The following is a 112,474-nucleotide window of genomic DNA, read 5'->3' as shown; positions in this document are numbered from 1 at the left end:
CTCAAAGCTCTTTCCATTGTACCTTTCATTACAAACCTAGGAAACCAGTGCCATGGTGTTATGTAATTATGATGGCTGAATCCAGCTGGGTAACAACAAACAAAGCACAGGCTTTACTTTAGTGCTGCTGCCAAGCCCTCCCTCCACCTTCCTTCTCCAAGCTTCAGGCCATCACAAAAGAATGTTCTAGTACTGTATGTTTTCTCCTAGTTTGGAAAGGAGATTTATCTATTTACCTGTCTAATCTGTCAGATTAGGCAAATACGTCTTATTCTTTTCAAAACAAATTAAAAACTTTTCTTCTTATTGGGAATGTTGAATGTTAAACAATATGAATAACTGCATAGTTACATTACTTCCCAATAGAATTTGGTTGGTTTCTTATTACTGTACGCTGCCTTGGGCTGTGAGTGATTGGCAGGATATAATAAGAGCAATAGAATAAAATATGGTGACAACTCATGTCAGGATTCTTAAAGCCAAAGTGTGGGTAGAAATAAATATTCATGGAAGCCTATGCACATATCCAACCGTGCTTATGGCAACCTGTACCGAGAAGGTGTTTCCCTTTCAAAGAGTCTGCCAAAGTATAGGATAGAAAGAAACCAGCTCCAGATCTCCATGCTGCTATAAAGACCATTAATGTCATCAGTAAAGCATAAACCTGCACTGACTGACAGTCATGGGGTAGGAGGCATAACTTTAGTTTCTGCTATATGTGAATATGTTCAGTCCCAGGCTCTCCAAGCAGGAGGCACTGCAGGGAATGGTGCAAGAACGCAGACTAGGGATCCCACAGTTTCTGTAGTCCCAGCCTCTCCCAGTGAGAGGCACTGTTAGGTATTGTGGAGAAGTAGCTGAAAATGCTTGGTACACGTTAAAACGTCAGGAGGATTTTAGACCACGTAGGTACTTGAGACACAATCAAGTGAGAGATCTGAATTTGATTCCTGAAATTTGGAAGCAGCTACAGTGAGCTGCATCATGTCCTCATTCTAATAAGGTTATTAGTGGTGAGTACCGGAAGCCCCTCACCAAGACTCCCCCAGTGGAAGAAGGTTTAAGAGGTAACTCTTGCAGGGTTGCAGGCAGCTCAGTCATTCCTATCACATCAGCTGAAGCACAATTAGACTCCCCCTTACTGGTATGATCTTTCTTCTTTTCAGCCTTTGCCAGTTAAAGCTGAATAAGAAAACAATTAATTCTTTTGCCATTTAGCAACTTGAGCCTTTTATAATTAACCCTATCTCAGGAAGGAATAAAAATTTAACCACAGCCCTTCCATCTATGTGTCACAAGTGCATAGGTTAGAGCAATTCCAGAACATTCTTCCCTGAATGACCTTCTCTCTGCAGCCTTGACAGCCTGCGCAGATGGAGGAAGGCAAACTTCAAACTGCTCCTGTTATGTTCGTAACATATCCAATCTTTCCGTCTGCACTAAAAATGGCAAAATTTATGCATGCACCATTATAAATCCACAAGTTACTTTTTGTGGGTAACAAAACCACAGGACCCAAGATGAACACTGTAGCTGTTTTCATATACTGAGAAAGGCCACCAAAGATGGCTCCAGTGTTCTCCAAATGCCAGAGACACATGTCTGTAATAGGTATCATGAAAATATACATTTTTTCTGTTGCATTTCAGAAAGAGGATTTGGCTCATCAGGAATCCTCTTGTTTTTACTGTAAAATGATGGCAACACATAAAAACCCATATTATCCCCTCAGTTTCCTCTAATATGCTAATTAGAGCTATCTCTGGAAGTGTATGATAGAACCTAAGATAAATTTTCCTACTTCAGATTGTGTTCCCAGTATTTCTCTTCCAGGCTGTACTTTGCGATAGAAAAGAACTTGACCCTGAAATTGTCTGAGCAACATTTCCTCTATTTTTCTAATTAATGTTCCCTATTCCCTATCACAGTAAACTCTTCAGTTGTTGCTCTGGGACTGGTTCAGATTGGTATGTGATCCAAATGCTGGTACTGAACTTGCTCCCATCCCCCCACGGCTAATATGACCACCCTATCCCTTGCGCCTCCTCCCCCTCTCCCCAAAGCATGGCAACTACACCGATAGATATCATAGAAGCAGAGCCCTGAAGAGTCCCTTGTAGAGTAAGGGGAAGAACACAGAAATAGGCACCTTTTACAAATCGGTCAAATAAATTCCCTCGGAAATAAACCTTTGAACCTTCCAAAAAGGTAAGGAATGAATATAGAGTAGAATGAAAAAGTGGTGCAAAATGGACAGATGGGAACTGAAAAGTAAGGGAAGATGGGCAGGTGAGGGGAGAAGAACAAAGGATAAAGAAGGTGAGAGGATGGATCCTGGGCTAAAAACGGGAAGGAAAAGGAGCACCGAGAAAAGAAGGGTGAGGGCGAATGGCTAAGAGAAGGGGGCGAGCAGAACGCATGAAAGGGAAAGGACAGGTCGGTAACGAGAAGGGTGGGATGGAGGGAGGGAGAGCTAACACTAAAAGATTCTGCTAATCCCCCACGATCCTCCCTTCTGCTGCCCCAACTCCATCTTACAATACGAGAAGTTAGGACGAGGCTTCGCATCTCCCCTGCATGCTGCTGGAGGGAAGCAAGAAGCCCCCCCCCCCCCCCCCCCAAGGCTCCACTTCTCCCAGATCTGTCTCGTCTCACCTTATTTTGGACAAGCTGCCCTTAGCCTCTGTCGCTCGCGTCGTCCCCAAACCTCCGACTGACTGCCGCAGAGCGACGTGACTCTCAAAGCCCAGTGCGGAGGGTTGGGCTATGACGTCATGAATATATTTCCTCTCAAGCACCCTCAAGGGCGGTGTGATGTCACGAGTCAATTCCTTCTATTGAGCGTCATCTCATAATTATTAATGCTGGTAACGCAAGGGGCTTCAACGGACGACGACCATAACAGCATCCGAAGAGAATTTGCCAAGCTGTAGCTGCCCAAGGATACAGAAGCTGGAGATTTCCCGAGGAGAGCTGTAGCAGGTTGCGATCGTGCTACTACCCCTGCACAGAAACCATAGACTTTTGTACACGGTGTGATCCCACGCTAACATTAAGACCTGTAAGTCCACTTTCACTGTGTTGGTCCCTTCCCTCTGGAAGGCACAGCTAAAGGGTGCCACAACGATCTTGTCTTTCCAAATTGAAGGTCCTGAAGACCTGCTGAGATCATGTAAAAAGATACGATGTGCTGTATACGATCAAGCAAAATCAATCACTATATGGATAGTCATAGCTACATCACAGAGTTTGCCTGCTATGTTTGAGAGGGAGGGCAAGGGGTAGGTAACATATAGCAGGTATGTGTGTGTGTGGGGGGGGGGGGGCTCTTTATCTCATTACCCCAATTGCCATCCTTTACTTTTGTATCCTTTCTCCCTCTCTCCCAACCAGTTGTTCCTGAGTGATGGGCATTTCTAACAAGCTGCCTGTCGCCCTCCCCCAAGCGCTGAAGCCATAGGTTCACTATCAAGCTCATTTTCAAAGCACTTAGCCTCCCAAAGTTCCATAGAAACCTATGGAACTTAGCCTCCCAAAGTGTTTTGAAAATATGCCTCTGTGTGTTCTCTCCAAAGTCAACCGAGTAACCCCATCTCAAGCAGAAGCTCCACTTACACCACACAAGAACTTGTCCCTGGCTCACCCCTTCCCTTCCCTGGGTCTAGAGATATGTTTCCAAAGCAACACCTCCCATGTAGGGGGCATCAGTGAGGTGGCCATACAGATCTTGCTGCAGGCCTAAAGCCCACAACCACACCAATCTCCTGGCCAGTATTGCCACCACCCGAGTCATCAGCATCATAAATGAATTTGAGATGAAAAAGCACTTGAATAGATAAAAGGAGCTGCAAGATATTGGATTGAAAACCGTCTTCACAAGTCTGTTCTAGCTCCCTACTTTGGTGCAGCTTCAGTTGTGGTATATAAAAGGTAATGAATTGACATCGAGTTTGAAAGATTTGTACAGACAAGCAAATGCAGAGAGATCAGGATGGAATCATCCTAGCTACATACATCCCTTTTCCATCATCAGACTAGTCCAAACAAAGGACTAGTCTGATGATGTTCAAAGGATGCTGCTCTGGAGGTCATAACTAATCAGAGAAGAGGCTTTATTAAACCACACCAGTTTGCAAGTTACAAAATAAATTTATTTAAATTTTACAAAATAATTTTTTTACACTCAAACCATAATTTGAGTGATGTACTATTCTAGCCATATGCCTGTGTCAATTCATATTATCTTAGGCATAGTAGGTGACTTTCTTTAGACATCTGTGAATTAGATATTATCTGGAAACAAGCGGCAGACAGGGTATCACTCAGTGCATCATATGTAAAGAGGTATGTTATAAGTTATGCGCTGGCTCCTTTCCAATGCTTCTCTTCCCACCAACCAAGAAAGTCCATCACTTCCTTCAGCTCCTGGCAATTGGCCACCACTTCAGGAACTGACAAGAAAGCCTGGAAAAAGGAGAAAGTTATGAACCTGATTCCTGGAAAATCTACCACAGTCTCTGCAGGCATCTCTCTTGATGGCCTTATAATTCACCTTTCGAATTTGCTGCAAGAGATCATCTAGTTTCTTCACCTCCTTCTCAGAACGAAAAAGATTCACTTCTAAGGTTTCTGTCTGTAAAATAAGAGTACAAACTGAACTCTACTTCAGGTACATCATCCACAAACATAAGCTTGGAGGTAGCTGGGGTGAGGGAAAAGCAAATAGCAAATCTGACATCCTGAGAATTTTTTTCCTTCAGAAGCAAAACTGCAGAAATAAGCCCTTTGATTTATACAACTGCTCCTTAATCAGAGTTCAAAGCATATTAATTAGGTCATATGTTCTCACAGCGATGACATATTTAACAGTGATTGCAGGGAGGCATTCTCACATGAATACTGCTTTCATGCAGTCACTTGGTATAGCCTCCATTTTTGGGCACACTGCAAGGTTGCTTACTTAACACAGGTTCATGTCCACCCTCCCAACAATCAGCTATAGGGGGAGGCGGGGAGACTGTGTGCCTCATTTAGCCTGCTGTCCAAGGAAACCCAACATAACAGGTAAACAATCTTACCTTATCTATGGGCAAGCAGGATAGAATCAACCACATATGGGATTCCTAAGCTAGGGTGCAAAGGTGGTTGGTATCCCAAATGTATATAAGTAACTTGGGTGTTGGTGCTGTGGTAGGTTGAAGATAATTAGGTCTAGTTCTTAACCTGAAATTGTTGGAGTCATTCTAAAAGACAAGGCATCTGGTGGAGAAGAGCTAGCTTGACAGATATGAGAATTTCTCCTTCTGGTAGATCAAATGAAAATGAGTTTCAATGAATAATGAACTTCTTTAGTCACTGACTTGCCATCTTTTTTTTTTATAGTTAATTTTTCATTCAGGAGATCTATATGGATTGTTCTTCAAAAGCACTTAAGAGTGATGACATGCATATGTAGGTTCATGCCTTATTTGATATAAAAATTGCTGCCTCAATGATCTTGTTATGTTATTATTGTACAAAGTAAGAGTAACCAACTATAATGTTGTGTTCCATCCATTGGTAGATGATGATCCCAAGTGAGGTACGGTGGTTCTCCATGGACAGCAAAGACAGACCTGAGTTGGGTTTAGCTTCTCAGAGCTTAGAAAACATATTGAGCCTGTATAGGCATTCCTGCACTCCTGTCAGAGTTGCCATTAGTAATTTTTCATCCATGCTTCTGGGCAAGGTTTGAACTTCTGTCCATCACTAATTTAAGTTGCATCAATCATTTGTCAAAATTGAGTTCAATCTGACAGACACCTACAAATGATGCATAGAAAAGGTAAGCAGCACACAAAATCACTGAGGGGTCCAAATCAGAAGGCATCTGGTAAAACTGAGAAAACCTACTCTTCAGACAAGCACTCCTCCTCTTTGGCAGGGAATGTTCTCCCACAACACTGTTACAGTGTCTGCCCCGCCCTCGCTCTCTCTGTAACACAAACAGTGAAGGAAAACACAGCAAAGCACGAAATCAAATCGCTCTCTCTGTAACAGTGAAGGACTCAGAGGGGGAGGGGAGAGAGGGCAGAAGCCCTCACTATCTCTGTAACACTCTGTAACAACTCTGCTTCCACTGCATCAGCAAACCCAAAGGTGGATTTCCCCACTGCTGAAGCCATTGTGCCAAAGATGACGCCTCCTCTAGCTCTGATGGGGCATAGGCAGCATAGGAGAGAGCACACTCTACAGAAAAGCTCAAGTGGAGAAGCAAAAGCCCTAGCAGCCATTGCCAACAGCACCTAGTCAACTAATGTTATCAATAGTCCAAACGAATCAGTCTATCACTGCCTCCTCTGTGAGCGTCAAAGTCTGCATCTCAACCCCATTCTCTCCACAATTCTGTAATGGGGATGGGGTTGAGATGGAGACTTTGAAGCTCGGCAGTGATGGACTGATTCATTTTGAACTATTGATAACATTAGTTGAATAGGTGCTGTTGGCAATGGCTGCAAGGGCTTTTGCTTCTCCCACTTGAGCTTTTCTGTAGAGTGTGCTCTCTCCTATGCTGCCTATGCCCCCATCAGATCTAGAGGAGGAGTCATCTTTGGCACAATGGCTTCAGCAGTGGGGAAAATCCAATCTCTATATATAAAAGGCACCACCAACGTTCTAAATGAAGCCTCCAGCCGGAAGTGTGAAGGGGGAGAGATATCCGGTTTCCCCATGAGTGTCTGCCCCGCCCTCGCTCTCTCTGTAACACAAACAGTGAAGGAAAACACAGCAAAGCACGAAATCAAATCGCTCTCTCTGTAACAGTGAAGGACTCAGAGGGGGGAGGGGAGAGAGGGCAGAAGCCCTCACTATCTCTGTAACACAAACACAGCACAGCAGGAACTTAACACTGAAGGACTCGACTCCGAGGGGGGAGGGCAGGGACACACACACTCCCACATGCACACAGAAGAAAACCTTGCTAGCCCCCGTTCATTTGCATCAGAAACGGGGCTTTTTACTAGTACTCATAAAGACTTCTAAAAAAAGAAAAAGGACTTGATTTCTTCAAGTTCCCAGTCATTGTAGTCAGACAGAACAACTCTGTACCACAGCTGCACTCAGGCTTCAGCTAGGATTCAGATTTAAATCAAGTCCATCCAGTTCTCCTTGCCAAAGTTGTTCACCAGGCCTATCCTTGGATCCATCTCCACTTCAGCCAAAGAATGAATCTCAACCACTTTACCCAAAGAGACTTGTTTATAGGGCAGCGTGCATAACTTTAACTGGGACACATTTCCTATTGAGATTTTTTCCGATCTCTCCCCAGTAATGCTAAAACGCCATAGGGAACTCAAGGATGTAACCACAAAATTATATGAGGAGCAAGTCAAGTACTGCTGGACTTTCCCTTTTGGCCTAGTGTTCCAGGCTCAGAAGTGGTCTTTTAGATCCACCAACAGGATAGAGGTGATTTCAGCTTTGCTTTTTCTGGGATGGTGAAGACCCTTCCCCAGCAGCACTTCCTTCCCAACTTTTGCCTCCTAAGTGGCAGCAAGTTCCAGCGGGACGCTGCCAACTGCATAGTCATGTCATACTGGAGCGTCTCCAAGATCTCCATCTATAGTTAAATGACATTGCTTGTTACTTTGTTTTTCACACTTGCACATGCCCAGAGAGTTTTCTAGACTCCCTCGGGTTTTGGGAAAGTGGTCTGACCTGGCTTGTCAGGCTGATGTATATCCTGTTTGTCTATGGAGAATTCTGCTTAAGCACAATTAGGCAGGAGACAATAGAAGGTGGATAATTGCATGTTCCTTCCATTTAAGGCCAGCAGGCATATCCTTCAGACTGAATGTTGTACCCCAGTTTATATGTACTTCTCACTTGGGGAAAGGTGCATAATCTCATCTCATTTGTATCTGGATGTTTATTAAATCTTCTCCCACCTGCCTGGAAGCACCTATGCAGATAGAAAGTAGTAAAGCTACCCACCACCAGATCTGTCCATTTCAGTTACTCTGCCAGACAAAATTATTTGAGTAAAGGCTACATAGGCCTTGCTGGCAATATTTTGAGTGTGCAACCATCCCCTTCCTTACATTTCTTGTGGTTCTTGAAATAATTTCAGACTTTGAATCTTCTGCATCCAGGTACATCAGTCTCAGCTTGGTCACCTTTGGGACAGAAAAACTCCTATTAGTAAGATATAGCAGAATGGCTCAGATAGTATTACAAGTGGCACTAAAGTGCCAGCAAGAGACAGAGCAGATCTGTGCTGTTATTTAAAAAATCTCCCCCTCAGAAACAATGTTACTATTAAATATATCTTGTACTCCAGACACACCACTACTTATAACCCTGAATGTACTCTATGCTACAATTACATTAGACTGCAGTACATTTAGACATACTAAGGTATCCTCATCTAGCACCACATTCTGATCTGACCAGTAGCTTTACTGCCACCAGAGTGCCCTCAGTGTTGTGAATAGGTGCAAGAGTACACATTCAAGTGCCACTCACCTCCTTTTCCAGTGATAGTCTATTTTGCAGCCAGTCTCTCCTGCTTGTTTCCTCACTCTTTGCTAGCTCCTCCTGCAGTACAGACTTCTCTGTTTCAAGGAGCTGCAGCGACCTTTTCAATTGAGATATTTCACTGTACAATTCTAAAGAAAAGCTGCAGGTCAGACTCTGATGAGAAGTAACTATTAATAAACTGACAGTTTTTAAAAAATATTTTTATTTAAAAAAATGTTTCATAATACCCATCCAACTAATACTAAAACAAATATAAACTAGTGAGTTTAAATATTTTATGGTATGTGTTCTATCATTCAGTGTATGCTTCTCACATCAGGAACACTTTCAAGGGTGACACTTTTGCGCTGCTCTTGCATCACTTAGCATAGCGTAAGCCAATAACAATTGTATGCAAATTGTAGAATTATGAGCACAGTCATGCACTATGGAATGGGTTAAAAGGCCAGAGATTGATAAGTCTGTATGACTTTGGAATCTATCAGAGATTGACAAGCATGTAGGACTCTGGAATTTATGGTCTATTATGATACCCTTACAGGCAAGCAGGTCTTGGGAAAGAAACTAGTGTAAACAAAAAAGAAGAAGGTGCTTTAGGTTTAGGAAAGCAGATGGTGAGATCTGTGAGAAGGATAGTTTGCAGAAAAAGTCTTGTAAATCATTGTCTGAAACGATATAAGCAGCAGAATTAGAATGGTATTTCAGAGATGCAGACAGTGAATATCTCTTTAGGTAACTGTACTGATTCTTCATGAGAAACTATTAATTGTATCTGTACTTGATAAGCAAATAAAATACTCTCTCATATGCATGTAGCCTTAGTCTTTTATCTCTATTCATCCCAGAGTACTGATAGAACTGAAAAATGAGCTTGCGGAGCTAGTGTTAATAATAGTAATTTATCCTTAAAATCGAGCATGGTACCGGAAGATTGGACGGTGGCCAATGTAATGCCGATTTTTAAAAAAGGGCTCCAGAGGAGGTCCAGGAAATTATAGACCGGTGAGTCTGACGTAGGTGTCGAGCAAATGGTAGAGTATTATTAAGAACAAATTATAGAGCATATTCAAAAAGCATGGATTAATGAGAGTCAACATGGATTTAGTGAAAGGAATCTTGCCTCACCAATCTACTACATTTCTTTGAAGGAGTGAACAAGCATGGGGATAAAGGTGAGCCGGTCGATGTTGTGTATCTGGATTTCAAAGGCGTTTGACAAAGTACCTCATGAAAGACTCCAGAGGAAATTGGAGAGTCATGGGATAGGAGGTAGTGTTCTATTGTGGATTAAAAACTGGTTAAAAAGATAGAAAACAGAAAGTAGGGTTAAATGGTCAGTATTCTCAATGGAGAAGGGTAGTTAGTGGGGTTCCACAGGGATCTGTGCTGGGACCGCTTTTTTAACATATTTATAAATGACCTAGAGATGGGAGTAACTAGTGAGGTAATTAAATTTGCTGATGACACAAAGTTATTCAATCGCGGGAGGATTGTGAAAAATTACAAGAGGACCTTACGAGACTGGGAGTCTAAATGGCAGATGACGTTTAATGTGAGCAAGTGCAAAGTGATGCATGTGGGAAAGAGGAACCCGAATTGTAGGTATGTCATGCAAGTTCCACGTTACGGAGTCACGGACCAAGAAAGGGATCTAGGCGTCGTCGTTGATGATACGTTGAAACCTTCTGCTCAGTAAGGTAAAGGGGATGGGACGACTTCCCTATGAGGAAAGGCTAAAGCGGCTAGGGCTCTTCAGCTTGCAGAAAAGGCGGCTGAGGGGAGATTTAATAGAGGTCTATAAAATAATGAGTGGAGTTGGATGGGTAGATGTGAAGCGTCTGTTTATGCTTTCCAAAAATACTAGGACTAGGGAGCATGCGATGAAGCTACAATGTAGTAAATTTAAAACGAATTGGACAAAATGTTTCTTCACTTAACATGCAATTAAACTCTGGAATTCGTTGCCAGAGAATGTGGTAAAGGCGGTTAGCTTAGCGGAGTTTTAAAAAGGTTTGGACGGCTTCCTAAAGGAAAAGTCCATAGACCATTATTAAATGGACTTGGGGAAAATCCACTATTTCTGGGATAAGCAGTATATAATGTTTTGTACTTTTTTGGGATCTTGGCAGGAATTTGTAACCTGGATTGGCCACTGTTGGAAACGGCATGCTGGGCTTGATGAACCTTTGGTCTTTCCCAGTATGGCAATACTTATGTACCAGGCATAACTGCAGTCACATAAACATTGCACCACCTCACAGTCGGGTGCAACAGAAGTGCTGTCTTTACCTGTGAGAAACTTATTGTCCAGTTATTTTGGACTTGAAGCAGCTAAGTGAAACTCTAGCCACCATTGCTGCGGGGGTTTAAGAAAAGGTTGAAGAAGTTGGCTCTACATTTGCTTCTCAAAGTTAAGTACATTTGATGTCTGAATCAGTAGAATTGAAGTTCCACTTATCTATTATAGTGGAGCTTTTGAGCAATATAAGAAATGCCTTTTTGATTGCTGCACTTTGATGTTTTAAAAAAAAAAAAATGGACATTGAAACTGAAAAATATAAAATAAGAAAATAAAACATATGTCTTAATGGAAGTTTTTTTTCCCCAATGATGAAGAGTAGATCGTTTTTGATCACATTAGCGCTATAAATCTTTGTATTTGGAGCTCTTTGAGGCTTTTCCTTCCTTTTTTTTGTTATAATTTGGAGTGAATTACTTTGTTTTGAGTTTATGTTTATTAATATTTGTGATTCCACCACACCCCATTCTTTTGTGCTTTAGTGGATTCTGTATATTTATGCACGCAAGTTATAAAATTGCCTTTATAAGACAAAATCCTGACAGAAGTGCAAAAGAAGAAGATATATAAAAAGAACACATATTTAAAAATAAAATCCAAAAACAAAAAGAGAGAAAGGAAGGAAACATACCAGTTGACTCAAATGGATAAACCAAGCCCTTAGTCTAAATAAATGGCCACCCAAATCAAAAGTTTAAAAACAAAAAACCCCCCAAAAAATAAAAGGTCTTCAGTTGGTACTTAAATGTATTCATCGAGGCCCTTGCCCTGACTGCAATAAGAAGAGAATTCCATAGAGAGCGGTCCAGATATTCCATGGCACTCTCACAAGCCACAAAGCGTAACCCAAAAAGGAGAAGGAATAATCAAAAAGCCTTGTTCTGAAGAATATGACTGTGAAGGAATACATGACAACAAAAGAGAACTAAAATAAAGAGGATAACCAGCAAAGTATGATGAGCCAGCAGAAATATTTTAAACTAAACGCGCAGTGTGACAGGAACCATGATTGTGTGTAAGTTAAGGTATAACATGGCTATAACAACAAGCATAAGAAGAATTTTTTACAGCTGTGTTCTGAAAGATCTAGAGGCGCTTCAAACTGGATAAAGAGAGATTATTATACAAGGCAATTACAGTAAAGCGAATGCTACATACCTGTAGACGGTATTCTCCGAGGGACAGCAGGCTGATTGTTCTCACTGATGGGTGACGTCCACGGCAGCCCCTCCAATCGGAAACACTTTCTAGCAAAGTCCTTTGCTAGTCCTCGCGCGCCGATGCACACCGCGCATGCGCGGCCGTCTTCCCGCCCGACCGGCTCGTGCCGGCCAGTCTCGTATGTAGCAAGACAAAGAGAAGGGAAGACACAACTCCAAAGGGAGGCAGGCGGGTTTGTGAGAACAATCAGCCTGCTGTCCTCGGAGAATACCTTCTACAGGTATGTAGCATTCGCTTTCTCCGAGGACAAGCAGGCTGCTTGTTCTCACTGATGGGGTATCCCTAGCCCCCAGGCTCACTCAAACAACAACCATGGTCAATTGGGCCTCGCAACGGCGAGGACATAACTGAGATTGACCTAAAAAATTTACCAACTAACTGAGAGTGCAGCCTGGAACAGAACAAACATGGGCCTAGGGGGGTGGAGTTGGATTCTAAACCCCGAACAGATTCTGAAGCACTGACTGCCCGAACCGACTGTCGCGTCGGGTATCCTGCTGCAGGCAGTAATGAGATGTGAATGTGTGGACAGATGACCACGTCGCAGCTTTGCAAATCTCTTCAATAGTGGCTGACTTCAAGTGGGCTACCGACGCTGCCATGGCTCTAACATTATGAGCCGTGACATGACCCTCAAGAGCCAGCCCAGCCTGGGCGTAAGTGAAGGAAATGCAATCTGCTAGCCAATTGGATATGGTGCGTTTTCCCACAGCCACTCCCCTCCTGTTGGGATCAAAGAAACAAACAATTGGGCGGACTGTCTGTTGGGCTGTGTCCGCTCCAGATAGAAGGCCAATGCTCTCTTGCAGTCCAATGTGTGCAGCTGACGTTCAGCAGGGCAGGAATGAGGACGGGGAAAGAATGTTGGCAAGACAATTGACTGGTTCAGATGAAACTCCGACACAACCTTTGGCAAGAACTTAGGGTGAGTGCGGAGGACTACTCTGTTATGATGAAATTTGGTGTAAGGGGCCTGGGCTACCAGGGCCTGAAGCTCACTGACTCTACGAGCTGAAGTAACTGCCACCAAGAAAATGACCTTCCAGGTCAAGTACTTCAGATGGCAGGAATCCAGTGGCTCAAAGGGAGGTTTCATCAGCTGGGTGAGAACGACATTGAGATCCCATGACACTGTAGGAGGCTTGACAGGGGGCTTTGACAAAAGCAAACCTCTCATGAAGCGAACAACTAAAGGCTGTCCTGAGATCGGCTTACCTTCCACACGGTAATGGTATGCACTGATTGCACTAAGGTGAACCCTTACAGAGTTGGTCTTGAGACCGGACTCAGACAAGTGCAGAAGGTATTCAAGCAGGGTCTGTGTAGGACAAGAACGAGGATCTAGGGCCTTGCTGTCACACCAGACGGCAAACCTCCTCCATAGAAAGAAGTAACTCCTCTTAGTGGAATCTTTCCTGGAAGCAAGCAAGATGCGGGAGACACCCTCTGACAGACCAAAGAGGCAAAGTCTACGCTCTCAACATCCAGGCCGTGAGAGCCAGGGACCGGAGGTTGGGATGCAGAAGCGCCCCTTCGTCCTGTGTGATGAGGGTCGGAAAACACTCCAATGTCCACGGTTCTTCAGAGGATAACTCCAGAAGAAGAGGGAACCAGATCTGACGCGGCCAAAAAGGAGCAATCAGAATCATGGTGCCTCGGTCTTGCTTGAGTTTCAACAAAGTCTTCCCCACCAGAGGTATGGGAGGATAAGCATACAGCAGACCCTCCCCCCAGTCTAGGAGGAAGGCATCCGATGCCAGTCTGCCGTGGGCCTGAAGCCTGGAACAGAACTGAGGGACTTTGTGGTTGGCTCGAGATGCGAAGAGATCTACCAAGGGGGTGCCCCACACCTGGAAGATCTGTCGCACTACACGGGAATTGAGCGACCACTCATGAGGTTGCATAATCCTGCTCAACCTGTCGGCCAGACTGTTGTTTACGCCTGCCAGATATGTGGCTTGGAGCACCATGCCGTGACAGCGAGCCCAGAGCCACATGCTGACGGCTTCCTGACACAGGGGGCGAGATCCGGTGCCCCCCTGCTTGTTGACGTAGTACATGGCAACCTGGTTGTCTGTCTGAATTTGGATAATTTGGTGGGACAGCCGATCTCTGAAAGCCTTCAGAGCGTTCCAGATCGCTCGTAACTCCAGAAGATTGATCTGCAGATCGCGTTCCTGGAGGGACCAGCTTCCTTGGGTGTGAAGCCCATCGACATGAGCTCCCCATCCCAGGAGAGACGCATCCGTGGTCAGCACTTTTTGTGGCTGAGGAATTTGGAAGGGACGTCCCAGAGTCAAATTGGACCAAATTGTCCACCAATACAGGGATTCGAGAAAACTCGTGGACAGGTGGATCACGTCTTCTAGATCCCCAGCAGCCTGAAACCACTGGGAAGCTAGGGTCCATTGAGCAGATCTCATGTGAAGGCGGGCCATGGGAGTCACATGAACTGTGGAGGCCATGTGGCCCAGCAATCTCAACATCTGCCGAGCTGTGATCTGCTGGGATGCTCGCACCCGCGAGACGAGGGACAACAAGTTGTTGGCTCTCGCCTCTGGGAGATAGGCGCGAGCCGTCCGAGAATCCAGCAGAGCTCCTATGAATTCGAGTTTCTGCACTGGGTGAAGATGGGACTTTGGGTAATTTATCACAAACCCCAGTAGCTCCAGGAGGCGAATAGTCATCTGCATGGACTGCAGGGCTCCTGCCTCGGATGTGTTCTTCACCAGCCAATCGTCGAGATATGGGAACACGTGTATCCCCAGTCTGCGAAGTGCCGCTGCTACTACAGCCAAGCACTTGGTGAACACTCTGGGCGCAGAGGCGAGCCCACAGGGTAGCACACAGTACTGGAAGTGACGTGTGCCCAGCTGAAATTGCAGATACTGTCTGTGAGCTGGCAGTATCGGGATGTGCGTGTAGGCGTCCTTCAAGTCCAGAGAGCATAGCCAATCGTTTTCCTGAATCATGGGGAGAAGGGTGCCCAGGGAAAGCATCCTGAACTTTTCTTTGACCAGATATTTGTTCAGGGCCCTTAAGTCTAGGATGGGACGCATCCCCCCTGTTTTCTTTTCCACAAGGAAGTACCTGGAATAGAATCCCAGCCCTTCTTGCCCGGATGGCACGGGCTCGACCGCATTGGCGCTGAGAAGGGCGGAGAGTTCCTCTGCAAGTACCTGCTTGTGCTGGAAGCTGTAAGACTGAGCTCCCGGTGGACAATTTGGAGGTTTTGAGGCCAAATTGAGGGTGTATCCTTGCCGGACTATTTGGAGAACCCACTGATCGGAGGTTATGAGAGGCCACCTTTGGTGAAAAGCTTTCAACCTCCCTCCGACTGGCAGGTCGCCCGGCACTGACACTTGGATGTCGGCTATGCTCTGCTGGAGCCAGTCAAAAGCTCGTCCCTTGCTTTTGCTGGGGAGCCGAGGGGCCTTGCTGAGGCGCACGCTGCTGACGAGAGCGAGCGCGCTGGGGCTTAGCCTGGGCCGCAGGCTGTCGAGAAGGAGGATTGTACCTACGCTTGCCAGAAGAGTAGGGAACAAGTCTTCCTTCCCCCGAAAAATCTTCTACCTGTAGAGGTAGAGGCTGAAGGCTGCCGACGGGAGAACTTGTCGAATGCGGTGTCCCGCTGGTGGAGCTGCTCTACCACCTGCTCGACTTTTTCTCCAAAAATATTATCCGCACGGCAAGGCGAGTCCGCAATCCGCTGCTGGATTCTATTCTCCAGGTCGGAGGCACGCAGCCATGAGAGCCTGCGCATCACCACACCTTGAGCAGCGGCCCTGGACGCAACATCAAAGGTGTCATACACCCCTCTGGCCAGGAATTTTCTGCACGCCTTCAGCTGCCTGACCACCTCCTGAAATGGCTTGGCTTGCTCAGGGGGGAGCTTGTCCACCAAGCCCGCGTACTGCCGCACATTGTTCCGCATGTGTATGCTCGTGTAGAGCTGGTAGGACGGAATCTTGGCCACGAGCATAGAAGAATGGTAGGCCTTCCTCCCAAAGGAGTCCAAGGTTCTAGAGTCCTTGCCCGGGGGCGCCGAAGCATGTTCTCTAGAACTCTTGGCCTTCTTTAGGGCCAAATCCACAACTCCAGAGTCATGAGGCAACTGAGTGCGCATCAGCTCTGAGTCCCCATGGATCCGGTACTGGGACTCAATCTTCTTGGGAATGTGGGGATTAGTTAAAGGCTTGGTCCAGTTCGCCAGCAATGTCTTTTTGAGGACATGGTGCATGGGTACTGTGGACGCTTCCTTAGGTGGAGAAGGATAGTCCAGGAGCTCAAACATTTCAGTCCTGGGCTCGTCCTCCACAACCACCGGGAAGGGGATGGCCGTAGACATCTCCCGGACAAAGGAAGCGAAAGACAGACTCTCGGGAGGAGAAAGCTGTCTTTCAGGAGAGGGAGTGGGATCGGAAGGAAGACCCTCAGACTCCTCGTCAGAGAAATATCTGATGTCTCCTTCCTCTTCCCACGAGGCCTCACCATCGGTGTCAGACACAAGTTCACGGACCTGTGTCTGCAACCGTGCCCGACTCGACTCCGTGGAACCATGGCCACGGTGGGAGCGTCGAGAGGTAGACTCCCTCGCCCGCACCGGCGAAGCTCCCTCCGCCGACGTAGTCGGGGAGCCTTCCTGGGAGGCTACCGCAGTCGGTACCGCAAGCGGCACCGATGTCGGAGACCTCACCCCGGGCAAGGGGCCAGCCGGCACCTCGCTCGACGGTACCGGTGGCGCAAGCACCCCCGGTACCGGAGGGGAAGGGCGCAACAGCTCTCCCAGGATCTCTGGAAGAACGGCCCGGAGGCTCTCGTGCAGAGCGGCTGTGGAAAAAGACATGGAAGCCGATGCAGGAGTCGATGTCAGAACCTGTTCCGGGCGTGGAGGCTGTTCCGGGCTGTCCAAAGGGGAGCGCATCGACACCTCTTGAACAGAGGGCGAGCGGTCCTCTCGGTGCCGATGCTTACTGGGTGCCGACTCCCTCGGCGACCCAGAGCTCTCGGTGCCGACACGGGAAGGGGACCGGTGACGATGCTTCTTCGATTTTTTGGAACGAAGCACGTCACCGGAGCTTCCCGGCACCGACGAGGAGGACGTAGAATCCAGCCGTCTCTTCCTCGGGCCCGAGGCCGAAGAGGGTCGGTCTCGGGGGGGCTGTACCGCAGGAGCCCTCAGGGTAGGGGGAGACCCACCCGAAGGCTCACCGCCACCAGCAGGGGAATGGACAGCCCTCACCTGCACTCCAGACGAAGCACCACCGTCCGACGACATCAGCAGACGAGGAGGTCTCGATACCACCGACACCGACGCAGCCCTCCGATGTCGCCCCGATGCAGAGGGCCGATGCCTCGATGCAATCGGGGGCGAGGATGAAGGTCCGGGCGCCGACGACGTCGAGGCAGTCGATACTCCCGGTGCCGATGAAGAGCCCGAGAAGAAAATGTTCCACTGGGCTAACCTCGCTACCTGAGTCCGCTTTTGTAAGAGGGAACACAGACTACAGGCCTGAGGGCGGTGCCCAGCCCCCAGACACTGAAGACACGACGCATGCCTGTCAGTGAGCGAGATTACCTGGGCGCACTGGGTGCACTTCTTGAAGCCGCTGGAAGACTTCGATGTCATGGGCGGAAAAATCGCGCCGGCGAGATCAAAACTCGAAATGGCGAAAATGGCACCACAAAAATAGGGGGTAGAAAAACTTCGACCGAGGCCTAAATAGGGCCTACCCCGACGACGAAAGGAAACTTACCGGGGCAAAAAACTCGAAGTACGGGAAGGGAGAAAACCAAAAGGCCTCCTCCCGACACCTTTTCCTTTTTTTTTTTTTTTTAAGAGAACAAAGTCGATGAACGACGCGCGAGGTCAACTTTTTGGGGCGCGAACGGCGAAACACGACCGTACCGAGCGCAGACAAAAGAAGACTGGCCGGCACGAGCCGGTTCGGGCGGGAAGACGGCCGCGCATGTGCGGTGCGCATCGGCGCGCGAGGACTAGCAAAGGACTTTGCTAGAAAGTGTTCCGATTGGAGGGGCTGCCGTGGACGTCACCCATCAGTGAGAACAAGCAGCCTGCTTGTCCTCGGAGAATTATTCGTACACAGGACCAACACATGCACAAGTAGCTTTAAATCTGCAAAGTCCAAAAGAGATCTAACAGAGTAGGATTTCCATAGCTCAAAAGGGGAAATTAGACTTACCTGCTAATTTTTTCTCTTTTAGTACAATCAGACAGAACCTGTGGGTGTTGTCCATCAACCAGCAGATGGAGACAAAGAACAAGATATTTGAGCTCTGCCCAATAAGGGCACCATGTAATCTTGGCTCTTGTGACCAAAAAGGCCAGTCAAGGCTCATGGACAGAAGAAAGATGAGGGTTAGCATGTGGAGGAACCCAGTGGACCCCAAGTCTCCCAAAAAAGTTCAGAAAATGAGAATAATAGTCTATGGACTTTTCCTTTAGGAAGCCGTACAGAAACCCCACTAAGCTAACCACCTTTACCATATTCTCTGGCAGTCTTGCAGCATTAATCCTGGCAAAATCCAGGCTGCTTCGAATTTTAACACCCAGATTTTAACCTTACAGCCTGGCTAGCTATAACTACTACTACTTATCACTTCTATAGCGCTACAAGGCATACGCAGCGCTGTACACCTTACATGAAAAGACAATCCCTGCTCAAAGAGCTCACAATCTAAATAGGACAGGCAAGCAGACAGAACAACTAAGAGGTAAGGGAATTAAAGAGGTGGGGATAAAAGGGTACAGGGCAAGTGAGTAGTGGTTAGGAGTCAAAAGCAGCATTAAAGAGGTGGGCTTTTAGCCTGGATTTGAAAACGGCCAAAGACGGGGCTAGATGTACAGGCTCGGGAAGTCTATTCCAGGTATGAGGTGCAGCGAGATAAAAGGAACGGAGTCTGGAATTAGCAGTAGAGGAGAAGGGGACAGACAAGAGAGATTTATTCACAGAACGGAGTACCCGAGGGGGGGGGGGGGCGTAAGGAGAGACAACAGTGGAGAGGTATTGGGGAGCGGTAGAGTGAATGCACTTACAGGTCAGTAAGAGAAGTTTGAATTGAATGCGGAAACAGATAGGGGGGCCAGTGAAGTGACTTGAAGAGAGGGCTAATGTGAGCATAGCGACTCTGGCGGAAAATGAGTCACGCAGCAGAGTTTTGGACTGATTGAAGAGGAGAGAGATGGCTAAGTGGAAGGCCAGTGAGAAGCAGGTTGTAATAATCTAGGCGAGAAGTGATAAGAGTGTGGATAAGGGTTCTGGTAGAGTGCTCAGAGAGGAAGGGACGGATTTTGCTGATGTTACAGAGAAAGAAACGACAGGTTTTGGCAATTTGCTGAATGTGAGCAGAGACGGAGAGAGAGGAGTTGAAGATGACCCCAAGGTTACCAGCTGATGAGGCAGGGAGAATGAGTGCGCCATCCAAAGAAATAGAGAAAGGGGGGAGAGGAGAGGTGGGTTTAGGGGGAAAGATGAGAAGCTCAGTTTTGGCCATGTTAAGTTTCAGATGACGTTGAGACATAAGAGCTATAAAGTGGTTCTTTTTATAAGCAGTTCAACCATGCTGGACATTGTTAATGAGAACTAACTGTGTACCTCTGTGTCTCTTCTCTCTTGTAGCAACTGCAAATATTTCTTCTCCAGCTCCTGTATAATCTCCTGCAGCTGCTTCAAGGTCTGAATAAAAAAAGAAAGAAGAAATTTAAAGATGAACAAAAGCCATATGCTACCCTCTATCTTATTTTCCTCGTTTCACAGGAAGTTAAAAGAGGAGTCCCATGAACTCCCAGAACCCCAAAGTGCTTCACTGCATTAATCATGCAGGGCATCTGCCTGCTTCTGCAAATTAACCTCTTTTAATAGAAGGTAATATTCTTCTCAGTATGCCCAGAGAGAACATTGAATGTTCCGAGTTATCAGTTTCTTCCAGCTCCTATGGGTGTATAGCTCAGGTAGAACCACCTATCTTGGAAACATACTTCCATGACATTTAAACACAGGCAGCTACATCATGTGCCAGATTTTTATAAGCCATTATAGCTTGAGCATAATCAGTTAAACATTTTTCTGATTCTCTCCAACATCAAATGCCAAAGACAGAGAATTCCTTGCCTTAAAGCAAAGCTGACGCTAAAGACGGCAAAGGGGGGTCAGTCCTTGAGACAGCCTTGGACAAGGGCGAAACATGCATGTCGGGCGATAACAATCCCCTGACCTGATACAGCTCATAAAACATGAGTATTTCAAGATATATATATATATATATAAATAAGTTATTTGGAATATGAAATAATTAAAAGTGAGCCAATGAAGAAGTATGTGCTTGATCCATTGCCATAAAAACATTGCTGGCAATGAGCACAGCTGAGGTTACTATGAAGTAGATAAAACACTCTTGTAATAAGTGAAGATACTATAGTGTTTTAAGTTCTTGAGTCTGGGAACAGAGTGTGATATAGAGGGAAATTAGAGGTTCCAGAAATCATACATTGAGAAGAAGCCATTGATATTTACACTTAACAAAGGCCATATTCACATTCTTGTGGGATCTGCCTAATCTATGTGGCATCTGCTTTCTTTTTGATCACTTAATTTTTATTGAAAATTTGTAAGACAAAGCATGAAGTAAAAAGATCATAAAATTAGAAGTACAAATAAAAAGAAGATCTTAATTACACAATAAACAAGGCACATTTCACATCTCTTTTGACTTAATGGTGTAGTCTGAAGCAATTGTGCATTAAGGAAGAGATGTCATAGGCAGAGTTTAACCACTTGTCTATATTATAAATAGAGAAGAAAATTATGAACCATGCAAATTGCTCTTAGATATACTTATCTATATAAGCTTTTCCAACACAAAGATGTGCCACATATTCTATACTCAATCCGATTCAGCTGCAGCATGTGGCATTCACCAATGAAGAGCAATTGTACATTGTTCAGCCAAATGCAGGTGAAGTCAAGACCCTTTCCTCTGTGCAAGATCTGAGACAGATATTATAATGTGCTATGCAAGCCTGGAGATCTGGAAGGGGCATTTTGACTTCTCTGTCTTCTATTTATTTTTCCACAGCAGCCTGGACAAAAGTCACCAGAACAGAAACAGCTCCTCAGCCCAGTAATCCTTCAGCTGGTCTCTCAGTTTCACATATCATATTACTATGGCACCAACTCAACTACTACACTTGCCTGTTCCTTGGAAATCAAGATCTTGCACCGATTTTCCTTTTCCATTTTTAAGTTGATGAACTCTTCTTTCAGATTACTGATTTCGGTGGTGTATTGAGAGTTCAATTTCCATTGCTTGTCCTGGAGGTCAGAGCTGCAGGCAGTAAACAGGAGACATTTCTGTTGTAAATAAAATGCTTCCATCTAAGTGTAATTATAAATCCCTGGGGTTGAAGAATGAAAAGGCTGCTTGAGTAACCAAGGCCTTCAGTTAATCTTTTACCTTTGCCTGTTTTTCCTTATCTGACATGCCCTATTTACACTGTTTTAGCACTGAATCCCCCTGCTACATTCAAGGGAGCCTTCATCTCCCTTTTACCTTGGGCAGGTTCTGTGTATGTGGGCAGGTTCTGATTGGTCATCCTGGATACATCCTATCCTGTTTGGGCCTGGCAGAGCAAGAGTATAATTGCACTATGAAGTGTGGGGGCATAGCCGCAAGTCTATGCAGTTCAGATCCCTCATGCCCCCTCTCCATGAATGGGAGGTTAGAGGCTGCTATGAAATTCCTCTACCTGTAACCAGAAGCATGTAGTACTCTGTTAGCATCATATTAAAGGTATTTATTATATATATTTCCTGGGTGATCATGTGCGAGTCTGTAGTTTTATGCACATTTGTCATCCAAAAATACAAAACACCACAAGGAATTGGCAGAAGCCCCTACTAAATCATTTGGTCCCTGGTTTTCTTTCATGCCAGAAAGAATCAGGCTCTGCAGCTTGAATAGCTAGAGTCGCTTGAATAGCAATGCAGCTCAAGTACTACTCACCACTTCAAATATCAAGCAAGTAAAAGGCTGATACACCTTCCCCGCCTCTCTTGTCATCTGCAAATATGAGCTAAAGGCATATTCAAATTCTGATACTGTAATTAACTTATTAATTTTGCAGCTCAAAAAGGCTTACAACCAGAGGCAAAGGAGGGTGAAGTGATTTGCCCTAGGTCACTAGGATTGCTAGTGGGAGGAGAGATGTGGAGGGGCATTAAAAAAAGAAAAGTCCAAAAAACCCCCAGCCCTCTCACAGCCATAATCAAAAAATAAAAACCTTCTAGATTTCCTGTTTGATTATGGCTGCACTGAAAATGTCCAAAATGAATAGTCATTTTCCAAAGTGAAACGTCCAACTTTAGAGCAACAAAATGATAAACAAAAGTGAGGTGCGCCATGGGAATAACATGAACTGTGGAGGTCATGTGGCCTAACTTCTTTCACATCTGACTAGTTGATACCTTTGTGAAACTTTTACTACTACAGAAATGAGAACTATTATCTGTTATAGTGGAAGAAAATGCAAAAGCCAGAGTCATGTCTAGCAGGTCTCCAATGAACTTCAATTTCTGTGATGGATTCAACTGCAACTTGGGATGGATTATAATGAATCCTAGTAGCTCAAACACTCAAATGGTCTTGCACATTGATACTTTTGCCTCTTCCTCTGACATACTCTTGGATCAGCCAGTTTTATAAGTATGGGAACATGTGCACCCCTAGTCTGTGTTGCATGCTATGACTACTGCTAAGTACTTCCTCCCTCATTCTGCAACTTGGCACTCACTATCAGGCATCAAGTATACATATAGTTTACAGAATGCTACCACTTACCCATGTCGGAGGTGCCAATAATTGGCATTTATACAGTGGGGGAAATAAGTATTTGATCCCTTGCTGATTTTGTAAGTTTGCCCACTGACAAAGACATGAGCAGCCCATAATTGAAGGGTAGGTTATTGGTAACAGTGAGAGATAGCACATCACAAATTAAATCCGGAAAATCACATTGTGGAAAGTATATGAATTTATTTGCATTCTGCAGAGGGAAATAAGTATTTAATCCCTCTGGCAAACAAGACCTAATACTTGGTGGCAAAACCCTTGTTGGCAAGCACAGCAGTCAGACGTCTTCTGTAGTTGATGATGAGGTTTGCACACATGTCAGGAGGAATTTTGGTCCACTCCTCTTTGCAGATCATCTCTAAATCATTAAGAGTTCTGGGCTGTCGCTTGGCAACTCGCAGCTTCAGCTCCCTCCATAAGTTTTCAATGGGATTAAGGTCTGGTGACTGGCTAGGCCACTCCATGACCCTAATGTGCTTCTTCCTGAGCCACTCCTTTGTTGCCTTGGCTGTATGTTTTGGGTCATTGTCGTGCTGGAAGACCCAGCCACGACCCATTTTTAAGGCCCTGGCGGAGGGAAGGAGGTTGTCACTCAGAATTGTACGGTACATGGCCCCATCCATTCTCCCATTGATGCGGTGAAGTAGTCCTGTGCCCTTAGCAGAGAAACACCCCCAAAACATAACATTTCCACCTCCATGCTTGACAGTGGGGACGGTGTTCTTTGGGTCATAGGCAGCATTTCTCTTCCTCCAAACACGGCGAGTTGAGTTCATGCCAAAGAGCTCAATTTTTGTCTCATCTGACCACAGCACCTTCTCCCAATCACTCTCGGCATCATCCAGGTGTTCACTGGCAAACTTCAGACGGGCCGCCACATGTGCCTTCCGGAGTAGGGGGACCTTGCGGGCACTGCAGGATTGCAATCCGTTATGTCGTAATGTGTTACCAATGGTTTTCGTGGTGACAGTGGTCCCAGCTGCCTTGAGATCATTGACAAATTCCCCCCTTGTAGTTGTAGGCTGATTTCTAACCTTCCTCATGATCAAGGATACCCCACGAGGTGAGATTTTGCGTGGAGCCCCAGATCTTTGTCGATTGACAGTCATTTTGTACTTCTTCCATTTTCTTACTATGGCACCAACAGTTGTCTCCTTCTCGCCCAGCGTCTTACTGATGGTTTTGTAGCCCATTCCAGCCTTGTGCAGGTGTATGATCTTGTCCCTGACATCCTTAGACAGCTCCTTGCTCTTGGCCATTTTGTAGAGGTTAGAGTCTGACTGATTCACTGAGTCTGTGGACAGGTGTCTTTCATACAGGTGACCATTGCCGACAGCTGTCTGTCATGCAGGTAACGAGTTGATTTGGAGCATCTACCTGGTCTGTAGGGGCCAGATCTCTTACTGATTGGTGGGGGATCAAATACTTATTTCCCTCTGCAGAATGCAAATAAATTCATATACTTTCCACAATGTGATTTTCCGGATTTAATTTGTGATGTGCTATCTCTCACTGTTACCAATAACCTACCCTTCAATTATGGGCTGCTCATGTCTTTGTCAGTGGGCAAACTTACAAAATCAGCAAGGGATCAAATACTTATTTCCCCCACTGTATGTGTAAAGGGCTAGCTGCTATTCTATAAAGAATGCACCAAAGTTGCTTAGCATATTACTGTGAGGAGGGCATACAGTGGGGGAAATAAGTATTTGATCCCTTGCTGATTTTGTAAGTTTGCCCACTGACAAAGACATGAGCAGCCCATAATTGAAGGGTAGGTTATTGGTAACAGTGAGAGATAGCACATCACAAATTAAATCCGGAAAATCACATTGTGGAAAGTATATGAATTTATTTGCATTCTGCAGAGGGAAATAAGTATTTGATCCCCCACCAACCAGTAAGAGATCTGGCCCCTACAGACCAGGTAGATGCTCCAAATCAACTCGTTACCTGCATGACAGACAGCTGTCGGCAATGGTCACCTGTATGAAAGACACCTGTCCACAGACTCAGTGAATCAGTCAGACTCTAACCTCTACAAAATGGCCAAGAGCAAGGAGCTGTCTAAGGATGTCAGGGACAAGATCATACACCTGCACAAGGCTGGAATGGGCTACAAAACCATCAGTAAGACGCTGGGCGAGAAGGAGACAACTGTTGGTGCCATAGTAAGAAAATGGAAGAAGTACAAAATGACTGTCAATCGACAAAGATCTGGGGCTCCACGCAAAATCTCACCTCGTGGGGTATCCTTGATCATGAGGAAGGTTAGAAATCAGCCTACAACTACAAGGGGGGAACTTGTCAATGATCTCAAGGCAGCTGGGACCACTGTCACCACGAAAACCATTGGTAACACATTACGACATAACGGATTGCAATCCTGCAGTGCCCGCAAGGTCCCCCTGCTCCGGAAGGCACATGTGACGGCCCGTCTGAAGTTTGCCAGTGAACACCTGGATGATGCCGAGAGTGATTGGGAGAAGGTGCTGTGGTCAGATGAGACAAAAATTGAGCTCTTTGGCATGAACTCAACTCGCCGTGTTTGGAGGAAGAGAAATGCTGCCTATGACCCAAAGAACACCGTCCCCACTGTCAAGCATGGAGGTGGAAATGTTATGTATTGGGGGTGTTTCTCTGCTAAGGGCACAGGACTACTTCACCGCATCAATGGGAGAATGGATGGGGCCATGTACCGTACAATTCTGAGTGACAACCTCCTTCCCTCCGCCAGGGCCTTAAAAATGGGTCGTGGCTGGGTCTTCCAGCACGACAATGACCCAAAACATACAGCCAAGGCAACAAAGGAGTGGCTCAGGAAGAAGCACATTAGGGTCATGGAGTGGCCTAGCCAGTCACCAGACCTTAATCCCATTGAAAACTTATGGAGGGAGCTGAAGCTGCGAGTTGCCAAGCGACAGCCCAGAACTCTCAATGATTTAGAGATGATCTGCAAAGAGGAGTGGACCAAAATTCCTCCTGACATGTGTGCAAACCTCATCATCAACTACAGAAGACGTCTGACCGCTGTGCTTGCCAACAAGGGTTTTGCCACCAAGTATTAGGTCTTGTTTGCCAGAGGGATTAAATACTTATTTCCCTCTGCAGAATGCAAATAAATTCATATACTTTCCACAATGTGATTTTCCGGATTTAATTTGTGATGTGCTATCTCTCACTGTTACCAATAACCTACCCTTCAATTATGGGCTGCTCATGTCTTTGTCAGTGGGCAAACTTACAAAATCAGCAAGGGATCAAATACTTATTTCCCCCACTGTACATATAGGCAAAGCGTGGGTATGTCACCAGGTGATGCAAGCAACTTATAGAACACTATCACTTGATCGCATTGCATGGCATACTTAGGCACACCAGCTTACACTACCCATTGATCTGTTGTAAGTGGCAGCATGTAAAATTTCAGCCCACCAACACAGTTTTGCACTAGTATTCTATAACAGCTTAGGAGTACCTAAGTGAAGATAGAGTTGGTGCTAAGCATGCCCTATTATGGTGGTTACATCTTGGCACCAAGTTACAGGCTTGCTCCCTTTGTGAACACTCTTGGTGCTGATGCGAGGCCAAAAGGCAGTACATGGTACTGGAGGTGGTGTTTCCCTACTATGAATCTCCTCCTGCGACTTGGCTGTATCTATGTGTGGGTGTATGCATCCTTTAAATCCAGTAAGCAAAACCAGTCCCCGTTTTGAAGAATGGGAGAATAATGTTGCCTAGGGAAAGCATTGTAACATTCGCTTAGCCAGATATTTATTCATGGCCCTTAAGCCTAGAATGGGATGAAATTCCCCCATCTTTTTTGTGATCAGGAAGTACTTGGAATGAAGTCCCTTCCCTCTTTCCCCTGGTGGTATGAGTTTGACTGCATTGGTGTGTAAGAGGGAAGAGAGATCCACTGTAAGCAATTCTTGATGCTCTCAGGCAATGTGGAGGAACTGTCTCAAATCTCTAACAACAGGTCATCTGGTGCTGCTATGGGGATTGAGGTTATGTTCTGCTGGAGACAGTCAAAACCCAATCCCAGGTTTTGATTTTGAAGCTGGTTGGGATTTTTGGGTTCTCTGCTGTCTTAGATAAGAGAGAGGTCACTAAGTTGTCTGGGAGGAGTGAAAGGACGGAGGGTACCTATTCCTGTGAGAGTAATGAGGACTTCCTATATCCTAGAAAAGTATGCAGGATTAGGAGTCTGCCTGGAGAAGATCTGAAGATGTCTGAGTGCTGGTTGATGAGGGTAGCAGCCTCTTGCACATTTTCTTTGAAGAGATTCTCTCCACAGCATGGCATGACAGCAAAGTTTTCCTGAACTTCTGGCTTGAAGTCTACAGTTTGCAGCCATGCAATTCTGCAGGCTCCAATCCCTGTAGCTGAGGCTCTCAATGCCATATCGAAAATATCATAGCTCGCATAGGCCATGTGTTTTCTGCACTACTTTTCCTTGATTACTAGCTTGTGGAGTTAACTGGCCTTCTCCTGAGGATAGTGTCAAACTCTGATACACTGAATATATAGTTTCTGCAAGTACATATCCATGAAGTGCTGGTAGTACTTTTGGCTTTTTTGAGAGCAGATTAAACCACCATGGAAAGGTGAGGAAGTTGTAGCTTCTCAAAAAGTAAAGCCTTTTGAACTCTATATAGAGTCAACCTTCTTGTTAGCAGGAGGTACGTAGGAGGGGATGGGGTCTCCCAAATGTCTCATCTGCGTCTCCCTAAGGATTCAGTGAATGGGCACCACCACAGCATTCTTAGGAAGGTCATGGATGTCCAATGTTTTTGCTCCTGGAGGTTACCTCTTTCTAAAGAAAATGGGATGTTCTTTGCCATCTGCCTGACAAACTCAATGAGCAAAAGCTCCTCTGGGGAAGATCTGTGCCTCCTGTGTGAGGAGGAAGGAAGACCAGTGGACCTCTCCTCCAAGAAGATCCCTGACCCCTCTTCATATACTCAAGAGCACCTACTTGAGCAACTGACCTCTTGGTCAGGCTTGGACCAGGAGCATCGAGGCACTGATGTGTTGGAGAAACTTCCTCCCCCAATGAACTGGATATTGATACTAGCACAGTCTACATTGATTCTGAAGCCCTTCAAAACCTTGGCGTCAATGTGTCTCCTACAGGCAGTGAATAAACTTCAAGTATCAGCTGAAACACCTCAAGTCTCTGCACCAATGCCCTTGAAGTTAAAGCTTCACACCAAGAAAGAACTGCTCCATATGCTCCTCAAATTTGCTCATGAGCTACTCTTCAACAGCTGCCATCAACAAAGGTGATGGCATCCCAGTCAGAGTAGCCATGTCTTCCTGAGTTAATTGAGATGTATTGGGAACTAGATTTAGACTTCTTGGAGGCTGTCACACCCCTTCCGATACCATGGAGAATGAGCGGTCCTCACGCTATGGTTGCTTTGAGGGCACCAGTGACCTTGGAGTCTTGAAGCTTTCTGCACCACACTTTGAGGGAGCTTGATGAAGGTTAGTCCTAGGCCCCACCTGACATCCTTATCCCTCAGCACCGAAGAGGTCAAGGATGAATTTTTTCTCTTCCTCAGGAGGGGATTGGACTATGACTGATCACAACGGCCTCTGTCAATATTTAAAGTTGAGGATGACTGAGACACTCAATGTCAATGTGTCCCCACTGTTCATTGCAGCTCTAGGAACCATGCAGACTGATGCTTCTGATGTCGATGTTAAGGGAGTGGACTTTATAGGGATGCAAAGCTCTGCCATCATATCACCAATAAGTTGACTGTGTTACATCTGTGGGATACTTGAAAGAAATCAACAATCCTGCAGTGCTTGCCCTTACAATCCAAAGACCCTTTCTACTCCTAAATATTTTGCAGAGTCATGCTTGCTCTGAATAAAATCTGCTGTTTGCCTGAACATGCCCGTGTGCCTGTTAAGCCACCAGACTCATTGGAGCTTGAGTTCTGGGGTAAACCCTAGAAATAATGTCATAAAACTGTTCGGAGCCCTGAATTCCACGAAATGCATCTTCAATGATATCAAAGACATTCTTGTGGTTTCTTGTCAATCACCTACTGAAATGTTATCAGATCAGTCATTACTGAAAACAGAATGGTGTAAAAGATGGATATCTCTAAATGACCCTTCCCTTAGCCTCTTAAGACTCATCTGATCTTCTATCAGCTCAATGAACACTTGAGCCTTCCTGAGCAAGCACTACCTTGCGGTTAGCTTGGCAGAGTTTAAAAAGGGGTTGGACGGTTTCCTAAAGGACAAGTCCATAGACCGCTACTAAATGGACTTTGGAAAAATCCACAATTTCGGGAATAACTTGTATAAAATGTTTGTATGTTTGGGTAGCTTGTCAGGTGCCCTTGACCTGGATTAGCCGCTGTCGGGGACAGGATGCTGGGCTCGATGGACCTTTGGTCTTTTCCCAGTGTGACATTACTTATGTATTTATTTAAAGAAGACAAACGCTGTTTCTTCAGTTGTCCCTGAGAGACCGTGTCAATACATGCAGGTTGTATGGTCAAAAGTTGTGATTGCTTATGGGTTAACAGATTAGGTAGTTGCCAATAGGGTAAAGTATGTGTTTGTACTAACTAAATTCTGATAAGTGTGAGTTTTCTTTTCAAAGAGCGTTATTTATGAACATTTCTTATATGTCATTATTTCATTCTTGTAAATAGACATTTGTTGTTATACTCTTGTAAATAAACTCTCTGTGCTTTTATTATAGCTATGTCTTCTTATGGTACATACATACATTAGGAGTATGAACTCACATTTATTCACATCTCGTAAAGAACCAATTAATTGGATATTAATTGGTTCTTTACGAGATGTGAATAAATGCGAGTATAATATTTTTTACAGTATAATATAATTTTTACTTGCACGTCTCTAGTCTACCACATCTAGTGGTGATTGTATCACTCCTACAACTTATTGGGGCCAAAAATAGATTTGCACTGCTTCTCTTGACCATGAATTCTTCTCTTTGACATCTGTGAACAAACACAACATTGAGAGGGATCATAATCAGATCCCAAGCACTGCAGGCATCAACTATGAATATCCATTATGGATACTGTCCTTTTACACCCGGAACACTTATTAAAGTCACTGAAAAAACTTTCTGGGACGTGTCCAGAAAAATAGATCCAGCAAAACTAAATAACTTAATTTTGAAAAATACCTGACCAGGTGCCCAGGCCAACAAAGCCAAAAGTGGGGCAACAGCAAAAGAAAGGAAACTTTAAACACCAGAAAAACCTAACTAAAGCAAGTGTACAGGGACAGAAAAAAAGGACCCCATTCAACAATAACAGGACTTAAACAAAATCATGGAAGAATGAATAACGTTTTTAAAAAATATGCAATTTGTTGTGAGCTGAGAAGGAGCACTAGTCCAGTGTGACTGTTTTGCTCCTCAGAAAAATGGCGACTGGCTAGGTTCCACGTGACAGTGGTAAGCAGGAAGGCATGCATGTGCGGTGCTCATTCTCAAAAGCTGTGGTAAACAAAAGCTGGAGATTAGTTCCCACATGAGGGTCCACTGGCTGTCGTCACCCACATGTGAGACTTTCAGTATCCCTACTCGTCCTTGGAGAAAGCATGGCTTCAGGACAAAAAATTAGATGGAATATCTTCCCTGCCTTCATTCCTCTGGAGGTACTGGCATCACCACACCCATTCCAGTCTTGCTTTTAATATCAACTCTGGCTTTGGCATGGGTGTAATTTCATAACAGGGCACTTTAAAGTATTTCTAAAATTAAAGTGTTCTACAAAAATCAACCAAGCCCTTTTTGAACTCACAGCTCCTTCTTCAGCTTGTGAATTTCTTGAGTTTTATTCTGGAGCAGCTGGGATGCTGTGATGCTCAGGTTTGCTATAATGCCTCTGAGCTCAAATAGGATATCTGGCAAGCTCACCTCGAAGTCTGCATCCAGAACAGAGAGAAAGATGACATTAAACCCCAACAGTTTTACATACATAACATTAAACAACCCTAAACTCCCAGGAGAAAAAGGAACATGAGTTTCCTCATACTGCAGCAGTACCAGAAAGGAAGATCATATGTTACTATCCAGGTCTGATTAATGAGTTACAAGAGAACACAGAGAAAAAAAAAACCTACAACTTATAACTTCAGAGAAACTTTCTCAGCAAGGACAAGGGTGCTAGTTTTTCTCCATGGACAAGCAGGATGTGTCAGCCACACAATGATGAAAATCAAATCAATGACATCTATCAATGTTTCCAAGAGCTTGTGCAGTTATTCTCACTCTTGTTGACTACTCTTCCCCATATGGCTGTTCTATCTGCTCTAGCCACAAGGATGGATTCTTTTGCTTACCCCAATCCCTTCACTGAAGATTTCTGAAGGAAGGGATGGCAAGAGGATGCCACAAAAGCATCTGTAAGATAAGCATATTTGAGTGTATAACCATTCCACAAGACCTCTTGAGACTCACCAGTCCAAACTGATCAGAGTCCACTTCCATTAAAACAATGCCAGATGATAGACCACACCTCCACTGGAAGATGGACCTTCCCCCCAAAACATCACAAGTCCAGGCCTTCATTTCTTCTACCTCTCGTTTCCTTAAAAGGACTAGCCTTTCCCTTGAAACTGATACTTCTGAGGCACCACAGGCTTCTCTGGATAGTACTTCCAGAAATCACACAGGTGGCCCTAATGGGAAAAGGTCTTGATATCCTTAACTGCTTGTGCACTGGGAGTTTTGGAACGTTAGATTTGTCCAAGTCCTTCACATTCTTCTCCAAATCCTCTCCAAACAACAGCCTGCTATGGAAAGGCTATTAATCCCAATGTACCTTGGATGACGCATCATCCAATGAATTTTGGAGTCACAACAACTGATGGGCTTCTATTTTTGCAACCATAATTCTTTGTTGAAGCTCAAATCAGAGTGCATCCATCAAGAAAGCTGACCCTGCATCCCTGATGCCTATCACGGACTCATCTAGAGGTCCTCCAATCTCTGGTCATGTATCTTGAAGGCCAGCGCTAAAGTCTCAAAGGACTGTTTCAACACAGCTTTCATTCTTCTATCCTGGAACAGAACAAAAATGGGCCTAGAAGGGTGGAGTTGGATTCTAAACCCTGAACAGATTCTGCAGCACCGACTGCCCAAACCGACTGTCGCGTCGGGTATCCTGCTGAAGGCAGTAGTGAGATATGAATGTGTGGACTGATGACCACGTTGCAGCCTTGCAAATCTCTTCTATAGAAGCTGACTTCAAGTAAGCCACTGAAGCAGCCATGGCTCTGACATTATGAGCCCTCTAGAAACAGCCCAGTTTGGGCATAAGTAAAGGATATGCAATCCGCTAGCCAATTAGAGATTGTGCGTTTTCCGATGGCGACTCCCCTCCTGTTGGGATCAAAAGAAACAAACAACTGGGCAGACTGTCTATAGTGCTTTGTCCACTCCATGTAAAAGGCCAATGCTCTCTTACAGTCCAAGGTGTGCAACTTGTCCTCACCAGGGCAGGCATGTGGACGGGGAAAAAATGTTGGCAAGACAATTGACTGGTTCAGATGGAACTCCGACACTACCTTCAGCAAGAACTTAGGGTGAGTGCAGAGGACTACTCTGTTATGATGAAACATGATATAAGGTGCATGCACTACCAGGGCTTGGAGCTCACTGACTCTACGAGCTGAAGTAACAGCCACCAAGAAAATGACCTTCCAGGTCAAGTACTTCAGATGGCAGGAATTCAGTGGCTCAAAGGAGCTTTCATCAGCTGGGTGAGAACGACGTTGAGATCCCATGACACTGGTGGAGGTTTGACAGGGGGCTTTGACAAAAGCAAACCTCTCATGAAGTGAACAACTAAAGGCTGTCCTGAGATAGGCTTACACTCTACACGTTGATGATAAGCACTAATTGCACTAAGATGAACTCTTATGGAGTTGGTTTTAAGACCAGACTCTGATAAGTGTAGAAGGTATTCAAGTAGGGTCCATGTAGGACAAGAAAAAGGATCTAGGGCCTTGCTGTCACACCAGACGGCAAACCTCCTCCATTTGAAAAAATAACACCTTTTCGTGGAATCTTTTCTGGAAGCAAGCAAGACTCGGGAGACACCCTCTGAAAAACCTAAAGAGGCCACTTCTAAGCTCTCAACATCCAGGCCATGAGAGCCAGAGACTGGAGGTTGGGATGTAGAAGCGACCCCTCGTTCTGGGTGATGAGGGTTGGAAAACACTCCAATCTTCACGGTTCTTCGGAGGACAACTCCAGAAGAAGAGGGAACCAAATCTGACAAGGCCAGAAGGGAGCAACCAGTATCATTGTTCCGCGGTCTTGCTTGAGTTTCAGCAAAGTCTTCCCTGCTAGAGGTATGGGAGGATACGCATACAGAAGGCCTCTTCCTCAATGCAGGAGAAAGGCATCTGACACTAGTCTGTCGTGGGCCTGAAGTCTGGAACAGAATTGAAGGACTTGATTGATCTGAGTGACAAAAAGATCCACCAAGAGGGTGCCCCACGCTCGGAAGATCTTGTGGACAACGCCCATGTTTAGTGACCACTCGTGAGGTTGCAAGATCCTGCTCAACCTGTCGGCCAGACTGTTGTTTACGCCTGCCAGGTACGTGGCTTGGAGAAACATGCCGTGACGGCGCGCCCAAAGCCACATCCGGATGGCAAGATCCGGTGCCCCCCTGCTTGTTGGTGTAATACATAGCAACCTGATTGTCTGTCTGAATCAGAATGATTTAGTTGGACAGCTGATCTCTGAAAGCCTTGAGAGCGTTCCAGATCGCTTGTAATTCCAGGAGGTTGATCTGAAGACCCTTTTCCGGAAAGGGCCAAGCTCCTTGAGTGTGAAGTCCATCTACCTGAGCTCCCCACCCCAGGAGGGATGCATCCGTCGTCAGCACGTTTTGTGGCTGAGGAATTTGGAATGGATGTCCCAATGTCAGATTGGATCGAATGGTCCACCACTGAAGGGAACTGCAAAAGTTGGTGGAGAAATGGATCACATCCTCTATATCCCCTGTAGCCTGGCACCACTGGGAAGCTAGGGTCCATTGAGCTGATCCCATATGTAGACGTGCCATGGGAGTTACATGAACTGTGGAGGCAATGAGGGGCATAATCAAACGCGAACGCCCATCTCCATGGGCGTCTATGTCAGAAAACGGGTACGTGAAGAGGCGGGACATACCGTATTTTCAAAAAAAATGGGCGTCCATCTTTTTTTTCGATAATACGGTTTGTGCCAGGTAAATGCATTGGATTTGTGCGGATTTGAGCTGGGCGGTATCGTTTTTCAGTGATAATGGAAACCGAAGGCACCCAGCTCAAAAACGAACAAATCCAAGGCATTGGGTCGTGGGAGGGGCCAGGATTCATAGTGCACTGGTCCCCCTCATATGCCAGGACACCAACCGGGCACCCTAGGGGGCACTTAGAAAAAGTAAAAAAAAAAAAAAAAAAAGTAAAATACCTCCCAAGTCCATAGCTCCCTTCCTTTGGGTGCTGAGCCCCTCAAATCCCCCCCACCTGGGTGAAGTGCACTGCACCCACTAACAACTGCTCCACAGACCTGCATACTGCTGTGATGGAGCTGGGGATGACATTTGAGGCTGGCATACAGGCTGGAAAAAAAGGTTTTTAAAGTTCTTTTTTTTTTGTGGAAGGGGGTTAGTGACCACTGGGGGAGTCCAGGGAGGTCATCCCCAAGTACCTCCAGTGGTCATCTGGGCAGTTGGGGCTCTTTTTTGGCACTTGTTCGTGAAAAAAAAAAGGGTAAAAAAAAAAGTGACCCAAAATCGCGGTAAAACCGCCTTTTTCGATTATCAGCCGAAGGCAGCCATCTCTCCTCGGCCTATAACCATGCCCCAGTCCCGCCTTCACCATGCCTCCGACACGCCCCCGTCAACTTTGGTCGTTCCTGCAACGGAGTGCAGTTGAAGACGACCAAAATCGGCTTTCGATTATACCGATTTGGTCGCCCACGGAATAAAGACACCCATCTCCCGATTTGGGTCGAAATATGGGCATCTTTCTCTTTCGAAAATAAGGCTGACTGTGTCCTAAGAGTCTCGACATCTGCCGAGCTGTGATCTGTTGAGACGCTCGAGCCATGGATATGAGAGCCAGGAGATTGTCTGCCCTTGCCTGGGGAAGATAAGCTTGAGACGTCTGTGTGTCTAAAAGAGCTCCAATGAACTCCAAAGTTTGAACCGGAACGAGATGGGACTTGGGATAATTGATCACAACCCCCAGTAGCTCTAGCATTTGAATAGTCATCCGCATGGACTGTAAAGCGCCTGCCTCCGAGGTGCTCTTCACCAGCCAATCGTCAAGGGAACACATGCACTCCCAGTCTGCGTAGCGATGCTGCAACAAAAGCCAGGCACTTTGCAAAAACCCTGGGCGCAGACACGAGGCCAAAGGGCAGTACACAATACTGAAAGTGCCGAGTTCCCAACCAAAAATCGAAGATACTTCCAGTGAGCATTGAGATGTGGGTATAAGCATCCTTTAAGTACAGAGACATAGCCAATCATTTTCCTAAATCATGGGAAGAAGGGTGCTGAAGGAAACCATCCCGAAGTTTTCTCGGACTAGGAATTTGTTCAGGGCCCTTATGTCTAGGATGGGACGCATCCCCCTTGTTTTCTTTTGCACAAAGAAGTACATGGAATAGAATCCCAGCCCTTCTTCCCCTGGTGGAACGGGTTCGACCGCATTGGCCTTTAGAAGGGCAGAGATTTCCTCTGCAAGTACCTGCCTGTGCTAGGAGCTGTAAGAATGAGCTCCTGGTGGGCAATTTGGAGGTTCGAATTCCAGATTGAGGGTGTATCCTAACCAGACTATTTGAAGAGGCCGCCACCTTTGGTGAAAAAAATATTAACCTCTCTCGAACCAGTAAGTCGTCTGGAACGGACACTTGCACTGTGGCTATGCTGCACTGGAGCCAGTCAAAAACCCGTCCCTTGCTTTTGCTGGGGAGCCACATGGGCCGTAGGTGCACGCTGTTCACAAGAACGAGCGCGCTGGGACTGAGCCTGGGTAGGCTGCCAAGAAGCAGGAGAGTACCTATGCCTATTATAGGAATAGGGAGCACTCCTCCTCCCTGCAAAAACCTCCTAGATAAGGAGGTGGTAGCAGAAGATGCCCGGCAGGAGAGAGAATCCATAGCATCATGGTGCTTTTTGATCTGATCAACCACATCCTCTACTTTTTCACCAAAAAGGTTATCCACTGGCAAGAAACATCTGCCATTCGCTGCTGGATCTTATGATCCAGGTCAGAGACACGCAGCCATGAGAGTCTGCGCATCACTATACCTTGAGCAGCTATTCTGGATGTCACATCAAAAGTGTTGTAAGTACCCCTGGCCAGGAATTTTTGACACGCCTTCTGCTGCCTGACCACCTGGTGAAAAGGTTCGGCGAGCTCTGGAGGAAGCGCTTCGACCAAACTGGACAGTTGCCTCACCGAGTTCCACAAGTGGATGCTCGTGTAGAGCTGGTATGTCTGTATCTTGGCTGCGAGCATAGCGGCCTGATAAGTCTTCCTCCCAAAGAAATCCAAGGTCCTAGACTCTCTGCCTGGGGGCGCTGAGGCATAGTCTCTAATACTCTTGGCTCTCTTGAGAGTAGAATCCAGCACCATAAAATCGTGAGGTAGCTGAGACTTCACCATCACTGGCTCTCCGTGGACTCTGTACTGGGACTCAGCTTTTTTGGGGGACCACTTGATTAGAGAGAGGGAACGACCAGTTTTGCATAAGAACTTCCCTGAGTGTGTTATGCAAGGGAGCCGTTGCAACCTCTGTAGGAGGAGAAGGATAATCCAAGACCTCGAGCATCTCGGCCCTGGACTCATCCACAACCTCCATAGGGAAGGGAATATCCTTAGACATTTCCCGAACAAAGGAAAAAAAAAAAAAAAAAAAAAAAGATTCTCAGGCGGAGACATCCTTCTTTCAATGGGTGGAGTAGGATCAGAGGGGACTCTTCTTCAGAAAAGTATCTGGGATCTTCCTCTTCCTCCCACAAGCGCTCATCATCGATATCGGACAAAGGCTCTCTAAGAGCAGCCCGAACCCGAGCCTGTCTCGACATCGAAGAATGACGACCTTGAGGGGGATGTCGAGAAGTCGACCCCTGCCTGGACTGCGGCGGAGCTTCCTCAGCCGGGTGGCAGCTGACGCTGCAAGCGGCACCGAGTTTGGGAACCTCACCACAGGTGAAGGACCAGATGCCACCTCAACAGACGATGCAGAAGGCGCAAGCACCCCTGGCACTGAAGTAGACTGGCGCAGCAATCCCTCCAGAAGCTCTGGAAGAAAAGCCCTGATGCGCTCATAGAGAGCCTCCATCGGAAAAGGCTGCAGGGCTGGTACAGGAGCCGGTGGCAGAATCTAAGGGAGCTCAAGAGCCGGTACCAGGCTGCCAGAAGACAGACGCATCGGCACTTCCTGTATGGAGTGTGTGAGCGGTCCTCCCGACGCCGACGCTTCTCGGGTGCCGAACCCCTTGGCTCCCCAGAGCTCTCGGTACAGCGCACGGAAGGAGATCGATGATGGTGCTTCTTAGCCTTTGCTTGACGCCTGTCATCAAGACTCCTCGGTACCGAAGAGGAGGACGTGGAATCCTCACACCTCCTCGGGGCCGGGTCTGACAAAGGTTGGTCCCGGGGGGCCTGCATAGCAGTAGGCCTCGAGACAGGTGGAGACCCACTCGATGCCTCGCTGCTCCCAGCGCGATTTGGTCGTTCGGCAGCCATTACCTGTGCTCTCGAAGTTGATGCTTCCCTCGACATCGACGCTACCAACCTCGGAACTGAAGCAGATGCTGAAGTCGAAGGACCGGATCGATCAGCAAAAGGTTTTTCTCGTTGAGCCTCCCGAGACACTTGGGTCCGTTTTTTCATTAAAGGACACAGCTTACAAGCAGCTGGAAGATGATTGGGCCCAAGGCACTGGAGACACCACGAGTGGGGGTCGGTACCCGAGATGGTCCGGTTGCACCGAGTACAACGCTTGAAGCCGCTGGGTGTCCTCGATGACATGGACGATAAAACGGCGGCTGTGAAATTAAAAGGCACAAAAAAAGGGAAAAAGAAAACCCGACTGTGCAGCCTAAAAGAGGGTCGCGATGAAAAGAAAGAAAACTTATACTCAGTGAGAAAACTATGAAAATAAGGGACTAAAAACTTTTATTTTTTTTAATTTTGAGAAAACAAAAAGAAGAAGAAGCAAAAGGGAAAATGGTAACGCTATGATCTCCTGGGCCGAAGGTAACACAGCGAAAAAACTCTGTGTCACCCCAGTCGCGGAAAAAAAGTAACTGACGATGTCACGCTCGTGCCATGGGCAGGAAGCCGTTCGCGCATGCGCGGTGGGCTCTGCCCATGCACCGGAGCGTTCTAGAGAGATTTTTATTTTGATTGCAAAATGTTGCCGGTTTCCTGGGCCGCTGTGGACGTCGACCCAATCGTGAGAACAAGCAGCCTGCTTGTCCTCTGAGAAATAGATTACAAAATAATAAATATTAAAATTACAAATAAAAAAAAATATATATAACCAAAAAAAAAAAAACCAAACCATCCTGATCAAAATTTACCAAATAAAAGAGTTTTCAACTTGATAGATAAAATCTATGAATAAAAGTAGAGAATTCCAAAAAAGAAGTCACGAAAAGAAAACAAATAATTCAAAATTCTCAAAAAAAAAGAACTCCTTTGGGATGTGGGTGGGTAAAGCAACAACTGATCCTGTAGACAAGAAGAATGACTTAACAATGGAACCATTCAGAATTTCGACCATAAAAAGTTTTATACACCAAGCAAGCTGATTAAAAAAAAAATACACACACACACACACATATATCCTAGCCCGCACAGTGAGCCAGTGTAGTTTTGCTAAAAAATGCAAAACACTATCAAATTTCTTAATCCTATAAATTAACCAGGCTGAAGTATTCTGGATAAGTTGGTTTATTTAATAACCTAGTAGATAGGCCAAAATAAGGAACATTATAGAAATCAAGCTAAAATAATATCGGCATCCGAAAAAGCAAGGCAAAAGAGGTTTCATCAAAATAAGATTGAATTAAATGTAATTGTCTGTTTGAAAATTGTTTTGCCAGAGATGGTTTATCTGAGGCAGTATTTAGAGCAACTAATCTAGGATAATTACAAGGACTCTCGATTTGTCTTCTACTGGTAAAGATTTACCAGAAAATAGTAGAATAGTTTTAGGTACATCTACCTTAGGGTTCTTGAACAAAAGGACTTTTATCTTATTGGCATTCCACTTTAGCATGTTAGTCAAAGTCCAATGCTGGATCCTAGACATACAAGAGCACAATTCTTTCTTCTGCAACTGAAGAATCTGGGAACCTTCATATTGGCCACTGTTGCCATCAGGTCTGTTACTGACTGTCCCTAACACCACACTAGGTTTATGAAGGCTTCATGCCACAGAATTCATTGTTCAAGTTGTAGCCAGTTTCTGTTAAGGAACTTGCCCGAAAAAGTTTTCCACGTGTGCTGTGAACAGGTTCAACAGGTGAACTTCTACACCCACTCCATTAACACTGCTTTTTTTTTTTTGTTACATTTGTACCCCGCGCTTTTCCACTCATGGCAGGCTCAACGCGGCTTACATATACAAGTACTTATTTGTACTTGGGGCAATGGAGGGTTAAGTGATTTGCCCAGAGTCACAAGGAGCTGCCTGTGCCTGAAGTGGGAATCCAACTCAGTTCCCCAGGACCAGAGTCCACCACCCTAACCACTAGGCCACTCCTCCACTGCTCTGTTACCACCTGTGGGTTCTTCGTGCTGCCCTGGCGATTCACATATACCACCACCATTTTTAAGTTTTAACAGTTTTTATTGACAACTCCACATGTTTAATCGTTACAAACTGTCATGTAGTAACTTCACTAACAACCATGCTGTAAGAAAACAAGTATCAGTCACCATTTTATTGTCGGACATCACTCGCACTGCTTTGTCATGGACCAATGGCTGAAAGGTTTGCAGTGTCAGACATATAGCTCTGGTTTTTAGCCTGTTGATCAACCATGCTTTTTCCTCCAACAAGAGTCCCTGTGCCCCTTGTCCCAAACAATGACCCCCTCCCAGGCAGTAAGGCTGGCATCCATTGTCATGATCATCCATTCCAGTGACTCCAGACTCTTCCTGGCCTGCTCCAAACTACATGGGTATGCATGCTTACTATCTGCTGAAGATAGAGAACTATTGAAAAAGTGAAGGCTACACATAACCCTATAAAAGGTTGATGCCATCAAATCATTCATTTTCTGATTCCATCTGCTGGTAGAGTAGCACATATCCATGCATCTGAACTGGTCTGGAGAATAATAAAAAAGGTATTCTTGCCTGCAGCAGCTGGCCATTTATGGTCCCCTCAGAATGCCATGCTTGTGGAGACCTCATCCCCAGCTCCGAGGCCTTAGCCTTAACAACACGATCTTGCAAGGTTCTTATCCTCAACTTTTCAATCATCTCTATATGTTATACTTATCTCTAGGAGACAATCCACCAGGAAGTCTTAGAGCTCCAAATGGAAACGTTTCACCTTATGGCACCAGAATGATTCTCAAAACCCTTTCACCTGCTCTCTATACTAGTCTTTCTAGTGTCTTTTAGTTCCATTCATCTCCGGCCTGAAGACAAATTCAGTTTGGGTACATCTCGTTACTACTGATGCATACTATATCTGACTGGATAACAACCCCATCAGTGTCTCATGTTTAATAAGGGATTTAAAACAATCTCCATCCTTCTTCAACCTACCACAGTATTCTGCTTGGGTTGTAAAGGGGTAAAAGGCTACAACCAAATACATAATCCTTTTATAACCCTCATCTTGGAAGCCACCATTTTGTGGCTGATGCATCTTGTCTGTCCATGGAAAAAGCCAAGTTGTTTACAGCATCTCTTTCTCTTCCCCCCCTCCGGCCATTTTCTAAACTGGTTTGTGTTGCAGGCAGCATCTGTGTTCACAAACTTCCCCACCATCCCCTGCCAGCTGACACTCGGCATTATTGGCGATGTCACGTGTGGCTGTCTTTATCCTGCTGTCCAAAGAGAATCCCATTATCTGAAAAATACCTCATACATTTAGAACAGAAGGATCTACTGTGTCAGGTTAATGCTACACCTTTCATTCCCCATACCATTTACGTGTTTCAGGGAAGTAGCATAGTGGTTTAGTATTTTTGCTGTAGTTTATTATAGGACTGACAAGAATTGTATTTCTCTCTGGTGTACATCTTTTAGTTTAACTTATTCACAAACTTTAAACACTGTATTTTCAAGAACATACATACAAAGCAGTTTACAAAACAATGATAGAATCAAAATTAAAACAGGTACATAAGATAGGTAGCAGACATGGCAGACTCACAATAGAAGATTACCACACCCTTCCTTTTCCTAAGACATGAGACTTCTAAATAGAAGTGGCTAGGTGGTTGTTCTGCAACTTCCAGGTCAGCTTTACTTAGTCCTTCACATCCTACCATCTGATAAAGTGCAGAGAATAGTAATGACTTGAATAAATAGAAAGAATACCTGGTACTTTAGGAGTTGTGGGTTGGACTTTTGTGAATGCACTCTTTTCACTCATTGGTCCATCTGATTTCTCCTCTTCATTGTCTGTAATAAGAAAAATACATTCTGGGGGTACACACACACAAACATTCCCCTCAACACGAAGCAACCTGATCACAATATGCCCCCTCCCAAATGCCTATTCTGCACGCAACTTTCCCTCACACACTAAAGCTGAGGACTGGGAAGGAAATCAAGCTCAGTACTAGTTACACTAGGTATTGCATCACTGCTGAGAAAGCATTTCCTACCTGATTCTGCTTCTCTCTGTGCTGCTTTTAAAACACTACCAACAAAGGAGCTGGTCGGAGTGTGAATGGCAAACCTGGCAGGGGTACGGGTCACACTATTATCAGCAGCAAGATCCTGCAAGAAACACACAAACAAGAGTTACTCCATTAACATTTCAAGTTTCTAAACAGCAGTCACTGTACACAGTGCTACACAGAGCCATTCAATATAAAACATTCCATACTACATAATGCGAGTCAAAAAATATGCTTAAAAAAAAAGAAGACATTTCTCCTTATATTATGAACAGAACATAGAAGTTCCTTGTAGATATATCAACTAAGAATTATTTTGAAAGAGAAGAGTTTGCTTTTCAATTTTCCCTGAAGGTGATGAACTGGCCCTGACTATCAACACCCCTTAAGGGCATTAGTTACTTTGGGCAAACCTTGAAACTTGTGCTCCCATCCTAATTACTTTTCAGGCTCCTACAAGTCTCCTTTCTCCCCCCCCCCCCCAAAAAAAAAAATAAATTCAACAATCATGATTACCCCAATATCATCCCTCACAAAATAATCCTATAAAGTCACATAATCGGACATCATACTTTTAAATAATAAACAGGTAAAAGCACAGGTTGATGGTCTGCTGAGTTTGTTAAAACCCGATTCCAAATACATTCACTAATTTTCTCAAACCCAGACAATTACCTTTCCTAAAAACCTTCAGAGTCAAAAACAGTACAATTCCCATCCACTTGCACACGATCACAAATTCATTTTTTCTACAAACCTGGATGACGCTCAGCGACACACAGCTTCACCTCCATGCAACAATGCTGTTTATGCAAATTCCAATGCATACAGCACTGTTTAAGCAAATTCTGACATATTTAAAAAAAAAACAAACCCAAAAGATGGAGGAAAAAAAGACCGAACACTAGATCCCGGTAAGAAAAAAAAAACTTTCCAGAATGGGAAAAAGCCAGCAAGGAATAGTCCTCAGAAGGAACTGTCCCCCTTGGGTGAGAATTGGTCAGAGGGGAATAGTCCTAGGTGGGAATTGTCCAGGGGGAATTGGTGGGTGGCATGTCCCGGTGGGAACTTGCCTGATACCTACTGTAGGCTTAGTCTTGCTCATCTCCATCTTATTAATTCTACATCCTGAATGTAGAAAACGAAGTTGCATACCTGTCACAGGGGTTCTCTGTAGACAGCAAGAGAATGCAGCCACAGTCTATGGATACATCATACTTACACTGCCATACAATCCCTTCCCCTTCAGTGGGCATGGCTGCATTCCTCTGCTGTGAGTAGAATAATTTTACTGGGTCTATCTGTCCTTACCTCCTCATGCAGTGCTGCTTTCAAAGAGCCAGAGAGATCCAGCAGCTTCTCTTTCATTCGGGTAATTTGCCCAAAAGAATCTGATATTTCCTTCCCCATCTTTAGCAGCATGTCCCGGGCCTCAGCTTTAGTGGTGTCCAACTCCTCTTGTAGGGTTTCTTTAATTTTCCTTCATGGAAAAACACAAAGAAAAAAAAAAGCAGGACTGCTGGATGATTAAAATTTGTAATCACAATTAACCTTACAGTTAAAAAAAAAAATTAAGTTTATTACTCCATGCCACTCTACCCTCCACCTTCCCCAGTTCTGATATTTCTCCTTCCTACTGGGTAGGCTCTCCCTTCCCTTCCCCAACTTCTGCAGATCCAGTGTTGCATCTAATGCTGTTCCTCCGACCCCCCCCCCCCCTCCCGGTGGACCAGTATCTCTTTCTCTTCCCCCATCCCCCCCCCCCCCCCCCCCCCAGTGGACCAGCATCTCTTTCTCTTCCCCCCTCCGGCCATTTTCTAAACTTGTTAGTGTTGCAGGCAGCATCTGCAATTCCTGCAGTCAAATCCTGCCTCCTCTGATGAGCTTCCTGTTTTGTACAAGGGCAGGGCACAACAATAGACCAACCACGATTAAAAATTTTAATTGCATGATTAATCCACAGTCCCAGCAAAAAGCCTGAAGAACATTTGGAACACAATGCCATAACCATCAATTTTAGAATTTCTTATTAATTTAGTGTTGGTCCCCCAGGCGCTACTTGGAATTGAAGGTTAATACCACAAATACACAAAAATTATGAGCTATGGGATAATATCTACATCACACCCCACTGATTTAAACCTATTTTATGAGTCTACAAATACAGAAACTGCAGCAGAATTTATTTTAACATTCTCATGCTATCACTGATATTTTTGCATTAAATATATTACTATGAGAAAATAAAATTATTTAACATATTTCAAATCACATACTACAAAAAGCTAATTTGATGTTGCCTGCAGGCAAACATGGTGATATGGTCACCTTAATGAAATGCAAAAATCCTTTTTGCCTCTTATAACAAACTTTAATGCATCAGTGAACCCAAAATCCTGAAAGTACAATACCTAAGGGGAAAACCTGATTTGAACTTACTTATTCACACATCAACGGGCTTAAGATCCCACACAAAACTAGTGGCCTTGCCAAAGGAAAAATTAAAAGTCTTATCTGTTAATTTCCTTTCTTCCGAAGCAGCCAGATACAAAGATTTATGCTCCTCTACCAGCAGATGGCGACAGAGAACAACATTGGCATATGTGTTGAAGGGCTGAATGGTGCTTTAGGAAATTTGAGTGCCTTCTATCCAGGCTCAGGTAGCTTCCTGGGTACAAAGACATACCTCTAAACCAGAGTCTGATCAAAGCGGTTAACATTATAAAATTCATAAAAACAATGGAAAAGAACTCTCAATCATACCCTAAAAGGGAAACAAGGAGGGGAAGGCTCAGGTAAGACAAGGGGAAAGCAGAGCTATGTTAAGCTATTCCCTATCTCACAGGCTCACTAATGCAGAAAATTACACTCTTGGGAGGTCCATAAACCAATCCAAAAAAGTATTGTGAAGAAACAGCCTGTTTTAAGCTTGTAAAATGTACTGGATATTTTTCTGCATTAATTATGTCTTGAAGTGTATTTCTCCTATTTGTTCAGCAGGTGGTGCTTCTTTGCTGTAAAGCTGTTAGAGAGCAAATGAATGTTCTTTCTTTAGTTTTAGCACACAAACAGGAGAAGCTGTATATTTTTGAAATTTTCTTGTTCTAGGCTCTGATTGGCTCAGGAGCTCATTTTCATTTGGAGAGTGCTGGATTTTGCTCCAGTCTTAGCTAGGAAGAGAGAGAGAGAGAGACAGATCTCTTTGCTAAGGCTCTGTAAACAGTTACATTTGATAACTTGTGAGCTGCTATATGTCCTGATCTTCCCTGGTACTTTTTAGAAAGTAAACAAATGTTTAGTGTTATAATTATAATTTAGTGTTATATAACATATCCTCACCTTGGAAACCAGACTGCAGAGTACCGCAGGGATCACCACTATCACCGATCCTTTTGAACCTCATGATGACCCCACTAGCCAAGTGTCCTTATCCATTCAAGGCCTTAACCCATTCATATATGCTGATGATGTGACAATATATATCCCATACAAACATGATCTGGCAGAAATCACCAATGAAATCAAGCTCAGTTTAGACATCATGGACTCATGAGCAAACGCATTCCAACTAAACATCAACACAGAAAAAACACACTGCCTCATCATCTCATCCCAATATAACACATATAAACCCACAAACATCAACACCCCAGGTTATACCCTCCCTATCGCAGATAGCCTGAAAATTCTCGGAGTAACAATCGACCGGAACCTCTCACTAGAGAACCAAGCAAAATCTACCATAAAGAAAATGTTTCACTCAATGTGGAAACTTAAACGTGTGAAACCATTCTTCCCGAGGGAAATATTCCGCAACCTAACACAATCAATGGTACTAAGCCATGCAGACTACTCCAATGGAATCTATGCGGGTTGCAAAGAACAAATCATAAAGAAACTCCAAACTGCTCAAAACACAGCAGCCAGACTTATATTTGGAAAAACGAAATTCAAAAGCGCCAAACCCCTCCGAGAAAAACTGCATTGGCTCCCAATCAAAGAACGTATTGTTTTCAAAATCTGCACCCTGGTTCATAAAATAATCTACAGCGAAGCCCTGGGATACATGACAGACTCATAGACCTGCCAACCAGAAACGCAACTAGATCAGCACGAACATACCTAAATCTTCACTACCCAAGCAGCAAAGAACTCAAATACAAATCAACATACGCATCCAGCCTTTCCTACTTAAGCGCACAACTATGGAATGCTCTGCCAAAAGTAGTAAAAACAACGTACAGCCACCTAAATTTCTGGAAAGAACTAAAAACAAACCTGTTCAGGAAGGCATATCCCACCGACCCAACATAAAAGCCTGAGTACCAGCAACATAACAAAACCAAAGATCGTAACGGACACACCCAACTTCCCTCTTCTTCTCTGTTTCCCGATATATCTACCACACATGAACCTTATTCTACCACAATAACACCTTGTATTTGTTCATACCGGAACTGGCGAACGCCATTTCCAGTACTATGTAAGCCACATTGAGCCTGCAAATAGGTGGGAAAATGTGGGATACAAATGTAACAAATAATAATAATAATAATTGATCCATATTTCAGTTACCTGTTATTGTTTGCTGACTGCACTTTTTTGTACACTGTTCAATTTTTTAAGACAATAAACAATATTTAGTTTATTGCTTCTTTATCTGCACTGATAAAGAATCCTGGTGGTTTGTGTGTTGGGTCTGTGAGTGCTTTCTGGGAACTTAGGGACCACTGGGAGTGTGGCCTCCAGTAACCTAGAAATCACTGGGGATAATTTGAGAGCGGGAGACTCGCCCAGAGGTGGTTGCGACCCAGTCGGTGGAAGGGGGTTGCTAGTGTACAGCATAGCGGTGCAGGCAGACTTGAGCTGTGCTGGAGCTAGACCCTCTAAGTGGCTGCAAGGTAACCCCAAGCAGGTGGCTAGGCATTTTGTCACAAGTAATGTTTTAAGGCGAGACTGCAGACTGAATCCCCTTCAGGATATTTGTAGAGGAGCCAGAATAAACATTCAAACTAATAAGAGTATTGATTCTAACCTCTACGCTCCCTACTTCATTCCTAACACAAAGAGCTTTGCTTCTTAAAAGCCATAACTGCAGTTAATAGGCAGAAGAAACTAATTATACAAATACTATTCAGGGGACAAGTAACATAGTGAATGACAACAGCTAAAGACCCACATCTAATCTGCCCAATTAGGTAGCCAGAGCCACACCCGCCACTCCGTCGTGATCAAATACTGGCATAGCAAATAGGGAAGTCAAAAAATAGTGATTTATAATTTTGGATAGTAACATTTGTCAATACTTGAATAAACCAGTAATTCAACAATGCAGGATCCCACCATAGGTAATGTACAGCTTGGATACCCTCCCATGCATCTGGACTGGTCTGTAGGAAAATAAGGAATTAGGTCTTGACTACTCACTTCCTTTAAATAGAGTCCTTCCAGACTAGTCCAGAAGCCCACCTTCCTAGATTTAGCCTATTCCGTTTTATTTCAATGCTCTCTGCAGAGGTAGGGAGCCTCCTCCTTCAGTGATCCTTCTGATGGTGTATGCCTTGAATTTGTTGAAGTCAAGTTACTTGGGTGCAGTTAACCAGTTTGGAGCCTTCTTGTTGTGAAAGGAGGGGGGGGGGGGGGTCTATTTTTGAGGATTTGCTTTCAACCAGGATTTATACTGGAGCTTCGAGGACTGCACAGAACCATATATATCATGATGTGAACAAGCCAGTTGTTCTCTTTCCATCTGCTCATGGAAGAGCATAAACCCCACACATCTGGATTGCTCTGGAGGGATGACAAGGAAATAACAGAAATTGTGCTTTTGATTTTTGTTAGTCACCATGTATCAGGATATAGCGAATGCTACATACCTGTAGAAGGTATTCTCCGAGGACAGCAGGCTGATTGTTCTCACTGATGGGTGACGTCCTCGGCAGCCCCTCCAATCGGAATCTTCCTAGCAAAGTCCTTTGCTAGCTCTCGCGCGCCCGCACGCATGCGCGGCCGTCTTCCCGCCCGAAACCGGCTCTAGCCGGCCAGTCCAGTATGTAGCAAGACAATACACTTCAAGGGAAGACACAACTCCAAAGGGGAGGCGGGCGGGTTTGTGAGAACAATCAGCCTGCTGTCCTCGGAGAATACCTTCTACAGGTATGTAGCATTCGCTTTCTCCGAGGACAAGCAGGCTGCTTGTTCTCACTGATGGGGTATCCCTAGCCCCCAGGCTCACTCAAAACAACAACCATGGTCAATTGGGCCTCGCAACGGCGAGGACATAACTGAGATTGACCTAAAAAATTTACCAACTAACTGAGAGTGCAGCCTGGAACAGAACAAACAGGGCCCTCGGGGGGTGGAGTTGGATCCTAAAGCCCAAACAGGTTCTGAAGAACTGACTGCCCGAACCGACTGTCGCGTCGGGTATCCTGCTGCAGGCAGTAATGAGATGTGAATGTGTGGACAGATGACCACGTCGCAGCTTTGCAAATTTCCTCCATGGTGGCTGACTTCAAGTGGGCTACCGACGCAGCCATGGCTCTAACATTATGAGCCGTGACATGACCCTCAAGAGCCAGCCCAGCCTGGGCGTAAGTGAAGGAAATGCAATCTGCTAGCCAATTGGATATGGTGCGTTTCCCTACAGCCACTCCCCTCTTGTTGGGATCAAAAGAAACAAACAATTGGGCGGACTGTCTGTTGGGCTGTGTCCGCTCCAGATAGAAGGCCAATGCTCTCTTGCAGTCCAATGTGTGCAGCTGACGTTCAGCAGGGCAGGAATGAGGACGGGAAAAGAATGTTGGCAAGACAATTGACTGGTTCAGATGGAACTCCGACACAACCTTCGGCAGAAACTTAGGGTGAGTGCGGAGGACTACTCTGTTATGATGAAATTTGGTATAAGGGGCCTGGGCTACCAGGGCCTGAAGCTCACTGACTCTACGAGCTGAAGTAACTGCCACCAAGAAAATGACCTTCCAGGTCAAGTACTTCAGATGGCAGGAATTCAGTGGCTCAAAAGGAGGTTTCATCAGCTGGGTGAGAACGACATTGAGATCCCATGACACTGTAGGAGGCTTGACAGGGGGCTTCGACAAAAGCAAACCTCTCATGAAGCGAACAACTAAAGGCTGTCCTGAGATCGGCTTACCTTCCACACGGTAATGGTATGCACTGATTGCACTAAGGTGAACCCTTACAGAGTTGGTCTTGAGACCAGACTCAGACAAGTGCAGAAGGTATTCAAGCAGGGTCTGTGTAGGACAAGAGCGAGGATCTAGGGCCTTGCTGTCACACCAGACGGCAAACCTCCTCCATTGGAAGAAGTAACTCCTCTTAGTGGAGTCTTTCCTGGAAGCAAGCAAGATACGGGAGACACCCTCTGACAGACCCAAAGAGGCAAAGTCTACGCTCTCAACATCCAGGCTGTGAGAGCCAGGGACCGGAGGCTGGGATGCAGAAGAGCCCCTTCGTCCTGTGTGATGAGGGTCGGAAAACACTCCAATCTCCACGGTTCTTCGGAGGACAACTCCAGAAGAAGAGGGAACCAGATCTGACGCGGCCAAAAAGGAGCAATCAGGATCATGGTGCCTCGGTCTTGCTTGAGTTTCAACAAAGTCTTCCCCACCAGAGGAATGGGAGGATAAGCATACAGCAGGCCCTCCCCCCAATCTAGGAGGAAGGCATCCGATGCCAGTCTGCCGGGGGCCTGAAGCCTGGAACAGAACTGAGGGACTTTGTGGTTCACTCGAGATGCGAAGAGATCCACCAAGGGGGTGCCCCACGCTTGGAAGATCTGGCGCACCACTCTGGAGTTGAGCGACCACTCGTGAGGTTGCATAATCCTGCTCAGTCTGTCGGCCAGACTGTTGTTTACGCCTGCCAGATATGTGGCTTGGAGCACCATGCCGAGACGGCGAGCCCAGAGCCACATGCTGACGGCTTCCTGACACAGGGGGCGAGATCCGGTGCCCCCCTGCTTGTTGACATAGTACATGGCAACCTGGTTGTCTGTCTGAATTTGGATAATTTGATGGGACAGCCGATCTCTGAAAGCCTTCAGAGCGTTCCAGATCGCTCGCAACTCCAGGAGATTGATCTGTAGACCGCGTTCCTGGAGGGACCAGCTTCCTTGGGTGTGAAGCCCATCGACATGAGCTCCCCATCCCAGGAGAGACGCATCCGTTGTCAGCACTTTTTGTGGCTGAGGAATTTGGAAAGGACGTCCCAGAGTCAGATTGGACCAAATCGTCCACCAATGCAGGGATTTGAGAAAACTCGTGGACAGGTGGATCACGTCTTCTAGACCCCCAGCGGCCTGATACCACTGGGAGGCTAGGGTCCATTGAGCAGATCTCATGTGAAGATGGGCCATGGGAGTCACATGAACTGTGGAGGCCATGTGGCCCAGCAATCTCAACGTCTGCCGAGCTGTGATCTGCTGGGACGCTCGCACCCGCGAGACGAGGGACAACAAGTTGTTGGCTCTCGTCTCTGGGAGATAGGCACGAGCCGTCCGAGAATCCAGCAGAGCCCCTATGAATTCGAGTTTCTGCACTGGTAGAAGATGGGACTTTGGGTAATTTATCACAAACCCCAGTAGCTCCAGGAGGCGAATAGTCATCTGCATGGACTGCAGGGCTCCTGCCTCGGATGTGTTCTTCACCAGCCAATCGTCGAGATATGGGAACACGTGCACCCCCAGCCTGCGAAGTGCCGCTGCTACCACAGCTAGGCACTTTGTGAACACCCTGGGCGCAGAGGCGAGCCCAAAGGGTAGCACACAGTACTGGAAGTGGCGTGTGCCCAACTGAAATCGCAGATACTGTCTGTGAGCTGGCAGTATCGGGATGTGTGTGTAGGCATCCTTCAAGTCCAGAGAGCATAGCCAATCGTTTTGCTGAATCATGGGGAGAAGGGTGCCCAGGGAAAGCATCCTGAACTTTTCTTTTACGAGATATTTGTTCAGGGCCCTTAGGTCTAGGATGGGACGCATCCCGCCTGTTTTCTTTTCCACAAGGAAGTACCTGGAATAGAATCCCAGCCCTTCTTGCCCGGATGGCACGGGCTCGACCGCATTGGCGCTGAGAAGGGCGGAGAGTTCCTCTGCAAGTACCTGCTTGTGCTGGAAGCTGTAAGACTGAGCTCCCGGTGGACAATTTGGAGGTTTGGAGGCCAAATTGAGGGTGTATCCTTGCCGGACTATTTGGAGAACCCACTGATCGGAGGTTATGAGAGGCCACCTTTGGTGAAAAGCTTTCAACCTCCCTCCGACTGGCAGGTCGTCCGGCACTGACACTTGGATGTCGGCTATGCTCTGCTGGAGCCAGTCAAAAGCTCGCCCCTTGCTTTTGCTGGGGAGCCGCGGGGCCTTGCTGAGGCGCACGCTGCTGACGAGAGCGAGCGCGCGGGGGCTTAGCCTGGGCCGCACGCTGTCCGGAAGGAGGATTGTACCTACGCTTACCAGAAGTATAGGGAACAGTCTTCCTTCCCCCGAAAAATCGTCTACCTGTAGAGGTAGAAGCTGAAGGCTGCCGGCGGGAGAACTTGTCGAATGCGGTGTCCCGCTGGTGGAGAGACTCTACCACCTGTTCGACTTTCTCTCCAAAAATATTGTCCGCACGGCAAGGCGAGTCCGCAATCCGCTGCTGGAGTCTATTCTCCAGGTCGGCGGCACGCAGCCATGAGAGCCTGCACATCACCACACCTTGAGCAGCGGCCCTGGACGCAACATCAAAAGTGTCATACACTCCTCTGGCCAGGAATTTTCTGCACGCCTTCAGCTGCCTGACCACCTCCTGAAAAGGCTTGGCTTGCTCAGGGGGAAGAGCATCAACCAAGCCCGCCAACTGCCGCACATTATTCCGCATGTGTATGCTCGTGTAGAGCTGGTAAGACTGAATCTTGGCCACGAGCATAGAGGAATGGTAGGCCTTCCTCCCAAAGGAGTCTAAGGTTCTAGAGTCTTTGCCCGGGGGCGCCGAAGCATGCTCCCTAGAACTCTTAGCCTTCTTTAGGGCCAGATCCACAACTCCAGAGTCGTGAGGCAACTGGGTGCGCATCAGCTCTGGGTCCCCATGGATCCGGTACTGGGACTCGATCTTCTTGGGGATGTGGGGATTACTTAGTGGCTTGGTCCAGTTCACAAGCAATGTCTTTTTCAGGACATGATGCAAGGGAACAGTGGACGCTTCCTTAGGTGGAGAAGGATAGTCCAGGAGCTCAAACATTTCAGCCCTGGGCTCGTCCTCCACAACCACCGGGAAGGGGATGGCCGTAGACATCTCCCGGACAAAGGAAGCAAAAGACAGACTCTCGGGAGGAGAAAGCTGTCTTTCAGGAGAGGGAGTGGGATCAGAAGGAAGACCTTCAGACTCCTCGTCAGAGAAATATCTGGGGTATTCTTCTTCTTCCCACGAGGCCTCACCCTCGGTGTCAGACACAAGTTCACGGACCTGCGTCTGCAACCGCGCCCGGCTCGACTCCGTGGAGCCACGTCCACGATGGGGGCGTCGAGAGGTAGACTCCCTCGCCCGCATCGGCGAAGCTCCCTCCGCCGACGTAGTCGGGGAGCCCTCCTGGGAGGTGGCCGCAGTCGGCACCGCACGCGGTACCGACGTCGGGGACCTCACCCCGGGCGATGGGCCAGCCGGCACCACGCTCGACGGTACCGGAGGCGCAAGCACCGCCGGTACCGGAGGGGTAGGGCGCAACAGCTCTCCCAGAATCTCTGGGAGAACGGCCCGGAGGCTCTCGTTCAGAGCGGCTGCAGAGAAAGGCATGGAGGTCGATGCAGGCGTCGACGTCAGAACCTGTTCCGGGCGCGGAGGCTGTTCCGGGCTGTCCAGAGTGGAGCGCATCGACACCTCCTGAACAGAGGGTGAGCGGTCCTCTCGGTGCCGATGCCTGCTGGGTGCCGACTCCCTCGGCGACCCAGAGCTCTCGGTGCCGACGCGGGGAGGGGACCGGTGTCGATGCTTTTTCGACTTCTTCCGAAGCATGTCACCGGAGCTCCCCGGCACCGACGAGGAGGACGTAGAATCCATCCGTCGCTTCCTCAGGGCCGAGACCGAAGAGGGTCGATCTCGGGGGGGCTGTACCGCAGGAGCCCTCAGAGTAGGAGGAGACCCACCCGAGGGCTCACCGCCACCAGCAGGGGAATGGACAGCCCTCACCTGCACTCCACTCGATGCACCACCGTCCGACGACATCAGGAGACGAGGTCCCGGTACCACCGACGTCAATGCAGCTATCCGATGTCTCGGCGCCGATGCAGAGGGCCGATGCCTCGATGCACTCGATGCACTGGCAGCCAAGGATGAAGGTCTGGACGCTGATGACGTCGATGCACACGATGACCCCGGTGCCGATGCCGACGAAGAGCCCGAGAACAAAACGTTCCACTGGGCTAATCTCGCTACTTGAGTCCGCCTTTGTAACAGGGAACACAGACTACAGTTCTGGGGACGGTGCTCGGCCCCCAGACACTGAAGACACGAAGAGTGCCTATCAGTGAGCGAGATTACCCGGGCGCACTGGGTGCACTTCTTGAAGCCGCTGGAAGGCTTCGATGTCATGGGCGGAAAAATCACGCCGGCGAAGTCAAAATCCGAAATGACGAATTTGGAGCACCAAAACTTTAAGGGAGAAAAAATCTCGACCGAGGCCGAAAAGAGGCCTACCCCGACGACGAAAGAAAACTTACCGGGGCAAAACTGGAAATACGGGAAGGGGAAAACGAAACCCAAGGGGGTTTTCGGAGCACTTCCCGACAAATTTACAGAACTTTTTCGAAGAAAAACACGTCAATATAAAACGGACGCGCGAGGTCGACTCTCCGGGGCTCGACACGACAAAAACACAGCCGTACCGAGTGCGGACGAAAGAAGACTGGCCGGCTAGAGCCGGTTTCGGGCGGGAAGACGGCCGCGCATGCGCGGTGCGCGCGGGAGCTAGCAAAGGACTTTGCTAGGAAGATTCCGATTGGAGGGGCTGCCGAGGACGTCACCCATCAGTGAGAACAAGCAGCCTGCTTGTCCTCGGAGAAAGTTTTTGACATAGTTATACTTTTGTCTTGTTCTTCCCAATCACTCATGGAAGATATTTTCTTACTGTAGCTGTTGGATGGTGTCTTTCTGTTCTTCACGCTGTAGGTTGCTTTCCCATATGAGAGATAAGCTGGATTTCAGTTGTTTTTCAATTTCTATCAGCTGCTCCCTGCACACATAATTCTCTTCCTCAAGAAGCTGAGACAAGCGCAGAAAGAAATGAATTTACTAAGAGTGCAACAATGTTTTCTAAAGAAAACTTTTCTCAGAGATGAGTGCATAACTTTTATTTACTAGCTGATAACTGCAACTGTTATTCCAGCAAGAAACCATCTTTTCTCCCTCCATGCTACCACAGATCATGGTCTCAGAAGATTCACCACCCTTTTTACCTCTCTGTTTTTGGCATAGTCAGAAAGTTGGGTCTGCAGGTCATCTATCTGCTCATTACATGTCTCCAGCTGATAAATTTGGTCTTGTAGCTCATGCTTTTGTCGCTGGGTATCAGACAGCAACTGCTTCAATCTAATAAGAGCATGGAAATAAACATTCAAACTAATAAGAGTATTGATTATATCTTCTACGCTCCCTACTTCATTCCTAACACAAAGAGCTTTGATTCTTTAAAGCCATAACTGCAGTTAATAGGCAGAAGAAACTAATTATACAAATACTATTCAGGGGACAAGTTTTAATGAATTTGATGTTCAGAAGCCTTTAAAATCTGCAATCAAGATGAAACAACGAGACTTTTCTCCAACCTCTTGCTGAGTGTGATCAGCCACAGTTATGCTCGGAGGAAATGTTGCCAATTAGGTGTATCTAGTATACAAAACTCATCATAATAATGCAACTATATATTTATTTGTTGCATTTGTATCCCACATTTTCCCACCTCTTTGCAGGCTCAATGTGGCTTACAATACATCATGAATAGTGGAAATGAGAAGAGAATAGGCAATTGGTATTACAGAAAGAACAGCTAATTTACTGAACTAATGATAAACTAAATAATACTGTTGTGAAGAGGGGAATTCAATGTACACGTTACTCACGTGGTAAGAGGACTTTAATTCTATTAGAGTCTGTCAAGTGGACTCTTAGATGGAGGCCTCTGTTTTCACATCATAAACTCCCCTTTATAATGCGAGTTAAATAAACAAACATAACAGTGTCTCTTAGAATCTTTCAATCTGTGAATAACTGTCTCTCTTATGTATGTGTATAACAGAGACATAAGCAGGAATTAGAAAGTTGCTTACTTGTAACGGGGGTTCTCTGTGGAAAGAAGGATAAAATCAGCCAATGTACGACATCACATAATACTGCCAGTTCAGATATGCTCTCCCAGAGCTCAGAAAGGCTTAGGTGTCTTTTTGGGCATGTGCAAATGCTCCTGCCTGTTGCTCTTCCCCCTTCAATCTGTTGTATAGCTGAGGGATTATGTGGATATTTATCCTGCTATCCACAAAGAACCCTGTTACAGGTAACTGTTTTCTCTATGGACAAGCAAAATATAATCAGCTGAGAGCGTGAGGTTGGGCAGTATTTGGAATGTTGATTGGTAGCTCTTGCAACCAAGATGTTGTAGCTGACCAGTTAGCTGGCTGTTTTATAAGTATTTCCATGTAACTTCCTCAAGTGTCCCCAAGTTTTTGTACTTTTGGAATGAGTAAAAAAAAAATCGATTTACTTCTATTCGTTCTACACCACTCAGGATTTTGTAGACCTCAATCGTATCTCCCCTCATCCGTCTCTTTTCCAAGCTGAGGAGCCCTAATCCCTTTAGCCTTTCCTCATATGAGAGGAGTTCCATCCACTTTATCATTTTAGTCGCTCTTCTTTGAACCTCTAATAGGATCTCAAAGCCCTTGATGGCGTGAATGGAATAGCAAGATTACTTAAATAAGTGGGGATACGTTCATAGTATGCAAAGAACATAAGGACATAAGAGTAGCCATACTGGGTCAGGCCAATGGTCCATCTAGTGGAAAGAAACAAAGCAGACTGGTGGTAAATCAAAACAAATCTTTATTACAGAATCTCAATCTAATAAAATGCCCGACACAAGCAGTGTTTTGCCCAAAAGGGCTGCGTCAGGGGCTATACTGTGATCTTCATCACTCAAATACCTAAACGGTGTATTCAATAGCTTCCACTATACACAATTAATGGCACCAGGGCAGATTGAAGTAGAGATTATGCTGGTTTTCTAAGTGAAAAGCACTCTCCAGAAAATGGCAGCGTGCTACCACGCACTTTAGTATCAAAATGATAAAGGGGATAGAATTCCTCCCATATGAGGAAAGGCTAAAGAGGTTAGGGCTTTTCAGGTTGGAAAAGAGACAGCTGATGGGGGGATATGATTGAGGTCTATAAAATCCTGAGTGGTGTAGAACGGGTACAAGGGTGAAATTAGGCCTTACCTGCTAATTTTCTTTCCTCTAGACCCTCCAGACCGGTCAAGACGCTTGGGTTATGCATGCCTACCAGCAGAGGGAGACTGAGAACACTAACTTCAAACTGAGTACATATAACCTGTGCTAGCCCTCTATCTCCAGTATACACTTAGCAAAGCAGAGAAACAAATCCCTGGAACAGTAACTCTGAAACTAATAAAACCCCTGTACCTGGAAAACTGACAGTTAAACACCAACAGTGTGCTTAAACAGATGAAACGCCCAGGCGTCCCACTCTGCAAAATATTAGAGTCAAAGAAAGTTCTCCGACCATACTGAATATAAAATGAAACAGACATAGCAGAACACGGCTCAAAATACTTCTGATAATTGACACGGCTGAAAAATACTTCTGATAAGAGACAGGGCGGGCTCTTGACCGGTCTGGAGGGTCTAGAGGAAAGAAAATTAGCAGGTAAGGCCTAATTTCACCTTCCTCAGCAACCCTCCAGACCGGTCAAGACGCTTGGGAAGTACCAAAGCAGTAGACACATTAAGGGTGGGACCGAAAAGCAGAAGACAACACAGCCGCTCCAAACCGAGCATCCTCTTTTGCCTGCACATCAATCCTATAATGCTTTACAAAAGAATGAATGGACGACCACGCCGCCGCCTTACAAATGTCCTGCGGAGGAATAAAACTACTTTCCGCCCAAGAGGCGGCTACCCCCCGAGTAGAGTGTGCCTTCAATACCGAGGGAACTGCCCGACGCTTCAACAAATACGCCGAGGCAATAGTCTCCTTCAACCATCTCGCCAGAGTAGCCTTGGAAGCCGCTTCCCCCTTTCTGGGACCTCCAAACAAAATGAACAAACGATCCGACGCTCGGAAGTCCTGCGTTCTGCTCAAATACGACCGCAAAATGCGTCGAACATCCAACTTAGCCAAACGACGTTGAGAGAGATCACCAGACCTATCCCCCAACACTGGTAACGAGATCACCTGATTTACATGAAAGGAGGATACCACCTTAGGAACAAACGAAGGAACTGTCCGCAAAGTCACTTTCTCCTTAGCCAAGGAGAGAAAAGGCTCTCTACAAGACAAAGCCTGTAGCTCCGAAATTCTACGCGCCGAAGTAATGGCCACCAGAAACACTGTCTTTAAAGTAAGATCTTTACACGAGATGGAAGCCAACGGTTCAAACGGAGGGCCTACTAGAGCCTCCAAGACCAAATTCAAATCCCAAGGCGGAACCGTCGGCCGACGAGGCGGACGAAGCAACTTGACAGCTTTCAAGAACTGTCCCACGTCCGGCGAAGCCGCCAAGGAACACCCCTGAATCTTTCCACGGAAACAAGACAACGCTGCAACCTGCACTTTCAGGGAAGAGAGCGAGAGCCCCCTGTCAAGACCGTCCTGCAGGAACTCCAAAACTTCCGCGACCGAAACACTTAGAGGAACATAATCCCGCTCTTGACACCAGTTTTCAAAAATGCGCCACACCCGCACATAAGCCAAAGAAGTAGACCTCTTACGAGAGCGCAACATGGTATCAATTACCCTGGCCGAAAAACCTTTCTTCCTTAATCTGAGCCTCTCAAGAGCCAGGCCGTAAGCGAGAATGGAGCAGGGTCGGCCATCTCGATCGGCCCCTGGACCAATCTCACCCTGGGCCCCAACGGAATCGGAGCCTGCACTAATAACCGAACCAGGTCTCCGTACCACGGACGTCGAGGCCAATTGGGCGCAATCAGAACCACTAGACCTGCATGGCGCCCGATCCGCTGCACCACGCGGCCCACCAGCGGCCACGGCGGAAATACATAGAGCAACTGTTGAGTCGGCCACGGGAGCACTAACGCGTCGATGCCCTCTGCCCGAGGATCTCTTCGACGACTGAAGAAGCGAGCGACCTGAGCATTGTCGGCCGATGCCATGAGATCCAGCACCGGCCGACCCCATTCCAACACCAGACGATTGAACACTGAGGGATGGAGGGACCACTCCCCGGGGTCTTACGTGTGCCTGCTTAGAAAGTCCGCGCTCACGTTGTCCACCCCTGCCACGTGGCCCGCCGAGAGACCCTGAAGATGAGCTTCTGCCCACAACATTAACTCCACCGCCTCCACAGCTAACGCTTGGCTCTTCGTTCCCCCCTGCCGATTTACATATGCGACGGCCATGGCATTGTCGGAAAGAACCCTGACTGCCTTGCCTTCTAACAGGCTGTGAAAGGAGCGAAGAGCCAACCGAATTGCTCGAGTCTCCAGGCGATTGATGGACCAAGATGCTTCCTCCAACGTCCAACGTCCCTGGGCTACCTGACCCAGGCAATGCGCTCCCCAGCCCGAGAGACTCGCATCCGTGGTCAGCACCGTCCAATTGGGAGCGTCCAGCGGCATGCCCTTCGCTAGATTCGGAGAGTGGAGCCACCAGCGAAGACTGCGACGGGCAACCCCCGACAGAGGGAACCTGTCCTCCAGGTCCTGAGACTGAGGGGACCAACGAGACAACAAAGCTCTCTGTAATTCTCTCATATGGGCCCTGGCCCAAGGAACCACCTCTATTGTTGCTGCCATCAGCCCCAACACCTGAAGATACGCCCGAGCCGACGGCGCTCTCTGCGCTCGGAGCCGACGGATCTGTCCCTGCAGCTTGGAGATGCGAGGAGTTGTCAAAAACACCCGGCCCTTCTTCGTGTCGAAGCGAACTCCCAGATACTCCAGGGACTGGGAAGGCACCAGGTGACACTTTGCCAGATTGACCACCCAACCGAGCGACTGCAAGAAGGTCACCACACGGCCGGTGGCCTCCTCGCTCTCTGACCTTGATTTGGCCCGAATCAACCAGTCGTCCAGATACGGATGAACCAAAATGCCCTGCAAGCGCAGCGCCGCTGCCACCACCACCATCACCTTGGAGAAGGTGCGAGGCGCAGTCGCCAGGCCGAAAGGAAGCGCACAAAACTGAAAATGTCTCCCTAAGACCACAAAGCGAAGAAAACGCTGGTGCGCCTCTAGAATGGGGATGTGTAAGTAAGCCTCTGTCAGGTCTAGAGACGTCAGAAACTCTCCTTCTTGCACCGCTACAATAACTGAGCGCAATGTCTCCATCCGAAAGGAGGGAACCTTTAGAGCTGCATTGACCTTCTTGAGGTCTAAAATGGGCCGGAAGGCACCCTCTTCCTTCTTGGGCACCACGAAGTAAATGGAGTAACAGCCCGTACCTCTTTCTAACCTGGGAACAGGTACCACCGCCCCTAAACCGATTAGACGCGACAGAGTGGTCCGTACTGCTCTTGCCTTGTATCTTGAATGACAGGGAGACACGAGAAAGAAATCGGAGAGGGGACTGTCGAATTCTAGGGCGTACCCGTCTCGCACTATCTGCAGGACCCACTGGGTCTGACGTGATCTGGACCCACCTCTGGTAAAACAAGCGCAAGCGAGCCCCCACGCGAACCAGAGGCTGGGTCCCCAAACCATCATTGAGACACACGGGACGTACCGGACGCTCCCGAAAAGGAGCCTCGCCCCCCGCGACGGCCACCTCGAAAGGGCTGGGTTCTCTGGAAAAACCGACCCCTAGTCCCCCCAGAAGACCTACCGGGTCGATAACGCCGAGCCTCCTGAAAACGCCCCCGCCCTGCTGCCCCCTTAGACACCTTGGGACGAAGCTCAGGAAGCCGAGGGGCCTTAGCATCACCAAGACCCTTCACCAACTTATCCAATTCCTCCCCGAAAAGCAGAGAGCCCCTAAAAGGGAGGGAACAAAGTTTAGTCTTGGAGGCGGCATCGGCCACCCAGCCCCGCAACCACAGGGCCCGCCTAGCCGCCACCGCAAAGGTCATGTTCTTAGCAGAGGCCCTCAACAAATCGTACAGCGCATCCGCCAAGAACGACGACCCCATCTCCAACTTGGCCAGATCTTGAACAAGAGAAGCCCTATCAGCCTGCGGGCTATCCAGGAGCCTCTCAGCCCAGCGAAAACACACCCGAGCCACCAGACCTCCACAAACAGACGCTTGCAGCGCCAAGGCAGACAGATCAAAACTCCGCTTTAGGAAGGTCTCCAATTTCCTATCCTGAGGGTCCCGCAACGCGGCCCCCCCATCCACTGGAATAGCAGTAGCCTTAGTCACTGCCGTCACCACGGCATCCACCGTCGGGGGTCTGAGAGACTCTCTGTCCTCCTGAGGAATAGGATAGAGCTTGGTCATAGCCCGAGCCACCTTACACTGAGCCTCCGGCGAATGCCACTCCTGCGTGATCATATCTCTCAAGTCCGCATTCATAGGGAAAGAACGAGAGACCCGCCTGATCCCCTTAACCAAAGGATCCACCTGCTTCCCATCCCCAATGGGAGCCGCCGCAGGATCAAACCTTAAAGTGGCGGACACCTGCTCAATGAGCTCAGATAATTCATCCCTGTGAAAAATCCTAACCACAGAGGGGTCTTCCCCAGGCAAAGACAGGTCCCCATCCTGCCCTGCAACCGACCCCTCCTCCTCTTCCAGGGGGCTAAAATCACCCTCAGAATCCAGAGGAGAAAAGACCTCTACCTCTTCAGAACACTCCACTCGTGGTCTTTTAGCGGTAGCCCCCCCCAATCTTGGACTAAGGGACTCCGCACCCGATGGGCCCGCCTTCCAAGCCTGAAACAAACTCCAAACAAACTCGGGAGGGAACCCCATGCTGCCCGAGGCCTCCCCCCCAGCGGGACCCGAAATCGGGAGAGACTGAGGCCCCACGACCGTCTCAGCGCCCAACAGGCCCGAATCCAAGATGGCGGCGGTTCCCGCCAAAATCGGGACCGCCGCTGCAGCGCCAAACTGAGCCGCACCAACCTCCTGCGAACCCGCAGAAGGAACCTCCGCTGCTAACACCGGCGGCGCGAGGGATAGGGCCTTGGGCTCTCCACAAAACCGGCAGGGACCGCCAGCCGCGTCAACACCCCGACGCGCGCACAGCCGGCAACGAAGCAACTTCCCCGACATACTCGCGCCTCAGAAAACAGCTGATCCCAACAACCGGCGAAAACAAAGGAAAGGAAACAACACTCACTGGCGCTTAATTACAGGCTCAGCTCTCCCAGACCGGCTGAACAACTCCGGAAACACCGGAGTGCAGCTCCTGCAGCTCTCCACACGAGGTGTGCTTTTTTTTTTTTTTTTTTTAAACTTTATTTGAGCCCTGCTGCTATAATCTGAATGGCACTCAAGGCTGCAGGATTAACACTGCAGCCGAGGCACAATGCTGCCCAAAACGGGAGAGCAAGTCGGGGGGAGGGACCCGGCCACCCGGGTGTGACACCCCAGAGGGGACAATGGCAGGCCCCACCGGACCTACCAACCCCTTGCACACCACAGAGTTCCAGGCACAGGGATTAACTGTTCTTTCACCAACTTATCCCCAGAAAATAACTGAAAAATTAACTAGTCTCACAAAACGGAACCTAAATCCTACCAGACCGGACAAGCTGCACAGGCTGCATGTCTACCCTCTGCTGAGACTGAGAAAATACTGGAGATAGAGGGCTAGCACAGGTTATATGTATTCAGTTTGAAGTTAGTGTTCTCAGTCTCCCTCTGCTGGTAGGCATGCATAACCCAAGCGTCTTGACCGGTCTGGAGGGTTGCTGAGGAATGAATCAATTTTTCACTCTTTCTAAAAGTACAAAGACCAGGGGACACACAATGAAATTACATGGAAATACTTTGAAAACAAACAGGAGGAAATATTTTTTTTCACTCAAAAATATAGTGAAGCTCTAGAACTTGCTGCCAGAGGATATGGTAACAGCGGTTAGCGTATCTGGGTTTAACAAAGGTTTGGACATGGGGAAAGCCACTGCTTGTCCCGGGATTGGTAGCATTAAATGTTGCTACTAATTGGATTTCTGCCAGGTACTTGTGACCTGGATTGTCCACTGCTGGCATCAGGATTCTGGGCTACATGGACCATTTTTTCTGATCCAGTATGGCTATTCTTATGTTCTTGAACAGCAAATTGGCAATAGGTCTATAATTTTTTGGATCTGCAACATTTGCAGATGAAGTTTTCAAAATGGGACGAATCAAGGCATGTATTCAAGCAGATGGACACAAACTGGAAGACAAACTCTGACTAACCATTGATAAAAGAAGAGAAGAGGAGACAAACCTTGCTTTGAAATTTTAATCCTAGCTGAAGGAACAGTATTGACAGCAGAACAAAATGGCTTCAGAAGTGAAATAATTTTCTCCAAAGTACATAAAAGATCTCCACTGGGCTTTAGGAAGTGCTAAAATTTCACTGTCTATAAACCCCTAAATCGTTCTGAATACCAACATTATCATCCAACAGAGAAGAATCTGGAGTATTCACAGGCCTAAACTTACTAAGGGAATTAAGTAATAATGAAACCTTGTCTCTAAAGAATCTTGCAGCCTATCAGCAGAAGGAGCAGACGTAGACAGCAAAGCTCTATCATATTTTTCAGTAAGGTTTTTAACAAGACAGAAACATTGTTGAGTGTTATTATCCTTCTTTAACACTAATTCTGAAGAAAAGAACTTTTCAGCTCTTCTCATTTCCAAATTATAAATACACTGAGTGATTCTATATCGAGAAAGAAGATTAGTTGACCGATGTTTACACCAACGATTTTCTAATTATCTAAGCTGGCATATGGATATACTACCCAACCAAGAAGATATGAATGATTAACCAAAAGGTAAAAATTACAACAAAGATACAGAACATCACACAATTGATAGTTCATATGCAACACATTTCTAAAACAAAAACGTTGTAAGGAATTTTCTGAATTGTATCAAGTTATATTGTGCCCTTAAAAAGCCTTCTAAGTTTCTCTGGGATCTGGAAGATCCTATCTGAACTAGTGCCGTTGTGATGAACATCCTGCTTTTCCATGGAGAATTTCCATTGCTACAATAGCACTGTTCCATGACCCATAGAAATGCAGGACAGAAAGAGCAGGGATAGAGTCATTACAATTTTGTTTACATCCAGACATTATAGCCCATACACACTGCAATTAATTGTTCATATAATTCCAATGATGGTCTGCTATAAGGATTCAAAGCACATGAAGAGCTATTTTCTCACCGTTCTCTCTCCTCAGTCTGAGCTTGCTCCAGAATTTTGATGCGTGCCTCTCTCGAAGACAGTTCAACCACATAGTGCTCATTTCTTGCTCTCACCTGGCTGCTTTCTGTCATCAGAGAGGCAAGTTCTGTAGAGAATAGCACATCACAGAATGCAAGTGTTAAACATCAGCACAGCAGTGCAATACCACTACCATCAAGTTCACCATGGTGCAGGGACTCTGTCTACAGAATCTTTGCTTGTTTTAATTTAATAATTGAGAGTAGAGGCCGAGAAACAGCTTTTTTTTTTTTCAGTTTTGGCCAAAACCGAAACTGCAGCTGAAACTTGCTGCCTTTGGCTGAAACCAAAAACTAAAGTTTGGCTGTGTGAATGTGAACCAATAAGACTCACTGGGGATTGTCAAAGCTTGCAGTCAACAGTCCTCTGCTAAACCCACAGAAGATTACCACCCTCCAGTCCCAGGAACTGCAAGCACAAGCTGATAATTGGGAGAGCCATTTTAACAAAGACTTCTCAGACAGGAACTCTGTGAGAACATGATGATGATTATGCTTACCCAAACTGTGCGCAAGTAACAAGAGAAAGTAGCACTGAGATGTTTCCCATTTTGTATTTAGTTATAAAAATGATTAAAAACAAGCATGATATAGATTCTTACTAAAATAAAATATACTCGATAGCCACTCATTCTTATTTAGTAGTGGGTATTGTACTGCTCAGCCTTTACTTTTGAAAATTGACTTTTTCCAGTGTAAAGCTGCTGGCGAGCATCCTCACGAGTCATAAAAACCTCCCCAATTTGTGCCTTCTTATTTTTTTATTATTTTTTCTATTTTCTTTCTATTTTGACATTCTTATGAAAATCACCAGGCACTTATCTGTTATGCAGCTTGGACTAATGGGTAACGCCTGATAGCGAGCCCCTGTTTCGCTAATGCTTCATAAGGAGCAGGTCCCATAGTCTCTTGAAATGCCCTGCAAACATATTTATTTTTATTTATTTTTGTTACATTTGTACCCCGCGCTTTCCCACTCATGGCAGGCTCAATGTGGCAGGCAATGGAGGGTTAAGTGACTTGCCCAGAGTCACAAGGAGCTGCCTGTGCCTGAAGTGGGAATCGAACTCAGTTCCTCAGTTCCCCAGGACCAAAGTCCACCACCCTAACCACTAAGCCACTCCTCAGGTAATGCCTGATAGCGAGCCCCTGTTTCGCTAATGCTTCATAAGGAGTAGGTCCCATAGTCTCTTGAAATGCCCTGCAAACATATAAATAATATCCTGTTAGGAAACTTTATAGAAAGTTTAAGAAAGTCCGTGGACCAGCCCGCTAGCCTTTCTATTTCACATACCTGTTGCTATGCAGACTTCTATCTCATATGAAGTTCTCCTTTCTAAAATGGCGGCTGGTTTTTAAACTGATGCCGACTTTGTCGGCCAATCAGTATCTTATACTAAATTTAAAGGGATAATACACCCTCCTTATTCCCCTCGGTTTCCTCGTTATCGCCTCTCTGTATTCACAAAAGGCTTTCCACTCCACCCGGTTGTTAAGACCTGCTAGGATATGATCTATAACTATACACTTATATTCTTCAAATTTATGTGCCATTTCCATACTATGAGAAACTAAGGGAGCTTCAGGACGAACATGTTTCAAATTGTGTTTATGGTCACTAAGCCTTTGTTTCAGTGGCTGTGTGGTCTTCCCTACCTATAGTTTAGGACATGTGCATATTAAAATATATACTACGTGTGTCGTTTCACAATTCGTGTCGAATCTTAATAGATACTTTCGTGAATCTACTGGGTTGATGAAGTACTGCACTCTGATCATAATTGGGCAGAATTTACATTTCTTGCATTCTTTGTGTCCTTGCAAGAGAACTCTTTTCACTGTTGGTATTTTATCTTGTTAAAAAAGGAGAACTTCATACGAGATAGAAGTCAGCATGAGAACAGGTATGTGAAATAGAGAGGCTAGAGGGCTGGTCCACGGACTTTCTTAAACTTTCTATAAAGTTTATATTTCTATATTATTTATATGTTTGCAGGGCATTTCAAGAGACTATGGGACCTGCTCCTTATGAAGCATTAGCGAAACAGGGGCTCGCTATCAGGCGTTACCTGAGGAGTGGCCTAGTGGTTAGGGTGGTGGACTTTGGTCCTGGGGAACTGAGTTCGATTCCCACTTCAGGCACAGGCAGCTCCTTGTGACTCTGGGCAAGTCACTTAACCCTCCATTGCCTGCCACATTGAGCCTGCCATGAGTGGGAAAGCGCGGGGTACAAATGTAACAAAAATAAATAAAAATAAATATGTTTGCAGGGCATTTCAAGAGACTATGGGACCTGCTCCTTATGAAGCATTAGCGAAACAGGGGCTCGCTATCAGGCGTTACCCATTAGTCCAAGCTGCATAACAGATAAGTGCCTGGTGATTTTCATAAGAATGTCAAAATAGAAAGAAAATAGAAAAAATAATAAAAAAATAAGAAGGCACAAATTGGGGAGGTTTTTATGACTCGTGAGGATGCTCGCCAGAAGCTTTACACTGGAAAAAGTCAATTTTCAAAAGTAAAGGCTGAGCAGTACAATACCCACTACTAAATAAGAATGAGTGGCTATCAAGTGTCTGAAGTCTTTTCCTTCCCATATTTCCGATGGTAGAAAGTAAGATTTATTTGCATATTGTGGGTTTCGATTTATATCTCTGAAGCAAATACCAGGTGGTGGTTAAAATAAAATACAGAAATCCATACACTGTTTACATCATACTAGCCTGATTTGCAATTCAGAATAAAAAAAAAAAAGCCATTAATGTTACTGAACGCAAGGACTATATGCTCTGAAAAATTGCAAACAAAAGCATTTCTCAAATTATTTTCTAATTGCAATTTTTCCCTACTAACACTATAAGCTGTCAAGTACTTGTGCTTGAAAACAATCACTACAGGTTTCTTTCTCATAGGCTAACTCCTAAGGAACTTATCATCCCAAATTTACAGACAAATTCCTGCTAAATCTTTGTACAAAAGCATTAATTTGGAGCACTCTATTTACCATGTAAACTACTAAGTAAGATCATAACTGCATCACTTGCAATCATATCACACACAAAAAGCAAAGAGTAGCTCCACCCCTCCCCCAACTACCTTACAATCCTCAATGGTCTAGGGCAGCGGTTTCCAAACCTGGTCCTGGCGACACCCTTGCCAGTCAGGTTTTCAGGATATCCACAATGAATATTCATGAGAGAGATTTGTATGCATTGCTTCCACTGCATGCAAATCTCTCTCATAGTAACATAGTAGATGATGGCAGAAAAAGACCTACATGGTCCATCCAGTCTGCCCAACACGATAAACTCATATGTGCTACTTTTTGTGTATACCTTACCTTGATTTGTACCTGTCCTTTTCAGGGCACAGACCGTGTAAGTCTGCCCAGCACTATCCCCGCCTCCCACCACCGGCTCTGGCACAGACCATATAAGTCTGCCCAGCACTATCCCCACCTCCCGCCACCAGCTCTGCCACCCAATCTCGGCTAAGCTCCTTAGGATCCATTCCTTCTGAACAGGATTCATTTATGTTTATCCCACGCGTGGTTGAATTCTGTTACCGTTTTCATTTCCACCACCTCCCGCGGGAGGGCATTCCAAGCATCCACTACTCTCTCTGTGAAAAAATACTTCCTGACATTTTTCTTGAGTCTGCCCCCCTTCAATCTCATTTCATGTCCTCTCGTTCTACCTCCTTCGCATCTCCGGAAAAGGTTCGTTTGCGGATTAATACTTTTCAAATATTTGAAAGTCTGTATCATATCACCCCTGTTTCTCCTTTCTTCCAGAGTATACATGTTCAGGTCATCAAGTCTCTTCTCATAAGTCTTGTAACGTCTTGAATATTCATTGTGGAGATCCTGAAAACCTGAATGGCTGGAGTGCCTCCAGGACCAGGTTTGGGAACCACTGGTCTAGGGTGTAATCAGGGCAGGAGTGATCCCCTGTCTCTCTTGCCCAGGTCAGCTCTACCCTCAAAATGGCTGCCGTGACTTCTTGCAACAGTCTCACGAGATTGCCACTAGAGGTCAAGGCAACCACTTTAAGAGCAGAGCCAGCTTGGGCAGGAGCAACTGGGGATCACTTCTGCCCTCACTACACCCCTAGTTTGTCAGGAATTGTAAGATATGTCCAAGGGGGGCACCTACAGGTGGGCAGGGGGGAGAGGCAATTCCTGTTCAGAGGGAAGGGAGAGGGAGGGAGACAACCAGGACAAAAAACAAATTTTTGGCATCTACCAAAAACACATGGTCAGCTTTGTCCAAAAACAAAACCATGGCCGTAGCATTCTGTCCGAAACCAAAACCGGACAGTAAAAGGATTTGTAACAAACCGAAATTCGGTCAGCCTCTAATTCAGAGTTTATCATCTGAGTAGGCAGGGCTTACACTTGGAATGACAATGACAGAATATGAGTTCTTCAGATGAGATTCAGGATCAAAGACATTTTTTTCCCCCAAACAATTAATTTTTTAATTTATAACTCTAGCAAAGTATAATCTGGCACATAGTGTTTACAACCAAAAATACTTCAACAGTTCAAATTCCTCGCTCCCCCCCCCCCCCCATTTCCCTTTGTCTTAATTGTTGTCTACTATGGCCATGGCCCTCTCTTTAGATTATTCCAGCTCAAAGTGTAAACAAGCTTCCGCATTTCCATAACAATACTCCCCAGCTGCTCCTACCCCCTGTATTCCCTCCCTCCTCTGCTTTCTTACAGTATGGAATAGGCGGCTATTTTTGTTCAAATATGTCAATAACACACGCCATCACCCTTCAAATTTACTATATGTTTCTCGCCTTATAGCTATTAATTTCTCCATCAGTACCACCTTCCTCAGTCTCAATATCTACGGTTCTATGGATGGTGTTTCCACCAAAAGCCCATCTAGCAAGAGACTCTCCTATCCTTCCTGGCCGGAAGTCCTTAGTGTGCTGTTGGGAGGACAGGACTGAAAACTTCCTCATCCTGCTCATCATATATGCCAAGTGTAAGGGTTAATTAACTGATTTTTCTTGACCTCTCCATCCACAGGAAACACTCTGTGGACCACTGCTCCATCTGCACAAATCTCTTGGAGACCTTGTCCTTTCTCCAATCTAGCATATCTCACCTGTGCTACCAAATAAATCCCTGTAGGCCTGGGACTTCCCCTCCCCCTCCCAAATCTTTGGCAGAGTATATCATCTTCCTTCCTAATCAAGGCTGGAAGGGATATCTAGGGTTTTAAGCGAAAAAAATATAATGTCTTCAAATAACACTACTTTATGTTCCTCTTCTCCTACTTTTATTCCTGTGATATCTGAGTTTGCTCGTATCACCACCAATGGCTCCATCATGAAAGCAAACAGCAGCAGGGAGAGTGGACAGCCTTGTCTAGTCTTCAGATCCAGCACAAATGTGTCAAGAGTAGCTACCATTAATTTTAGGAGTAGCCTAGTGGTTAGTGCAGTGGACTCTGATCCTGGGGAACTGGGTTCAATTCCTACTGCAGCTCCTTGTGACTCCGGACAAGTCACTTATCCCTGCATTGCCCCAGGTACAAATAAGTACCTGTATATATTATGTAAACTGCTTTGAATGTAGTTACAAAAACCACAGAAAGGCGGTATATCAAGTCCCATTCCCATTTAACACGTTTCCAGAGCCATAGTTCTTGTACCCACTTAAGGAAGTTGGGCTCTTGTCCTATCGTACATAAAACTTCAAACAAGAAATCTCAATGGAACCTGATGAAAAAGCTTCTTCTGCATCCATAGCTAAAAGTATTACAAGAAACTTGTCCCCTGTCACAAAGCAGTCCTCAAGATGGGTGGGAGAGGCCACTGCTGCCACAATAACCGACCTCCCCCCAAATGGGGCATCCTGCTTAGCCAGGTGAGGCTCTGAACGGCAAGGCTTCTGTAATAGATTTCTTTAGGATTTTCCTTTTAGTCCTTGAATATGGCTCCCCTTTTTTGCTTAGTGGTTAGGCTTGTTCTAGTGCTGCTTTCAGTTTTCGGGTATGTTGCTGAAGTTCCTCCTACAGCTCAGCTTCTGGATGTCTGCAGCATCCCGTGTTGTATGGCCATCTCCCCACTCTCACTTCATACTCGCATCGGCTTCCTCAGGTGCGCTACCTCCGGCATATCAAGTGTTCTTCTGTTCTTCATTCTGGATTCGCATCCTTCTCTGCTGCCCTTTTAAACTGTTGTTCCTTCAGATCAAAGACCACATTCATTAAAGATTTCTTATTGCAATCTCATATTCAGTTTCTTTTCTTAATGAGACCTGGTTAAAACGGGTTGAATATCATTATCTTATATATTCCCTCCCTCTGGGGTATGATTACCTTTCCTCCTCTAGGGCCTCTAACTTGGTGGAGACCTAGCTGTCATATTTCTGTCCAACATTCCCATGGTTGAGCTTTCTGGCTCTCTTTCTCCTATTCAGAATCACTCATTTTGATGATCTTTGGATCCACTCCATTTCATGTCCTTTTATGCTACTGTCCTCCCTCTGATTCCTGGGATCTGCTTCTTCAATCTCTCACCGACTCCTCTAATCTCACTATTTTGGGTGACTTTAATGTACATACTGAGCTCACTTACCATGTTCTTCCAGGTTTCTCTCATTCGTCGAGTTGAATCTTCAGCAGTGGGTCTTCCTTACCTACCCACTCAGCTGGCCATACTTCTGATTTGATTCGCTCAACTGATTCTTTGGTCAATATTTCAAATGTGACTTCTTCTGGGCCACTTTCCTAGACAGATCATTTTTGCTGGGGGAGTGGGGGGTTCCTCTTTCTCCCTGCTATTCTTTGTTTCATACACTTTTATGGCTGTTTTTTGGTTGAGACCTTTCAAACACATTGACCTGCCTTCCTTGCCTTCTCCTCTTTTCCAACCTCCCTGAATTTCTTTACGGGATTGTTGGACACCCAGGTCACTTGTTTGCACGCTATGCTTTCAAAAGCTTTTGACTCTGTTGCTCCTCTTCATTTCTACTCAATCACGTTGCACTCTCATAAACCTTGATATACAGGCATGCTTCGTTTCTTGAGCATCAAGTACACTGGGCTGAACAGCTCTGACTCAAGTCTTCTAGTCTTAAATCATCAACATTGTCGAGAATTTAATTTTCACTTGAACAAAGTCAAATCAATGTATTACTGTCATCGTATCACGACTGCTCCTTGTTCATCTAAGGAACCATTTTCCATTTATAAATCCATTACCACAGCACCCCGTCCTTCTGAATTACTGGTCAGACCTTCCGCAGATACTTTAGCTCAATTATTCAGCCCCAAGATCTCCATGTTGCAGGATTTGCTGAGTCCACTTCGGCCTCCTCCTTCACCCCTTTCTACCCCAGTCAAGCTCATGGGCTCTGCCACCTGGGATTCATTTCAATTACTTATCCTGTCTTCTCTCACCCAATAAGTTAAGCATATGAAGCCATCGGCTTGAAAGTTAGATTTACTGCCTTTATCGTGGCTTTCCTGTTATAGTTTGGGTATTCTTCCTATCATCTTGCCCATACTTAACCCCAGTCTTTCAAGTGATGACTTTCCCAGTCTTTGGAAAATGGTTATTGTACACTCTCTTTTGAAGCAGGCTACCTTGGATCCTGCTGATCCAAGCAATTATCATCCTGTTTCAAATGTATGTTATTTGTCCAAATCCGTGAGGAAGTGGCATTTTGTGAACTTTCTGATTTTGTTGAGAAAACTCTAGCACTTCATCCTCATCAATCTGGTTATCATAATCTTTATAGCACAGAAACAGTTCTTGCTAGTGACATAAGTGAAATCCACTCTCATCTTGATAATAAATCACTGTGCACTTGTTGCTTCCTTAGACCTTTCCACAGCCTTTGATTTGATCAATCGTTCTCTCCTTCTGCCTCATCTTGAATCTTTAGAAGCCCCTCACTCTCTCCACTGTGGTCCACAAGGGTCCATTCTCTCTCCGTTGCTATTTAATTTGTTTCTCAGTCCCTTGACTTATTCAGGGTTTTTCTAGTTCCAAATACATTTATACAGATGATATTCTTCTTTTGTATTATACAGACTCAGTTAGTTCAGGTATTTCTACATTTCAATCCAGTCTTGATGCAGTAGCTCATAGGCTATTGTCACAAGAGGTGGTCCTGAATCCCCCCCAAAAAACAGTTGCTTCCTGGATCACTAGTTATCTGCCTAGCCCTCTCCAAAATGTCTCACTCTTGGGCACGTCTATCACTCTGGTTCAATCATTTTGTTATTTAGTGGTAATTTAACTCTTGTCTATCTTTTGTTCCCCATATTTATTCTCTGTTTTGCTCAGGCTTTTTTGTGCTTAAATAATTATGCTGTGTAAGAAAATTCTTGGATCACGATTCCTTCCACACTCTGGTTTTGTCCCTCTTGACCACAAAGACTGACTATTGTAATGTCATTTTCACAGGATTACATCAAATTGCTCTAAAAAAAGCTCCAGACCAAACAAAATACCGCAGCTCATCTTACTTGTCACGCTAGGAAATATGACACTTATCACCTCTTTTTCTGAAACTTCATTGGCTCCCTATATCTTATCAAATCCAATATAAAGTACTCATACTTGCATTTAAATCTTTTTGTTTGTGATCTCTGACATATCTCTCCTCTTTGACAATCCCCTATGCGATTACTTTGTATAGTACTTCCTTCCCTAAATTTGCCAAATAAAAACGAACGGGTCACAGTGATTTTTACTTTTTGGCCCTGGCATCTTGAAACAATGTCCTTTTGGAAATCCGTGGAGAGCTTTCTCTTCCGAGATTCAAAATTGCAATAAAAACTTGGTTATTTAGGCAGGAATTCAGACAGTGATGGTCGAGTTCAGGTGCCCTCACTCCTTTCCCTGTTATCCTTCCCCTTCTTTCTTTTTTTATTTTCTTATTGGGTTTTTTTTCCTTTATTTGCTTGGTATACTAGTGTTATCTTCTTTTTCCCTTCTATCCTAACACTGTAGTTCTTTTTCTCATCTTTATATTGTTTTAGTTATTTTACATGTAAACTGCCTAGCTCTGTGTGTCAGTTTAAGCAGTATAGCACATGTAATAAAGAATTTATTACATGTGCTTGCCTGTCTTCCTGGCATAAATTCCTTTTGATCCATATTCATCAAATCTTGTGTAACATGGTGTCAGAATTATTGAGCAGTATGTCAGTTGATTGGGCTGAATCAGATACAAATATATAACAATATAAAAATACAGTTTTTAAAAGACTAATTGTAACTGCAACAGGGAAACTGATCTGAATTTCACCTCCCCCTCCCTTTTTCCTGGGAAACTTCTGACAGCCAAAGCTTGGCTAGGTAGTTAACACCTCTAGGACTCTTAACAAAAGAACTATTCAAATACAAACAAGTAAGAGGATACTTCAAAGAGTGTTTTTAAATTTACTCCCTTCCTCTGATCAAAAGGCCTTCCTCCTGTGGGTGAACAAAGGATCAAAAGGCAACCAGTAGACACAAGGAGACAGAAAACCTGTGGAGGTGGGAATCCACACACCTATTGACAAAAGGAAAGTATAATGTGTATCTGCCACAGAGATTCAATTTGTCAGCAAAATCCAGACAGGAAGTCTTATGATGTCATAAGACATGAGACCAGATACCACAATGCTTTGCAACTACTCAGGGTCGATTGCAAATCAGGAAGCAAATGCACACAGGACATGCACTCATATTTCCCTGCAAACAGACTGTATAAAAAGCCTGGAAAAGCCCAGCTCACTCTCTTAGGAATCTGCTGCTCTTGGGACCCGTTTCCTCTGCTGAGCTCCACACATACACATCCAGACAAGACTTCTCTCCAGGCTCCAGCAACCAACTTTAAAAGAAAAGTACTCCTTCAGCAGAGAGGATTCCTTCTTCACTCTCTCTCAGCTTCAACAATTCTGCAACAAAGACTTTTCTGTAAGTTAAAAACCTTCGATTTAAACCTGTTACTTTGTTGTTTTTGGCACAAATTATCTGTGCCCAGATCCTTAAAAGAACTACCTCTTGCAATATTATTTACATGATTTGTATATTAAATAAACCTTTTCTGAAGCTAAATAGATGGTCTTGTGTGTCCTGGGCACACGCTTTTAAATCTTGCAGCGCAGGATATTGCATTTCAACAGAGATAATATTTAATTCATTGCAATTGTGAATCTTGTTGCTTCATAGGGCAACTTGTGGAGAATTATTCATTATATATATATATATATATATATATATATATATATATATATATATATATATATATATATATATCTTGAAACTTATAAATGTTAGTGAGTGCTCTAGATATCCCCAAGTATAAATTATTTCTTGCAACACTTGAAGGGCTCTCATCAATCTATTTGTCAAAAGTTGAGCAGAAATTTTAAAAATTGGTTTTTAATAATGAGATGGGCCAATATAAACCACTGCTCATTTTGCTCTGCCCTGTTTATATATTACAGATATTCTTGCTATTCACATGGACAAAGAAAATAATCCCTCCTCTAATACTTCATTGCACATATGGGCCAACAGAACCACCAACTAAGACCCTTACTTCTTATAACATCTGGTAGGTAAGCCTGTCAATCCCTGGGATATCATCCTCTGGAAGTCTTTATTAACCTGTAATACCTCTAGGGTGGTAATCTTTGCCTCCCTATATTCCCTCACCTCTGCTACTTGCGGAGTAACCAAACCCTCTAGGTAAGGTTTCAACTTTTAGTCCTCAATTCCAATATTCCTTGCATATAATTGCCAAAACAATTTTGCAAACTGTTCCTTGAGTTTCTCATCCCAATACTGCATTACATCCCCCTTTCTCCTGATTTATAAAAATTTATAAACGCGTCTGTTTTAGCCTCCTAGCTAACAATTTACATGTTTGGTTTTTTTTTTGTTTTTTTTTAGATGAAAAACATAAATTTATTGAACAAAAACCAAATAATCAAATCAGCCCAACACAGGCCGTGTTTCGCCCAGCAGGGCTGCGTCAGGGGCTACAAGATAAATGACATAACATATAAAAAAAATTTAAATGTATATAAATACACGTATGATTAAAATGAAAATCAAAATGTTGATGAACATATAAAATTACAAATATATCATGTACATATACTCAATACAAAATCAATGAAAAAACTTTCTAGGCAACAACACACACAAAAAACATATACAAATATAAAAAATATGCAAAACAGCCATCACACGCAAAAGCCACCAACACCCAAAGGCAATCATCCCACACACATCAATGAAATGACACAGTATTCATCTGCCACACTAAACATGTCAACCACAAACATCAAATGGTTCAGCCCACACACATCAATGAAATGACACAGTATTCATCTGCCACACTAAACATGTCAACCACAAACATCAAATGGTTCAGCCCACACACATCAATGAAATGACACAGTATTCATCTGCCACACTAAACATGTCAACCACAAACATCAAATGGTTCAGCCCACACACAGACATCCATTGCAATCAAAAATAACAACCAAAAATGTTGACCCAAAAAATCAAAACAAAACATCAAATAAAAAATGAAAAAAATCAAACACCCACCTACACAGCCCTCCTCCACCGTCAAGGCCAAGCAGACACATGCACTGACGCAAAAACCGAAAAACAACAAAAAAAAAACAATCAAAGATATCGAATATGAAATACCAATGGAAATGAACAACAAAGAAAATGCAAAAAAACACCAATGGAAATGAATAAACATATAAAATATAAAAAATGAACTCACCTGTACAGAAGCCCTCCAAAATACAACAAAAAAACCAGCCAAACACTCAAAAAAGTGACGACCCAAACAAATAACACGAACAATAATCCAATGACATATATTTATTTTTTTCTTTACACATTTTTTTGGTATACCTGCACCATTGACATCACCGATTGGCATTCTAAATGTATTACAAATTATAATCTTTTATAAGGCTTTTAAAGTAGCATAGTAGCACTGTTGTTCAGCTTATTGAGTCATTTAATTATTTTTTCATCCATACAGATTTTATTGGACGCGATTGGTTAGATGCAAAACTGACGTCATTTACTTTCGTCTGTATTTTTATCTTGTTTTTATATTAATTCTTAGATCCGATTCACATTTTAATTGACATGATTACATCCTCCCGAGATAGGTCTTTTAAATTATAAAATTAATTTTGAAAATCTTTTTTTCTTGCCCTTTGAACTTCAACTTCCTGTATTTAACTTCCTTTGTCAGTCACAGTGGTTTTTTCAGCCTACGGACTTGCTAGGAAGTTTGACAAATTTCATGTAAGTCGAGCTGCTCTTTTAATATTGATTTCTTCTGTCTTCTGCTGAAGTTTAAGCTCAACTCGGCATTTTTTAATTCATAACATTTTTATACAAGAAATGGCACTCAGTCGAAATAATGCTTATTAATGATTGATATATAATGAACTTTTGTTAACTAGATTTTGTACAACGTTATATAGGTAATAAGTCACTAGTATATAAAGAATTCAAATTATATATGTTTAAGTACTAACAACATTATCGATTGATACATAACTTTTTAATAAAAATCAATTATAACATGTCATTCAATCATTATTCACATTCTCCATCTAGGTCACCACTCCTTGAGTATCCGGCTTTCCTATTATATTTTAGAACACCTCCACACACGTGAGCTCATTTTCCATACTTTTATTCATCTCCATTAACACTTTTCCACACCCTCTTTGCCATTCACCTCCACCAGCACCCCACACTCAACATCCCTGTTCCTTTACCGTTTTTCAGCTTCTACATCAACACATACATCCACTCAACCCCGACAACAAAAGAAAACCGTGCAGGTGGGTTGCCCCATTCAACCCCTTCATTCCTTATTTAATGTTCTACTTCAATCCCTCAAGTCAACATCCTCAATCACCATTTTTGACCACAATGGATGTCCAACAATTTACATGTTTGTTGTCAAACTCATAATATTTCTGCTGGACCCTGTTTAACTGATAGTCAGGGATTTCTCAGTTCAGTCCTTACTCTTTCGAACCCATATCCCCCTTCTATCTTCTCTAGATCCTTATAAAAAGAGCCTCTCCTTTTCTTCCTTACAGCCCATAACAAGCATCTTCTCCTCAATATCGCCTTCAACCCATCTCATAACATATCAACCCCATTTACCCAATATTATTAGCCCATTTTTGCTCATTATTTCACCTTACATTTCTAAACCAATTATGGAATACTGAGCACAAACAATGCATCTATAGATATCCTCTACTATGGCCTCATATTTAAGCAGATCATCATTCAATCACCAGTACATTTAATCCTTCCCTTGTCCTAACTGCTGTAACTCAGCCCATATTGGAACACAATCAGACCAAGTGATTGGGTCAATGTGGGCCATGCTTGCTTCTTGCATCCACGTTCTAGCAACAAAAAGGTAGTTAATTCTGGTTTACGTACGAGGGCTGGAGTAGAAAGAATAGTCCTTTTGTTTAGGGTTCAGAGCCCTCTAGATATCAGAGTGTATGTCTCCATCAGCCCTCTAAGCACCAAATCCTATATTTAGTCACCTCCTTAACTTGAAAGGGGAAATCCTTCCCAATCAATATTGCTACTCCTGCCTTTTTTCTGCCTTTTTTCTTCCTTCTCTGTTTGAACTCCAAATACATCTTATCTCACAGTAAGCCTTCGCATCTATTTTTTAAATCGTGTGTGTTTCTTGGATAAATACTACTATTACATCTTAAGCCTTAATTTCTAAGTAGCAGCTTTCATTTGCAAGCTGAATTGAGGCCTTTTACATTCAGAGTACCTTCTCCCACAGAGGAACCCATTGTATACTTCTTCTAGGATATCCGCCTTTCAACCACCTGTTCCAGCAAGTTTACCTGACTACACACTCCCCTCCTTTCTTCTCAATGTCCACCTCTCTTCCCCCTTCCAATACCCTCCCCACCACCCTGTCTCCTCCCCCTTACCATGTAGGGCCTTCTTTTTGCACTATATCAATAAGAGGAAAGCAACCCACCAGTGACACGCCTACTCTCCATTTATTTTTCATCATTCAGACTTCTCTTCTATTGCACCATTCACCTCACCTCAATGTTCTCATTTTCACTTTGCTATTAATATTCACTCTACACCATTTTCCCAAATCAGGCACTTAGTTTAATTTCCCTCCCCTCCATGTCTCACTCTCCCCTCCTCCCTCCAGTCAGTGGTTTGTCTTTCCAAGTCTCCCAGTTCCTCAAGTCTCATAGTGCTTCTTGCTTTCCTCCTGCCAAATGTTCACTTTGTTGGAATGCATTTGGCTGCTCTGAATATGTAGGCAGTCTCCTCAATTGCTTGCATATTATTGTTACTTGCTGTAATTGTATTAGCTCAATCTTATCCCTGCATCTCTCCTTGCCTCCCCCACTGTCCAGTAGGATATTCCAAGTTTATTTAGAGGCTTGATATACCGCTTGTGGGATATCCATCAAAGCGGTTTACATAATATAATATAATGGAGGACAAAGGGATGAAAAGAATTCCTTTAAGACAGTAAAGGAAAGAGCAGCCTGTGGTACAAGAGGGTTAGGAACTTGGGGGGGGGGCAGATATTAGGGTTTCAGGGGAAAGGGAAAGAAGATGGGATGCCATCATGCAGGGCTAGTAGACCAGCGGTCAGTAAGCGGTAGAGGTATTACAGGCTTGGATGTGAGCAAAGTACCATAACTGGAAGGTTGTTCTGTAGGAAAAGCTGAAGGGATGTTCCATCTTGTCACTACTTCTTCAGTCCCTTTTACATAAACACACACTTAATATTACTTTCCACTGCAAATATTGACAAATCCCTCTTTTCTCAATTGCTCCTATGCTTCCTCCACTGACAAACCTTTTCAGAACCTCCTTCTACAAATAGTGAGCCATACAATCATATCTCTGGGGAGAGTGTTTTGGTTTTTTGTTTGTTTTTTTTTTTTTTTGGGGGGGGGGGGGGGTCCTACTTTCATATCGGCTCCCATCTCCTCTCGACCCTCTTCTTTGAGAAAAATACCACATATCTCTTGCACTAATTCTGTGCAATTTTTATATTTATCCAGTTCTGGCACTTCTTATTCTAAGATTGCTCCTGCACAACCAATTTTCTAAGTCCTCCGGTGTCTCCTGATCCTGCAGCAACTGCTTATAACTTTTGCGCACCTCTGAAGTCGCATGCTCATGGTGCTCCATGTGCACGACTGCATCCTTCAATTCATATTTGTATACAATGAAGTCTTTTTAAGATCAGCAAACCATTCCCTAAGTTTGATTCAAGTACATATGCTCTATCTCGCCTCCCCCATCAGACTCTACTTTGGAGACACTGCTGCTGCCATCATGCTGCCTTGGGTTTCAGGGACCTAAGTACAGAGAAATCACATTTCCCATGAAATGAAAGACCTGCTAGTCATAGCCTTCTTGCTGAAGCTCCTGCAAGGTAACATTTGCAAAAGAAGCACTTCATTTAAGACATTAATCTACATAGCATTTGCTTTGGATGATGGCAGAGACTGACTAAAAGATATCATATTAGAAGGAGTTATGAGCATGTACACACCTGCTGCCAGTCGTTTTCTTTCCAATATGATCTGCTCATTTTGAGTTATCAAGTTTTCTAGCTCAGCACATACCTAAGAACAAAAGCACAAATCAATGTTTTATGCAGGAGAGGTGGCCTAGCAGACTGTGAACTCAAAGTCTGAATTGCTTCACAAGTAAAAGGGTTCTGGTAGATCTTAAACAGAACACCAGCTGACCTCCAGCAGATTGTACAGAAAATCTACTAGCAGAAGAAAGTAGCATGAAGAATGATTAAAAGTAGATTTAAATAGATATGTAAAGTGATTTATTCTTGCAATATGTACCTTCCTTTGACTTTCTTTCCAAAACCAAATATATTTTTCAACATGACCTGTTTCAACTAAGAAGAAATTAGATCTTACCTGCTAATTTTCTTTATTTTAATCCCCCAGACCAGTCCAGAACTTGCAGATTGTTGAGTTCATTGACCTGCCGGTTAGAGGTAAGACCACAGCACAATTATGTGTTTTCTAAGGACCGTGTGAAACTTCAGCAATTTAGTATAATGATAAAGCTGTGAACACGCTCAGAAGAGGAATACTTTCTTCCTTCTAATTCTTTGACCACAAGGAAATGTTAATGTTTCACCATACTAGTCAAACTTGAACTTGAATGTAGAAGACAATGCCATGATGAAACTTTTAAAAAATTGCAGCTGAATGTTGAAGGAAGGGTGGGTATTTGGACTGGTCTGGTAGGACTAAAGAAAAGAAAATTTGCAGGTAAGATCTAATTTCTCCTTCCTTAGCATCCCCCAGATTAGTCCAGAACTTGTGGGATGTCCCAAAGCAGTCCTCAATATGGGTGGGAAATAAGACGGTTGCTGCCCTCAATAACTTGACACCACAAGAAAGGCATCCTGCTTGTGTTAAAATATCCAGTTCTATAATGTTTACAAAATGAATGCTATGTAAGGAGGACCACACAGCTGTTCTACAAATATCCAATGGTGAGACTACCCTTAGCTCTGCTTAAGAGGTTGCCACTCCCCATGTGGAGAGAATTTAAGAATTAATGAAGGCTGCATATCTGCAAGAAGATAAGCAGATGAAACGGCTTCCTTCCATTACGCTCCACAGATTAATCCAGACTTATGGGTTATGTCCCTCTACCAGAAGTGGAGATAGACAGAACTCCTAGGTTTACTATATGTGGTCATGTGCAGCCAGCTTAACCTCAGTATTTTCTCCATCTAGCAGGTGGAGGGTCATACCCATGCAGCTCTGTTGAGGTGCTGTTGAGCCTGAATTGGGGTTGAGGCTACCTTTGTTGTATTTTGGGGGGCACAACTGGTGATGCCAGGTCCCTTCCCCCCCCCTCCCCATCTCCGTGGGCTGTGTAGTTTTGGTCTGCTTGCTCCCAGCTTCACTCATGCCTCCGTTTCTCAAGTTTAAAAAAAAAAAAAAAAAAAAGGGGTTTGCTGTGGAGTGGGGTTAAAAAAAAAATTCTAACAAAGGACAAACCACAGGAGCACTGGGCTGAAAACAAACCAGCAGCACATTGGGGGGGGGGGGGGGGGGCTTAGTTTTAGCCAGCTGTTTAAGGGGAAAGCATGTTGGCGCCATCAGAATCAGAAAAAGGGCTGCTCCCGGTATGGGGGCCAGAAAGCAGTATCTGGGAGCTGCAAAGTATGCTTGCATCAGGATTGCAGGGACTGCAGCATCTGGATTCTGCAGCGAGAATGTCGGCAGCAGAAAGCACTGAGTCGCCCAAGGCTGTTTTGGTGGAACTCTGGCCAAAGAATTGCTGTGTGATCCTGTGGGTGCCATCTTTCCCCCTTCTAATCATGTGGGTTTTACCGCAGCAGCAGGAACACAGCTGAAGCAGTTTACTGAATCAGGTCTAGCGGAGGCAGAAACCGGGAGATGGGAACTTCAGGGGACGGGACTGGTGGAGCCGATGCTGCCCAGTTTTCCCCAGAATTTGTGCTTTTAATGCACAAGGCTTTTTTACTGAAGTGTACGGGGGTCAAGTCCCTTCCAGGTTTCCATGCCCCCAGGGGCACCTGGACATCCTCCCTCCGCTGTTGCCTAAGAGACCATGGGTGGAGGCCCCATGGGCCACAGATAGCAGCTCCAGGCACTCTAACACAGAGGAGGGCCACCTGTCGGGGGACTCCCTTCAGATACCCTTGGACGCGCTTGAGGAGGGGGGAATTACCGCTGGAGGGGGGCGATCCCACAATGGCATGCCTGTTCCGGAAAGGGTTACCCTCCCTCATTATCCAGGCACTGGAGGTGTTGAACATTTCCCCTTCAGATGTTGCATCTGCAGTGTCTTCTACCCCTTCCATTATGTCAGAGACCAAGAGTCCCTCAAAGTCCTTCTATATTCATGAGGCCATGAAGGTCCTCATTTCGGTGCAGTGGGATGAACCGGACGCTGGTCTTCAAGTGGCACGGGCTATGGCGCGCCTTTAGCCCCTGCGTTCGTTGGGCTTAGAATCCCTTCGGATGCTGACGGAGAACTCCTTGATTATGGCAGTCACAAAAAAGACCAGTTTGCTGGTGGAAGGGGGTACAGCTCTTAAGGGCCCACAGGATCATAAGCTGGAGTCTTCCCTTAAGATGGCACTTGAGGTGGCGACCTTATGCCTACAGTTAGTCATCGGTATGCGGGTCCTATACAGCATGTGCATGTCTCTTGTGGGTCCAGAGGGTGTCCTCTGCGAACAAGCTCACCGATTCCCTGCTGGCCTCTCGTTAGATTTTCCAGCGTTAAGGCAATCGGAAACGGTTAGTGTCTCTCATTACAATAGGGTTTCTACACAATTTGCTCATCTGCATTCTGTTTTCGTTAGCTGCTACCGTCATCGGAAAAAATCTTTAGTGCATGCCAGGGTTTACTACTTGCTCGTTAATGGCTCGTTAAGTTTAGTGCATCTGGCCCTCTGTGAGAACTGGATCTTGACCCTTTGAAGTGAGATAAGGATTCTTTTACTGAGGATGTGTTTATTTAACAAAAGGACTGAAATGTTATCTTTTAAGCAAATGTAATATTTTTTATGTACCTTTTGGCAATTGTGACAAACGACATACCCTATATGACATATTCCTGGAAAAAAATAATTCTTTCTACTTTGGTTTGAGAAACTAAATGCCTGGTCTGAAAGGCAGGAGGAAACGCTGACAGTCTTCCTCAGTTTGCCTCAGCATACTAAGGAATAGGCGTCTATTTCCATGGCAAATCTCTTTTGTTTATGTTCACTTAATACCCTGCTTTTGATTTGATGCTACTAATTTCTTATTTTTCATATTCTTGGGTAACAGAGGGGCATAATCGAACGGCGCTGGCCGGCCAACTTCGGGGCCTGTGCCGCAAGGGGGCGGAGCCAACTGTATTTTCGAAATACGGTTGGGGCCGGCTAAATCAATCACCGGGTGTAGAGGAGATGGCCCCATTTACCACCACAAGTGTAACAGGTAGGGGGGGATGGGCCTGGGTCCACCTGCCTGAAGTGCACAGCACCCACTAAAAACTGCTCCAGGGACTTGCATACTGCTGTCAGGGAGCTGGGTATGACATTTCAGGCTGGCATAGAGGCTGGCAAAAAAGTTTTGTTTTTTGGTGGGAGGGGGTTGGTGACCACTGGGGGAGTAAGCTTCTGAGGATCCATTCCTTCTGAACAGGATTCCTTTATGTTTATACCACGCATGTTTGAATTCCATTACTGTTTTCATCTCCACCACCTCCCGTGGGAGGGCATTCCAAGTATCCACCACTCTCTCCGTGAAAAAATACTTCCTGACATTTTTCTTGAGTCTGCCCCCCTTAAATCTCATTTCATGTCCTCTCGGTCTACCGCCTTCCCATCTCCGGTAAGAATAAAAGGAAGGGAAAGGGAAATGGGACTTGATATACTGCCTTTCTGTGGTATTTTGCAACTACATTCAAAGCGGTTTATGTATATTTAGGTACTTATTTTGTACCAGGGGCAATGGAGGGTTAAGTGACTTGCCCACAGTCACAAGGAGCTGCAGTGGGAATCTAACCCAGTTCCCCAGGATCAAAGTCCGCTGCACTAACCACTGGAGTGGAGGAGTGACCTAGTGGTTAGTGCAGTGGACTTTGATCCTGGGGGACTGAGTTTGATTCCCACTGCAGCTCCTTGTGACTCTGGGCAAGTCACTTAACCCTCCATTGCCCCTGGTACAAAATAAGTACCTGAATATATGTAAACTGCTTTGAATGTAGTTGCAAAAACCTCAGAAAGGCAGTATATCAGGTCCCATTTCCCTTCCCTTCCTCCACTCCACTTTATTAACGTGAGAAGCTTCTTTTGTTTATAGCTGTTTTTGGTACTTATCAGGCAAGTGGTCCTAAGAAATCAGTTGGGGAATTTGTATGGGTGAGGTATTGGGTTTTTGGTTCTGAGGCCCAGCACAAACAGGCCCAAACACAACCGAGAAGGTGGTCTGTTTGCTGCAATCCTTCAGCTGGGTGGTCAATATGAAGAAATACCACCTTACTCTGTAGCAGTCTCTAGAATAACTGGGATACTTTTCAACACTCAGGTGAGCAGGGTGTACCTGCTGGAGCCCCGCAACCTGCGCCTACAGGGTCAGATAACCAACATGATGCAAACCCCTGCCCCCAAGGCATGGGACTACGTTTAGGTGTTGGGTTTGATGGCAGCAACATTGGAGGTGGTACCGTGGTCCAAGAGCCATATGCAACCCCTGCAATTATCCCTGCTGATTACATGTTCCAGATTCCTTGGACTCCACGCACACGATTTGCCATTCGCTTGTAGTTGCTTCCGGAAACTCAGCAGAGGGGGATGCCTCTGGCGACGCCGGAATGGATCATGGTGACCACAGACGCCAGCCACCTACCAACTGTAGCTTTGGAGGCCACTTCATCTTTCCTGCCTAACCAAATAGGAGTGGAGTAGCCTAATGGTTAGAGCACTGGCCTGCGAACCAAGGGAAATAGAGGTTGATTTCCATTGCAACTCCTCAACCCTCCATTACACCAGGTACAAAATAAGTACCTGTATATAATATGTAAACTGCTTTGATTGCAACCACAGAAAGGCGGTGTATCAAATTCCTTTCCCAAATGACAAGAACCTATCAGATGTCTGGAATTCATTGGTTAACTCTATCTATCTAATCAACACCTTAACATCTAGAAGTCTGAAGGCAGCAAATTGAATACCACATTGTCCCTGGTAAAGGATGGCAAATCTACTGACTGATTCATATGAAAACCTTTGGCAGAAAGGAAAGGACCATGCAAATAGAAATTCCACATTTAGTAAAGCAGAGAAAAGGATTTCTATAGGAAAGGGCTTGAAGCTTTGAGACCCTTCTGGTCCTTAAGACCACAGCACAATTCAGTATTTTCTATCTCCACCTGCTGGTCAATGGACTCAAGAACATGCAAGATGTGGACTGGTCTAGGAGACGTTAAGAAAGCTTTAATTTTTTATGATAAATGTATTCAGAACATTAATTACAACTGGAGCTTTAAAACAGGATAGAAGCAACAGAGCTACATTCATATTCATATGTTTTCTCATGTAGGCTAGTACTCCTCTGCCCTTCAGAAATTCAGTACAAGGTGGTTTCCTATATAATCCCCCTATTTATATTACCGCTTCCTTAGTTTGGATGGCCTCTTCCAGTTGAGATTTCATCTCTTCTCGCAGCTGCAGACAGCCCTGCATCTTCACACTGATCTTCTGCAGTAGCTTTGTATGCTTTGACAGAAACTCCCTTATCCGGCAAACCTGGAGCATAAATATTTCAGCAGTAGGAAGGTAGAGAACCAGTTCCATGATGGCAATCTCCCCAAGACAAATGACAGCACAATGGCAGATACAGATATGTGACCAAATACAGCTCTATGGCACACATGTGGAAATTTGAGGCTCTGAGACAGGTATGTAATAATGTACAGCTCAAGATAGTAGATCTGTTCATAATACTAATAAATATCCTTACAGTTGTACCACTTAAGATTCTCTTCACCAATAGGGACCATTAGGAGGACTAATTTAACAGTAACACACTTTCTTGATGTTGCCTTAAAGCAGGCCTCAAGAAGTAAAAGCTACTTTGTAAAAAGGAAACTTTTACAATTTTCTGCGTAAAGATACTGTGATTGTAAGCCATATCTACTCAGTTTACTTTTGAGTGATATTTTTTCACACTGATAATTAAAAAGACTAAAAACACACAGGACTTTCGAAACCTCTACATCGATTGGCCTCCATGTTTTTGGCGGCGAGCAAGATTGCAGTGGCATCAGCATGGAAGCAACAATTGACTCCCCCAGCAGTGAAAGTGATACATAAAATGGACTACTTCTACCAAATGTCTAAGTTGACGGCGTTAAAAAATGGACAATTAGCCCAGTTCTCAAAAATTTGGGATAATTACAAGGAGTGGAGACACCAGGCTGGGATTGACCTTGATGCACCCCAGTTGATGACACCACGACTCTGAACACTGCTAAAAGCGAATGGACTGAAATATACCATCGACCCAGTCACGGGGGCAGCAGTATCGGGACTATCGCAGGATGAAAACAGAAAAGACATAAGAGCAGGGAGTTGGGGAGGGGAGGGACAGGGGAGGGGATATGGGAGTTTTCATATGTAGATCACAGCAATATACTCCGATTTGTATGTTAAACTATATAAATACTAAAAACATGTAAAACTAAGGGCTGCACTTCAACGGGACCTGAAGCATCTAAGATGGCCAGCTAAACCTTAGCTGGCCATCTTAGATGAATTTTCAGTTGCAAAGAGTTGTAGGTGAAAATTAACCTGCATTTAGATGGTCAAAATCAGTAAGTCAAGTTTTTACATTTAAAGTATATTTTCTTTGAGCCCAATCAACAGAGGATTTTTCTTGATACTAAAATGTCTACCAATACCGAATGGGGGTGGGGGGGGGGGAGGGTAAATGGGCTGTCAGGTACTATTCTGTTTCTTTTAATTTACAAAATTTTTCACTGCCTTTCAAGCAAATAGCCCATTTAGGTGGCTACAATAAAAAGACTAAAAAATAAGCCATAAACTTAAATAATAATCATAATTAAAAAAGACAAAAAAATGTTTTAAAAAAATTAGAAATGACCATTTTGAGTTTATTCTTCAGGCTCCCAGAGTCTCCCCATCATTACTTATGTAACGGTCTGACCAAAAAACAAAACATGTTTCCAGGTTCTCCTTAAATTTAAAAAAGACCGTTTCTGTTGTAAATAAAATGGACTACTATACTAGTATAACCCTAATCATAGAATAGAAGAGAACCCACAAATAAATCAAAATATACTCTTCAGGTAGAACAAATGACAGGCAAACATTCAAAATATGCAGGAGACTCTACAAGACTTTAATAAATGAAAGATAAGGAAAAAGCCTCAGAACCTTACCCCGGCTGTCTTCCAAACAATGCAACGGCGATTTGATAACTTCATTGACATAAAAACCTTCTGTCTTCAAAACCAAAGCGCTCAGTGCAATGCAAATTCTCAAAAGGAACTTTACAATAAGGAGACTTATCTGCAAGAAGACGGGTTCCAGTCCAACCGACGATGGCCAGCATTTCGCATTAAAGCTGCCTCGGAGTACTTCCGGACTAAACGAAACATGAAATCAGAAATTCCTCCTGAACTGTCCACAAAACCAAATTAACCACTGAATACCTCTCTCAATCGAGTGCAATAGCATTTCATTCAAAACCACCTTCACAAAGATGGCCGAGGGATGCCAATGAGTGTCTTAACTAGCTTCATCCAAAGTCCTATCCTATCTAACAGGACACTAAAAAACTGCTTCAGGAAAAAAGAAAAGTCAGAAAATGTAATAGAAAGCATTCCACTAAATCTAAAATTGTTCCTGCTGTAATAAACAGCATCATCGATCAGTAACAGTCTCAGTAACATGATCACACAACATTGTAATTGACTGAAAATGTGATTTCTCTCTAAAAAATGTTGCACTAACAGAGTTTATTTATTACATTTCAAACAACTCTTATGTTCCATTAAATAGTTTTAAATGAATGAGAGGTCTGTCCAATGTAAACTAAAGGACAAGGACATATAATCATATACACTACAAAAGAGGAAGTACAGTTTGTTATATATTGTAATTTAAACCTCTTATAAGAAACTAGGAAAAAATGCCCGTTTCTGAGCGGAATGAAACGGGCGCTAGCAAGGGGCCCCCTCCCTCCGTCCCTCGAAGCTACTTGCCTTGTTCGCTGTGTGGGCCGTTTCGGCCCTCGAGTGTCAATAGCTCTGCCCTCGACGTCATGACGTTTTGACACGAGGGCGGTGCACACACTCCAGGGCACACCGGATATCTCGGGCGCCTCAACTTCCGTGGAGGCTTCAGAACGTTGGGGTTGCCTTTTATATATATAGATAGGATCTTCAAATCCATCAAATTCCATAGTAACACTACAAATACTACATTCCTGACATCTCCAATGATACCATAAAGGTGCAACAAACTTAGGTACTTTATGAACATCATATGGACTCAATAATTCTTTTCAGATAGGTTGTCGGCTATAAGCCATTCTCAAAAAGAAAAGTCCTGAAAGGCCAGAACAGTTTCAAGGATGCACCAATATCTCTTGAGTATATGCAGAATCTTTGCAGTTCTTGGTGTATACTGTAGGACAAATAAAGAGCATGATCCACATCAGTTTTATCTCAAGGTAGAAATAAAAGGTCTCTGTTCAAAAACCGTGCGTTTATAAGCATGCCGTAATACCTGATGAGGATAACCTCTCACACTCAAGCACTCTTGTAAATTGTAAGCCTTTGAAGTCATCAATATTGCTGCAGATCCAGTTGTAACGTGCAAATTGGAAAAATGATAAACTACTGTCGTAGTATTACTGGATGATTGCTGGAATGTTCCAAGAACGTGTTTCCTAAAAACTGTTTTCAAAATTATCTCCATTCTTCACGACCTCCACGTCCAAAAAAAAAGATATGCAAGTAGGATGATAGGAAATAGTAAATCTAACAGTGATATGATGTGAATCCAACCATTTATGAGATTCCAATAAAGCCTTTTCAGAGCCAGTCCACACTACAAAGATATCATCAATAGATCATAGCCATATTTTGATATAAGGACTAAAAGAATTAGATGAAAGTCACGTTTCTTCAAATTTTTGCATAAAAAGATTCACCACAGAAGGAGCCATAATAGTGGCCCCCACGGTTACACCAGAGATCTATTGAAAATATCTCGATACCTTAAATAGATTTTATGCATTGCCAGAGATAATAGTTCCCGTAGAAATGCAGTTGGTATTCTTCTGGTGTCAGCATCATAATCCAAAACTTCAGTGACAATCTCTAAAGCCTCCTCCTAAGGAATGATGGTATATAAGGATTTCAATCAAAGTTAACAAAAAAAATAACTTCTTGAACTGCTGTGATCTCATCAAGTTTTAACAAAATTATAACATATAACGAAAATTACAACATATTGTACTTCCTCTTTTGTAGTGTATATGATTATATCTACACTACCCAAATTGTAATGGTCTCAAATATAAATCGACCTATGCATCCAGCTTCTTCTATTTAAGTACACAACTATGGAATGCACTGCCAAAAGCTGTGAAAACAATACACAACCATCTTAACTTCAGAAAATCACTAAAATCCAACTTGTTCAAAAAGGCATACCCCACGGATCCAACATAAATGCCTACATCCTGCAACACAACACATCCAAGGACCGTATTGGACACTTATAACCCTCCCTACCTTTTACCCCTTTGTGCTTAAAACACATGATCCTCATTGTTTACTACACTATTTTGTATTTGTATATCTACCAAACTGGCAACCGCCTTTACAGTATTATATAAGTCACAATGAGCCTGCAAATAGGTGGGAAAATGTGGGATACAAATGTGATAAATAAATAAATATGTCCTTGTCCTTTTATTTAATATGACAGACCTCTTATTAATACAAAACTCATTTAATGGAACATAAAAGAGTTGCTTGAAATGTAATAAATTGCAAGCTCCATTACTGGAACATTGTTTGGAAAGAAATCACGTTTTCAGGCAATTACAATGTTGTGTGATAGATCATATTACTGAGGCTGTAACTGATTGATGACGCTGTTCATTAAGCGGGAACAGTTAAGAAACATTTTTAGTTAGATAGGATATTACATTGGATGAAGCTAGTTAAGACTACTGCAACCTACTCCTCCCACTTAGCCATCTATCCCCCCTTCAATCCGTTCAGAACTCTGCTGCGCCATCTTATCTTCCGTCTGGACCGATATGCTCATATCACCCCTCTCCTCAAGTCACTTCACTGGCTTCCGATCAGGTACAGCATACAGTTCAAGCTTCTCCTACTAACTTACAAATGCACTCGATCTGCATTACCTCTCTACCCTCATCTCCCCTTACGTTCCTACCCGAAACCTCCGCTCACAGGACAAATCCCTCCTCTCAGCACCCTTCTCCACCACCGCCAACTCCAGGCTCCGCCCTTTCTGCCTCGCCTCACCCAATGCTCGGAATAAACTCCCTGAGCCCATACGCCAAGCCCCCTCCCTGCCCATCTTCAAATCCTCGCTCAAAGCCCACCTCTTCAATGTCGCCTTTTACCTCTACTCAGGAAATCTAGACTGCCCAGCTTGACATTTTGTCCTTTAGATTGTAAGCTCCTTTGAGCTTACAAAGAATGTCCTTCTTTGTTAAATTGTACAGCGCTGCGTAACCCTAGTAGCGCTTTAGAAATGTTAAGTAGTAGTAGTAGTAAGACACTCATTGGCATCCCTCGGCCATCTTTGTGAAGGTGGTTTTGAATGAAATGATATTGCACTCGATTGAGAAAGGTATTCAGTGGTTAATTTGGTTTTGTGAACAGTTCAGGAGGAGTTTCTGATTTTTGTTTTCTTTTTAGTTTGGTTTAGTCCGGAAGAACTCCGAGGCAGCTTTAATGCGAAATGCTGGCCATTGTCAGTTGGACTGGAACTCGTCTTCTTGCAGATAAGTCTCTTTATTGTAAAGTTCTTTCTGAGAATTTGCATTCCACAGAGCACTTTGATTTTGAAGAGAGAAGGTTTTTTTATGCTGATGAAGTTACCAAATTCCCGTTGCACTGTTTGGAAGACGGCCAGGATAAGGTTCTGAGGCTTTTTCCTTATCTTTCATTTATTAGAGAGTTTTGTGCATATTCTGAATGTTTGCCTGTCATTTGTTCTACCTGAAGAGTATATGTGTAAATAAAAAGGAAGTATGTTCCAAAGTGAAGGATCTGAAAATGCAAACACATGCTGATGGATGCTTTTGAAATGAATTCAAGGTGGGGAAGGGGAGAACTGAAAGCTAAAAAGCTTGTGAGGTCCTGAGATCACATGAGGGACAGAAGGGAATCAGACAGTTAGCCAAACAGACTGGCCATGTCAAATGGAATGCTCAATGGGACAAAACCAAAATCTTGTAGTTAATATGATATGGTACAGGTAGCTAATGTGGTGCTACTAGATAGGGTGAAACTCAATCACATTTACAATCCCTTTCAGTAATTTTAACAGCTGTACTCTGAATAAGCTAAAGCCAACAAAGCAGTACTCCAGGGAGCCCACTACAAAATATATTACAATAATTGATTCCGGAAATGACTGGTGAATGGATAAGAATGTTGAATTTCTGCACTAAAAGAAGATTCTTTATAGACCAAATTCTGCACAACACAGCAAATGAAAATCTTTTTTTAGCTTAATTTTAATGGTTTACTATGAGGCATATTTTCAAAGCACTATGGGAGGCTAAGTTCCACAGGTTTCTTTGGAAACCTATGGAACTTTGGGAGGCTAAGTGCTTTGAAAATGAGCCCCTATATTGCCTTTCCTGATGCATAACAAGGTGGTGTACAAATTAATAAGGAAATCAGAAAGGACTCCAACTTACATAAATGGAAAGTAAGCAGGAAATATACAAACAGAATGGTCACATCAAAAAGCAAGTATTCAAACAGTATCAATCAGGCACTGGGGTTAAAGACTTTCTTGTTACCAGAGCGCTTCCCGCCCCATCCCCAAAGGCCAACCTGAATAGATGGGTCTTCAGTGCAGTCTTTGCAAATGAAAGCTCGAGACAGAGAGAGGATGGAAGGGCATTCCACAACAATGGAGCAGTACATTAAAAGGCAGACTGTCTAGTAGAATTGAGTCACCACTTGATGGAATATGAAAATGGCAGTCATTAGAATGTAAGAATAGCCATACTGGGTCAGACCAATAGTCCATCCAGCCAACTATCTGATTTCTAACAATGGCCAATCCAGGTCACAAGTACCTGGCAGAAACCCAGAACAAAGAAATCTTGGGGAGGGGGGACATAGGGAACAACCAACAATAAAAGATAGGGAGAGATGCCAGTATGCAGAACTTTATGAATGAGAATCTTAAACTGAACATGATAGAATACAGGCAACCAGTGATACTGGGTAAAGGGAAGTGTAATATCTGATTTATGAGTACGTGCATTCCCTCTTTCCAGACTGACCCACAGTGCTTCTTCCTTATCCTGCAGGTCCTGCAATTGTGTGGCTTTAATATTATCTTTAACACAAAGCCCCTCCCCCTCCCTTTCTTCCTACCCTGTCTTTCCTCAATAGATTATAGCCCAGTATCAGGGCTGGTCTTAGGCAGGGGTGACAGGGGTGGTTGCACATGGCCCCGCGCTCCTAGGGGCCCTGCATCTCTGGCACGTTCTGTCCGTCTATCTCGGAACAACTCCCTGCTCCGTATCTTAATGTGTATCCACATTTCAGTACAGAGCATCTGGCAGCGACAGCGATTTTCATATCTCGTCAGTTACAGAGCCCAGAACCTCCTCGCTGTTGCAACCCGCCCCCTTTTGATTTCACTTCCTGCTTCTGAAAGGGCGGGATGCAGCAGCGAGGAGGCTCTGGGCTCGGCAGCTGACAGGATACAAAAAAAAAAAAAAATCACTGAAATGGTGGGGTTCTGAGAGCTCTAAACTCTTTTAAACTCTGATAAATTATGGTTTATGGTGGCGGACGAGGGTAGGTATGTAGAGGGGCCCACTGAACTGGTCTGCACAGGACCCAGCAATTGCTAAGACCGGCCATGCCCGGTATAACTATATCCCAGTCATGGTTCTCTGTGAACCATGTATCCATGACTGCCACTAAATCTAAATCAGCTTATTCAATCACAGTCTCTAGATCCAAAACTATTTCCCTTACTACATGCATTAGTATACACTAATATTAGTTAAGAGATAAAAAAGGAATCCCTAGTTCTCCTTAAGGAAAAGCTCATCCCAATTTAATAGGGCGTAGCTGGGGAGCCTGAAGTTGGGAAGAAAGCCCAAGGAAGCAAGTCAAAACCCCATGGCCAGAGCAAGGGGAAAAAGCCCAGTCTAGGAAGCATTTCCTTGTTCTGTATCAAATAAAAACTTTTCTTCTGTTCTGGGCATCTGAAAGAGCTTCACCACAGGCCCCCAAACCAGGCTACTCTTACATGCTATTACAGCATACTTTTGAATTTTCAAAACTATACAGGTTACAGTTATTTTCCAAAGAAACAATACTTGTAGAACCTTTTCCTGGGCAATTATCAAAGGAAAAATATTTCCGTTTATTAACTGGTACAAAGTTCTTGGGTAAATATAAATTTCTACCTCTTTGCACACTTTTGAAAAATGCCCGCTATAATTCTGGCATCGAGTTGCTTTCATATAGCCACAGGAGTGGTACAAACTTGTCATTTGTTTCTGAGTTGTTTGCCATATTTTCATGACCCATTTTCAGCATTTGAGTTTCTGCAACTAATAACTTATACACTTATCTGTGAACTTCAGAATAGCAGGGCTATGAACTGATAATAGAATAAATTCATGTCCGTTACAGCTTTCAGCATCCAGGAAGTGTGATTATACACCTACATACAGTGTGCATCGGAGTGCAACACAGTGCTTACTGAATTATTCTAATGGAAACTCTGCAGCCAATTATGTAAAATTTCTTGCTATATGTAGTTAAAATTAATAATTTAATATTAAATGTGTGTCTATGCTCTCAAACAGGATAATATATAACCCCATGTACCACCACAGTTGCTGGTAACTTACATCTTGGCTCATTGCTTTTTTTGCCTCCTGGGTCATCCGATAGATTTTTTCTGCAGACTCAAAGGTGCTGAGCGATGTATCATATAGTGATTTCTGTAAGAAAAAACACAATACACACACAAAAAACCCATGCTTATCCATTACGGAATTCACTGCCATTAGAGATAAATATCAAGAAAGTTTGCATAAGAAATTCAAAATAGGTGTGAAGACATATATTTTCAAAGCACTTAGCCTTCCAAAGTTCCATAGAAACCTATGGAACTTTGGAAGGCTAAGTGCTTTGAAAATGAGCCCCATAGCTTTTTGCTCAAACCTTGATCTCTCTTAGAACCCTAAGAAATAAAGCTCAGGGTTTCTAGTCTTTGCAGATGCTGTTCTCCTCATGTGTCACAGTTATATGTTTGTCCTCTGGCTTGAATTGTTGCACTATACATTTCTTTCCATTTGTTAAACCTGTCCTTTGGTCTTTGTTGAGTACTGAACCCTAAACTTATGATTCTTTCTGTAACTTTTAGATATTGTAAAACTACTTTGATATTTAATTAGAATAGCAGTATAACAAATTCTGCCTGTAAAGAATTATATTGGAGCTTCAAGTGCTACTAAAGAGGTTGCATTCAAAGTATTGCTGAAGCTAAAATGTGAAATGAAGTGGCCATATATCCTGGCACCTTGAAGACTATCATCCAGATAATCAGGTTTTAGGAAAGGCCATAGTACAGAGACATAGTAACATAGTAGATGACGGCAGAAAAAGACCTGCACGGTCCATCCAGTCTGCCCAACAAGATAAACTCACATGTGCTACTTTTTGTGTATACCTTACCTTGATTTGTACCTGTCCTTTTCAGGGCACAGACCGTATAAGTCTGCCCAGCACTATCCCCGCCTCCCACCACCGGCTCTGGCACAGACCGTATAAGTCTGCCCAGCACCATCTCCACCTCCCGCCACCGGCTCTGCCACCCAATCTCGGCTAAGCTCCTTAGGATCCATTCCTTCTGAACAGGATTCCTTTATGTTTATCCCGGTTCTGACTTCCCTTCTAAGTGAAGTACATTCTAGACTGGAACAAGGTTACATCACATTGATTATCACACTCCGGTCACTTACAGATAAAGTGAATGATACATACCTGTAGCAGGTGTTCTCCGAGGACAGCAGGCTGATTGTTCTCACGACTGGGTGACGTCCGCGGCAGCCCCCACCAACCGGAAAAAAGCTTCGCGGGACGGTCGGCACGCAGGGCACGCCCACCGCGCATGCGCGGCCGTCTTCCCGCCCGTGCGCGACCGCTCCCGCCAGTTGAATGACTAGCAAAAGATGAAACACACAACTCCAAAGGGGAGGAGGGAGGGTAGGTGAGAACAATCAGCCTGCTGTCCTCGGAGAACACCTGCTACAGGTATGTATCATTCACTTTCTCCGAGGACAAGCAGGCTGCTTGTTCTCACGACTGGGGTATCCCTAGCTCTCAGGCTCACTCAAAACAAGAACCCAGGTCAATGGAACCTCGCAACGGCGAGGATACAACAGAAATTGACCTACGAAGAACAACTAACTGAGAGTGCTGCCTGACCAGAATAAATTCGGGTCCTGGAGGGTGGAGTTGGATTTACACCCCAAACAGATTCTGCAGCACCGACTGCCCGAACCGACTGTCGCGTCGGGTATCCTGCTGGAGGCAGTAATGTGATGTGAATGTGTGGACAGATGACCACGTCGCAGCCTTGCAAATCTCTTCAATAGTGGCTGACTTCAAGTGGGCCACTGACGCTGCCATGGCTCTGACACTATGAGCCGTGACATGACCCTCAAGAGCCAGCCCAGCCTGGGCGTAAGTGAAGGAAATGCAATCTGCTAGCCAATTGGAGATGGTGCGTTTCCCGACAGCGACCCCTAGCCTGTTAGGTTCGAAAGAAACAAACAATTGGGCGGACTGTCTGTGGGGCTGTGTCCGCTCCAAGTAGAAGGCCAATGCTCTCTTGCAGTCCAATGTGTGCAACTGACGTTCAGCAGGGCGGGTATGCGGCCTGGGGAAGAATGTTGGCAAGACAATTGACTGGTTAAGATGGAACTCCGACACCACCTTCGGCAGGAACTTTGGGTGGGTGCGGAGCACTACTCTGTTGTGATGAAATTTGGTATACGGAGCATGAGCTACCAGGGCTTGAAGCTCACTGACCCTACGAGCTGAAGTAACTGCCACCAAGAAAATGACCTTCCAGGTCAAGTACTTCAGATGGCAGGAATTCAGTGGCTCAAAAGGAGGGTTCATCAGCTGGGTGAGGACGACGTTGAGATCCCATGACACTGTGGGAGGCTTGATAGGGGGCTTTGACAAAAGCAAGCCTCGCATGAACCGAACGACTAAAGGCTCTCCAGAGATGGCTTTACCTTCCACACGATAATGGTAAGCACTAATCGCACTAAGGTGATTCCTTACTGAGTTGGTCTTGAGGCCAGACTCTGACAAGTGCAGAAGGTATTCAAGCAGGTTCTGTGCAGGGCAAGAACGAGGTTCTAGGGCCTTGCTCTCACACCAAACGACAAACCTCCTCCACTTGAAAAAGTAACTCTTTTTAGTGGAATCCTTCCTAGAGGCAAGGAAGACCCGGGAGACACCCTCAGACAGACCCAACGCAGCGAAGTCTACGCCCTCAACATCCAGGCCGTGAGAGCCAGGGATTGAAGGTTGGGGTGCAGCAACGCTCCGTCGTTCTGCGAAATGAGAGTCGGAAAACACTCCAATCTCCACGGTTCTTCTGAGGACAACTCCAGAAGAAGAGGGAACCAGATCTGACGGGGCCAAAAGGGCGCTATCAGAATCATGGTGCCGCGGTCTTGCTTGAGCTTCAGTAAGGTCTTCCCCACCAAAGGTATGGGAGGATAAGCATACAGGAGGCCGGTCCCCCAACGAAGGAGAAAGGCATCTGACGCTAGCCTGCCGTGTGTCTGAAGTCTGGAACAGAACAGAGGCAGCTTGTGGTTGGTCTGAGAGGCGAAAAGATCCACCGAGGGGGTGCCCCACTCTCGGAAGATCTTGCGTACCACTCTGGAATGGAGCGACCACTCGTGCGGTTGCATGACTCTGCTCAGTCTGTCGGCCAGACTGTTGTTTACGCCTGCCAGGTACGTGGCTTGGAGGAGCATGCCAAACCGGCACGCCCAACGCCACATCCCGACGGCTTCCTGACACAGGGGGCGAGATCCGGTGCCCCCCTGCTTGTTGACGTAATACATTGCAACCTGATTGTCTGTCCGAATTTGGATAATTTGGTAGGACAGCCGATCTCTGAAAGCCTTCAGTGCGTTCCAGATCGCTCGGAGCTCCAGGAGGTTGATCTGCAGATCCTTTTCCTGGAGGGACCACAGACCCTGGGTGTGAAGCCCATCGACATGAGCTCCCCACCCCAGGCGAGATGCATCCGTCGTCAGCACTTTCGTGGGCTGCGGAATTTGGAATGGACGTCCCAGGGTCAAATTGGTCCGGATGGTCCACCAGAGCAGTGAAGTGCGGCAACTGGTGGAGAGGCGGATGACATCTTCTAGATTCCCGGTGGCTTGGAACCACTGGGAAGCTAGGGTCCATTGAGCAGATCTCATGTGAAGACGAGCCATGGGAGTCACATGAACTGTGGAGGCCATATGACCCAGAAGTCTCAACATCTGCCGAGCTGTGACCTGCTGAGACGCTCTGGTCTGCGAAGCGAGGGACAGGAGGTTGTTGGCCCTCGCTTCGGGAAGGAAGGCCTGAGCCGTCTGGGTATTCAGCAGAGCTCCTATGAATTCCAGAGACTGGGTGGGCTGGAGATGGGACTTTGGGTAATTTATCACAAACCCCAGCAGCTCCAGGAGTTGAATAGTGCACTGCATGGACCGGAGGGCTCCTGCCTCCGAGGTGTCCTTGACCAGCCAATCGTCGAGATATGGGAACACGTGCACTCCCAGCCTGCGTAGGTACGCCGCCACCACCACGAGGCACTTTGTAAACACTCGTGGGGCGGAGGCGAGCCCAAAGGGCAGCACACAGTACTGAAAGTGTCGTGCGCCCAGGCGGAATCTGAGATACTGTCTGTGAGCTGGCAGTATCGGGATGTGAGTATATGCATTCTTTAAATCCAGGGAACATAGCCAATCGTTTTTCTGAATCATTGGCAGAAGGGTGCCCAAGGAAAGCATCCTGAACTTTTCTTTGACCAGGAATTTGTTCAGGCCTCTCAGGTCTAGGATGGGACGCATCCCCCCTGTTTTCTTTTCCACAAGGAAGTACCTGGAATAGAATCCCTGCCCTTCCTGCCCGGGTGGTACGGGCTCGACCGCATTGGCGCTGAGAAGGGCGGAGAGTTCCTCTGCAAGTACCTGCTTGTGATGGGAGCTGAAGGATTGGGCTCCCGGAGGACAATTTGGAGGCAGGGAGGTCAAATTCAGGGCGTATCCGCACCGCACTATTTGGAGAACCCACTGGTCGGAGGTTATGAGAGGCCACCTTTGGTGAAAATATTTTAACCTCCCCCCGACCGGCAGATCGTCCGGTACGGACACTTTGAGGGCGGCTATGTTCCCGTGGATCCAGTCAAAAGCCCGTCCCTGGCTTTTGCTGTGGAGGCGCAGGGGGCTGCTTAGGCGCACGCTGTTGACGGGAACGAGCGCGATGGGGCTGTCCCTGTGCCTGACGAGGCCTTCGGGCCGGCTGGTTGTACCTACGCTTTGCAAAAGAATAGGGTGCAGCCTGCCGGGCCCGGGAAAAACGTCCACCTGCTGAGGTGGATGCTGAAGGCGCCCGGTGGGAGAGCTTGTCGAGAGCGGTTTCCCGCTGATGCAGTTGGTCCACCATCTGCTCGACCTTCTCACCAAAAATGTTATCCCCCCGGCAAGGGACGTCGGCCAGTCTCTGCTGGGTGCGGTTGTCCAGGTCAGAGGCACGCAGCCATGAGAGCCTGCGCATCACTATACCTTGGGCCGCAGCACGAGATGCCACGTCACAGGTGTCATAGATACCCCTGGACAGGAACTTTCTGCACGCCTTCAGCTGCCTGACCACCTCCTGATAAGGCCTGGACTGCTCCGGCGGGAGCTTCTCGACCAGGTCCGCCAGTTGTTGCACATAGGTCCGCATGTGAATGCTCATATAGAGCAGGTATGACTGGATGCGGGTCACGAGCATGGAGGATTGGTAGGCCTTCCTCCCAAACGAGTCCAGAGTGCGAGACTCCCGCCCCGGGGGCGCCGAGGCGGTATCCCTCGAACTCCGTGCCCTCTTGAGAGCAGAATCCACGACCGCCGAGTCATGGGGCAATTGGGGCCGCATTAACTCTGGGTCGGAGTGGATCCTGTATTGGGACTCTGCTTTCTTGGGAATGGTGGGGTTAGTTAACGGTCGCACCCAGTTCCGAAGCAGTGTCTCCTTGAGGACATTGTGCAGCGGCACCGTGGAGGACTCTCTAGGTGGCGATGGATAGTCGAGGACCTCGAGCATCTCGGCCCTCGGCTCTTCCACAGAGACCACGGGGAAGGGAATGCTGATAGACATATCCCGCACAAAGGAGGCAAAGGAGAGGCTCTCGGGGGGTGAGAGCTTCCTCTCCGGTGAAGGCGTGGGGTCCGAGGGAAGGCCCGTAAACTCCTCTGAGGAGAAATATCTAGGGTCCTCCTCTTCCCCCCACGAGTCCTCATCCTCGGTATCGGACATAAGCTCATGTAGCTGAGTCCTGAACCGGGCCCGGCTCGACGTCGAGGCACCGAGGTCTCGGTGTCGTCGAGCGGTGGACTCCCGCGCCGGCGGGGACGGAGCTCCCTCCATCGACGTCGACTCCACCTGCGTGGCGGTCGAGACCGGCGCCGCAAGCGGCGGCGGTGTCGACGGCCCCGGCGCCGGGCTAGAGCTCACCGGCGCCACAGACATCGGCGCCGAGGGCGCAAGCACCCCCAGCGCCGGCACAGCCTGGCGCATCAGCCCTTCCAGGATCCCCGGAAGGATGGCTCTGAGGCACTCGTCCAGGCCCGCTGCCGGGAAAGGCGGTGGGGCCGGTAGGGGTGTCGGTGCCAGAAGCTGATGGGGGCCAGGAGACGGCACCGAGGTGCCGGAACCCTGACGCGTCGGTACCTCCACGACCGACGGGGACCTCTCCTCTCGACGATGACGCTTCGGCGCCGCCTCCTCTCCGATGTCCGGATGCACCGAGGGCGACCGGTGACGACGCTTCTTGTCTTTCTTCCGATGCGCGTCACCGGTGCCGGGAGGTATGGAGGAGGAGGAGGACGATCCCCCTCGGTCCCGGGGAGCCGGGTCAGACAGGGTTCGGTCCCGAGGGCCACGGGCTGAGGGAGTGTCCGGGGCCGACTGCCCACGCGGCCACTCACCTCTACCCTCGCCAGCGGACCGGCGGGCCGACGGGACCTGTTCTCCTGGGGTCGATGCCATCGGTGCCGATGTCTCGGGCATCGATACCGGTACCGAAGGACCGGGCGTCGATACCGATGCCGTCGAGGTCGACGTCGAGGGGCCGGCGCAAGTTCCAAAAAGACGGTCCCGCAGAACTTGCCTCGCAACCTGAGTCCGTTTCCGGAGACCGAGACACAGGGAACACGACTTGATATTGTGCTCCGGCCCGAGGCACTGGAGGCACCAAGCGTGGGTGTCGGTCTGCGAGATCGGCCGGCCGCAGCGACCACACTTTTTAAATCCACTCGGGACCCTTGAGGACATCGACGGAAAAATCGCGTCGGCGAAGTCAAAGTCGTCAATGGTGGCTGAAATCACACCACGAAAAGGAAAACGACCGTGCGGCCACTAGGCCGCAACGCGGCGTCCCCGCTGGAAGCCAGGGAAAAAGGGAGCGCGTGCTCCACACGCGCAGGGTTTCTCTTTTTTTTTTTTTCAAAAAGAAACCGGACGGTAACTAACAACGATAAACAAAGAAAAAGCACGATCCGCGTAAACGCGATCGAAATCCGGCGGCTGAATCAGAGAGAGCGGCGAGGCACGACTCTCTCCAGACGCGGAAAAAAAGGAACTGGCGGGAGCGGTCGCGCACGGGCGGGAAGACGGCCGCGCATGCGCGGTGGGCGTGCCCTGCGTGCCGACCGTTCCGCGAAGCTTTTTTCCGGTTGGTGGGGGCTGCCGCGGACGTCACCCAGTCGTGAGAACAAGCAGCCTGCTTGTCCTCGGAGAATAGATTAGTAGAATCATATACCCGCTTCCGTAAAGCCTTAAAAACGTACTTTTTCCCAGAGTACGTTTTGAACACATCGCATGATAAAGGGAAACACAGACATAATGTGCTATTTCAATAAGCAGCATTATAATCTCAGTTTTTAGTATGAATGGTATTGTATTTTGTCCACTCACTTCTTTAGTATGGATGTTTCTGTTTTGCTGTGCTTTCCTATCAATTACTGGATTTCTTATTTGTATGTTGTGTTCCAAATGTATATTTTACAATGTAAACTGTTCTGCTTTGCCAATGCAATAAGTAACGGTATAGTAAATAAACAATATAGAAAGATACAGAGACCAACAAGAATATCATCCAGGTATAGAAAGATAGAGACCTCTCTTGCACAATGTGCCATCAGACTAATTCTATGTCTTCATCTGGTGGTAGAGGAGCATTAAATCCACACATTTGGACTGGTCAAAGGTATATGGAAGATTGAGTTTAAACATACTTGGAAAAAAAATAGAGGGTAGTGGGAAGAGGTTCCATAGACTAGTAAAAGATAAGGGGGAGCTGGTGTTAGTTTAAGTGTGGGAATGTAAATGCTCATCTACTCACTCAAAGTGATAGAAAATCTGAGAGGAAAACAAATAGGAACATTAAATAAGCCAACTCCTCTTCATGCACCTTAGTTTAATTAATTAGTTCTGAACAAACAGGTGTCTTGTGTGGGGCCAGTACACAGGCAGAGCAGTGGCTCCAATGGCATGCGGTCATTGTCTGTTTTCTTTTCCCATTTATTTCCAAAGGTTGCAGCATCTTTCTCAACTCCCCCCCCCCCCCCTCCCGTGAGTCTCTTTCTCACAGCTCCCCCTCGCAAGTCTAGTACTTCTTCCTCATTCTCCCACCTTCAAACTTCATTACTTGTCTGGCAGCAGCAGTGCTAACACGATGCCTGGCCTGACCCAGAGCTTTTTCTCTTGTAGGTTCCACCCAGGTGTAAACAGGAAGTTGTGTCAGCGGGGCAGGCAACGGCAGAGAAAAGCTCCAAATTGACCCAGACATCGGGTTAGTGCTGCTGCTGGACAATTAAGGAGAAGGGAGAGGGGCTGGACAGGGGGCTGAAGGAGAGGGAGGGGAGATACTGGGTATGATGGAACCATGTGGGAGACAGGTTGTCAAGGAGATGAGTGAGAAGAAGATGGTGAGTACAGGAGGGTAGAAGTGTAGTAATGAGGAGTGGGTGAAAGAGAAGGGAACAGAATGCCAGGGAAGGAGAGGGACAGGAGAGCTAGTACGTGACAGGAGGAAATGGAATGTTGATAGGTAAGTGAAATATCGGTAGAGGACTGAAGAATGAGGGTGAAATCTGAGCAAGCAGACAGAAAAACAAAAAGAGACAGAGAAAATATGTCAGACAGTTGTAGCGAGGGAATGGTGGAAGAGGAGGAAAGTGGAGAAAAGGGCATATGGACAGCACCCACTGGAAAGAGAGCAGAAGACAGACAGGAAAGCAGAAAAGAAAAACTGGGACCAGTGTGCTTTGAAAAATAAAAATGCCTAGACAAAAGTAGAAAAAGGGAAATGTGCATCACAAACGTCTTTGTACCTTGTTCAATACAGGATGAAATGCATGTCTGTTTTTTATTTCTCTCATGTTGTGGTACCTACCTAGTTTGACTTCTTGGGGTTCTCAGTTCAATTTTTGTCTTTATATTTTTATTTCTAATTTTTCATCCCTTGTTCTGTATTGTGAGCGATCGAGGTGTGATATTCTGTTTGCATGTAATTTCTGTGTAGAACTCTGTAGCAGTTTCACAGTCCCACTGTTTTGCCAGTGGTAGGTTTATTGGTGTTTTAGGACCCCGTGTAATATTTGTAGGTCTTCCTATTCTTAGGCTGGGTTCACGCTTGAATCATAGAAATTAGTGCTATAGTGCGTGCAAATTCAGATTTTCACCTGTTGGGGGGAGGGGGGAGAGATAGGGTTTTTGTGGATGCAGAGAATGTTTAAATTTAATTCATAAGAACTGCCATACTGTATCAGACCAAAGGTCCATAAGGGTCATGAATGCAGGTGTGTCATGTATACAAGTATCATCCGTCAAGTGTATCCAGACTGAAAAAGGTGGAGAACCACTGGTCTAATATCATCATATTCTATAAAACTGTAGAGCCCGACATTCAAAAGGATTAAACAGGCAGGAAAGGCTCCAACCGATATTCAGCAACACTATCTGGCCATCTCAAAACTGGGCAGTCCAGGAGGAGCCAGAAGTTATGCAGGTGCCAGCAATATTCACTGCCAGTGGCGCATAGAAAGTGACCAAATGGGACTGCATAAAAGGCTGACCTTGGTTGCTTACTTATGCGAGTGCCAGTACAAAATACCCACAGACACCCACATTACCATCAGGTAGCAGCCTGTGTGCTTCTCTGGAGACTCCAACATGTGTGATCCTCTCATCCAAAAACCCCCTCCCCAAACCTAGGAGGTCCCCTGGGGTCTACTTTCACATCCCTAGTGGTCTAAGGGGTGATCGACAAGGAATGGTGAGCCAAAATCATGGAAAAATGGTGGCCATGACATCTAGTGGTAGTATTATGGTACTACCTCTAGGGGTCAGCCTTCCATACAAGGGCTTGCACCTGCAAAACTCCCAGCTCCTTCTCATCTCTGCTCTCAGACCACTCCTCCACTGTCTGTTTTTGAGGGCCGTTATATGGAAGGCTGTCCCCTGCAAGAGGCCGTGGCCATTTTTCCACTAGAGCAGGCAGGGGCAGCAGCGATTAGGGTTCACTTTTGCCTGACCACCAGGGATGTACCAGAGAAATGTCCTCTTCTCTGAGGTCTGTGCCCTGAGAAAGGCAAGGAGATATGGTCTGTGCCCTGAGAAAGGCAAGGACAAATCAAACTCGGGTATACATATGAAGTATCACATACCATGTAAAATGAGTTTATCTTGTTGGGCAGACTGGACGGACCATACAGGTCTTTATCTGCCATCATTTACTATGTTACTATGATGTGAAGATAGGCATGGGGTGTTCTGTTAGAGGAATTGCACAAGTTGGAGGGGGTCAGGCGGAGGGAATCGAACATGTTGGGATCATGTGGCGGGGAAAGACATAACCCCCTTATGTAGGTCCCTGGCGATATTTAGCCAGAATTTGCAAATATCCTAGTGGCCAGCAACTGTCCAGTCAGACCTGGATATTCAATGCCAGTGCTTGGACATGGCTGACACTGAATATCTGGGTTTAATTTGGCTGGCCACAGTCAGTGCTAAAAAAAAAAAAATACTGACCATCGTCAGCTGAATATTGACCAGATAGTTTCCAAAGATGTTACTATACAGCAGTAGTAGAAATCTGACCAAGCAGCCCCCACAATCTGGGAGGAGCCAGTCAAGAGGCCAGCAAGCCCACACTGCGGTGATAGATGCAGAGCTATCAAAAATGATTTGAATTTAATTTTAAATAAATTGTTATGCTACTACCCTCTTTTTTCAATAGAAGTACTTCAGCCCTAAGTCTCCCCCCTCACCACCCGAAAACCATACAAACTCCTCACCTCCCACTTGCAAGCCAAACCCTCACAACAGCAGCAGTGAAATCATGCAGCTGTTGTCAAGAAATGGGAGTGGGAGGCAAGAAGCTTATGAGCTCCTTCAGCTGTTCGAGGTAGGGCTGAAATACTTTCACTGGAGAAAGCCGAAGGGAGGTAGTTCGGTAACTTATTTAAAAGTAGAAGGCAACCGAAACTGGGGTTTTTGGTTTTGGATGAAACCTTTCAGCTGAAACTGTCGCTCCTCGACCCCCACCCCCACCAGAAGGCATGTCCCTCTAAGCCACCCAGCCTCCCCAAACACAAGCTCCACCCTCCCACTACCCATAGGCCCTCCCTGGGCCTTAAGTTAGAAGCCCAAGTCGCTCCTGCCCATGCCAGCTCTGCAGTCAAAATGGCTGCCTTGGGAGGTTGTGACAGCCATTTTGAGTGTGGCTAGCCTGAGTAGGAGCAATTGGAGACTGCTCCTGCCCCAAAGAGGCTGCTAGACCATCATGACTTCTTCTGGTGGTGGGGGTGTGTGGCGAGAGGGGGATGGGGGGGAGAAGAGTTTCGGTTCAGCTCTATTTAAAAGTAAGTAACCTTTGCTATACTCTGCCATGCTTATAGGCAAGGCAAGATGAGGTGAACAGACGGAATGGAAGTCTTCTTCTCCCTCCCCACTCCCATGGTGGACCCCAAGCAAAATTTTGCCTGGGGGCCCCTCAATTGAACTTACACCGCTTGCTATATACAGATCACAACCGACATCACTCCTCCCTTCACCTCTGAAGCTGTACTTACCAAGCTCTCAAATGCCGTTTGCAGTTCTTTTTTCAGTCTTTCCTCATCCTGCTTGGAATTTTGCAGTGAATTAATTTTTTCTACGGCTTTAACATACAGATTGTAGTGGTACTTCTCCTACAAAGTGTTTTGCACATGCATATATAGGATTAGCCAGATGAGATTAAATATGGGCATTCATTCTAAACATTTATTTTAAAATTTCTTTTCTTTTGACATCTATATGCCCCTGTCTTCCAAAAAGCACTCAGAACAGCTTAAAACAGATGTATTCTGCAGAGTTTGTGACGATACATTCTACAATGAATGTACTTCCTCCTTCAAAGAAAACAAAACAGAATATAGGCCCTTTCCCCTTACATTTCATCATTTCATTTTTATTTACTTTCTATACCACCTTTGTGACTGGCAGACCAAGGCGGTGTACAATCTAAAAATTAAAACAAAAACAAAGATTGAAAGGAACTACAATATCAGATAGGAAAGAGTAGACTCAATCATACGAAGAAACAAAGCAAAATATATAAAGCAGAAATAGCCTGAGTATCAGAAAGAAAGAAAAATAAAGTAAGGCAGAAATCCCTGTGGATCAGGATAATAAACCTTCAGGTCTGGCGTGTGCAGCGAAAAAGAAAGCTCGGTGTCTGGTAGATTCTAGAATTGCCCATTTGGGATTTGGGAAGACAAGGCAATGATTATTTAGAGAACAGAGGGAGGGTGAAGGAGCATAAGGTATAGTAAGGGATGATAAGTAATCAGGGTAGCCTACACAAAGTAAGAAGCAGCGTTTTATAAACAGTTCGCTGTTCCATGGGAAGCCAATGATGTTGTTGAAGCAGCAGCGAGACATGATCTGTACGGTGGGTATGGCAGAGAAGGCAAATGGTAGCAGTTTGGAGAGTGAAGTTTTTTCAGACGGGATTTTGGACAGCCTAAAGAGATGTCTCATATCTTCCATACTGGAAGTTTACAATACATTCAGAAATGGCACATTACAAAGAAGAGAGCAAAGTACTTCTTGCAATAAAGTTTGCTTTATAAAGCACTTACTTTTCATTTCATTACAATTGGAGGGGGAGGGAAAGGGAAACAGAATCTTTCAGAACCCAGGGAACAGATAGTAGGTTATAGTGTCTTTCTTAATGGTAGCACGACATTAATGTGCTCCCAAAGTTACAAGGAGCTTTGGTATGTCTCTTTTACCTGAGTTGCATGAGTCTCATCTGTCTGAGTGAAGGTCTCTCTCTGCTCTGAAGGTCCCAGATGAGTCACCAATCCCCCGTTACGCTGCCAGTCCTGTAGCTGCCGCGAGAGCGCTTCTATTATAATGAGTGTGTGTTCCAAGTGATTCTTCAGCTCATTCTTGGACATGGAATTCAAATTCTCTCGAGAAAAGCTATCAAGAAATCACAAAGCCTCATTTTACAGTATCACTGGCAAATCAGTTAGATAGAAAGGTTTGTCATGTTCCTCCTGAAGACCTCTTTCAGTTTGTTTAAGATTCATTTGGAAACAGTGATTCAAAGTCTTTATGATACAGTGATTATCTCATCATGTAAACATCTGCAATGTTTCAAACAATGATCTACATTTTTTCTTTTTTTAATTTGATGTTGTAAAGAAAGTGTGTTTTAAGCCTGTAAAATGTATTGGATATTTTCCTGCCTTAATTAATTCCTGAATTGTATTTCTTCTAGTGGCCAGCACATGGTGCATGTTTTATGTTAAAGCTGTTATAGAAAAGTGAATGCTCCCTCTTTTAGTTTCACTCAGTGAAGAAGTGATCTACTGTACTGTGAGCAGTATACTTTTAAATCTTGTTGACTGGGCTCCAATTGGCCCAGCTCTTTTCATTTGGATTTTACAGTTCACCCCCCCCCCACCCACCCCAGTCTTAGCCATGGAGAAAAGAGAGACGGATCTCTTTGCTGAGGCTCGGTGAACAGTTATATGTCCCCAGGTACTTTTAGAAAGAAAACAGATGTTTAGTGTTATAATTTATCCATATTTCAGTTACCTGTTATTCTTCGGTGATTGCACATTTTTTGTTCATTGTTCAATATATTTTTAAGACAATAAACAATTGTTCATTGCCTCTGCCTGTCTGGTCTGAAAATAAATCCTAGTGGTTTGTGTGTCGGGTCTGCGAGTGCTTTCTGGGAACTGTGGAACCACAGGGAGTTTGGTCCCAGTAACCTAGAAATCACTGGGGATAAGTTGAGAGTGGAAGACTCGCCTAGAAGCGATTGTGACCCAGTCGGTGGGAGGAGGGTGCTAGTGTGGAGCACAAGTGGCAAGTGCAGGCAGACCTGAGCTATGCTGGGGATACACCCTCTAAGTGGGCAAAGGGTAACCCCAGGCAGGTAGCTAGGTGTTTTGTGGCAGACCTGCTTTGCTAAAGTTTTATTAAATGCAATTGAAGAGTATATGGTTACAAATTGAAAAGTGTGCTTAATTTGTACAATTCTTAGAAATCAGTATGACTCCCCATTATACACAATAGAATAGCAGATGACCAGAGAAAAATGAATCAATTAATCTATCCAATCTGCCCAGTTATCCTGGCCACACTCCTAAGGATGCACCCCAGAGAGACCATCTGGAAGATTTCACCTTATACAAGACAGTTATAGGCTAAAGGTTTGGGCAGTGGGCTGAGAACTAGGGAAGCCAGGTTCAAATCCCACTGCTGCTCCTTGTGATCTTGCAAGCCCTCTGGGAACTGGAAAAAAAAACATTTGGGTATAGTAACTCACTTTGTGTGAGCTAAATCTAATCCATCTGCAAACCAGCTAGCCAAACAGCAGTCTGTGGGCGGAGTTTAGACAGAGCAGTTGCTTAACTGGTTAGTGGTGATATTCAGTCTGCTAGCTGCTTAAGTGAGAAGATAAAGTTGGGATAGCAGAAAGCTTGGTGGACAATCATTCAAAAGTGCAAGGTTCGGAACAAGGTATCTTTCAAAGGTATCACCAAAACAGGGAAGACAGCGTATCCCGATAGCGAGGTTGCAATAGAGACCATAGAAGACCAAGTGTCTAAGTAAAAAGCAGACTAAAAGATTGCAAATTATCACTGTCAACAGTTGAACAGGATGTAAATAGGAACAACAAACAGTTTGAAATGTCTACATGGAGGAGTAGCCTAGTGGTTAGTGCAGTGGACTTTAATCCTGGGGAACTGAGTTCGATTCCCACTGCAAGTCACTTAACCCTCCATTGCTCCTGGTACAAAATAAGTACCTGAATATATGTAAACCGCTTTGAATGTAGTTGCAAAAACCTCAGAACGGCTGTATATCAAGTCCCATTTCCCTTCCCCCCTACATACGAATGCCAAAAGCCTAAGAAATAAGATGGAAGTCTTAGAATATATTGCACTAATCACTGGGGGTCTCTCATGAATACTCAGTATGGGAACGAGTGTTTGTTTCGTTGCTTAAGGTGTCAATTTCCAATGCTCTTGTAGAAAATGGCTACAAAATATTGTATAGTTGGTATTACACACCGCAGAGATTAGCTAAAATGTTTAAAGGGGGGTCGGCTCTCTGTTGGCGTCAATGTGAAATGTTGGGAGATATGGCTCACATATGGTGGGCCTGTCCTCATGCTCAACAGTATTGGACAGGAGTGGTGAGGTTGATTATAAGCATAACGAAATCAGACTTTCCTATGACAATGGACTTTTGCCTTTTGCATATGCGACCCCAGGGGTCCAAAAAATATATGTATCAGCTGGCTACCCAGATATTGGTGGCTGGCAAGTTGGTGCTAGCAGTGGCATGGAAACAACAAACTCTGCCGGGACTCAGGACTGTTATAAGGAAACTGGACTACATTCACCTAATGTCTAAGCTAACGGTGATGCGACAAGGTCGCCTGGTAGTGTATCATCGAATATGGGACTCATATATTGAGTGGTCGGCGCAGCCGGACCCTGCCTTGACAATTAACTAAGTGGGAGGAAGGGGGTAGAGGGTGGGGGAGGGGGTAAGGGGCATATAAGGGGATTACAGAGTAATGGAAACAAAACAAAAACTAATGTTGATGTAGCAGAGGGAAGTGTCGATACTGTTTGTTCACAATTATTTCTGTGCGATTTGTGTATGTTCAATAAATATAAATAAACATTAAAAAAAAAAAAAAGAATATATTGCACTAAATGAACAATTAGATATAATAGGCACCTCCGAGACCTGGTGGAAGAAGGATAATCAGTGGGACACTGTCATTGTAGTGACAGGGAGGATCGAATTGGTGGAGTGATAGTACTGTATGTTAAGGAGAGCCTTGAATCAAAAAGACTGAAAATTCTGCAGGAAACAGAACACATCTTGGAATCCCTATGGACTGAAATTCCACGTGTAAAGGGAAAAAGGATAGTGATAGGAGTGTACTATCGTCCACCTGGCCAGGATGAACAGACAGATGTAGAAATGTTATCAGAAATTAGGGAGGCTAACAAACTGGGGAACACAGTAATAATGGGTGATTTCAATTACCCCCAATATTGACTGGGTAAATGTAACATCGGGTCATGCTAGGGAGGTAAAATTCCTTGACGAAATCAAGGACTGCTTTATGGAGTAGCTGGTATCAGAGCCAACAAGAGGAGGAAAATTTCTTGACCTAATCCTTAGTGGAGTGCATGATCTGGTGCAGGATGTAATGGTGCTGGGGCCGCTTGATAAATAACAGTGATCATAATATGATCAGATTTTATATCGGCCTTGGAATAAATACACACAGGAAATCCAATACATTAGCATTTAACTTTCAAAAAGGAGACTATAATAAAATAAGAACAGTGAACAAACAAACAAAAAAAACTTAAGAGGAACAGCTATGAAGGTCAAAAAATTACATCAGGCTTGGATGCTGTTCGAAAATACCATCCTGGAAGCCCAGGCCAGTTATATTCCATGTATTAAAAAAAGAGGAAGGAAGGCCAAACGACAGCTAGCATGGTTAAAAAGTGTGGTGAAGGAAGCTATTAGAGCTAAAAGAAAATTCTTCAGAAAATGGACCCGATTGAAAATAATAAGAAATAGCATAAGGAATGGCAAGTCAAATGAAAAAGTGCTGATGAGGAAGTCAAAGAGGGACTTTGAAAAAAAAAAAAAAAAGATTACGTGGAGGCAAAAAACACAGAGAGGGGCAAAATGGAAAGATCGTCCAAGTACGAATTAGGGCGTTCTTACGATAACGTCCAAAAATAGACCTGTATAATGGAAAAATAGTGTGGGCGTTTTTCGATAATCGATTATCCCTATAAGAAAACAATCAAATGACGAGCGCATAAGCGTGACTAAATTGGGCGCCCTAACACGGTCGACTATTGCAGGTGCAAACGACCAAATCACGTGGTGTGTAAAATAATGTACATAGGTGTATCGCAAGTACAGTACATGTTGTTCAGGCCATCCAGGTACGGAAATATATGACGAACGCATATATGTGTCAACTACAGACATATCATGCTGCTCCACCCATACATTCATCATATGTGCCCATCTGAATGTGCGGATCTGCATGCACTGTACACCTACTGAACATGCAGTAAATGTATATTGTGTATATGTGAAAAGGGTCGGGTGGGGTGCGTCATACTCATCTATAGAAGCCACGTTTCACACTCCTGCAGGCATGTGCACGTCAAAGACGTCTATGCTTACGAGGGCGTCCATGTGCTGATAGGGGCCATATATGGAATGGTCATCCATATATGGAGCTGTGCGTGAAACGACGTCCCTCACGCAAGGTCGTCTATATAAGGCACTTCTTTTCCAACACGTGGAAAAATGGCACAACGAAGGGAACCCAACTTCGGGCAGGAGGAGAGCCTGATGCTGGTGCGGCTGTGTGTAAGGCACCGGCACAGGCTCTTCATTCAGCACCATCACCTGCCCCCCAGGCTGCAGGCCATGCGAGCCTGGTCCCGCATCCGGGAAAGGTTAGAGAGGTAAGGTTATGGCCCAACCCCCCTCCCCTCCTGTACCTACACATATAACAGCTCCGTCATCAATGTTACCAGCAGTAACTGGAGTGTCCATGCAAGGATCATGAGTAATATAGGAACATGCACAATCACTAATAATCTGTATGTTATTGAAACGACCACCATTCCCACATCCCTACAAGAATGTATTTCGTTAGGTTAGGTATGTGACATTTGCTATTAGTGTTATGTGACAATTTCGTTAGTTATGTGAAGGCCACATTTTCCAACCCCTCTTTGGAGCCTCCGAATAGTGGAAGCATGAGACCAATGAAACCTATACCATACTTTATAGCATGGTCATGATAACACATATAAAGTAGTTTAACAAGCATACATTATAATGTATACAAACGGTACTGTCTGGCCTCATGGCCACCTCTCTGGCATCATCTGCATAGGAACCAACTCGGTGGCTGCTGTGGGTGCTTCACCACCCCACCCCCAATATCAAATATGTATGGAGGGAGGGGTCATCTCCACTGGGGGTTCCACCCCCCAAAATGGAAAAAAGGTGGCTCCTATGATTCACTACCAATGGAGGTGCCCCCCCCCCCAACACTGTAGACCCTCTCTCTCTGGTATGTGAATAGCAAATGAATGTGTGCAGAGGACAAAAAGGACCAACACCCCTGACCCCTGCTCTCCAAACTTATATCTTACAGACGCTTTGGAGTCCACCGGGACCTCGAGTCCCTCCGGAGGCGGTTCCGGCAGGTGAGGCGGGAGAGGCCCGACCTCATCCGGGCGGTGCGAAGGCACCTCAGGGCTCGCCGTAAGTATTCAAAAACAGGACACCTGTACAGATTACTACATACATTTCATGAATAAAGCAAATGTGTTGTACAATATCACTTCCCATGTGCCTAATAGCCACCTAGTAATACCAATCTGTCCCAGATCAAGGATGCAGGTTGCAGGGGTTCTCCCATGAGCGTGCCTGCAACGTCCGACCATCCCCCCGAGATGAATGAGATGATATGCCACACTTTACTATTCCCCTTATTGTGGTGGCTGATTACTGTGTCCTGGTACAGCTGCCTGAGGCCCTACTTGTACTGCATGTTATGGCCTAAATCACATAAAAGAATTGTGCTCAACACCCTTCCCACTGCCCCCCCCCCCCCCAATAGCTCCTACAACAACTGCCCATCAACCCCTCGTTGCATCTCACAATGCAAACATGCTGGTCAGCAATGAATTTGGTATGGCAACATGTCCTGCGTGGTGTGTGTCAGAGGAGGGTCCAGGGTTCTGTTTCATGTCATCTGATGCAGCTCATTCCCCATGGGCATAGGCTACGCCTTACCACACCCTGCCCCATCCCCTGCCTCACGCCACCCAGCTACTGCACTATGCAAGCCATGGTGTATGCACTGATCTCAATCACACTCCTTTTTACATACACAGGGCTCCACCAGCAGGAAGCTGAGCGGCAGGATGAGGAGGGCCACCACCTCCAGGAGGAGGAGGAGGAGCAGGAGCAGGAGGAGCAGGAGGACATGGATGAGGAGGAGGAGGAGGAGCAGCAGCCAGGCCAGGAGGCGGCCCACCAGGAGGAGGAGGAGGACTCGGACTCGGGAGTCCTCATCATAGATGAGGACAATCATGAGGGCCCCTCCCCACCTGCAGCTCCGTGTGAGGCCTCTCCCTCCCCTCAGGCAGCGCCATCGCCTGGGCCACCTCCATCCCCTGGGCCAGCGTCCGTGTCCCCTGGCCCACCTCCATCCCCTGGGCCAGCGTCCGTGTCCCCTGGCCCACCTCCATCCCCTGGGCCAGCGTCCGTGTCCCCTGGCCCAC

At 45.4% G+C, this 112,474-nt stretch overlaps 1 protein-coding gene across 1 annotated transcript; it reads right to left on the bottom strand.

The window, feature by feature from the left end:
• Window positions 1–4,244: 4,244 nt before the first annotated feature.
• On the bottom strand, window positions 4,245–106,076 carry LOC115459251 (sperm-associated antigen 5-like; the record flags this gene model as incomplete). Its single annotated transcript, XM_030189108.1, has 18 exons — window positions 4,245–4,464; window positions 4,553–4,633; window positions 8,079–8,153; window positions 8,503–8,670; window positions 19,654–19,734; window positions 21,250–21,382; window positions 30,721–30,844; window positions 41,504–41,587; window positions 41,794–41,908; window positions 43,120–43,288; window positions 53,923–54,056; window positions 54,251–54,383; window positions 63,371–63,497; window positions 79,027–79,099; window positions 84,649–84,783; window positions 93,167–93,259; window positions 104,681–104,797; window positions 105,884–106,076. Coding segments are annotated over 18 exons (2,143 nt in total), but the record flags the coding sequence as incomplete, so codon positions are not given.
• Window positions 106,077–112,474: the final 6,398 nt, after the last annotated feature.

This window comes from Microcaecilia unicolor, unplaced genomic scaffold (genome assembly GCF_901765095.1).
Source record: "Microcaecilia unicolor unplaced genomic scaffold, aMicUni1.1, whole genome shotgun sequence".
NCBI lineage: Eukaryota > Metazoa > Chordata > Amphibia > Gymnophiona > Siphonopidae > Microcaecilia > Microcaecilia unicolor.
This window is presented reverse-complemented; position numbering and strand designations above follow the sequence as displayed.